The 144,179-nt window shown below is 43.2% G+C and overlaps 1 protein-coding gene across 13 annotated transcripts; it reads left to right on the top strand.

Annotated features, from left to right (window-relative positions):
- Nucleotides 1-69,576: 69,576 nt before the first annotated feature.
- Nucleotides 69,577-136,280, top strand: Pax8 (paired box 8). 13 transcript variants are annotated; one of them, XM_045148198.1, is made up of 13 exons: nucleotides 69,577-69,703; nucleotides 70,029-70,148; nucleotides 99,095-99,127; nucleotides 107,419-107,584; nucleotides 109,350-109,547; nucleotides 110,692-110,780; nucleotides 111,133-111,258; nucleotides 111,497-111,672; nucleotides 115,976-116,096; nucleotides 116,550-116,756; nucleotides 124,975-125,076; nucleotides 133,633-133,719; nucleotides 135,130-136,280. In XM_045148198.1, the coding sequence occupies exons 1-13, from the start codon at nucleotides 69,610-69,612 to the stop codon at nucleotides 135,204-135,206; spliced, it is 1,596 nt and encodes a 531-aa protein (XP_045004133.1). In that variant the 5' UTR covers nucleotides 69,577-69,609; the 3' UTR covers nucleotides 135,207-136,280. The 13 variants fall into 13 exon arrangements, with proteins under 13 accessions (XP_045004133.1, XP_045004132.1, XP_045004131.1 ...); XM_045148197.1 differs by having other exon boundaries at nucleotides 116,547-116,756; XM_045148196.1 differs by having other exon boundaries at nucleotides 109,347-109,547.
- Nucleotides 136,281-144,179: the final 7,899 nt, after the last annotated feature.

The following is a 144,179-nucleotide window of genomic DNA, read 5'->3' as shown; positions in this document are numbered from 1 at the left end:
CTGCGGGGCGCTTGGAGCGCGCCTGCCACGTGTGGGTAGGGAGCGTTGAGCGTGCGGGGGGGGGGGGGGGGGCCGCAGGGGGGAGGCGGGGGCGGGGCGCGCGGGGGGGGGGTCTCGAGACGCGTGGGCGTGGGGCGCTGGGGTCTCGGGCGCCCGGGATGTGGAGCGCTTGGGGTGCGCCTGCTGTGTGTGGATAGGGAGTGTGGGGCGCGTGGGGGATGGGGCGCACGGGGGGGGGGGTGTGCGGGGCTGCCGGGGTGCGTGGGGTTTGGTGCGCATGGGGCGCCGGGCAGCTGGGGCGCCCAGCCGCTCCTGATGCGGCGATTCGCGGCGGGCGGGGTGGTGGGGCGTGGGTCGCGGAGGTGTGTGCTTCCCTCTTTTACCCCAATCTGTGCCCTCCCTCTTCAAAAAGTTCCTAACTTCCCTTAAATACTTGCCCTTTTTTCCCCTTGTTGTTTGTAGTGCAGCTAGGCGGCCGCCATCTTGACCGGAAGTCCCCCCTAGAGTGCTTTCTTAACATGAAGGAGGACCTGGGTTTTAGTTCAGGCATTGCAAAAGTGGGATACCAGCACCTTGGAAGTGGAGGCAGGAAGAGCAAAAGGAAGTCCTTGGCTACATAGCAGTTTGAGGCCAGGTTGGGCTAGAACTCAGCAGGCTTAGCATTATTATCCTTACCTTATAAAAACAAGACCTCACATTAAGACAGAAATGGTGTCTTGACTCAATTAAAACCCTATTAATGTGTGGCAGAGCCCAAGTCTGACCTTGTTCTGCTAGTCTGCAAGCCATGTTCCCTCCTTTGGAACAGAGACATCTTTTGCATTAGGTGGGATCCAGGGTTAGACTGGAAGGTGCAGGAAGTCTCTCTTATCTCAAAAAGCAATAAGCATGATTCTTAACCTAAATGTAAACCCTTCCTGCTGCAGCAGCAAATAGTTTTGAGAGGAGGTTGATGAGCAAGGATTTGAGGGTATTGAGGGTATATGGCTTCAAACAGAATATTCTAGAAGAATCAGGGAGCTGTCTGCCTGCCTAAGGATTGCAGGGGATGAGAAGTGGGAGATGAAAAGATAAGAGAGGTGAAGAGAGGGATGAGGATAGTGTGAAGAATTTAAGTAGCTCAGATCTGGGATAGAGAACTGAAGGAATGAAGCACTGGGAGGGGGAGAACTGCTGTGGAAGGGAAGATGGGTGGAAGGGGGAAGGAAAGTAACTTCCAGAAAAAAAGGAGTTCAATGAGAAAGCTGCTGTAACTGGTGGGGAGTAGCATGGGAAAAGAAGAGCAGGAGGTGAAAGGCAGAATGGAAGTTTCAAAAAGTAGATAGGGAGAGAGAGAGAAAGCAAGCAATCAGAAGAGAGAAAAAGAAAGACTGAGGAGAGTGAAATAAAAAAGGCAGAGATTAAAGACTAGCTTACTGTTTCTAATCAAAGCAAATCAAGCTAGTAAGTGAACTTACACCTGCTCAGCTGACACTGACCAGTAGTTCTCAAGATTTTGGTCTCAAGATCATTTTATGCTCAAAAAACTTATTTAGATGAACATTGTCCAAGAGTATTTGTTTATGTGCTTGGTAACTACTCACAGTTGTCATATTACATATAAAAATGGAGATTTTCAATAACAGTTATGAATCATTTAAAAATAATAATAAACCTATTCATGTTAACACAAGTAATATGTTTTCACAAAATAATTTTGTTTTCAAAAATTGTGAGCTTAGTGTCACTATTATCTGTATGCATATTCTGGTTTAGTAGAAGAAAGCTGGATTCTGGTATCTGCTTCTTCATTCAGTATTGTAACATGTTTTATTGGCTGAACTTTAGTGAAAGAAAGCTGTCCTCAAACATATGTAACTGGAAAGGGGAGTATATAAATCACTTTTCAGATAATTACAGACATTCTTAATTCAAGTGTGTGTATGTATGTGTGTGTATATATACACGTGTGTGTGTGTGTGTGTGTGTGTGTGTGTGTGTGTATCTTAATATATACATATGGAGCAGTCCTTAGATTGATCCCAGGGCTCTGAAAATGCTCTACCACTGAGCCATATCCCAGACAATTCTATTTCCTTAAAGGCTAGTAGTTATGTCAAATATGAAGCACCCACAATGAAGTGTGTGTGGTTTCTAAAAATGTATCAGTTCATTTTGCATCTTGAGAGGATGTTTCACTTGAATGTGATATATAGCATTATTCATCAATCACTTGGAAAATGCAAGCTCACTGAGTTAGGCCACCATTCCAAATTCACAGAAGGAAACCTCACTGCACTTCAGTGAATGAGAAAGCACAGGCAGATAACTTTTACCTCCCAGACCTTCTGAAAAGGTCTCAGGAAGTCTGAGGATCCTATACTACACATACATTGAGAACCACTGTTATGGTGCAATGAAAAGTATCCTGAGCTGGGACTCAGATGAACTAAGTACCAACTCTGACTTGACTTTACATTACCTTGGCCATAACCCTGAACTTCTCTGAGTCTCTTCAGCAAGCTAAATGACCTACTTAACAGTTCTTAGTGATTCTCCAAACTATACCTTTCTCTATTTTGTTTGAGGCAGACTATTCTTCACCCAGTTTTCTCCAGTTGCTACCTTATCATTTGTATCCTATCAATTGGACAGCCACCCACCTGCCAAACTTCTTCCATGGCATATTTCCTATTTTCCCTCATTCAAATGTATCTCTCTTTTCTAGGATTCCTGATACCTTTGTTTGGATTTATCTTAGGGATCTTATCTTACCTTGCCCTGAGTTAAAATAGGCACAGTACTTTCCAGGGTACCCAACATGTCCACCCCACTAGACCATAAGTCTCCAGAAAGCAAAGATCATCTATCCCATTCCTGTTTGTGTCTCTTTATGGCCATCTCAGAGAAGGAGCCCTGTGGAAGTAAAATTAATTGGTTAGTACATTTCAGGAAGATCTATTGGTAAGGCTGAATGGATATTTATGGGAGAGAAAGCTGGGCAGAGGTGACTGGGAGGTAAAGGGAAAGGAATGGTGGTGATGGAAATAATGAGAAGACTGATGGGAGGGGATGAGGGGAGAGGTCAGAGTGTGCACCTATGGGATACAGAGGGAGATAAAGAGATGGGGTGTGATGGAGCATGTTAAGATGATAAGAAGGGCATTTTAGGGTGGATTTAAAGGATGATGAGTAGCATTCCACTGGATTAAGAAGTTAACAGATAAGTGGAATGAAAATCCTGAGATGCTGGTGAGCTGAGAAACTAAGTCTCAGCAACACTGCTTGCATGAGTGAGGGTGATAAGCTGATCTCCTTGAGGTCCTGTCTCTGATTCTCTGTTCTCACCAGCCAAGGATGCTGTTGTCTCAACTGTGTGTGGCTTTCTAAAAATCCCCTTCCCTGGTACCCACAAAGTTTTGCCCACTTGCACATATCTATTGAAGAATGAGCTCACAGGAGGCTCAAGTGGCAAAGAGCAACACACTGAAAGCCTCTGCCTTTTTCTCTTCAAATATTTGCAGAGGGAGTGTGACACGAGCTCAGGGAATGTGGTGCTTATTGCTCACACTACATTAAAATTCAGATTGGCTGGTGCAATATCCCCGGCATAACCGCTCTGCACTGATATTTTTATAACTCTTAATATCAAACAAATTGCCTCTTCACTGAGACAGTTTAATGTGACAGGGCCATGCCTGCCAGCTTCTTCATGCCGGTCCCATAAAGATCACCGTTGTGTTACTGGGGACAGAGGAGCCATGAATTTCTTATGAAAAATATGATGAAATTATGCAAAGTAAATCTTGGACCATATTAAAAGGATCATAGTGTTTTAATTTCTTTCTCTCCCTCATGCCCCAAACCAAAACGAGGTGGGGGCCTCCAGCTGAATCAGCTATGAATCATCTATATTTGCTATTATGCCTCTCCTCCAGTCGTTAATAGATGTCTTTTGCCCTTGCCCATCCCAAATACACCCCACCTTTTCTTCTTCATCATCTGTATGGAGAAAAGCTTTGGGTGGGTGTTTCTAGAAATCCTCCCAATACTATTCATTTCAGGGTCAGAAGAATCCTCTCTTATCAGCCTCAAGGCAGCTGAACAGTCAAGATAATCACAGTTGAAAGCTATACTCTTCCTCTGAAGCTCATTCCATTAAAGATCTCATTGCGACCCAGTCACAAATTCCTCCATGATGAGAAAAAAAATAGACAAATCAAGCAAGTGATTCTTCCTTTCTTGTATGCAACAAGATCTAGAAAACATGTCAATCCACTTGAATAGTAAGAATGCCCAAACCAAAGTGGTATAGATCAGCCCACAGCAAAGGAACTTGAATTTACTAGCCTGAGACAGTTTATTGTTCGTAATCAGTCATTTCTAAATACTTCATGGGCTTCACCCAGCCCTCCCTCTCATTCCATAATCCTCGCCCCCACCATTGCTGTCTCAGAGCTACTCAGACACCTAGTACATTGAAGTTTAAGATAACTGATGTATTCTCAAAGATGCCAAGATATTGGTTGAAAGGATCATGCCAGTAGGAAACAGTACAATGCTTACACACTTCATTTTGCTTATAGTAAAAGTGCTGATGTAAGCACACAAATAATACATGGCCAAATTGTTTTGCATTATCTTCCAAAATCCCTTAGACCCACGTATTCTAAAAAGACAGACAGATAGACAAACTGAAAATGTACACTAATCACACCTCCTTGCTTTCCCAGAGAGGGAAGTGACCTACATGTCAGAGTACCTGTGAGGTCACACAATTGTTTTATGAATGTGTGCATGTATGTGTGTGTGTGCGCAGGTGCAGGTACACACATAAATGCTTACATGTGGTGACAAGAGGACAATCTTGAGTGCCATTCTCAGGAACACTGTGCACCTTGTTTGTGATGTAGTCTTTCATTGGTTTGGATTTCACCAATTAGGCTAGACTGATTAGTCAGTGAACCCAAGAAATCCTGTCTCTACTGCCCCAATACTGAGATGATAGGTACATACCACCATGCCTGGCATTTCCACGTGAGAACTAGGGATCAAACTCAGATCTTCATGCTTATGAGGCAAGCTCTTTTTTCCATTGAGCTAAATCTCCAGCCTAGATGTTACACAATTTTCATGTTTTCCCCTCTAATATTTTTGTACCACAAATTTTTGCTCTCCATTACATATTTCTAGACATTTTTCATGTTATACTCTTGCAATGAGCTCACCATTTCAACTTTCACATTTGAATACACTTTGAAATTAGTATCAGCATGTCATGGACACTAATCAGGGATAATTCCAGTGTTAGTCTAATTTGGGTAACGTTTATTTGTAAATGTATTCAAGCTCACTTCCAGAACATTTTCAGATTGCCTTACAGTACAGATCTGGGAAGTCTTTGAAAGCCTACAAAATTCTAGAAGGGCTAGTCCCAGCTTAAAACTTCAGTCAGGCCTAGTAGGTTGTGACGTACTGTATAAACATGTTACATCTTGGGCTGGAGAGATGGCTTAGCAGTTAAGGCACTTGCCTGCAAAGCCAGAGGACCTTAGTTCAATACTCCAGGACTCACGTAAGCCAGATGCACAAGGGGGCACATGCATCTGGAGTTTGTAGTGGCTAGAGGCCCTGGTGTACCCGTTTTCTCTCCCCCACTCTCCCTCTCCAGTAAATAAATAAATAAAAATATTTTTCAAAAAATGTTACATCTTATCCTTATGAAAGCAGGGGAAAGCACAAATTACTGTTTTTATCACTGACTACAATAAGAATGGGGTAATGCCAAATGCTGAAGTTAATGAATCATTACAACGGCAAAAACTTAGAATTGATTGAAATGAACAAAATATATACCTCATTAAAAATAATCATAATTGGGCTAGAGAGTTGGCCTAGCAATTAAGGCACTTGCCTGCGAAGCCTAAGGACCTAGGTTTGATTCCCCAGTACCCACATAAGCCAGATAGGCAAAGTAGCACATGTGTATGGAGTTCGTTTGCAGCAACTGGAGGTGCTGGTGTGCCTGTTCTCTCTCTCTCGATCTGCCTCTTTCACTCTCTCTCAAATAAATAAACAAAATATAATAACTAAAAATAAACATACATAGAGCATACAAACATAGAGTGAAACACCATACTCACTTAAAATTATGTTTTAGGAGGAATATGTAATATGATAAAAGTATTCACAACCTAATGCCAAATAGGTAAAAGCAGGTCAAAATGTTTATAATATGATTTTGGGGTTTTTTTTGATAGATATTTTAAAATTTAGAAAAATCTCAAACTCCCAATAGTAGAAATAAGTTGCTGTTTTGGTGATGGTAGTGATGTCTGTGTGTGTATGTGTGTGTGTGTGTGTGTGTGTGTGTGTGTGTGTACATGCACACTGGCACTGAGGACTGAACCTATCACTATTCTCATATTGACTTTGTATTCTACTACTGAGCTACATCTTTACCCCCTTTATTTTCCTCTGTATGTTTATCCCTGTTGTCTTAATGTTTGTCAGGAAAAATGTATATTGTTTTTCAGATAAGAGAAAAAAGCATTTTTGAAAAGCTGGTTCCGTTCCACATCCCACTGGAGCTGAAAATAGAACCTTGAGCTTCCCAGACTCACTCTACAAATAATACTTAAGATCTATGGTGAGCCAGCCCTTAGGCACTGTTGTAAATCCAACAGGCCCCTCACCTGCCCTGGATGAAATGAATTCTGGCACCCAGATAAGTAGCGACTCAAGTCTTTGAGGTGAGCCCCAGGGCTTGCTGCACACAAGTAGCTGCCCAACAGCTCCATGGGCTGAGACAGTAGTTGGCACAGTCTCCTGTCCCCTGGGTGGTATCTGACATTCATCAGGACATGAACCCTGCCACAGTCCCATGGGATTGGGTGTGGCTGAAGTTCCCTGTACTTTAGTGGCATTGGGGCTGTCCCCACATCCACTCCACCCATTTTCCCTCCCTGCCCCATTGCCATTCCATACCCAAGCTCCCGTTTTCTTCCAGGCCACCTCCAGAAGTGCTGCCCCCACCCTGGCCCCAATCTGTTGCTTGCGCCTAACCAGAGGATGGGGCCCTTGTCAGCGCTGGGTCCTAGGACTGAGAACCGCACCCTGGGGTTTAGAAGTTCTCCTGTGGGATGGAGATCCCGGGTGCCAGCAGCAGATGGAGACCACCCGGTGGGGCGCACATGCGTGTGTTTCCGCGAGGAAAGCGTGCACCATCCGTGCGCTCGCTGCCAGCCAGTGTTTTCTTCCCCCAGTGAGTCTCTTAATTTTGCTCATTTATCTTAAACAGCTCCGTAAGCGCCGTGGGCTCCGGCGGGGGCGCCGCACTGGGGCTCCGACACCCGACCCCCACGCCTGCCTCCCAGAGGAGCCATCCAACGCCGACCAAATCTCATTTTCCTACAAATAGTTTGTCAGAAGCAGCAGGGCAAGCAATAAATCACTGAGAGCGAGAACCAAGCGGGGAGGGCGGGGCGGGGCCGGGGAGGGCTGCGGGCAGGCGCAGCTGCGGCGGCGAGCTGCGGGCGCCAGGAGGCCGAGATGCGAGGCGCGCGGGCGCAAAGAGCAGGGACAGACAAAGGGAAGAGATGAAGGAGGAGAAAGAAGGAACCGGAACCGGGCAGTTCGCGGCAGGGAGGCGGGAAATGGAGACTACGCTGGGTGAACACAGAAGGGACAACATTGGAAGGAATAAAAAGGAGTGAATCTGGGAGCGGGGAGGGGGGAGGAAATGGACAAAAAGAAGGAAAAATAAAGAACCCCAAGGAGATGGTGAAAGGAACGGGGAAAGTCATCTGGTAGAGAAGTGGAGTCTGGAAGGGATAGTGGGCTTTATTTCATCCCTGCTCCTAGGCCCTGGTCTATTGGGGAGCCAGTTGTCTCACTTTTTGGCCCCCTGCTCCCCGCTAGGCCCCTGCCTGCCTGCTCTCTCTACTGGTGAGTGATGTGGGAGTACAGTGAGGTTGGGGTGCTGGAGTAGAGACCCTAGAAGGGGAAGATGGGGGAACCTGTACCCCAGCTATTGTGGTGAGGCAAGCCGAGTCACTCCTCCAAGCCCTGGTTTCCTGATCTCATAAAGGGGAGCTACAGTCCCTGTGTCAACATTTTGTAGGATTAGTTCACATGGCTAAGCAACTCCATCGCGGAGCAGGCTGGTGTAGTCCATGTCTATGAACTTGGCCTCTTGGCTCTGGGCAGGGGTGCTGTGCCCTGCCCCTCCATTCCTGAAGCCCGTGATCAGATTCAAACAGCTGTCAACACCAGCACACTCCAGTGCTTTCTGCTCTGCCTTTGGCCTCCCCCAGGAACTTGGGCACTAGTGGGATCATCACTGTCAGTCTTTCAGGGCTTCTGGTGCAAGAACAGCTCAATAAGGAAGGTGACTAGGTGCCAGGCCTCCACTTCACCCTCTAGGCTGTTCCACTTCCGTCTTGCTCAAGGACTGTGGCTCAGAACAAGGCTTGATGTTTTTTATTCTCTTGGAACTCGTTCAGGCCCTCGGCTTCTGATAGCAAACTGGGTTCCCATCTGGGATTGGGGGTGTAGGTACCTTCACAGGTGGGAGAGGGGCAGTACTGGGGGAGGGGAAATGTGTTGGAAACACTAAACTTCACAAGGGCAGAGAACTGTGAAGCTCACAACAACACTATCCCCAGCTGTTTGCTCATGGTAAAGTGGTGGGCTCATGAAATGAATGAATTAGTTTAATGTTGTGAATAGTAATTGACTCATTCATACCTTATGACTGTAAACAAGTCATTTTAGTCCACTTTATGGGAAAGGAAACAAAATTACCAACTCAAGAAGTGCAAGACCAAGAGGGAGGCTTGAATCCAGAGCAGACTGTGTCAATGCATGTGTACCCTCCCCTCACCACCCAGGGTTCATCTGCATGGCTAATTGAACAGCCTCTGTTGGCTTTAAGGTCCCCATATGTCTGAGGCACTGGGAAGATGAAGGGATCCAAACCTGTAATTCCTGCTGCTCTCCCCCCCCTCCAGATTCTAGGGAGGGTACTATATTCCAGGGGATTCATTCATTTTGTGGCTCGATGCTGTTGGAATTATTTACTAGCTCTGGATATCAGGGTATGCTACTCTCAGTCCTCAGCCCACAGCCTGCCACCCTGTTTGGGCCTTTGAAGATACAGTCACATTTGTCATAACCTCTCACCTTAGCTCTCAGGAACCCAGCCATGCCTACTCTGCCCCCCTTCTCTCTGGATTCCTGTCCAATCCCAGCTAGGAACAGAGCCTGAGGGGGAAGAACTAGGTTTGGTTTTCCTGACAGTAACAGCTAGATGACCCTAGGCAATTCTGTTCACCTCTCCAAGCCTCAGGTTCCTCAACTGCAAAATGGGGATTTGAAAAAAAAAATCTATACCAAGGTTATCATGAGAATCAATTAAGGCAAAAGCTGTGAAAGCACTTCAAAATGAGCAGGCCTCTAATTCCTCACCTCCTTCAGATGGCAGGTACTCAACTCACCTTGCTGAGGTCCCTGTTCTCCCACACCACATGCACACCATCATTAATTCCAGCCTAAAGCTCAAGAACTGCAGGCACCTCCTGATTTTCCTTACCAAGAGTCACAGCACCATTTACAACACAAGGCAAACCTCGTGAGTGAACCAACTTAGGGAAAGCAGTACAAAGCAATAGCTAAGAGCACTGCAGGAGTGAAAAGTCAAGTTCCCAAATGCCATCTCTACTGCTGCTAACATAACAGTGTTGATTTTGAACATTCATTTTGCCTTGCTTCCTCAGCTTCCCTATCCATAAAATGAATCAATAATAATACCCATCTTCTGAAGCAGGTATTATTTATATAAAGCACTAAGTAATTACATATTAAGCATTTAATAAATAGCTATTTACCCTTGTTTCTGTCTTGACTCTTGGAGACATAACTTTGTAGTTTTTCTCCTAATTGTCCAACAGGGCCATAGATCAGTTTATCTCTTTGTCCCCTCCCTTTCATACTCACACCAATGGCTTCTCCTCACTACCTCCAAATCCCCAGTCCATACTGTATCGTTCCTGTGGCCACCTTACCTTGTATACCCAGCATGGCAAACCTTGCTAGGCAGAAGCATAGGCAAGGTGAGGGAACCTGCTCAAAGTCCCAGGCAGGACATATCTAGGCCCCTATAATTCTTCCTTTGGCAATGCTGGGTAGGAATCCAGAGTTTCATGCATGCTAGGAAGGCACCCTCCTCCAACAACAATATCCTACCAGCATTCCATCCTTTGAATTATACCCCTATGGGGCTTTGATTTCCCCACATCCTGGGACCTGCTGCCCATCATGCAGCACCCACTCCTGAAGGATGCTGGCCAGGATCCCAGGATAGAGAGGGACAGAGATCCAGCCTCTCTTAACCTCTGCTCAATCTCAGCACATTTTTACAATCCCTTGTCCAGTGTTCCCACACGCAGCTTCCTTTCCATCTTTCTGTGCTTGCGTGTTCACCCACGTCATTTGTTCACAGATCATTCCTGCACATGGCAGACTTAGAATGTTCCCAGTAACCACCCCACTCCATGCTAAACATCCAGCCACCATCTCCTGTCAGTCTCTGAAGGCCACCTTCCTCCATGAAGCTATCTTGGGCTGGCTGATTGACAGAAGGCTGCTTCACAAATTCTCCCAAAGGGCACTATTCCTCTTTGGAAACCATATGCATGAGGTATTTTTATCTCCTTTTTAAAAACTGTGCTTCTCTCTGTGTTGATATAATATATATGGCTGTCATTTTAAAGTCCATTTTCAACATACATAGTCTTATCTGTGAAACTTGAGTATAAAAGTCCCCACCATTGTCTGTGTTGTATTTTAAACCCCTAGAGGCAGGGACATTGGTGCAGGAGGAGAGGGAAAGCACCCACAGAGTAGTCTCCAGAGTCATGCAAATGCTACCAGGGTGAAGAGATGGTGTGCTATGGGTAAGGGGGAAAGTACCATTTCTGTACTTGGAGAATCCTTTCAAGATCTGCTCAAATGCCATGCCTGGCAGGAAAGCTTCTCTGATCATCAACCACATTTGAACTCTTTCTAATGAAACCCCCACTTTGTATGGACCTGCCTTGGGACACATAATAGATTCTCAGAGGGAGTTTCTGACCATTACATTCATATACAACTTTGCTTTATGTCTTCACAGCTTGATTAGGCAGATTCTGCTTAAAAGGCCATTCTCTATCAACTTTTGTTTCCCCTCTTTCTACAATGGCCCTGCTATTTAATGCCTATGTTTAGTAGATGTTCAATAATAGCTGAAGGAGGAAATGAAGAAGGTCAAGATAGAAAGGAAGAAAGGATAGAGGATGAAGATAGGAAGACCAGACAGAAAGGAATAAGAAAGGGAGGAAATCAGAAAGATGAGGGAAACACTTTTATTTAGAAGGAACAGTCTAAACAATGCATGGAGGCTTTTCTTTATGACTTGCCAGGATGTGTTGTCTCTCCCTGTCAGTACCAATAAGAGGGCATGGGGAGCAGATTAATTTCTTACTGTTGCCCTGGGGATAGAACTGCTGTCTCCTGAGCACCCTGTGTGGAAACTAACACTTTATGGATAACACTGGGTCTGTGGTTTCTGGTGAGAAGTAACAGTTGCAAACTCATTTGGATGATTAAGATGGCTCTCATCATCAAACCTGAGTGGGATCCAGTAAAGGATAAGAAATCCATCAATACTGCTGCTCCCCTCAGAACAGGTGGCTGCTGAGCAGACAGTGTCCTCTGGGCCACATGCAACTGGCACTTCTTTTTTTTTTTTAATATTTTTTGTTCATTTTTTATTTATTTATTTGAGAGTGACAGACAGAGAGAAAGACAAATAGAGGGAGAGAGAGAGAATGGGCAAGCCAGGGCTTCCAGCCACTGCAAACGAACTCCAGACGAGTGCGCCCCCTTGTGCATCTGGCTAACGTGGGACCTGGGGAACCAAGCCTCGAACCGGGGTCCTTAGGCTTCACAGGCAAGCGCTTAACAGCTAAGCCATCTCTCCAGCCCGCAACTGGCACTTCTAAGTGAGACCCTGACAACAGATGGCAGCCATATAGCAGTGACTGGAAGGGCTGGGGGCTTACAACCTCACTTAGGGGCTAGTCAAATGTAATACACTGAAGTATGAACCCAGTGGAAATGTATTCTCACGTATTGTTTTATTTTTCTAAAAAAAAAAAAAAAGTGAACACCTCTGATTCCCCTGTCAATTTCTCTGTGGCAAGATTTGCCACATAATGGAAAGGTGAGCCAGGTGCAAGAAAGGCAGCAAGCTGGGGCAAAAACTAAGATTCTAGTGCCAAAAGCTGCATCATGGTGGCCTTGATCTATTTGTTTATTTGACCTTGTTCTCAAGGTTAGCCCATCTCTCAGGTTGTCTTTATCAACTTTCTCTATGTGTGTGCTGGCTAAGTTTCATTGTCAACTTTACTGGGTTTATACTCACCTATGAGACATAGCACTAGGTATACCTATGAGGGTTTTATCAGTTTTTTTTTTAAACCAGGTTTTACCATTGCTTTGATTATGAGGAGTCCTAGTGACATACTTCTATTGCCATGAACTCAACTATGCCTTCCCAGCCCCACAGTTCTTAAACTATGAGCCAGAATGAATCCTCCTCCCCTTGAGTTTTCAGTCAATTGTTCAGAGAAAGGAGAAAAGTAACCAATATACTGATCTAAAATGCTTAAGTGACATTTGGAAAGATTATTTTTTCCCAGATAAACATTAGGCTTCAGCTTTCATTATTTCAGTATAAAACATCATGTATTTCATACACTTTAATGCTATAGAATGCTAAAGTTAATAAATGCCTAGAGGTCATCTGTCCTTCAAAGCATCCAGCTCTTAATATCAAATATCATCATGGCTGCATCTTTGTACCTAGTATTGGGAAGACCTAAGTTTCATGGTTATGAACCAAAAGCCAAAGCTTCCTTACTAAAGAATGTAAAAGATAACAGTGAATATCAAGTATCTAGTCAGATACAAAAAAAGTGCATAAAATCATGACAAGAACCTACTCCTTTTTCAGAAGCAGGAAGGCTCAAGCGGCAGGCACTGGCAGTGGACTTGGGCTCCCTTTAAGGAAAAAGCTTCCCTATTTAGTTATTTGGAAGAAATACCTTCCCTCTATGTACTTCTATGTAGCTATCCTACTGGCCATTTTCATCTGAGATTAACCTCTCCAGACTTCAGTTTCTCCTCTGTTAATGGAGAAGGTTGAACTATGTGGCTTTTGAGACCCTTTCAGCTCTAACATTTTATGATCTATGATTAAGATTGCAAATGACATTGCTCAGCCTGCTATCCAAAGAGTGACCTGCCAACTTTCATAAAAACAATCATCATTAACCTATGCTAATTGGTCAATAAAACCATCACGATTTTATATCATGAAACTTGAGACCTACTGAAATGAACCTATTGATGAGCCAAGCATAAGTTCAGTCTTACAGATAATGATGGCTGACTGGTACCTCCAGTGCCATCATTCAAAGTGAAATCAACTTAAATTTACTTTGGTTGAAATAACAAGTACTGATGGAGAAACTGACCAACATATAAAAGCAAAATTGTCTCATGGTTGGAAGAACATAGGTCAATTGGATTGGGTGGTAGGGAGTGGGGATGGTACAATAAGAATAAGGAAGGCTTTCTTAATCACAGAACCATGCTTTCTGTCCCATGAAAAGTCCATACCAGCCTGTGGTCAGTGAAACAAAGCTGGAGCCTCAATTTTAGTCAGCTCATCATCTACTCCAATTTTAAATTTAGAGATCGTCTTTACTATCTTCCTGTCCCTCCACCTTCCCCTTGAACTTGATGGGATTCTGCTGATAGTTAGGCTCAAGATTTTATGCCACTCTATTCATACTACAATGAAAGTTATAAAATCTCATCATCTACTTCATGTCAGGTGATTTATCTCACTAAATCCTTTTAAGGGGTTTGGTGAAATTGGAACTTGATTCACTATTTCACTTACTCACTATTTCAGTCTCTCAGTGTAGGAAACTGAGGCTTATAGCCTATAAATAACTTTCCATGGTCATAACTGGCAATTGGAGGAGTCAGGAATCAAAGCCAGCTCTTCATGCTTCTAAAGCTCCTAATGGAACATCTAGACCTCTACCTATTCCTCACCTGAGCCACATGTGGCCTGAGGCCCCTCAAGAAAGAATGAGAAGGGCTGTAGAGATGTCATAGTGATTAAAGCATTTAACTCTGAAGCTTAAGGACCCAGGTTCGATTTCCTAGTACCCATGTAAGCCAGATATACAAGGTGGCACTTGCATCTGGAGTTTGTTTGCAGTGGCTGGGGGCCCTAGCATGTCCACTCTCTCTCTCTCTTTATTTTTCTTTCTCTCATTCTCTCTTTCTCTCTCTCTTTCTGTTGAATAAACACATAATTTTTAAAGTCTAAAAATAAATAATAAACTAAAGAAAAGAAATAATGAGAAAATGACTCAGGAAATTATCAGTAACACGAGACAAAATATCATCAAAGAAAAGTGGAGATTGAAAATTGAAAGATGCACCTGAGTAACAAGCAAAGGGACCAAATAAAACTAACTATGATGGCTTTGGTGGTTATTTCTGTTTTATTGTTGAATAGGTTTTGTTTTATGAACTGTGGTGCCCCTGTGTTTGGTGCATAAAGATTTATGATTGTGATATCCTCTTGATGGATTGTTACCTTGGTAAGTAGGAAGTGGCCTTCCTTGTCTTTATTCATTATTTTTGGTTTGAAGTCTATTTTATCTAGTATTAGTATAGCTATGCCTGCTTGTTTCTTATTCCCATTTGCTTGGAATATTGTTTTCCACCGTTTCTCCCTGAGGAGGTGTCTATCTTTAGTGGTGAGGTAGGTATCTTGAAGACAACAGATTGAGGGGTCTAATTTTCGGATCTGCTTATGTCTCCTGAAATTCCTGAAATTCTCTCTGTAGGTTTAGTTTTGTGGTCATATAATTGTAAAGCTGAGTTTTGTCATGGAAAGTTTTTCTTCCATCTGTTATGAGGGATACTTTTGCTGGGTAAAGTAGTTTGGGTTCAAAGCCATAGGTTCTTAGACTTTGCAATGTTTCATTGCAGGCCTTTCTGGCTTTCAGGATTTCTACTGAGAAGTCTGAAGTAATTCTGGGGTTACCTTTAAAGGTGATATGCTATTTTTCCCTAGCTGCTTTTAGGATTTTCTCTTTGGTGTCAATGTTTAGAGTCTTAATGACAATATGTCTTGGAGAGTTTCTTCTTTGGTCCAATCTGTCTGGAGTTCTGTTAGCTTCTTGTACCTTGATGGCCTTTCTTTTGAGAGAGTGGGAAAGTTTTCTTCAATTATTTTGCTAAATAAGTTCTCCATGATTTTGGTCTGAATTTCTTCCCCTTCTGGTATTCCCATGATCTGGATGTTAAGATGTTTAAGCGTATTCCACAATTCCTTCATGTTCTGTTCAAAGAAATTTTTGAATTTATTGAAACTTTTGAACGCTCAAACTGTTTTTTCTGTCTTATCTTTCAGATTGCTGTTTCTATCCTCCACATGGCTGACTCTATTCTTGAGAGCTTTTAAAGAGTTTTGGGCTTGTTCAATTAGGTTTGCATTTTCTACTACTGTTCTATGTACAGTTTCCATTCCTCTGTCTAGTTTCCTTTTCACATCATTTTCTGATTTTCTTGATACTTCTTGAAATTCATCTTTGCGTTTCTTTATGTCTTCATTTAACATTGCCAGCTGATTTTTGAGGTCCTCTTTTTTTTCACTTTCCTTCATGTCTCTTAACTGTCTTTGACCTCCTTCCATTTTCTTATGTACTAGGTCTAGTCTAGTGATGGCAGCATTCACATGATTATCGGTCCTTTGTTGCTTTTCTGCAAGTTCTACCAGAAGCTTGGTTAGGGTTGCATTGCTCATAGCTTCATTTTGGTGTTCTGATCCTAATGTCTCTTCTATGTTTTGATTAGAGACATCCATTGTAGGACTGGGTGATCTTACTGGATTTCCTTGCATTTGAATTTTCATGTTATTTCTTTTGTGCTGTGGTCTGCCCATCACAGTTTATGGGCAGGGAGAGTAGGACTGTGGTCTCGATGGGTGGGGGAAGTGGTGCCTCTTGGAGGAGCTGGCCTGAGCTCGGACATGGGCAAGTGGATGGGCAGAGCAGTCCTGAGTGCATGTGTGGGTGGGTGGGCAAGCAGTCCTGAGCTCACACGTGGATGAGTGGAGATCAGCCTGAGCTTGTGCATGGTGGGCAGATGGTGGGGGGTAATTGGGCCTGAGCTCACAGGGCATGGGTGGACGGGCAGAGTAGGCCTGAGCTCACACGTGGGCAGGTAGAATGGGCCTGAGCTTGCTCATGGGTGGGCGGCCAGAGCCGCCTGAGCTCACAGTGGTGGGCACAGAGGTGTTTGGCCTGAGCTTGCATGGGCAGACAGGCAGAGCAGGCCTGAGCTTGCACATGGGCAGGTGGAATGGGCCTGAGTTCATGCATGGACAAGCAGTTGGAGCAGCAAGTGGGCAGATAGGTAGAGCAGGCAGGGTGCACAAGAGCAGATGGGCAGTATGGGTCTAAGCTCATGTGTATGCAGCAGGCAGATGGACAGTTCGGGCCTGAGCTTGCATGGGCTGGCAGGCAGAGCCAGTCCAAGGTCAGGTGTGGGCAAGGGTAGCCGGGCAATCAACCCTGCACTGTGAAGCAAGTGGAACTATGCTGGCCTGGGTCCCCTTTCCTGCAGTAAGTGTGGGAGTACCCTGAGTCTGAGACTATGGCTAGGGTGGATGCTTGGTGGGATTGGGGGACTGGTGGGCTACCTGAGAGGGAGGGAGTCAGCCGATTCCCTTTTCTTCCCCTCCGCACCCTCCCACTGGTGATTTATTAGAGATTGCTGTCCCCTAAAAGATCCAGTGAACCCTTAATGCCTTGCCTTTCCTTCCCGGGGAGGTACTATGTGGTTAGGCAGATGCCATCTTGACCAGAAGTCCCCTATCCCTCACATCTGGATGTACAGTATGACCTAGGAATTTCAAATTTCTTTATCATTCCCATTCTCCCTTTTGAGAAGTTGGAACCAACCTGGTAATCATAGAAAAGGGCTTACTAGAGGGAGTATCACCTGTATTTATGAGTGTTACTAATGGCCTGGACCTGCCAGGCCTTCAGGTGTAGGAGCTATACAGAGATCCCTGATGTTTGACCTAAAAGGCACTGAAATCCTGGGATCATTGATCAGTGAAGTTCCTGTAAAGTCTGTAGCAGCAGTCCCACAGTCACAGTAATACCTGTCAGAATTCCATCTCCACCACTGTGAGACTATTTGCTGTGCCTGAATTCTCTAATAGGGATGCACTCTCCCTTTCTAGACATATTTTATCATCATCCAATTCTCAAGGGAGCCTGCAGTCATAGAATAACAATGATTACAACAGCAACATTCCTTTTTCTTTGAGCATCTCCAGACCATGTGCCATACACTTTGTGAGATGGCAATACCACACAACTCATGTGGTGGTTTGAATTAAGTGTCCTCTATAAATTCATGTGGTTTGAATTTTTAGTTCCCAGCTGGTGGCAATTTGGGAGGTGGAGACTTTTTGGAGGAGGTGTGTTGCTGGGGATGAATCTTGAGGTTTATTACCCCCTATCTTGGTAGTGTTAGTTTGGTTCACTCTCCTGCTGCTCTTTGCCACCTGCTGGGGCAGAGTGGATGTCCATCCTCTGCTCCAGGCATGCTTTCCCCTGCCATCATGGAGCAATTCTTCCAGCCTATAAACCAAAATAAGTATTTTCTTCTCATCAGCAATTTTTCATCAGTTACTTTGTCCCAGAAGCAAAAAGGTAACTGCAACCACTTACAAACAAGAAAGACCATTTCCACTCACAGATAAGTAGACTCAAGTAAATGACAGAGATTGGGTCAGGTTGCTGAGGTCATGTCTTGGAATCTCACATATTTGCATATGGAAAGGGGCGCTGTATGCAGAATTTAGAGTAGATGAGAACCAAATGGCAAGTGAAGATGCACACAACAGAAGGGAAGCCAAAATGATCTTGAATGAAAAACAATCAAGGTTCAGAAGGAATAGTAAGAAGAAAGGGGGCAGAGCTATGGCCTGGAGGTACAAAGTCAGGAATAGATACACAGCAAAGAGCAGCCATCTCCAGATGAAAAAATCAGAACCAGGATGGGGAGACTGAAATGGTTGGCACTCCACCCTGTATACCTCCTCAATATTACAGATTTCAGGGCATAGGAGGACATCTAAGGAGATGTACCTCCCAGGTCCTTCCAGGAAAGAAACACAACTTCATATCAGCCTTCAGTCAGATACAACTTCTTTCAGCAGGTGGGCTGCTGAGATGTTATGTAAATGAACCAAGACCAATTTTAAATACTCTAATACACCTGGGAGATTTGCTTCTTAAAAGGTTCCTGAGCAGAATTCAAGATGACTAGATAACTAACCACCCCCAGCTGTCCTGTCTGAAAGCTTGTTCTCAAAAAGCAGGTCTTCAAGAAGTGGAATGACTCAGCTGACTCTGGCCCATATGTTCTCAGCTCACCCTGGTTTCTGATGAGCAGCGAACCACTGATTATTGCCACCGATGGCTGCTGTGTCCTATTTGTAGTCTCCTGGGAAAAGAGAGCCACAATCTTCCTCACAAACTCATTTCAATTCCTAAACTTCTTCCAGTCTGAAACTTTTCCTGTTCCCATCCTATCCCTGTCTCTCTTAAGATGAACAGAAGGGTTACCACCCCCACTGTCCCTATGTTGACTAACAACCAACTTCATAACTCTACTTTTTTTCTTCCCCCAAATGCCCCCAGGTCACCCATTTTTTACCCTGAAAAAGAGAAAACTTTAGGCCAGAGAGCAAAGAACTTGTGCTTAGTAATAACCTGAGTCAACTCCTGGGTAGGTCTATTAGTCAGGGTTGTCTAGAGGAACAGAACTGCTAGAATGAATTATTTTAAAAAGGGAATTTATTGGATTAGCTTAAGGTAGTACAATAGCAATTGCAGGCCCTAGAATCAAGGAACCTGGTAGTTCTAGCTCAGTCCACGTTTCCAGATGCCTCACAAGTCCCGATCAGGCACTGCAGATATACCAGAAGGCCTGGAGGCTCCCTGAGGAGCTGCTGGGTTTTGATCCACATGGGTCTTCAGTCCTGGCTGGTCTTCAATCCACGCTGGAAGGCAGAAAGCAGCTCCAGCAGCCAAGTGGAAGGAAAGAAGGAGCTCTTTTCACCCAGAGCTTCCTTATATGAAGACCCCTATGAGCAGGGCCGGTCAATCTGGGGGAAGGGCTTACTCTGGGGGAAGGACTTCCTCCTTCAGTTAATCCTTCCTGGAAGCAACCTCAAGGATCCACCCAAAAGGAATTTCTGTGGATTACTAAACAGATCAAGTTGACAACACTTTATCACAGTAGGGTTCTAATTCTGCCACTTATCAGAGTCCATTTGGTCGTGTGGCCTGACTCCCTTTATATCTGTATAAAATTCCTTGACTGTATAAGGCAGACAGGAACAGTAGCTACCATAGAGGTTCTCAAGATTAAAGAAAATTATTTGGGGGCTGGAGAGATGGCTTAGTGGTTAAGGCACTTTCCTAAAAAGCCAAAGGACCCAGTTTCAATTCCTCGGGACCCATGTAAGCCAGATGAACAAGGTGGTACGTGCATCTGAAGTTCATTTGCAGTGGCTGAAAGCCCTGACATGCCCATTTTCTCAATTTCCTTCTCTCTCTGCCTCTTTCTGTTTCTCAAGTAAATAACTAAAAATAAAATATTTTTTAAAACAGAAAATTGTTATCTCTGAAATGCTGGGAGCAGAATTATTTAAATTGTTCGATTTTGTTGTGATTTGGAATATTGACATAAACTTAATGAGATATCTTTGGGATGGGAAGAAAATATTTTAAAAAGTTCATTTACTCTTGTTTATAATCTTATAGACATAGCCTGGCAGTGATCTTATATTATAGTTTTGTAGTTTTGTGCATGTAATAAAGTTCTACCTGTGGTATCATGTCAGCACAAAGAAGGTTTTGAGTTTGAAAATATTTGAACTTTGGATTCTCTAGTTATGTATGCTCAGCCTTTATATGGAACTTGGCACAAGGTCATTGTGACTATATCAACTTTAGTCTAACACATGATACAGTAATCTTGTCCATGTGACTTGGTTCAGATCCTGTTAACAAACATCCATTGTGACCTACAATACTAAGTAAAAATATTATTTGGGAAATGGGAAGGAAATATTATACAAGGTTTCTGCCCGGAAAAGCTGGTAGACACCCTGCCTACACATATCCTTCCATGTCCCTGCATCAGGGTTATTGAAAGGAAAGAAGCAGATCTCTGATAAAGGCCCTTCCCTCTCTGGGCCTCTGAGCTCTCTGTAAGGTCTGTAGATGCTTCCCCCAGGGCATTTACCTGGAAGGCTCTCAGAGATTCCTTGCAGAAGAACAAGATATAGGGTGAGGCAGGAAAGGAGAAAGGGCTAAATATCACCTGGGCATGTTCTTTCCTGGTCTCTTGTCTGCCCGTGCATTCTAACCACTTAACTAGATTCTAAGGCAACCCTTACAGTGCTACACTTGGACACTTTCCTGAGTCAGCCCAGTGTCCTTTCAAGAAGGAAGAATTCATTTTCCACCTGTAAAGATCTCTCTGGAACCAACTGTGCTTGGACAAAGAAGGCTGATTCACCCAAGGTCTAGCCCCACTTTCATAGGGGTTTTAGTGCCTTGGCTCCCCTTGCGCCATGTCAATACAACTCTGCAGAGCCATGTAGGACCAGAATTTTGTACACCTTTCCTTGCTATTCATCTTCTCCCTCTGCTTTTAAAGTAGGCTCAAATCCAAGTTGGTATGATGACAGAACCATTATTTGAGTGCTAAGATAAACTCCTCCATCACCTTAGGAAATCAATATGTGCTTTGAACTCTGAAACTTTCCAAAAAGAATAGGATATATGCCTCAGGGCAGAAAAATCCTGTATGAGATCAAGTATTATAGTTAAGCAGATGCTTGATTCCTCCACAGCTAAGCACAGTGACCTCTACAGGCTTACTTATGTAACTGGCAAGTGCAGGAGGGTCCAGCTGGGTGGAGTGCCACAAAAGGCCAAGGCCTATAGCACTGTTGCCCACTTTACCACTCACTATACCTATGACTTTGAATATCCCATTTTTAAAATGAAAGTGAGGGTTCTAATTCAAAATTTTTTAGATAAAATGGCATGGTAAATATTTTAGAGACTATTCTGTAATACAGAAAATGGTCCAAAACCTAGCAGCCTGAAAAGGTGGAGATAAAATACAGTTTTCCTAGAAGCCTAAGGACAGTCCCACTAGTTCCTCAGCTTGCCTGCTCTGCCTTAAGACTCCAGGACTTTATGACTATGGGCAGGTGCTCTCAAGGGAACCTTGACTTACATTCCCGGTCTGCCCTAGAACAGTATGGGACACTCGCATTGTGTATCAGGAACCTAGGTTAGAGACCTAGATTTCCCAAAAATGAGCTCTGACTTCATGAGCTCCCTTTCCTTTCTAAGTCCTTTTCATTGTTCTTCCATCTCTGCATGTAGAATTCTGTGGCACCTGGTGTCTTCTAGAGATGATTTTCCTCTTCCAGCTCACTGGCACTTATCAACCTGTAACCTCCACTCTCAGAGCTTGGAGAATGATGTCATTGTAGCCCAGATGGAAGGGTAAAGATAGCAGGAAAAGGAAAGGATAGCTAGAAAACATCATGTCATTAGAGTCCTTGGTATCCTTGGGCAACAACAAACCAATGCAAGTGGCTTTTGGCAATGTGGGTGCTGCTCACCTGAATGTCCCAGGAAGGTTTGATCTATAACAAGGCAAATGGCTCCCATATGCCAATTGATCACACATTTCTATCACAGTTCACCATATACTCAATTGTTATCACAAGAACATCTTTGGGAATAGTATACTGATCTTACAGTAAGTCAAACAAACATAATTTGGAAGAAAAATATTCTGAATAATAGCTGAATGAAGACCCATTAAAGCTAAGAAGAGTACAGTTATATGTCAGTTTATAAATGTAAAGACCAAGCTGGGGATATAGCTCTGTGTAGAGCACTTACTTAACAGGTTCAAGGCCCTAGGTTCCATCTTTAGCATTGCCAACTCAAAATGACCAATATATTCTTTACAAGCCAAGTCCTGCTGCCTCATAGCCATGTCTTTTGACAAAGGAACAGAAGACCCTGTGATAGTCACCCTGGAGGATGTTCAGTGAACCCTTATTACAAAAGACAGATGGGCTTCCCAGAGAAAGAGACATAGATTGCAAGCTTAGAGACTGTTTCCACAGGCAAATCTCATTGCCAGCATATGGCAGTTTGTAGTTTCACTGGTTTTCACTTGAAAAGGGTGCTTAATGTGATGAGCAGGTTTCAGGAAGAAATGCAGAACCATGGTAAATATTGGGGCAACTAGAAGAGTATTACATTCATTTATCCTTCATTTATTCATTGAAAAGTATTTGATAAGTACATGCTATGTGCCATTTGCTTGAAAGTTGACCAAAATGTGTAAATCCCCATGTGGTTTTGAACGGTTCCTTTAGGAAATTAAGTAGAAAAAGGCAAAGTTAGGTATAATAAGTCAGCTGCAGAAAGACAAATATGTTTCTCTCATATACAGAATATAGATTTAAAAACAATAATATGAAAGTATAGTGGTTATTACTTGAGAAAAGGAAGTGTATCCATGACATGATGAGGGAGGCCAGAGAGAGTAATGGGAGTGAATAGTATGAAACTACATTATATGTGTATATATGAAAATTTCCTAATGAAGCCTATTATTTTATATAATTAATGTATTCTAAACCAAGCCATATCTTGTATAAATCCACTCTTTAAGGTAAAAAGAAGCAGAAAATTGATGAGTAATTTATTTATTTAGAGAGAGAAAGAGAGAATGGGTGTTCCAGGACCTCTAACCATTGCAAACAAACTCCACACACATGTACTCCCTTGTGCATCTGGCTTATGTGTGTACTGGGGAATTGAACCTGGGTCCTTGGCTTCACAGGCAAATGCCTTAACTGCTAATCCCTCTCTCCAGTCTCAGTGAGTAACTTTTTTCATCAATATCCACAGCACAGGACTACCAGACATTTGGTATCATCCACACTACTCCGGCTTGCTAAGCAGAGGGGATAATCAAAAATGACCCTATGCAGGGACTACAGGAAATCGGTCAGATACACACACCCAAAGTAATTGTTGGTATTGGGCTTAGTTTTCAAACCCAGGAATGTAAAGACTCATCTCATGTGCCAATGTCAATAGTTGGATGCTGTGTTAATGTTTGGAGGTCCATCTGGATCCATGGAAAAGACTGTCTTGGGATCCAGGGGTGGAAGGCAGTGTTTACCTTCCTGGATTCTTCCTATGGAAAGCTATACCTCAGTGTTCTTCAGTCCTACAGAAAGGCTCCTAGGAATGTGGACTGTCTTTTTCTGGAGGTGGCCAGACCAAGGGCCCAGGCACTGAGGCACAGACCACCTGCCACTTCCTTCTCTTGTCAGCAGAGCCAGCCAAGGGAGCAAACTCTTCTCTCACAGAAGAAAGCAAGTGTCACTTGTGGAGTAGGAAAGACAGAGCAATTCTGGGAGAGAGAAGGTCTGATGAAACCAAATTTGGAGTGGACCAGTCTCATGGACTCCTTCCCTTGATACTAAAGATCCTACCCCCACACTGAGCTGGAGTTGCCCGAGGAAGCTGCAGCTCCCTGTGAGCTAGCTCCAGGGGCAGCCACAGTCCTTGCCTTCTGTCTATGTAATTAACCAGAAGTTGTTCCTGTTTTGTGGAACATGGACCTGGCAGCCCTATAAAGTCCTGTGGGGACATTCTCAGTCTGATTGGCAGACAATTGGCAAGCAAGCACAGCTTCTGCAATACTTGACTGAGAAGACTGAGAACAAGCCAATCTTTTGATCTCTACCTGAAATTGGGCTTATGGTTCACTTTTGCACCTCTCCCTTGGGGCTCTTCCAATGTAATCATAGCCATTCCTGCTGTACAGTGACTGCATTGTTCCCCTGAGATAGCCCAGCTTAGCAGATGTCCAATGCTATATGGGAATTTGATTTGAATTGATTCCAAAACCTTACAATTTGAATCCTACTGTGTCTAACTGGAAGAAACTTTAGATCTACTGAGGACAATCTCACCATTATGCAAGAGGATGCTTTGAATATACTCAATAACAAAAAGCTGACCAGGGCAGGACTATGGCTCTCTCCCAGCACTGGTTCTGACCAAAACTTACTTGCATATGATCCTTCTCAAAACCCTATAAGACAACCCATCCATAACAATCTGTATCCACATGACCTTTCTTGATAAGTCTTTCTTCATCATCTAAATCCCCATTTCTATTCAAAGCTCTGTTTAGGTACAACATGAAAGATCTGTTTATTCCACTTTTCTAGCCCAAGTATCTCTAGGTTCCAGTGCTCAGGGTTCTCAACCCCAGACACACACCCTACTTATGCCCCCACAGGTCAAACTCCATGTTCCATGCTCAGAGAGGCCCTGGATAGAGGAGAACTGAGCTCAACACCTCTGAGTTTCATACAGTAAACTCTGTCTAGTAACTTGAGGACAGGTCACCATTCTGGGCAGTCATGTTCCAAGGACTTGTTCCCAGCACTCCAAGAATATGGGGCCCAGTTTCCATCATCAGGTTCTCCTTCTTGTCTCAGCTAGTGGAATGCCTATCTCCTGTTTCTCAAATCCTTCATCTTCCATTAAGCTTTCTATTTCCTCTGCTGAGATTAGAAGTGGATCTCTTCTCCAAAATGTTACCTAGAAAACAAGTAAATTGAGCTGGGTAATCATATACCTATTATTTTATTGCCTTCTCTGTCAACTCTTGGTTCTCTTTCCCTTCCAGTGCATGATCAGGCCTGGCCTGGCACTATTGCCTAACATTAAAGCCTGTTCCTGACCTGAATGGAGGGATACTTAGGAGTGGGATGGACCAGAGGAAGTCACTGTTAATAGAGAATAAGAAACAGGCAGAGAAAGATACCCCTCCCCAGAAGAGTGACTTGGATCAGGGCAAGGCAAAAGGGAGTAGCTGGAAGCAACAGACAACACTGAGAAAGGAAAGTGCTGCCAGGCACTACTGCAGTTGTGCCCTTTGTTTGGAATTCGGCCTTAGGATAGAAATAAAAAAGGAAAAAGATTGAAGGGCAAAATGTTTGTAACTGTCTTCAGGTAGGGACATTCAAAACCAGGGCTTGCAAGTTATGTGTATCAATACTTCAAACCTCAACAAAGAGGGGAGCCTCAAGGTATAGTCAGTGTTTGTTAGGAATGCAAAGTCCTAGACTGTACCAAGGTCCTCAGGTGATGTTGTGCATGCATGTGTGTGGGAAGCTATGTTCTGGACAATCTCACTGTGTTCCCAAAGCAGATGGGATTATCAATATGGGGGCTCAGAGCCTTCTTTCAGTTACTAGGAAAGGCTTTAAAACCCCAAACCCTATAGGGAACTTTCTGAGGATGCAGATGTTCAATTTCTTCCTTGCAGTTGAATCACAGGCATATGTGATTGTCAGAATCATGAAATGAGACCTTCCAATGTGTTCCTTATAATATATGTAAACCCACCCTCAGTAAAACTGAATTAAACTATGCCTAAACATAAACTATTAACTTAGAGTAAATCTATAATAAAGGATACTATAGTCATGAATATGAAGGCTGCCTTCTAATGCAGTCCATTACTCTCCTGGACAAAGGCCATACTCAATCAAAAATGTGAGTCAGCATACTTCCTAAAGATATAAATCAGTGTTTCTTTACCTGCATGTTAAAATATCATCACTTGTCTCACAGAGTCACATGATCCCAAAACCATATTCCATAATAAATAGGTCAAAATTCTGAGTATTTTATAAACCGACATATCCAGGGAAGCCTAGTGGGCAACATAGCTGAAAATGGCTTAAGACCCTCCTACAGGCATCAGCAATCTGTTCGATGGTTTTGTTGTGTCCCTTTGAATGCCCAGAACTATGCAAAGGACAAAATGCAATACTCTATGTTCCTCTGTAATGTATAGACTTGTTTGATACACAAGCTACTGACCTGCATGTGTTATAACCACAGTTAATGCCCAAGTCACTGACAGGAAAATAAGGGTCGGGAAGTCACAATCACTGCTGAGGGATTTTTTGAGAGATCTCCTACTCCCAACTCTTTTGCTTTGGAGAATGAGTAAGTGAAGTCTCAGAGAGATCAAATGGCTTCCCTAAGATGACACAGCTAGGATGTTAGAAGAGAGGCCAGTGTCCTGCTGCATGTAGAGTAGGAGCTCTTTCCACATGTCCCACGTATCCCATCAGGCAATAAGCAGAAGTCTCTCCTTCTATATCCATGTGCCAGAGCCAATCAATTGCTCTATTATGTGGCACTCAACCCTACTTGCCACACTTGCCAGAACCAAGGAGTAAGGGTAGGAAAGAAGGGTGTGTGTGTTGGGGATGAGATGGTTTTCTGGGTAACATCCACCCATCATGTAATTACAGGGACAGGCAACTGATTGGAGGGCACAGGTGGCTGGTGCCTTCTCAGAAAAAGGAGCCACTATGTTTGCAGGGAATAATTCAACTCCAGGAGGCAAGGGCATGGCAAGCTACACTGGCCCTCCTCCTTTGCCAGGGCAACCCAGGATGTCAGACAACACTGTGGCCGCCTCATTATTGGGCTGCTCTGCCATTGTCCCTGGGACAATGGTTTCCGGTCCTGGCTTTGTGTGGGGCTGCCAGCCGAAGTTATTAACCATAGTAGCTGCCTTTGAGGGACATCCAAGGGAGGGGTGAAAGGTCAGCAGGAACAGCTAGGGGAGCGGAAGTGGGAGGGAGAAGGAACACAAAAGAAAGGGATGAGTCCCTCTTCCCTTTCCCTCCCCCCCCAAGAACCCCAAACAGAGTTGGTCTCAGAGGGAGGCTTGAGTGGAGTGGGGTGTGAGAAGAAGTTCCTGTGGCTGCTACTGTGAAACAGAAGGGAGGCTGGCATAAGGACCATTCAGACAGCTGGTACAGGTGTGAGCAGTGCTGCAGGAAGAGAGGCCACAGGTGGACAGAAGTGAAGTTAGGGAAGAAATGACACAGGCTAGGCTTGGGGATTTTCAATTCACTCCTAAAGCAGTTGTCTGTTACCCTAGCCCTCCAATGTCCATGCAACATCCCTAAATTCTGCCCTCCAGGAGGCCGAACTAGGTGTCCACAACTAGGTGTCCACAACTAGGTGTCCACAACTAGGTGTCCTAGATTAGCCATTCCTTCAGCCACCATACAAAGACAGATGTGAGGTGGAAGGCACCAGTTAAATTATAAGATAATAAAAGTATCTATAGTTTATTGTCTGTAATTTCAATAAGTAAAGGTTGGCTCCTATCTACCCAACCCCAGAAGCCCAGCCCCGACAATCCCAGATCTTCTGGTCATCGCCCCTCTGGCTCAAAGCATTTCCAGATGCCCTCCAATCTTGGCTGGTCTCTTTATTACTGTTCTTGCCCCTGATGTTGGGACTCCTCCTTTCTTGTGAATCCCAGGCTTTGTGTGGCCAATACAGCTGGCTGTTGGGGATAAACAGCTGGAGGAAAGGAGCTTCATTTTAACAAATTCATACTGGTAAAATTTCTCTTTCATATGTATATACACACACACCCCTACACCACAATCGTAGAAATCGTCTATATTAATCCAGCTGTGAACATTCCTCCTTGTCTGTCCAAAGCAGAGGACTACATCACCCTACTACCTAAATGTCCTACCTAAAACCTCCAGTAACCTCAACCCTGGACCAAAGCATACAGTTGCCTGGACAGCACCAGCAGACACAAAAGACTTTGGTTTTATTTTCACATGTTCCATCCTTTAGGCATTCCAACTCCATAGGCACTTATGTTTCATGGGATGAACTGTACCTAGGAGCAGGACTCAGCTTTGGGACTTTGGACCAACAACACTCTGGGTGTACTTTGACCATATCCTCACTAACACTCAAAAAGCCCAAACTTGTAATAATTTGAAAACACATTAAAATCCAGACCAACAACAGTAGAGGGGGGAGGAGGGAGTGGAAAGCAAATGAAATGTTAAAAAAATTAAGCAATATGTATTTGCTTTCTCATTAGTGGGAACATGTGAGATGAAGCACATTGTGTTATTAGGCATTATCTCGATTCAGCAAACACAAGCTGAATAAATTTATAAATATCAGCATTAAGTGAGATTTAACGGGGGTCTGTTTATCTTCTGCCTGTCAGGCAGGAGGCAACGTTCTCCATGTATTACTCACTATCCATGCAGTTTGCACCTGCCTGCCCAGGTAAGCTGGGCTAGAGCCTGCTGCCTAAGGGTCTGGAGGCTGGAGCTGCATTTTGGAGCAGTTTAGCCCACCTCAGCTCAAGATAAGCCCTGTGCTCAGGAGCTGGTACTCTGCCCCTGTATCCCAGTCCCTCCAGCCACAGCAAGCATCTGGATGACTTTGAGGATGCTCTTTAACCTCACTAAGCCAATGTACCTTGATATGGCTTGTATATCCTCAGCAAAACACAAGCTGAAATTTGATACTCATTGTAATTAAGTGGTAGGACCTAGAAGGACCCTTAAGAAGTGAATAAATTATGAGGGCTTGTGAATAACTTAAACCATTCAAGGATTAGTGGATTATTGGGTTATCACCAGAGTAATCTTTTCTGTCTCTTGTAGGTGTCTCTCATCACAGGATATCCTGTGCTACCTCAGGATTGAACATAGGGTCCTATCAGCTAGAAGGTTGGAACTCCTAGATTCTAGAACTTTTTAGAAAATATTTTTATTTATTTACTTGCAAGCGAAGAGAGAGAGAGAGAGAGAGAGAGAGAGAGGGGAAACAGAATGAGAGAGGAAATGGGGCACCAGGGCCTTTTGTCACTACAAATGAACAAATGATGCATGAGCCAATTTGTACACATGACCTTACTTGAATAATGGAATCAAACCCAGGCAGTCAGGATTTACAAGTAAGGGCTTTAACCACTGAGCCAATTCTCCAGCCCTAGAACTTTTATTCTTCGTAAATTGGAGTATTCAGTTATAGTCATAGAAGACTAAAATGCCCCACCCGAAGCATTATGAAATCAGTGCCTACCAGAGTGGTAAATGATATTGTTTAACAAAAGACAGGCACACAGTGGGTCCACAGGTAGATTGTTTCATTGCTTACTTCATTTCTAGCACACAGCTCAGGCACATAGACAAGACCATGTGGTTACTGGAATCTACTGCCTAGATGTAACAATACTGAATCAGGTGAAAGGGAGATCAAAGAAACCACAGGGAGAACATAAACTCCAAGAGCCTGGCTGCATGCCCTGGCTTTTTTAGGACCATGTATGAGACTTTTCATGGATGGCACCAGCTAAGCCTCAATCTCCTCGTATTACATATTCCTCCTTAAAAAGAACATCTCTAAAAACCAAGAATTATGACAATTGCTAAGAGTCTACATGTGGTAAGTATCAAGTGTGGGAGAAGGACTATACCTATGATTAGCAGATAACTTCCCTGATGTTGAGTACAAGAGTTCCTGGTCCCTCTGTAGTTCCTATAGCCTGTCTCTCTCTTGCCTGGGCCCCACCTGGGCTCAGTGAACCATCAGCCTAGGTTCCAAAGGTCATCTCAGAGGTGTCCTAATGCTGTCAGTGCCTATGCCTCTCCTGAACCTCAAGCCCTGTCTATCTGGCACTCTCTCTACCATATACACCACACACACACACACACACACACACACACACACACACACACACACAACTAGAATAAAATGTACACTTTTGGTCTGGCTTGCTGGATGTACACTGCTACATCCTGGCTAGACACAGCAACAGATTCCCAAATAAGGTCCAAGCAGAATCCATGAGAACAGAGCACATACTTGAGTTCCATATGAATCAAGCAATATCCACAAGCTCTTTCCCAATGCAAGGATACCTTCTGCACACTGTTTCTGACAGGATTGTTAAGACACTAGATCCCAAGGATCCACCCAGGAAAACTTCCCCATAGATGTTCTGCAATACTCTGTTGTCAGGATGGATTTCCATGGGGCTATGAGTGCATCAGAGGACCAACATTTATAATAGAACTATACCTCTCCACCATCACATTGCATGTAAATGGTTTATAGCACCCTTTTGCCCATTCCAAGAATCACCAACTGAGCTTGATATTACCCTTTCTAATAAGACTGAAAATAAAACCAAATATTATAATGTTAGACCTATGGGGGATGGTAGGGTTGACCCCAGTGTCTTAGCTACAGTTTGCTCCAGGCCAGAATCCTAGGAACACCATTGTTATTATTTTTGGCAGTATCAGGTATGAAAATTCTGAGAGCCAATCTGAATCTGCAGAGAAGTAGCAATAGCAATAGGTCCTTCAGTGATGTGTGTTGCGTTACATGACTGAGATAAGCACTCAAGCAAATTCCATTATTCAGCTACATTTATAGGAAGCCATCTATCTATTGGACTATCAAAGACTTTGAATTGAATGTGAAATAGTGTGAAATTCATGAATTCCAAAAAACCATATGTGAAAGCTTATCACATCCAAGGCTGTCCAAGAACATAATTTGAACTGAGATAGCTTATTGTCTATGTCTATCATGGTCTGGATGACTTAAACAGTAAACATTTTATTTGCACATACTTTTTATGGGTAGAAACTGAAGATCAAGGTACCAGCATAGCTGGTACTTGGAGAGGATCCCTTTCTGGCTTACAAATGACCATCATCTGACTATGTCATCACATGCTGAGAAAATGAGGCAGGTGGGGAGGGAGGAGAATGAGAGAAGGTAAAATTCTCTAATATCTCTTCTTATAAAGTCTTAGTTCCATCATGTAAGTTTTACTATCATACCTAATTAACTCCCAAACACCATTCCAAGAATGTGGTCAAAACTTTAATGTATGAACATATGAATTGGGAGGGAGTGAGGGGACATAAACATGTATTCCATACCACTAGTACCTTGTGTCTGCCATTAAGGCATGTGATAAAAATGTCAGCCAGTGGAATCAGGTGTAGACCACACACCTCAAGACCTCAGTATGCTGATTCTAAATGTGGGAGTCACAGTAATGGCAATAAGTCACATATTTTGGTTCTATTTTTTTTTTTGCTTTCATATATATATATGTATGTATATTTACATAGGTTATAGTCTTCTATTCTTTCACCCCTGGTCTCAATTTTCTGAAAGTCCTTCTCAGTAGGGTCTAGTTAGGGCCTCTGTTAGCTTCTGGGGGCAGGGCTGTACCTCAGAATATTTCTACATACCCCGTGGCTCTTACAACCTTCCTTCCCTTTTTTCCACAGCAATCGCTGAGCCTTGGGGATGTTACCAGTTTGTTTTTGATGTCGAGTTCTCTGTAGCCTCTGTATTTCTGTTTTGATGTATTTCAGTTCACCTCTGTGTTTGTTGCCATTTCCCTGGAGGCGATTGTCAGGCTAGCATTGGGAGCAGTGCTTGTGTTGCTGCTTCCTCTGAGGTTTCTCCTAGAGACCAGTGAATTTGGTAGAGGTGGCACTTCTATTGTTGACTAATCAACTATCTTTTCTTTTCTCTTTTTTAAAATAAATTTTTATTTTTTATTGACAACTTCTATACTTACAGACATTGAACCATGATATTTCTCTCCCCTCCCCCATTTTCCCCTTCACAATTCTGTTCTCCATCATATCCCCTCCCCCTCTATTAGTGTCTCTTTTATTTTGATGTCACAATCCTTTTCTCCTATTATTAGGGTCTTGTATAGGTATTTCTAGGCACTGCAAGGCCATGGAAATTTAGACCAACTTCTGCCTGGACAGTTGCATTATACTTCCTTTGGCTCTTACATATTTCTGCCACCTCTTCTGCAATAGACCTTGAGCCTTGGAGGGTGTAAGATTTTTCAGTGCTGGACACTCCCCTGTCCCTTCTTCTCAGCACTATGTTGCCTTTTGGGTCATCCTAGTGGTCATCACCATCTGAAAAGGGAAGCTTCTCTAACAAAAAGTGAAAGTAGCATTGATATATAAATATGAACATTAAGCATAGTGCTTTCAGGGCAATTTGGTGAGAATAATATATACATTTATCCAGAAAAGAGCAGGCTTTATACCCCTAAGGCTCATGACCTCCCCTGCCATAGGCTTTTGATTAGGTTTTCAGTACCAGGCATGTATTCCCTCCAATAGAGCAGGCCTTCAGTCCAATTAGAGAGTAATTGGTTTCCCCAGAGAAGACATGCCACTATTGTACTCATTCAGTCATTTGCCTGTCTGGCCAAACTTGAGGCTTCCACCATTCACTGTTTTCACTGCTGATGACTTCTGTCTCCCTTAGGGCTGCATATGGTGCAGCTTTTTCCAGCTTTCAATTGGCTGGTCTAAGGAGAGAAGGTTTTCTTGTCAGCTTCATTTCTCAGTGACTGTGCAGCTCAGGCTTGTGAAGTCTTTAACAATAGGGTCTTACCATCTATTTCTCAAGGAAAACCAAGGGCTTTGGCAATAACCTGTAACGTTTTGGAGGCAACAAGGACCTCCCTGGCCAACAACTCACTGGAAGGTATCCGATCCCTGGCACTGAAAATTTTCTAGTAATGATCTATGGCTTCTGGATGTGTCATTATCAAAAAAAGTAGGTTTTCCTATGTCTTATTCAGAATATCTTGAATCTTAATTTACCCCCCTTTCTGCATTTCTTTTGCACAGTCTGTTCCCTTGGCCTCACTTAGGCCTTTCCCCTCCCTGTAATCTGTTCTTCTACTTATATATATACAATACCATCCCCTTAAGTCCTTCTCTTTCCACCCTCCCTTATAGACTTTTTCTAGCTTTTGGGCCTCTGTTACAGATTTTTGGTTCTAGCTCACACACAAGTCTATACATTTGTAGCTAGTATCCACATATTAAAGAGAACATACGACATTTTGCTTTCTGGGCCTGGGTTACCTCACTTAGTATAATCCTTTCCAGATTCATCCAATTCCCTGAAAATTTAATAATTTCTTTTCTCTTTACTGCTGAATAGAACTCCATTGTTAAATGTACCACATTTTATTATCCATTCATCTGTGGAGGGACATCTAGGCTGATTCCATTTCCTAGCTATTGTGAATAAAGCAGCAATAAACATGGTAGTACAAGCATCTCTAAGGTAGTGTGAAGTCACTAGGATACATGCCTAGGAGGGCTATAGCTGGATCATATGGTAAATCTATTTTAGGTGTCTCAAGAACCTTATACTGATTTCCACAATGGCTGTACCAGATTACATTCCCACCAACAGTGTAGAAATGTTCCCCTTTTTCTGCATCCTCACCAACATTTATTGTCATTTGTTTTCTTGATGGTAGCCATTCTGACAGGAGTAAGATGTAATCTCAAAGCAGTTTTTATTTGCATTCTCCTGATGGTTCAGGATGTAGGACACTTTTTAGATGTTTAGATACTATCTGCATTTCTTCTGATGGGAACTCTCTATTTACTCCCATAGCCCATTTTTTAATTGGGTTGTTTGATTTCTTACTGTGGTTTTTGAGTTCTTCATATATATATATATTGGGTATTAATCCTCTGCCAGATATGTAGCTGGCAAAGATTTTCCCCCATTCTGTAGGTTGTATCTTTGCTGCATTCACAGTGTCCTTTGCTGTACAAAAGCTTTGTAATTTCTTGAGATCCCAGTGATTGATTAGTGGTTTTATTTCCTGAGCAATTGGGGTTATATGCAGAATGTCATTGCCTATGCCAATACGTTGAAGGGTTTCCCTTACCTTTTCCTCTAGCAATTTCAGAGTATCAGATCTGATATTAAGGTCCCTGGTCCACTTGGACATAATACTTTTGCATGGAGAAACACAAGGATCGATTTTCATCCTTCTACATATAGATATTCATTTTTCCTAGCACCACTTGTTGAAGAGGCTATATCTTTTTACCAATGAATATTTTTGTCAAAAATCAGATGGCTGTAGCTGTCTAGATTAATACCTAGATCCTCTGTTCTGTTCTGCTGATATACATGTCTGTCTTTGTGGCAACACCATGCTGTTTTTGTTAGTATGGCTTTCTAATATAGCTTAAAATCAGGTATGGTGATACCACCAGCCTTATTTTTGTTGCTCAAAATCATTTAACATGGGATGTAGTTCCATATCCTTATGTCTTCTGCAATTTCTTTATTGAGTGTTTTAAAGTTCTCATTGTAGAGATCCTTTACTTCGTTGGTTGAGTTTATTCCAAGGTACTTTATTCTTTTTGAGGCAGTTGTGAATGGGAGAGATTCCCTTATTTCATGCTCTCCATGTTTGTTGTTAGTATATAAAAAAGCTACTGATTTCTGTGTGTTTATTTTGTATTCTGCTACATTGCTGAAAGTGTTTATCAACTCAAACACATTGCTGATATTCTTTAGGGTTCTTTATGTATAGAATCATATAATCTGCAGATAATGATAATTTGATCTCTTACTTTCCATTTTTCCCCTTTTATGAGTGTCTTTTGCCTTATGGCTATAGCTAAGACTTCCAGTACTATATTCAATAAAAGTAGGGACAGTGGACACCCTTGTTTTGTTCCTAAATTTAGTGGAAAAGCTTCAAGTTCTTCTCAATTAAGCATTCTGTTGGCTATAGGTTTGTCATAAATAGCTTTGATTATGTTGAGATATGTTCCTTCTATTCACAGTTTCTGTAATACTTTTCCATGAAGGGATGTTGGATTTTGTTGAATGCCTTTTCTGCATCTATTGAGATGATCATGTGAGTTTTGTCCTTCAGACCATTTATATGATGTATTACATTTGTCAATTTGCACATGTTGAACCTTCCCTGCATCCCTGGGATAAAGCCAACTTTGTTGAGGTGAATAATCTTTCTGATGTATTCTTGTATTCTGCTTGCCAATATTTTGTTCATAATTTTTGCATCTATGTTCATGAAGGAGATTGGTCTGTAATGTTCCATTTCTTTGTTCTGTATTTGTCTGGTTTTGGCATGAGGGTGATGCTGGCTTCATAGAAGGAATTTGGTAGAATTCCTTCCTTTTCTATTTTATGGAAAAGCTTGAGAAGCAGTAGTGTTAGTTCTTCCATGAAGGTCTGGTAAAGTTTATGTGTGAATCCATTTGAGCCTGGACATTTTTTAGATGGAAGACTGTTTTAATGCTTGGATCTGTATACTTGTTATAGGTCTACTTAAGTGGTTTATCTCATCTTGATTTAATTTTGGTAGGTCATATGAATCAAGAGAGTCATCCATTTCTTTCAGACATTCAAACTTAATGTCACATATATTCTTAAAGTATGTCCTTAAAATTTTCTGAATTTCTTTGTTATCTGTCATAATGGTGACTTTTTCATCTCTAATTTTATTAATTTTTGTCTCTTCTCTCTTTCTTCTGGTCAGATTTGCTTAGGGTTTATCAATCTTGTTTATCCTTTCAATGAGCCGACTCTTTGTTTCATTGATTCTTTGGATTTTTTTTTTTTTTGGCATGTATTCCATTCATTTCTGCCCTAATCTTTATTATTTCTTCCCATCTACTGAGTTTTGGTTTCCCTTGTTCTTCTTTTTCCATGGCCTTAAGGTGAAGCATTAAATTGCTTATTTGTGAACGCTCTAATTTCTTAATATGGGCACTTAGAGCTATAAATTTCCCTCTTAGGACTGCCTTCATTGTGTTCCAAAGATTTTATATGTTGTACTCTCATCATCATTTGATTCTATGAATTTATTGATTTCCTTTTTTATTTCTTTGATGACTCATTCATCATTCAATAGTGTATTGTTTAGTCTCCATGAATTTCTGTATGCTCTGTAATTTTTTGTTGCTGATTTTCAGTTTAATCCCATTGTGGTCAGATAGAGTACAAGGGATTATTTCAAGTTTCCTTTTTGTTGAGATTTGCTTTGTGTCCTAATAGATGGACTATTTTAGAGAATGTTCCACATGCTGCTGAGAAAAATGCATGGCCATTGATGTTAAGAGTTGTTATTGAAAGGTATGTATTCATTCCCTCCATCCTTCATATTTTATACTGCTTCCTGTTTTCCCTTTACTCACTTGTTTTAACTATTATTAGAGTATGGTTAATTTTTTACTATTTCCTCCTATGTGTGTTTTGCTTTCTCGTCAGCATTAAGAATTCCTTCAAGGGCTGGAGAGATGGCTTAGCGATTAAATACTTGCCTGTGAAGCCTAAGGATCCTGGTTCAAGGCTGGATTCCCCAGGACCCACGTTAGCCAGATGCGCAAGGGGGCACATGCAGTTGGAGTTCTTTTGCAGTGGCTAGAAGCCCTGGTGTGCCATTCTCTCTCTCTCTCTTTCTCTCCCTCCCTCTCTCTCTCTCTCTGTTGCTCTCAAATAAATAAATAAAAATAAACAAAAAATTTTTAAAAAGGAATTCTTTCAAGTATTTTCTGTAGAGCTGGTTAAGTTGTCAAAAATTCCTTTAGCCTGTTTTTGTTGTGAAATGTCATCATTTCTCCATCAATTTGGATAGATAGATTTGCAAGATACTCTTGGTTGACAGTTACTATCTTTCAGAACTTGGAATATATCATTCTGGCTTTTTAAAAATATTTTTAATTTATTTTTATTTATTTATTTCATAGTGATAGACAGAGAGAAAAGAGGAAGATAGATAGATAGAGAGAGAGAGAGAGAGAATGGGCTCCAGGGCCACCAGCCACTATAAACTAACTCCAGATGCGTGTGCCCCCTTGTGCATCTGGCTAACATGGGTCTTGGAGAATCGAGCCTTGAACCAGGGTTCTTAGGCTCACAGGCAAGCGCTGAACTGCTAAGCCATCTCTCTAGCCCCATTCTGGCTTTTAAAGTTTGTGTTGAGTAATATGCTGTTATTCTCATGGACTTGCCTTTGTAGGTGACTTGTTTTCAAAAAAACTCATAGAAAAAAAATATCCCCATATTGGGAAGGAAATGCTAATGCAGGTACAAGAAGCTTCTAGAACACCAAACAGATAAAATATGGAAAGAACCTCTCCTTGCAATGCTATAATTAAACTTCTATACACATCAATCAAAGAAAATATATTGAAACATTGAGAGACCAAAAAGGGAGATTTTCCAACCTCATCAGCCTCCTTGCAAAGTCAAGAAACCTGAAAGAAAGACAGCAGAGATCAAGTAAGGAGCTACTTAAAGGGACACAGGAGGGACTGCATGAGCAACTGCAGGCTTTGTGTACTCTCTCATCCCCCAACAATCAGAACCACAAACCTCGGGCATTCAGCCGCTGGTGGCAGAGTATCCAGCACAGCTGATTAGAACACTAGCTCCACAGTACAACATGGAGAGATCAAGGTGGGCACTCAGCACTGGGGAGGTTGAAAGCCACCCCAAAAGGTAACAAGGCTGACTGAACCATAAATAAATAAATAAATAAATAAATAAATAAATAAATAAATAAATAAAAACAGGTACATAGGCCTGCATTGGAAGAGCTAATCTCTCATTCTATGTCAGGGCAGGTTATGGGTTACATATTGTTGGTTGGCTTTACCATTTTACAATAAGCTGTATTTGGGGTTTGAATATTGTTGCCATTGGTGCTTTCAGATTTATAGGGCCTTTGTCTTTTGCTTCTGTCATTAATGGGGGCAGGGTCTGATTCAGATCCAGGCTGACCTGGAACCCAATTCAGAAAAGAAATCTCTACTTCCCAACTGACAAGGTTAAGGGTGTAGAGCAACACACACCCTTAGGGATTTTGGCATTATAAGATTATCTGTTTGTATTGATCCCCACAGTTGTGCTGTTTTTATTTAATGTGCATATTGCTCCATTGAAGTTTAGAATTTGCCAGTAAATTGTTCCACCTAGTCCACTAGAATACTTGCTTAGCAAGCAAACTCAACAACAAGGATTACTTCTGTGCTGGATCAGGGTACAAGAGCTACACCTGGCACCTTAAACTCATATCCTGAAAGTATATAAAGGTGGATCACAACATCTAAGAACACTGCAGATAAGTAGAAAACCCAAGCATCAAATCAATTCACGATGCAAAAGTTGCTACATTATAGTACAAGAAACACAAAGAATTAAGACAATACAATCCCACCAAAAATTATAAATCCATCAGAAATGATCACCAATGACACTGTTTTAGATGAAATGCCTGACAAAGATTTCAAAAAAAAAAAATTGTATCTATAGTCCAACAAATCAAGGAAGAAATGAAAGGAATCAAAGAAGAAAACAAAGGAATTAAAGAAGAAAACAAACTTCTGAAAGACAACACAGGAAGCCATCTTAATGAAATAAGAGGTCACTATAAGGCATGAGTAAGGAAGTAGAAATACTGAAGAAAAACCAGGCTTAAATCCTAGCTCTGAAGAAAACAGTCAGTCAAATAAAAAACTAGAAAATCTCACCAGTAGAATGGATGAAGGAGAGAACAGAATATCTAAACTAGAAGACCAGGTGGCAAACCTAACACAGTCCAACAAAGAGAAAGACAAGCTAATAGAAAGGTATGAATGGGAATTTCAAGATACATGGGACACTATGAAAAAAATCAAACATAAGAATTCAGAGTATAACAGAAGGAGAATTCCAATCCACAGGCTTAGTAATTGTTTTCAGAAAAACACATAGAAAAAAAAATCCCCATATTGGGAACAAGAAGCTTCCAGAACACCAAACAGATAAAATATGGAAAGAACCTCTCCTTGCAATGCTATAATTAAACTACTATACACACCAATCAAAGAAAATATATTGAAACATTGAGAGAAAAAATTACTAGGATTAGGCATTTTAGTGTAGATTCTATAGACAATGTAATCTGAGGCAAGGAATGAAGTATTAGCACTCTGTGAGGATGAAGAGGATGAGAAAATAACGGATGCAGAGCAAGGAAAAATGTAAAGCCTTGTGACTAAGTACATTTAGTGGCAACTTCACAACAAGCTGTGAAGATGTTGTATAAGAGCTCTATGGAGGAACAATATTTAGTTGTGGATATAAACATGTGGATATGGGTCTCTCACTATATTGAAAATAAATGATGAAAAACTTAGATAGATAGCTAGAAGACAGATAGGCAGACTGAGAAAATCACCAAAAGGAATTTGTTCATGCAAATTTAGATGCTAAAATATATCACATTCTGACATTTGTAAGATGGACTATCAGGAAAGTCAGTGGTGTAGATATTGTCCAAGTTAGGATTGCAATTTCCACATTACAAGGGAGGGCACTGTCCCCTCTTTGGCCTACTTATTCAAATATAAATTTAATCCTGAAACTGTCCCATACAAATGACCAGAAACAAGGTCTATCCAGATAGATGGACACCCTACAGTCTAATCAAGTTTACACATAAAATTAGCATGACAGACACAGAGGATATTGTGTGTGAAACCTAACTTCTTGTAGTGCTGGGCTGCTTTGTGATATTTCCAAGGTGAAAACATACCCTGAAGTGTCTACCAGGAGGTGGGAAATTCAAACTGGAAATTCTTCCAGTTTCCCATTTCCTAGAAACCAGGAGTAACCACCAGTGCACAAAGGCTTCTGTAGCAGTGGTTTGTAACATTATGCCTTCAGTGTCATTGTGTGATGGAGTCTAGGGGTTGATGAAAGGCCAAGCACAGACAGCATCAGACCAGAGAAGGAAGAGCTGCAGTTGAAAGAGAGAAGAAAGCACACAAAGTTTCGGCTCAATACATCAAGAAAAAGAAAGAAAGAAAAATGGATGATGATGTAGAGAGAGGTTTAAAATAAAGAACATGAACTGAGGAGCAGTCAGTGTGTGGGTGGGTGTGGTGGTCTGGAGTGAATAGGCCAGACCCACTTCTGGTCCCCTCCTTCCTCCCACCTCCTCTTGGGTCTGAGTTTCTTGTGCAGTTAATGTGTGGGTGGGTGCAGCAGTCTTGAGTGAGTAAGTCAGACCCATTTCTGGTCCATTCCCACCACCCTGGTCTGAGTGCCTTGCATGTCAGTGTGTGTGGAATAGACCAGACCCTTGTATCTGGGATTCTCCCACCTCCCCAGTCTAGGTTGTCTTCACTGGTCTATGTCCTGGAGGGCTCAGCACAAAGTAGGCAAGATCCCTGTTCCCTCATTCCTCCTAGCCCCCTGGTCCTGGTAGGTCTCATTGTGCCTTGCTCAGGGAGGCCCGTTCCCTGTGTGAGCTGTGGAATCAGGCCTTTTGCTCAGGTATCTTGACTGGACACTAAGTACTGATATTCCTGTTCACCTGAGTCAGAGGATGAATGGGTCAAAGGACACAAACTTGCTTCCTCCTCAATAAAATAAAGAGTCTTCCTAAAATGGGTAGGCAATAATGCAAAAAGCCAATAAAAGTTAGAAAAGTGAGAGATCTCCACCAAGGATGCCTAGTCCTATTATGGAAGTCGCCAATGAAATCATAGAAAAATCAACAGCAATTTGTTCCCAAAATGAAAACACAACAACCAATGAGACCCTGATAAAAACAACTGGCTGAACTTGAAGCAAACTACCAAAGAACCAACAATGATATAAAATAACACAACAGAAAAACCTCTCTCGACCCACTCACCAACAGAGTTACTCACATGGAAGACAGAACCTCTGACCTGGAAGATAAGACAAAAGAAATTGATTGTAAGGCCAAAAACTTTGCTGAGTTCAAAAATTCAAGTGAACAGAATACAAGGGAACTGTGGGACACCCTAGAATGACCAAACATCCAGATTACAAGAAGAGGAAATCCAGATCAGAGGCATAGAAAACATACTCAACAAAATTATTGAAGAAAAATCTCTGAATCTTGCAAAAGAGAGTCCCATACAGATAAAAGAAGCCCATAGAACACAAAACAGGTAGGACCAAAGGAGAAACTCTGAGACACATCATAGTTAAACAAAACAAAGAGAGAGAGAGAGAGAGAGAGAGAGAGAGAGCAAGAGAGAAGCAATTCAGAACATACAAAGGCAATCCCATTAGAATAATATTAAATTTCTCAATGGAAACCCTGAAAGCCAGAAGGTCCTGGAATGGAACACTTCAAAGTCTGAAAAACTATGGCTTCCAACCCAAGCAACATTACCCAGCAAAAGAATCCCTCATAATAGATGATTAAAAAAACTTTCCATGAAAAATGTCAAGTCTATAATTATATGAACACAAAGTCAAACCTACAGAGAATACTTAAGGGAATACTCCACACAGAACAGTAAACCAACCAGTCTCGGGAGCCAACAAGAAGAACACAATAACCAAAATAAACCAGGCTCAAAAAAGTACATAACACAATAAGCACCCAATCCCACAAAACACTTTGTCATGGCAGGGATTAATTCAGACCTCAGAGTAATAACCTTAAATATCAATGGTCTTAACTCACCTATCAAAAGACACAGGCTATCAGGATGGATCACAAAACTGGGCCCTTTTATCTGCTATCTTCAAGAAATCCACCTCACCACTAAAGATACTCCTTAGAGCCGGGCGTGGTGGTGCACGCCTTTAATCCCAGCACTCGGGAGGCAGAGGTAGGAGGATCGCTGTGAGTTCAAGCCACCCTGAGACTACAGAGTTAATTCCAGGTCAGCCTGGACCAGAGTGAGACCCTACCTCGAAAAACCAAAAAAAAAAAACAAAAAAAAAAAAAAACAAAAACCATACTCCTAAGGGTGAAAGGCTGGAAAATTATATTCCAAGCAAATGGAAATAAAAACCAAGTGGGCATTGCTATATTAATATCTGATAAAATAGACTTCAAACCAAAAGTAATGTAAAAGACAAAGAAGGCTATTTCTTACTCATCAGGAAATGGTCCAACATGACCACATCAAAATCATAAGTATATACGCCCCAAACACAGGTGTACCACAGTTTACAAAACAAAATCTGCTCAACAATAAAAAATAAATAAACACTAATACCATCATAGTTGGAGACTTCAGTACTCCACCATGATCAATAGACAGATCATCCAAGCAGAAAATCAACAGGGAAATAATAGACGTCAACAACATCATAGATCAACTAGACCTAACAGATACCTACAGAACTTTCCACCCCAACTGTTGCAGTCAGGTTCACAGTGCTGGAAGAAATCACCCAACCAAGAGCAGCTTGTAGGAAAAAAAAAAGGTTTATTTTGGTTTATAGGTTCAAGGGGAAGCTCTACAATGGCAAGAGAAAACAATGGCATAATAAAAGAGTGGACATCATCCCCTGGCCAACATTAGGTAAATAATCACAATAGGAGAGTGTGCCAAACACTGGCATGGGGAAGCTGGCTATAACACCCATAAGCCTATCCCCAACAATACACTCCCTTCAGGAGATGTTAATTTCCAAATTTTCATCTGCTGGGAACCTAGCATTTAGAACACCTAAGTTTATGGGGGACACCTGAATCAAACCACCACATTCCACCCCTGGCCCCCATAAAGTGGTATCCATACATGATACGAAATACAATGCATTCAGTCCAACTTTAAAAGTCCCCATAGTTTTTATCAATTCGAATGATGTTCATACATTCCATAGTCCAAGGTCTTTCAACTGAGCCATAATACCAAAAAAAAAAAAAAGAAAAAGAAAAAAAAACCCATAATGGCAAAATTAGAGCAGAAATTAATGAACTGGAAGCTAGGAAAATAATTTAAAAAATCACTGTGAGCCAGGCATGGTGGCACATGCCTTTAATCCCAGTACTTGGGAGGCAGAAGTAGGAGGATTGCTGTGAGTTCAAGGCCACCTTGAGACTACATAGTGAATTCCAGGTCAGCATGGGCTAGAGTGAGACCCTACCTTGAAAAACTTAAAAAAAAAAAAAATCAGTGAAACAAAGAGCTGGTTCTTTGAAAAAAATAAACAAGATTGACAAATCCCTGGCCAAAGTTATCAAGCAAAATAAAAGAGAAGTCTCAAATTAACAAAATCAGAAAGGAAAAAGGAGAGATCACTACAGACATCAAAGAAACTTGAAGAATCATCAGGGCATACTTCTAAAACCTCTACTCCACATAATTAAATAATCTGGAAGAAATGGATCAATTCCTACACACATACCACCTACCAAAACTAAACTCAGAGCAGATTAATCTCATAAACAAACCTATCACATCCATGGAGATTGAAAAGTTAATCAAAAACCTCCCCAAAAAGAAAAGTCCAGGACCAAATGGCTTCTCAGCTGAATTTTATCAAACCTTTATGAAGAACTGCAAACAATTTTTCTCAAACTATTTTGCATAACTGGAGACCAGGGAATCCTCCTCACATCCTTTTTGGAAGCTAGCATCATCCTAATACCAAAACCAAACAAAGGTGCAACAAGAAAAGAAAATTATAGGCCTATATCCCTAATGAACATAGATGCAAAGATCCTGAACAAAATCTTTGCAAACAGAATTCAAGAATACATCAAAAACATTATCCACCTTGATCAAGTAGGTTTCATCCCAGGGATGGACATTTGGAAATTGGTCAGTGTAATACATCACATAAATAAACTGAACCATAATAACCATTTCATGATCTTAATTGATGCAGAGAAGGCCTTTGACAAAATACAACACCACTTCATGATCAAAACATTGGAAAGAATAGGCATGGAGGGTTTATATCTAAACACAATAAAGGCTTTATATAAAGATCCTAAAGCCGAAATAATTCTCAATGAGGAAAAATTCAAGGAGTTCCCACTGAGATTGGGAACAAAACAGGGGTACCCACTCTCACCATTGCTCTTCAACATAGTACTAGAAGTACTAGCCCCAGCAATAAGATGGGAGAAAGAAATAAAAGGGATTCAAATTGGAAAGGAAGAAGTCAAGTTAGCTCTATTTGAAGATGACATGATCCTGTATATAAGTAACCCAAAAGTCTCCATCCCAAAACTTCTAAAGGTGATAAATTCATTCAGCAAAATGGTAGGACACAAAATCAATGCACAAAAATCAGTAGCTTTCCTGTATTCATAGGACAGAAAAAGAAATCAGTGAGACTGTCCCATTTTCAGTAGTGACAAAATAAATACCTTGGAACAACACTAACAAAGGATGTGAAGAAACTATATAATGAAAACATAAAAACAGAATAGAAGATCCAGACTTTAGAGAAAGCCAACTACAACTGCTTGATCTTTGACAAAGGTGCCATAATGTAAACTGGAGAAAAGACAGAATCTTCAACAAATGGTGTTGGACCAATTGGATGATCATATGTAAAAAAAAAATAAAATTACACCCACTCATTTTTCCACACACAAAAATCCAGTCCAAATGGATTAAAGACCTCAATATAAGACCTGAAACTCTTCAACTGCTGGAAGAAAAAGTAGGAAGCGTTCTCTATAATATAGGACTGGGAAAAGACTTCCTGAACAAAATTAAATTAAACAAAATTAAACAAGCACTCAACCAATGGACTCTCATGAAGCTAAAAAGTTTTATCACCAACAAACAGCAGAGCTGATAGATTACCCACTGAATGGGAGAAAATCTTTGCCAGCTGTGCCATTGACAGAAGCCTAATATCTAGAATCATAGGAACTCAAAAAACTAAACAATAAAAGAAATTAAACAACCCACTTCAAAAGTAGGGCAGAAAACTAAATAGGGAGTTCTCAGAGGACAAATCACAAATGGCTAATACACACTTAAGAAAATGTTCAACATCCCTAACCATTAAGGAAATGCAAAGTAAAACAACTATGATATTCCACCTTACCCCAGTAAGGATAGCAAACATTAAAAAATCAAATGAAAACAGATGTTGGTGAGGTTGTGGGCAATAGGAACACTCACTGTTGGTGAGAATGTAAGGTGGTACAACAACTGTGGGAATCAATTTGGAGACACCTGCAAAGGATGAATTACCAGCAGACCCTGTTATTCCCTTACTGGGCATTTACCCTAAAAGCTCCACATCTCAGTTCATAAATATTTGATCAACCAAGCTTATAGCTGCTCAATCCACAATAGCTAAAACCTGGTATCAACCCATGTGCCCATCTTGGATAACCAAGATATGGTGTATCTACACGATGGACTTCTACTCAGCAGTAAGATAAATGACACATTGAAATTTGTAGAAAAATAGTCAAGCTTGGAATGGATCATTCTAAATGAACTCACACAATCACAGAACGACAACCATCACATGATCTCACTTATCTTCAGTGTTAACCTGGATCAACCCAAGTTGCTGACATAACTGAATAGCATCTTGAGGCTTGGACAATAGGAAGAGTGGGGCTTGGGGGAAGGAGGAGGATGAGGAGGAGGGGACACAAAATTTGAACCCAAATTGAACTAGTACCATAGAATCCTATATCCTGGAAATCCGACTAAAAGGTGGAACCCTCAAACAGATCTTAGAGGGAGCACCTGAATCGAAGGGTCCTGGAGAGAGTGAGATGAAACCTAATCTCAAATTTCTCCTGTTTCTCTTTCTTCTCTGTTTTTTTTTTCTTTTTCCTTGGTGCTGGCCTGTAATTAATTCCCTGTACAAAGATGTGGTTTCCATACACAATGAACTGTTGATCAGAGAGACTTCCTAGATCTCCCACAAGAAACAAGACTGGCTTCTGTCAAAGTACTTGATTACCCACAGAGGTTAATAGTACAACCCTACTGCTGAAAATACTAAATGCTATTGTCATGGACCATGGAGAGAACTGGTTGGAAACTGGAGGAGAGCCAGAAATCAGATAATTAGCCCATTTATTAGTAGAAGATGCTACATGAGCTACCAGGGGAAAATGGCCAACATCTGTTCAAGCTACTCAAAGTCTAAGTGACTCAAAAGCAAATAACCTGATATGATGCTCACACAGTGCAATAGTGGTACACAGCCATGGTGAGTAACCAACTGCTGTTGGGTTGGCTAACAGATCCACTCATTGGAAAGGAAACCATTTCTGGAACTGGGAAACAAGTCAGAATTACATCCAGTTAATGATTCTGCCTTCCATTGTCAAGCTCCCACTAACCTTAGACTATAAAAGTGTCTAAACCCTTTTAACTCTCTCTAAATTAACTGTCTAAATTAATCTAACTGACCCTGACTTCCCTCTCCATTGGAGAGTATGCTTCTCTTTTTCATATGGGAACTGGACTTGAGGAGATAAACGACCCAGCACACTCCACCCTGGCCCCAGCTGAAACCACAGAAGAATTGGGGAAATGAGAAAGAACGCTATTCTCTTAGGTAAGCTGATATCAGCACAAGGATGATGGAGAAAGATACTGAGGACATTCAACACCTACCAAACCAGACATCTAGATGCTACTAAGTGGCCATCACCTAAGTAGACTTAAAATGCTCCCAGCATGGCTCAGGAATTTTGCAGAAGAGGGGGTGGAAAGATTGTTAGAGCCACAAGTAGGGACACTTTTCACAGACATTGCCTTTCCCCTGCAACTGACTTCTGCCCTCATAATGTATGACCCATAAACCCCATGGGGTTGACCTGCATCCCCAATGAGGCCTCTTCAGAAAAGGGGCAGAGAGGAGGAAAAGGATGGGATGAACATGTGATGTTTACATACAAAATATATCCAATGTAATAATAAAATTAAATTAAAAGAATTAAAAAATATGAAGTGAGAAGATTAACTTTCAATGGTTATTGATGTCAAAGAAGAAAGAGCTCAAGTAAACTGTGGTTGAGGAAATGTGGTAAGTCCAAAGCCTTATGAGATACAATAAATCAAAAATGAATAAAATAGGTCCATGATAAATGCCATATTATGGAATCATAGAAATTCAGAGCCAGACATTAGAAATCACTTCCCTCAATAGTTTCACTTTAAAGATAAGGCAAATCCTAGAAAAGGTTAGTAATGTCAGTCATAAATTTACAGAACTTGTTAGTGGACAAGTACTTCCTCAATCTTTCCCTCCCTCTCTTTCTCCCTCCCTCTGTGTGTGTGTGTGTGTGTGTGTGTGTGTGTGTGTGTGTGTGTGTGTTAAGAAGTGTTTTTAAGGCATGATGATTAGCCTTCTTGTCAGTTACCCACATTTATGGAGACTTATAGATAATCACCCAATTTTGGAATCTGGATACTCCTCCATCTGGTGGCATCTGTCTGAATTACAGGATCATCATCATCATCATCATCATCATCATCATCATCATCATCATCTTGGCTTGAGAGATGGCTTAGCACTTAAGGCGCTTGCCTGTGAAGCTTAAGAACTCATGTTCTAATCTCCAGTCCTTAGTAAGCCAGAAGCAGTGACACAAGTGCGCAATGTCGTACACGCACACAAGGGGGCGCATGTCTCTGGAGTTCATTCACAGCTGTTGAAAGCCCTGGCGTGCCCATTCTTTATTTCTCTCTCCCTCTCTCTCCCTCCCTTTCCCTCTCTCTCAAAACGAAAGAAATAATAATCTGAGACAACGTCTTAGAATCCCAGAAAGAAATATAGAGACCTCCACAGGCCCAGACTAGCTCTTCATGGGCTTGTCTCAGTGTTCATGACTTCAGTGTGACTGTTGCCCCTTACTCTCCACTCTTCTCTCTCTGAAGTTCCTATTTCTGTAAAAGGAGATAGGAGCTAAAAGGAAACTAACAACAAGCAAACCATGTGAAGTTTGGCCACTGCCAGTATTGTCTCAAAATTTATAAAGAAAGCCAAGTTGGCACATGGAAAGAACATTCACACACTCACATTCTATATGAACTGGCTTTCCCTCACTGGAACTACCCCTCAATAGCCTTCTCTCTCTTTTCCTTTTATTCAGAAAGGTGTGTACCACCACCTTCACTACCTCTTCAATTTCCATTTCTTCATTTGTCTCTCAGAAAATCCATGTGACTTCCCCTCCTGACTGATCCTTGTCTCAGCTAGAATTCCAGCCAGAGCAGGAGAAAGCATCTATCTATTGGAGCCCAAGGAGGGCCACTGCTGTCTCTCCACTGGCTTCTGTGAGGATTCCCTATAGTAATTTGATTCAAGTCTTGATAGGACTTCAATATCAGTGCAAAGCTCATAATCAGTTTTTTTTTTAAAGGGCCAGGAAAGACCAAGAGAAAATTACATTTTCTTCACTAGCATAGGCATGTGTTCTGAGTAGTCCACTTACATAATATACCTATTGCAAAGAACAGAATTTTTCAGAGGTAGGAAAATAAGTCTGTATTAGCTCTCTGTTGCTGTGTAACAAACCATGCAAGTTACAAATTAAAACAACACTTGTTCACTCAAATATTTATTTCTGAGTGTCAAAAATCCAGGATCTGCACAGCTGGGTGAATCTACCCCAGGGTTTGTCATGAGGTTGTGGTCATGCTTTCAACCAGGCCTGCAGTCACAAGAAAGTTAGATTTGAGCTTGGGGTGCATAGCCAAGATGTGTCATTTACAGTTACTGACCAGGGGCCATGATTTCCTGATGGCCATATGCAGGTGGATTCAATTTCTCCTGAAAGAATATGGGCTCTATAGAGATAGTAGCTGGATTCTCCCAGGACATATGATTGAGGACTGAAGTTTTATCATCATATATCCCAAAAAGTAATAGGCCATCACCTGGACCATGTTTTGGCCATCATATACACTGACCTTGATACAATTTGAGAAAGAATTAAAGAAGGGGATGCAAGGAGCCTTTGCATTTGGTTCTTTTGGGTACCATATATGAGTCTGGCTAGGACATATCAGATGGTAATGAAACTTGTTACTCCAGTGTAAAGTAAACCAAAAGTAGTTAAACTAAACATTAGCTTCATGATATATTGAAGATTGGTGGTTTTCAGATTAAACAGGCATTGGAATCACAGCTTTAATCACAGATTGCTTAAACATACCTTTGAAGTTTGCAACTCAGCAAGCTTTGGGTGGGCCTAAGCATTTGCATTTCATAAAAGCTTTCAGGTAATGGTGATAGTGATATTCTTGGAACCGTGCTTGAAATAGATAAATTCTTGAATTTTTACACTTTGAAGGGTTTGGGGTCTCACTATGTTGTGTAGGCTAGTTTTGAACTCCAAGGCTCAAGCCATTTTTCTTTGTCAGCCTCTTAAGAAATTGGAACTGTAGGTATATGCCACTGTACCCAGTTTGAAGGTCTCAAAGTTTTTCTGATCCCCAAATTGTAACTGCTTGTCAGAAACATGAAGGGAACCATAGAAACTAGATCTCTTTCTCTCCTTGCAAGATTCTTCTTTCGGAGATTTAAGTGAAGTCTATAATGCTTTTACAACTCCTCCATGTGATCACATGATTAATCAGGTTTGGGTACCTCCTAATCCCGAAAGTCTTCTGTCCCAGCATCCAGCCTTCTCTTAGCTGTAGGCCATTAACTTCCTCCCAAGGTAATGCCACCCATTCCAGTTCCAGGCTGACTAATGACCTCAAACACAAAAGGAGTAGAGGAAAACCACTAGTTTAACCTTGAATGTACTATCACTAGCCCCAGTATACTGCACAGGTGAATTAAGACAACTAGGTATCTAAGAAAGTCCCAAGTCTTCTGAAGACTTGAGTGATCTAAGCTTAAGCAGCCCAAAAGATTCTTACCTTCCTTTTTCTGAGAACTGAAAACTCCATTCAGAAAGATCAACCCCACTTAGCCTGTATGAGAGCAGACTGGCTCAGATGTCAACCAGTTTCCTGTAATAAAGAGTGGTATTTCTCATTATAAGGCTCTGATGGGAAATCTCAGGCCTTTAGGTGACTGTATCCATACCTAGGTATGCTAGGTAGCCCATCAGAGCCTTACTTTGTCCACCTGTTAAACACTGCTGTCCTCATCAATTGTTCAGTAGCTTATAAGGAAAATATAAGAGCATGCTATTTGAAAGTATTTTGGGGAACTTAGTTGCTACCATTTTTACACACACACACACAATAGAAATGAGAGATTTATAGAAAAGGATAATCTGAGCTAGTTCATGAGAGTCAAGAGGGTACGTCTGCTGACCTAATCTGAAGTAAAGGGATCAGCACTTAACAGAGAAAGAAACCTTTTAGCACCTCCCTTTCTTTTCTTAGTGATAAGAATCATGTCTTCTACCTGCTCTTGTCTTCCTGAGACAGGGAAGGGAATGAGGAAGATTAGAGTGAGTGGGAATCAGGCATGAAGATGGCTACCCAGAAATCCTCAGAACTACAAGGTGATTTGATTGAGAATGTAATACCTTGTCTTCTGGATATCACAGTAGGAACACCGAAGACAACAGAGTCCCATCTGTTCATGTCATTCTTTCTCTTCTCTCCAATGGTAAAAGGTTGGCCTCAGACTCACAATCCTCCTGCCTCAGCCTCCCAAGTATCTCTAGTGCTTGGATCACAGATGTATTTTACCAACCCCATGCCCCCAAGCCTTAATTTAAGTGGGAAAAAGAAGATCTTGGATTGTAACCCAATCATAGAGACCTTGTCTAGCATGTCAAGGCACTGGGTTTACTCCCCATCACTAAAAGAAGGAAAAAAGAAAAAAGAAAAAGAAGGATCTCAGTCCAGCCCTAAGGTCATAGCATGTTTTCCTCTGTACTCCAGTTCTCATTGGAGTGAAATCTAAATGCAGCTTTGAACCACCATTCTACATCAGAGTTCTTTGTGCCATCTCCAATATATATTTCTCCTGAGTAATTTCTATTTCCTTCAGGTCAGGTGTTATGATTTGTCCTCCCATGAAATACAAAAACTCAATACAGTGTCTGGCACATGTAGATGATCAGAATATCCCTGCCTACTTTATGCATTCAGACACATATGGAGGACCAGCTCTGCCTGCAAGGACTCACATGGTCTGTAGGCATCTGTTGCAGTGGGAGGTCAAGCCCTCTTTGCTTATGGCAGAACCCAGACTGGACCACAAAGGTGCTGGAAACTTCTGGTGCTGGTTAGCAGTGATAGATATGGTGTGCAGAGTCTAAGGAATGGCTCAGAGTACCTGGGTGTGCTTGCTCAGTTCGATGGCTCTGGTTGTGATACTGTGTTCTGCTAACCTCATGGATCATTCCAATACTGAGGCTGCATAAAGATAAGCTATAGCAGACAGCTTTAGGTTCACTGAGATGAACTTCCAGACCAGGCACAGTTATGGAGGGAGGGATTTATTGAAGCTTACAGATCCAGGGGAAGTTCCATAATGGCAGAAGAAGCTGGCCTGCCTTCACAGAAAGAGAAGCACAAGTCTAAAAGCCAAAAGCCACACAGCATAGCACACTTCAGAAATTCCACCTAGGCACACTTTGCATATCTTTAGATTGAAATCTCAAACCCACCACCACACTTAAGATCTACCTAGTGACACCACCTCTAGCCAGGTGGCTGCAGGTGCAAACTACAAACTAATAAAACACTGAATACATTGGGGAGCCATCTATTCAAACTACCACATTCTGCCCCTGGCCCCAACAGATTCATAACCATCACATGTTGTAAACTGTACTCAGTTCAATTTTAAAGGTTCCCATGGTCTTGACCAATTTAAGATAGTGAGTTCTGTAAAGTCAAACAAGTTAAATACTTCCAACATGTAAAGACACACAATACAGAATAAACATTTTCAACTGGTATAATGCATAGCAAGGAGAGACTAAAACAATGCAAACTCAACTATCATCAAACAAACATCAAACTTCTGCAGTTCAAGTTTAATATAACTGGAGACTGACAGTCTCCAAATTTTCCAATTCTTCCCCTCCAGCTGGGCAGAGTAGCCAGGGAATATTTTCATTCTAGGTCAACAGTGTGATCTAGGGTAGCCCTAACATATTCCCAGTATATCCAGAACACCTTTAGGACTTTATGTAAACTATGGTTTATCTTCCAAAGACTCTTCCAGCCTATCAGGGCATCATACCCTGCCTCATGGTGCATCTTAGCAGCAGCTCCTGAAACCATGTGTAATTCATTTCTCCCATTTTTCATCCTTTTGAAACAAATATCAGGTGTGCAGGACACAGTAATATTCTTAATTCAAGGATGAAATAATTCATAACCTTGAAAAGCAGGTTCCTTCTCCAGTCAACTCTTTCCAAAGAGTTTGTGTTTCTAAGATAGTCTTTCTTCAGGCATCCTTTTCATTGCTTTAATGTAAACCAGTTGGACCATCTTCCTTAAGATTGTTAATGTGTTTGACAGTAGTAGGTTTAGTAACCAATCTTTCAGTCCAATTATCTTTAGCCAAGCACATCAGTCCATTAAAATTTTAACCTTGATCAAACTCTCTAGGCCTGGGCAGCAGAATGCAGCCAGCTCTTATGTCAGTAGTCCAGTTCCAACAAAGTCCTCTGTAATCTCTCCTTCCCCTTAGAAAGCTCATAAGCCAAGCCTTGAAGTAAAATACTGTTTGCACTTAGCATTCCAAAACTTTCATCAGAATAGTCCATAAAACTTGGATTACCACTCCAGAAGGCATATTAAGTTGCAAGCACCAAGTCCATGCCCATTCTTCCAAAGCAAAAGTTCCAAAAGATCAACATCCACATGGTCAGGCTCATCTCACCCCACTCCTGGTACCAACTTCTCTAGCAGACAGCTTCAGGTTCACTGAATTGAACTTCCAAACCAGACACAGTTATGGAGGAAGGGATTTATTGAAATTTACAGATCCAGGGGAAGTTCCATAATGGCAGAAGAAGCTGAAGCTGGCCTGCCTTCACAGGACCAAACACACAGAGAGAAGCACAAGCCTAAAAGCCAAAAGCCACACAGCTCAGCACACTTCAGGAACTCCAGCTACCACACTTTGCATATCTTTAGATTGAAATCTTTAACCCACCACCACACTTTAAGATCTGCCCAGTGACACTGCCTCCAGCCAGGTGACTGCAGATGCAAACTACAAACTAATAAAACACTGAATATATTGGGGGCCATCTATTCAAATTACCACAAGAAGCTTACCATGCAAATAAAGGCCAGTTTCACAGAATGCTAAATACTTTTAATTAAGAGAATCCACCTGAAAACCTAGCAATGGGAGGACAAAATTGAAGCAAGTTATCTGTAGAGGCTTTTGGGCAAGGCAAAGGCCATGGCCCTCCCCAGCTACCCTCTTCTCCCAAGGCCCCCTTTTCCTTATTCCTCTCAACTTTAGCAGGTAACGAGGAATGAAAGGACACTTGACCCTTAGGCATTAGGGAATAGACTTGTGCTCTTAGAGCTTAGGGGCCTTTTTGTTTTCTGTCATAGGACAGAAAGGAGTTAGTGATTGGCCACAGTCAACCAGGCAAATGAAAAATACAGTCAGCTCTCCCAGGGCTGCCAGTGTCCAAGCCTTTCTGCTGCCAGGATGGAAGTTCTAGGCATAGAAGCTAAGAATGGAGTAAAGTGGCTTCAAAGTTCTAGCAGTAGTAGCAGCAGCATAATCATCCCTAAAATTTTCAGAGGTCTGTGTCATGAACTTCATTTCATTTATCCTAACAACACAAGACACATAGATGTCCTAAATTATCCCCATGATACTTGGCCTCCAATAGGGCCTTAAGCTACCAGTGAATTTCAATTAACTCTACAGTAAATGGCATAGAGGATGAGACTATCTGAAGCTCAAAGTCTCAGGACCCTTTTCCTTAAGGATAGAAACACCAAAAATGGTTTAAAAAATGGAGGTCCCACAGCATCTTGGACAGCACCTAACACATAGTACTAAAAAGTAGATGTCAAATCACTATAACATCCTAATCTCCTTTCATATGTCAGTACATATGTGTTCCCTTAGAAGATGACTCTGTAAAGACAAAATATGGGACATTAAAATCATCGGCTGGGCCCCAATTACCAGGATCATGAGCAAAGGCAGCTCAGACACCTAGGTATTGTACTCTAGACCATTGTCTTTCAACCAGGTCATTCCATTACTGTCCTTTCCTTTCTGAGATAAAGCAGAACTGAGATCTCGGAAACCATGACAAATATATAAGACAAAAAGTGTTCTTCAGTTGGTCTGAAACTCTTCAATTCAGATATATCCCTTTTAGCAATCACTACATGCCAGGAACTTAAGAATTCTGTGATGCACCAAGCAAGAGAATATTAATTATTCACCTTCTTTGTAGAATTAAAGCTGTTGTGGGGGGCTGGACAGATGGCTTAGAGGTTAAGGCATTTGCCTGCAAAGCCAAAGGATCCCGGTTCCACTCTCCAGGACCCACGTAAGCCAGATGCTCAAGGGGGCTCATGCATCTAGAAGTTTTCTTTTTTCTTTTTCTTTTTTTTTTTTTTTTTTTGTTGCAGTGGCTGGAGGCCCTGACATGTCCATTCTCTCTCTCTGCCTCTTTCTCTCAAATAAATAAATAAAACATATTTTTAAAAATTATAAAGCTGTTGTGGCCAAGCTGAATGCTACTTTACCATGCTATCTCCCTGAGGGCCACCCACATTGTAAGCAATAACCTAAGCAAAGTGGGACTTTCTTTTTATGAATTTTGTACTGACAACTTCTATAATTATAAACAATAAACCATAATGATTCCCTCCTGTCCCCCACTTTCCCCTTCACAAATCCATTATCCATTATATCCCATCCCCTCTCAATTAGTCTCTCTTTTATTTTGACGTCATCATCTTTTCCTCCTATTATGATGGTCTTGTGTAGGTAGCACCAGGTACTGTGAGGTCATGGATATCCAGGCCATCTTGTGTGTGGAGGATTGCATTGTAATCAGTCCTACCCTCCCTTTTGCTCTTATGTACATTTCACCACATCTTTTGCAATGGACTCTGAGCCTTGGAAGATGCAATAGAGATGTCTCAGTGTTGAACACTCCTCTGTCACTTCTTCTCAGCACTCTGGTGTCTTTTGAGTCACCCTAGTGGTCACTTCCATCTGAAAAGAAAAGCTTCTCTAACAAAAAACGAGAGTAGCATTAATATATGGTATGAACATTAACAAAAGTGCTTACAGGGATGTTTGGTGAGCATAATAAACACATTAAATCAAACAACAGTAGGGCATCCTAGGGCTCATGACCTCCCCTGCCATAGGCTTTTGACTGGTATTCAGTACCAGGCATGTATTCCCTCCCATAGAGCTGGCCTGCAGTCCAATTAGAGAACTGGTTGGTTTCCCTCAAAATAGACATGCCACTATTGCAGAGTGAGACATTCTTACAGTTACTAAATGGCACTATAGAGAAGAACTTATCAGTGAATGCTAATAGGATCCCAAGCTGTACAGGACTCTTCAAGCCCAAGATCCCAAAATCCAGTGTTCTTTTGTTTGTTATGAAATCCAATATTTTATACACCTCACTCCACTTAAGATCATCCATGCCAACATTTCCATTTGACATGTGAAGAAACTAAGGCTTGAAGAACATAGGTGACTTGCTTGATACCACTTTTCTTTCAAGTGGACAAGTGGAATGGGCTCTCTTCTGGCTCAGTCTGCAGTTTATAGAAGCCCTCCGTGCTCTTTCCAAGTCCAGACAAAGTCACTCAGAGTTTAGTAGCTTTAGATCCTTTCCTAGGGGTCTGTGAAGGACAAGTGTTGTGAAGGAAGTTTACTCTCCCATAATGGACAGTGAAATGTTGAGTTATGGACCTAGTAACACATAAGGAAACCCTTTGGACTTTTGATACTCAGCAAACTTTGTCATCCAAAGAAAATGTTGGAGGACAATGGTCAATGCCAAAGTGCCTCAAATGGTCCTGTCAGTGTCTTGTCACATCCCATTGAGGCTGAGCTGAGTAAAGATGGACTTCTCTCTTCCTTCTCCTGTTTACTTCTTTGTCCAGGCCAGAGCAAGTGAGTGTCTCAGAAGAGAACTCTTCCTCTCCAGGTTCATTTGAACAACATACTCCTCCCTGTTTGGAAGCCCAGATGACCTGGCAGTACTGGAATGGGGCTTGGCATAGGGACCTGTGTGTTTAGCACAATGACCTGATTGTGCAGGTTGTTCCAACCCAGCAGAGTTCCAGTAGTCACATGTACCTTGGGCAGCAGGTGTTATAACCTTTGCCCAGAGGTATGGAGCCATCAGTGGTAGGACTGAGTGCCGAAGAAGAGAGTGATTTGGCTATCTTACTATTGCCCCTGGCATCTAAGGAAGGCCACTTTCTGACCTTGCTTATGCCCTGTATCCAGTACCCCCACATTCTATTCAGGGGATCCTGAATCCATAGAGAAAAACTTAAGAAAAATAGAGGCAGCATCAACAGGTAAAAAGTTACAGAGTACTTAATGTCTCAATTCCAGCCTTATGTTTATCTTGTTAACTGCTGTGTACCCAGTGCCTAACATCACAACATCACAATGAGGTCAGTTGTTACCCTGGTAACTCACACTCATACTAAGAAACACTCATGGAAGCACATGTTTATTGAGCATGCCTGTGTGCCAGACACTGTTCCAGGCACTGAGGATTCAGAAATAAATAAAACTGATAAGAAACCCCTGCCCTCATGAAACACACCTGCTGGGGAGGCGAAGACAGAGATAAAAAATTAATATGTGTCCAAGGTAAACTTAACATATACATGAAACACATCATACAGAATTCAAAACAGATGTGGCTGTTTCACTCCTTATCATTGTTCCTTAATAAGTCTTGAAAAGTCTGAATTTTGGAACAACTTAAGAACTCCATATTCACCCTGATCCTTCATACTTATGCAATGGTATTTCATGTGATAGAATCTAATCTGTCTCACACAGCATCTACAGCTACAAGAAAACTTCCTTATGATGTGTTTTCAAGATATAATACGGATATGCTCTTTCTCTTCACATCACAATTCCAAAATACATAAGATAATATATTTCACTTTCTTTGGAGCAGATTTGGGGAGCACAAAAACTGCCACATGGAATCCTGGCTACTCGGAGTAAGGGTCTCCAGGCACTGACCAGAAAAATTAACTAAGAAAGAAAAAGACAGGTAGTGTAGAGACTGAGTGTTCTGGTGTAGGGCAAAAAAACATCTTGTGGACATTAAGAGATTCAGAAGGAGCTGAGCACAATTTAACACCAGAAATGGTGCCATCATAGGGTGTACATGTAGTGAGTGTGGTGCAGGATGGATGGCATAGTACATGTAGTAAATAGAGGAACATTTGGTATAGAGTGTGGGTTGGTAGTGCATGGTGTATAAAGAAATGGTGCCATCATAGGATGTACATGTAGTGAGTGTGGTGTTGTATGGTTGGCATAGTACATATATTAAATGGAGGAACATTTGGTATAGAGTGTGTTGGTAGTGTATGTTATATAAAGAAATGGTGCCATCATAGGGTGCACATGTAGTGAGTGTGCTGTAGAATGGGTGGTATAGTACATATAGTAAATGGAGGAACATTTGGTATAGAGTGTGGTGGTAGTGTATGGTATGTAAAGAAATGGTGCCATCAGAGGGTGTACATGTAATGAGTATGTTGCAGTATGGGTGGCATAGTACATATAGAAAATGGAGGAACAGGGCTGGAGAGATGGCTTAGCGGTTAAGCGCTTGCCTGTGAAGCCTAAGGACCCCGGTTCAAGGCTCGGTTCCCCAGGTCCCACATTAGCCAGATGCACAAGGGGGCGCACGCGTCTGGAGTTCGTTTGCAGAGGCTGGAAGCCCTGGCACGCCCATTGTCTCTCTCTCCCTCTATCTGTCTTTCTCTCTGTGTCTGTCGCTCTCAAATAAATAAATTAAAAAAAAATTAAAAAAAGATAAAAGAAAATGGAGGAACATTTGCTATAGAGTGTGGTGGTAGTGTATGGTATGTAAAGAAATGGTGCCATCAGAGAACACTTCTGAAGAGCGTGGCCACCATTGCCGGGTGAGTGCTGTCCATGTGCATCAGCGGTGGCTTTGCTGGGACTTTGGAGGAGGAAGGTGCCTGCGCTCTGCTCCCTGTGCTTAGACTGAGGAGGCAAATGGAAGCACTACATCTTCCTGCCAGAGGGTAGGGAAGGTGAAAAGGCTGGTTTGCTCTTTAGTAGAATGCTGTTTTTTCTGTGGAAGAAGCAGTTTGCTTAACTGTGGAGAGAAGTTCGTTGTTTTAACTTGGGATGTCAAGCTGGCAGTAAGCCGAGTTTCAGTCTCCTTTTCCCTTTGAGTTGGATAAACTCAATACATAATTCTTTTTGAGTATCAAATTCATAATTTACACTCTAGTTCAAAGCCTAATTCACACAATTCACAGTGGTGCTGATTGTAATAACCACTATTGGGGAAGAATCCCATATACCTACCTGTTGCCATGCCAATGGGATATCTGATCTGGTGACATCTGAGCATGCTCTGTGGCTGTAGAACACCACTGTTGTGCAGACACTTTGTATATCAGGGGTGAGGGAGGGTTTTCTAGATTATGGGGGGGAGGGTAAATTGGGATTTTTTTTTTTTTGGCTCCTTTTTTGGTGGGGTGTGGAGGTATAGTAATCAGCTTATGCCCTAAAATACAATAATATGTACAAAGACCCCTGAAGTGTTGTGTGGGTATGGGTGTGTGCGAGTGTGTGTTTGTATATGTCTGGCAATTAAACTTTGTCTTCTGGAAATTAGTGAATTTTTTTTTTCTCTCCAGAAGTATTTGTTTCAAGATTTGTAAATAAGAGCTCTACTTAGTCTGTTTACCTTGAACGTGTTGCGGCAAACCTTACACTTAATTCCCACAAGACTTAAGACTCGCCAGGTTAGGCAGCAGCCAAGTTCTCAATCCTTCGCCTTGACTCACCTGTTACACTTCCTTTGTCAGCTCAACACTCCCCGTCTTCCTTGATTTCAGTCCATGCTCTCTGATGTTCCGAGCAGGAAGGGTAAAGGAAGAGCCTGCTTCACTATTTTAGTCTACCGGATGGGACATCCCTGTCTCCAAGCTGCAGAAATCAGACACCACAGAGGGTTGGGCGTTCTTGCAATACCTTAACAGTGCTGAAGTCTGCAGCGTGCTAAGGAAGTTAAGTTTGAATGTAACCATTTTATTTAAAAAGGTTTTCTTTTTCTTTAACTTAAATGATATGGGGATGAAGTGAACATGATTTTGTCAACCATGTTCGTAAATTACAGATGCAATATGCATTGGTAGAATCGTGATGGTCTTTTGACACTTAATTTTTACATATCCCAGTCAGTCTCTTGTGTGTCTCATAGGAAAAACAAAAACAAAACCTCCTGCTTTGCTTCTATTGAAGGACTTCCAGGACTGTGTATCTGCCCCTGAGCTTGGTTTTAAGTATATGTACCCTTTGCTTGTATTTTGTATTAAAGAATAAGGAAAAGAAACCCTTATTGTTGAGCATGTTGGCATTGTCCCCTTTATTTTTTTCTCTTTAGGGGACATAAGAAGCAAGTTATTCTTTTTCTGTATCTTTTTTCCTTTTGTAAACTTTTTGTTTTGTTTAAAAATGGCTTTATAAAAGGGCTTTTATAACCCCCCCCCAAAAAAAAAGAAATGGTGCCATCATAGGGCGTATATGTAGTGAGTGTGGTGTAGTGTGGGTGGTATAGAACATATTGTAAATGGAGGAACATTTGCTATAGAGTGTGGTGGTAGTGTATGATGTATAAAGAAATGGTGCCATCATAGGGTCTACATATAGTGAGTGTGGTTCAGTATGGGTGCCATAGTACATATAGTAAATAGAGGAACATTTGGCATAGAGTTTGGTAGTAGTGTATGGTGTATAAGAAATGGTGCCATCATAGGGTGTACATGTAGTGAGTGTGGCGTATTATGGGTGGCATAGTACGTATAGTAAATGGAGGAACATTTGGTATAGAGTTGGTGGTAGTGTATGGTATGTAAAGAAATGGTTCCATCATAGGGTGTACATGCAGTGAGTGTGGTGTAGTATGTGTGGCATAGTACATATAGTAAATGGAGGATCATTTGGCATAGAGTTTGGTGGTAGTGTATGGTATGTAAAGTCTCAGGATGGTTCTTATAAAGTGTACAGGATTAGTTCATAAGAGTTAGTGTACTGTGTCTGTGTTGTGATATGTATGGTGTGTGTGAGATGGAGCATATGAGTAAGGGTAGTATGTATGTTTTGTGTGTAGTGTTGTATGGTATGTGTGGTGGCTCATATGTGGTAGAGTAAATGTTTAGGTATGTATTCTTGGGCGTGTGTGATATTTGTGTGGGATGTGTGGTGAGATGTATAAAATAGGAGTTGTGTCTAGTATGAGTCTGATGTTAATGATGGTGGTGTATGTGTGCGTGTGTGTGTGTGTGCGTGAAGGAATAAGTGGCGGGGTGTATATTCATGGTGGTGTATGTTGTGTAGGTAGCATGTATGAAATATGTGGTGTGTGGTACTGTTGTGAGGTGCTTTGAATCCATAAGCCAAGACCATACATTAAACTCAGTCACCCAGTCTGACCTGTGAGGTTGGCCTGGGAATCTCAGGGGGTTGAAAGGTTCCCTCTCTTCTTTGGCCACGATTAATAAGCACTTATGATACTCTCAGAATCACTATCTTTCTGAGGCAGGACACTTTCTTGAGCCACACTGCCTCTCAGGTGATCCCCCCACCCTTATTCTGTCCAACCTGCATGTCTCCAACCTATAAAGGGATACCCAAGAGAAAAATCCATCAGGATTGTGGGAAGACCATCCCAAAGATGCCCTGCTAACACCACAATTCCATTTCTTTTTTCCTATTTTTCCAATAAAATATGTATTCACTGGTTTCACTTCCCAAAAGAAACCCAGTAAGTCTTACAGATTGGGCATGAGTGCACACCTATAATCCCAATACTCAGGAAGCTGATGCAGGAGGACTATGTGTGAGAGTCCAGCCTGGGATATATAGGGAGTTTCAGGCCAGTCTGGGCTATATAATATGACCTTTTCAAAAGAGAGAGAGAAGAAAGAAGAGGAGGAGAGGAGGAGGTTGAGGTGGAAGAGGAGGAGAGAAAGGAAGAAAGAAAGAAAGAAAGGAAGGGAGGAAGGAAGGAAGGAAGGAAGGAAGGAAGGAAAGAAAAAAGGAAGCAAAGGAAGGGAAGAAAAGGAAGGAAGAAAAGAAAAAGACTTAAAGATAGTATGCAACTATCTATTCTAAAAACACCCCTAAACAAATAATTTTCAATAGTAACTAATTTATGTTTATAAACAGATGTCATGGGTGTGCATGAGTGTGCATGCCCCCGCTCCCCCGCTGCACCCATTCTGGATGTCTGAGCCTGTACTCAGGGATCAGGCCACTATACTCCAAACCCCACACCTATTTCAATGGATAGAACCTGTTCCATGGTCTCACCTGCCAGATTATGCCTCAAGTGGAACTAAATAAAGAGCAGACCTCTCCCAGAGACCTTGCTTCTAGAGGTACAAAACTCTGGAGAGTGGGGTTCCCCGAATCAGATACCATCACTGTGTGAAAAGAGACTCTCTCAGCTCAACTTTGAATGGTACAGTCTCTGACCCAGCTAAATTTATTGAGGTTTTCTGAGAAGCCAGAGTCTTCTGTTATTTATTTATTTTGAGATAAGGTCTAATTATGTAGTCCAGGCTAGCCAGATTCTCTTGCTCCGTAAGTGCTGGAATTATCAGATGTGAGCCATCACATCTAGTCTTCCATTTTATTTTAAGTTAACATATACATAAAATGCATCATAAATAGAAAAAATATACAGGTGGGATGGAGAGATGGTACAGTGGTACACACTTGTTATGCAAGTGTGACAACATAAGTTTGAATCTCTAGATTCCAGTTAAAACTGAATGCCATAGCAAAAGTCTATAATACAAACCATACAGTGGCCCAAGGCAAGACAGGAAGCAGAGACAGGAGCATCCTGGAAGCTCATGGTCCAGAAATCCTGGCATATCGAATGTTGAGGAACAAGACTTTGCCTCAAACTAGATGGAAGGCTAGAACTGACATTTGGGTTGTCCTCTGACCTCCTCATACAGGCAGTGGCATGTATGGTCCCACATTCACATGCAAAAACACATACACACATCACACATACACACACAAACATGCACATGTAGGTGGCTTCTCTCAAACAAGTATTGTTTGTTTTGGTGCCTGTGCTTTGCAAATGTTGCAGGAGTTCGGGTGGTAGTGTGTGGGGAGATACAGTGCATAGCATTATTTGATTGTCTTTTTGATTCTTTCACTTACTAGTCTCTCTGAGAGCCAACTGTTGTAGTTAATTTCTTAATGCTGGTGCAAAACACTTTACCAAAAGCAGTTAAAGGGAGGCTTACAGTCTCAAGGAGAAGTTTCATCATGGCAGGGAAAGGATGAAAAAACACAGGCTGGATGTCACATTTTGCCACAGTAGGTAGCAGAAAGCAGTTAAGAGTGAGCAGAGCTCTGACGGGAGAAACTGGACTATAATACCCTAATACTTGTCGCTAGCAACACACTTCCTCCAGAAAGGCTCCAACTCCCAAATTGCCATCTGCTGGGAACCTAGCATTGAAAGCATATAAGTTTTGGGGGAACACCTGATTCAACCACCACATCAACGAAGCATAATTATCACTACAGCCCAAGCTTCCTCCCAGTTCTCCAGGATCTCTGACACTGAAAGGAACTCTGCTTTATTTTCTAGCTTACTCCAGTAGCTTTCTTGGTTTTATTATGGCTGTCCATGCCCTGATATACTTCATGAGGGGAGGGGACAGTGCCCAACCAGGCATGGCTGGGTGAGAGATCAGATCCAGATTCTACCATTCAACAAATGCATGACCCAGAATAAGCTACAGAGACCCCAGGCACTTCCACAGCCTGGCCTCACTGGGTACTGTGAAAAATAAATGGGACTACCCACCAGGTACTTAGTCTTACTGGCATTTAGTAATGCTTAGGAAATAATGCAAATAACAGTAATGAGAGCTGTTATTAGAACTAAATGCCTTGCATGGTACTTCTTAAGCTGATGGTATATTCACTTTGGTATGGGGGCCATAATTAGCAAGGAAGATCATCAGAACAGAAAGATAAAAATGGAGTCCAAGACCTCACTCAAAATTGCTCCTCCTAACAAGGCATGTTACTATTTCTTCTAAAACACCCCTAAACAAATAATATTCAATAGTAACAGATTTATGTTTATAAACAGATATCATAGGTGTGCATGAGCTACATGCTGTTCAGTCTGTAGCCCTCTATCAGATGTGCCTGACATCTAACAGAGGAATGGACAAAGCAATTTAGATTACTCCAATCAGAATGTGCCAGAAGTCTTCCAGGGGGCAAGCAGAGAATGTTGGTAACAAAGGGAAGGTAAGAGCTCCTAAATCTCCTCTATCTCTCAACTTTATCCCCACCCCCTTTGCCCAAGCCCCAACTACTAGGGTCTCTGGTCCTTTTATCAGGTCTCTGGGCACTGCAAGGGGCTGGGTAAAAGGGCAATACTCTGTAGTTCATGCCAATATCAGGAACCTCAGACATTATAGGCCCACAGAGAGCAGAGCTAGCCCTGGGTCTGGGATTTTTCCTTGGCATTTCCCCAAGAGCAGCTGTCAGGCTGCCCACTTAGTGCCCTGGCATGGCTGGAAGGATTCCTGCGTCCTGACTCCTGCTGCTCTGTGCTGGACCACAAGGAACTGGCTAGGGGAGGGAACTCCTGCCTGGTGAGCTGCTTCACCAGCTCCTGTGGCAGGGATATTTTCCCACCTTGGGGGTCTAACCTCACTATCACTGCTCCTTGGGTTCCAGAACCTTCCTTCCTGAAGCAGGATAGGGTGAGAAGAATGGAGGGCCAAGGCCTGGGTCACTAGGAATTATTTAGCCCTGTCAGCAGATTGCCCCTGGTCGTGTTAGCTTGTGTAGATCCAATTTACTCACTTGCAAAGCAGATTATTTGTAATTTTATTATCACTAGAGAAAAAAAAAAAGGATATCCCCTGTATTCCTTGCTCCAGTCCTTTAATCACTTTCCTTGCTGCTTCCACAGTGAGGATTTTTCCTACTCAGCCTGGAAACACCAGGCTTCCCTCCAGCAGCCCAGGTGTATGCTGCCAAGGGGCTACAGAAGGGGCAAAAAGCCCGAGGGACACATGCCAGGTCACATCTCCAAACCTACCCAACTGGACAAATGCCATGGGTGGCTTTTTCCAAATTGCCCCTCTCCTTTCACCTGCCAGTACCTCTATTTCTATTTCTGTTTTGAAAGTTGGTGGGGGAGGGGGACAGAGTAATTAATGATTGATTCTGAAGTAAAGCCACCAGGAGGCCCTAGGGCAGGCTGCCAGACATTTCCTGAATTGTGAGGATGAAGTCAGGGTAGAAACCCAGGGTGGCCATGACAGGACTGGGCTTGTCCCTGAGGGAAGAGAGTGATGTGAAAGCTTTAGGTGCCCTGAGAGCCTCTGCTCTCTGCAAAGCAAACTCAGGAAATCTTCAGGCTGGCAGAAGCCTCAGTGCTGACTGGCCCTCCAGAGGGGCTGACCTTCTCCTTCAGCCATGGTCTCTGCTTACCTCCTTTTAGGTGAAAGGGTATTCACTGCTCCTCTCCAGCCACACTCACCTCTCTGCAGCCTGTACCTACCACTGCATTCACCAGCTTGTGCTCCCTGACCTTTTTATCTCCAAAGCGCGTGCTCTCAATCTCTCCCTCCCTTCGTCCCTCCCTCCCTCCCTCCCTCCCTCCCTCCCTCCCTCCCTCCCTCCCTCCCTCCCTCCCTCCCTCTCTCTCTCTCTCTCTCTCTCTCTCTCTCTCTCTCTCTCTCTCTCTCTCTGTAGCACAGGCTGCATTGGAAAAACTCAGTATGCTTTGGAGAAGGATTAAAGGAACCGACTTTTGCAAAATGCTTAGAGGAGTTTTAAGTCTGCCCTTCTTAGGCATATTGCCCCTGCCTTTGTTGTCTAATAATAATTAACTTTTGTACCTAGCTAGTTTTCAAAGGGCTTTCACATTCATAATTCTATTCATCATCACAACAAAGCTGCAAGGTAGGCCCTACCCTTTCCACCCCCCACCAGCACCCACATTTTGCAGAAGAGCAAACTGAGGCTCAGAGCAAATAGTCCTATTTTGCATAGTCAGGGAAGAAACAACTTCTGACTTGAAGTACAGAGCTGTGGGTTTTTTTCCTCTAAAGAACACACTGTGCTCTCTCATTGAGTTGGAGACCTGCTTCATGGGAGCCTGGTACTGAAAACCTAGTTAAAAGCCTATAGCTGGGGAGGTCACAAGCCCTAGAGAAGTAATGACTGCTGTTGTCTGGCTAAATGGATATATTATCCCCACCAAACTGCCCTCTGAACACTTATGCTTATGCCCATATATTAATGCTATTCTCACTTTTGGCTAGAGAAGCTTCTTTTTTCAGATGGTGGTGACCACTGGGGTGACTCAAAACTCACCTTAGTGCTGAGAAGAAGTAGCACTGGAGTGTTCAGCATGAAGTAAGACATCTCTATCACACCCTCCAAGGCTCAGGGTTCATTGTAAAAGAGGTGGCAGAAAGAATATAAAATCCAAAGAAAAGGTAGGACTGCTTACAATGCTGTCTTCAACAGAAAATGACGTTGATTTTCATGACCTCACAGTGGCTGATGCTACCTACACAAGACCTGCATAATAGGAGGAATAAATAATGACATCATCAATTGAAGAGAGACTAATTGGAAAGAAGGGATTCAATGTAGGATGGATTTGGGAGTGGGAAGAAGGGATGGTGGGAGGGAATTATCATGGTATTCTCTATACTTATGGAAGTTGTCAATAAAGTTTAAAATTTTTTTTTTTATTAATTTGACAGACAGAGCGAAAAAAGCAGTAGAGAGAGAGTGGGTGATCCAGGGTCTCAAGCCACTGCAAACAAACTCCAGATGCATGAGCCACCTCTGGCTTTACATGGGTACTTGGGAATTGAACATGGGTCCTTAGTCTTCACAGGCAAGTGCCTTAACTATTAAGCCGTCTAATACAGCCCCAAAAAAAACTTTTTTAAAGAAAAAGAATGGCCAGGTGTGGTGGCACATGCCTTTAATCCCAGCACTTGGGAAGCAGAGGTAGGAGCCACCCTGAGACTACATAGTGAATTCCAGGTCAGCCTGAGCTAGAGTGAGACCCTACCTCAAAACAAACCAAAGAAGGAAAAAAAAAAAAGAAAGAAAAAGAATGCAGTGTGGTCCCTGAGAGTGGCTCATCATATAGGGGATAGGCAAGGACTGTTGGATCAGGGGTCTTGTGCCATGGTGGGCCTCCAGGAAGTCTACCTTTGTATCAAAGGGGAGGATTTGTGATATAGGAAGAACAATAGAGCATACTGGAGTACAAGGGTTGAATCACCTGAGCTAGTAGGTGGTAGGGTTCCACCTATACAATCGAACGCTCACCCAATAGTCAGTAGAAACTCTGGGCAATCAAAAGACCCCAAACTATACCCTTCTAATCAGCTACTATGACTGACAGCCTGGTTTTCCAGGATAGCCCTAATTTTAGCCCTGAAAAAAAAATCTCAGAACTGGTTTCTTCTGAGGCAAACCAGAAAGTTCATCCCACTACTACCAGCACTGTGGATTCCAGTGGAAACCTGAAAAAAAATGCCTATCTTTTGAAAGTTCATCAGATCGACATAGCATTAAAGTCATGGAATATGCCAGGCATGGTGGCGCATGCCTTCAATTCCAACACTCGGGAGGCAGAGGTAGGAGGATCGCCATGAGTTTGGGGCCACCCTGAGACCCCATAGTGAATTCCAGGTCAGCCTGGGCTAGAGTGAGACCCTACCTCGAAAAACCAAAAAAAAAAAAAAAAAAAAAAAGTCATGGAATATAGTGCAAACTCAAAAACTTATCTCAGATTGTTGCCTAAGATGGTTGCATTTACCTGAGATAGTTGGAAGTCTAAACATAAAAAAATATTTATTTTAACAAAGAAACACTCAAATCCATAACCAGATATCTCCCTTTTTAAAAGGCAAGTCAGCATTATTATTATTATTATTATTATTATTCTATACTTTAGCATTTTAATATTGGCAACATATTAAGTTTTCTTGAAAATTAGTAAGTGTAAAAATTGTAACTTATATCTGAAAAATATTGAATAATCTGAATAATAATAATAATACCAATAGGTTGTAGTGGATGATGAAGGAGAGCATGAACAAATTTGCACCAATATAGAAGAGGTAGTAGTAAAAACATCAGGATTCAGTAGAATGGGGTAAGGGAAGGTGGATAAGGGAGGGTAATAGGAGAGGACTATGTAAATTTTTAATGAAGTTTTTAATTTCATTTTATTTTATAAGACAAGAAAGAAGAGAAATTAAGAGATAAAAACAAGACAAATTGTAACTGAACTTTAACTACAGGTTCTTATTGATAATCTTGTCAGAAACTTTTTGGACCGTGCATCTAAGAAGTAGAGGAGGAAGTGTTGGTCTGGGAAAAAGAGCTGTCAGTTTCTTACTGAACTAAGAGTTAAAATGCAAATGTGTTTTCAAATCTAAAATAAACAAAGGGACCATTGAGAGTTTAAAACCTTGAAGCAAAATTTGGGGTAAAAATATCTGCCTTTCAAACTCATTAGTTTTCAAAGGAAGAGACCAGCCCCAGAGAAACAGATTTGGGGTACTGTTTAGTAACATTTCCCTGGCCAGTGACTCAGGAGGTGCCAAGGAATCCAGGCCTGATTTCAGTTGTATTCAGAAAACAGGGCCAGTTTTGTTCATCTCTCCTTTCTTTTTTTCTTTTTTTCTTTTCTTTTTTTTTTTTTTTTGTTCTTGCTGCTTGTTGGTTCCACAAGATCCACCCTTATAAGAGTCTTCCTGGCTACTTTCTCTGTCAGCTGCAGCCTACAGAAGGTGCTTTTGAGGTCAATCAATGTTTTTTTTCCTCCATAGGTAGCTGTACACAGGAATATATTACACTTTCATCTTTAAAAAAATCAGAATGCTTTAATCATTTGTTGTTTTGACCAAAAAGTGAAAAGAAAGAGGAAGACTTTTGTCACTTGGTAAAATGAACATTGGCCAGAATACATGCATGGGTTTTGATAAATATTGGACCCTTGGCTTCCATAGACTCTCTGAAGTTTTGAGAACTGTGTGGGTAAAGCTTGTCAGGGAGCCTGGAATGCTGCCTCCCGGCCAGAGGCAGCAGAATGTCTGCTATAGCTTCCCCATCCTAGTTTCCCCTACCATGTCGGTGCAGAAGCTAGGTTTGCATAATGGCCCATGGAGTCCTTGGCTCCTATGTCCAGGTCCGCTTCATCCATCTTGACACCTTTCTATCTTCTTTTGCCAAGCAGATCTGACCCCATAAGCTGGGTATCTGGACCATCCAAAACACAAAGCACTTTTAAATAACAACTTTAGAAAAACATTTAAAACAATGAAGCTGTTTGTAAACTGGGTGTGGTTGCTCATGCCTTTAATCCCAGCACTCTGGAGGCTGAGGATGAGGAAGGAGAATCATGGTGAATATGAGACCAGCTTGTAGAGAACTCTGTGAAGTGAATTCCAGGTCAGCTTGGGCTAGAGTGAGACCCTACCTCAAAATAAATAAATAAATAAACAAACAATTTTTAAAGCTATGAGTTTTCACACATAGATGCATACACACATCCGATTGAACATACAGTGTCCTCTGTTTCCTCTCAGTCTTGTACATTAGCCTGCAGATTCCCAGAGCAGCCCCTGTAGGCAGCAGTCCCTCCAGGCCTTCAGGGCTGTGTTCTGGAGTGCAGAGATCTGACTTGAGATTAAGAAGTGGCTCACTGGCCTGTAAGTGCTCCAGAACATCTGTTGCCACATGTTCAGTGTCCTCCTGCACACTGATGCCCCGACAGAGAATGTCTCTGAAGAAGTAGGTGGCCGTGCATGGCAACGTCACTGAAGACCTCTCCTCCCTATACAAAGAATTTTCTTACCCACACTCACACCTCACACTGGTTGCAGAGCTGATCCCCACAATTTGGCCATAGGTAAGCCCAGGCCTGTCCCTTTCTAAGACTCAGGATGAGTAGAAACTACGCCCTCACTACACTTCCTTCAAACTCTTCAGAATTCATAAGGAGCAAGAAAAAACAGATAGCTATATGCCTGTCTGGGAAGAGAGAAGTAGGCATGGGTAGTGGTAATTTTCCTCAAAATAATAATAGATGAAGAGGCATTCTGCTGGTGTGGCACCAAGGAAGTGGCTGCGGACTTGTTGGGGATGGGTGTTCCTCGGGAAGAAGCCCATACCAGTGATGAGAAAGCTGGACCATCCTACCTGTAGCCATGTGAGCAAGCTTCTACTCAAAGAACCATGCCCCAAACAAGTCCCCTGCTAGAAAGGACAGGGCTGCTTCTCCATAGCAAAGGGTGAGGAGGGTTGCCTAGCAGCGCAAAAGGACCTTGAGCTCACTCTGGTGGTCAGCAACCCCAAGAGGCCCCAGACGATCTAGTTTAGAGGTCCTAAGGCTCCCATCTCCCACTTCTCCAGTATTCCAGGCCTGCTGAGTTAGGGCTCAGCTGCCTCTCTTTCTTCCCTTCGCTGGTAACAGAAGCTCCAGCAAATGTTTCTAACTCCTGAGTCCACTCAGCCATGTCCCCCTTGCAAAATCCTCCCCTTCCCGCACCCCCCTGCACCCAGCCAGCCAGCCAATCCGAGGCCTGCTAGCCTCGCCAGACCCAACTCCCGGGGCTTCGGTGGGATAAAACTGGTAGGCGATGCCCGGTAGATGGGAGCAAACTTCAGAAGACTGAAGAGACACCGGGCCCAGGGCACCCTTACTGGCAGATCCAGGCAGGGAGGGTCTGTGGCCAGCCAGCCAGGTATGTTGCCCAGGGTTAGCAAGGAACTGGCAAGGAGTGGACATGAGAGAAAAGACACAGGGTCCCAGGAAACTGGCAGCGGGTTCCCTCTCAAGTTAAATGGGATGAGGCTCTGGTTAGTAAAGGTACAAGGGACTTAAAGTGGTGTTTGGGGCTTCCTCAGAGCACCCCAAAACGCGGATCATGTAGCAGCAATATTAGCCAGGCCAGGCCTCGCTTTGCCTAAAAAAATCTCCTACAATTAGGACGCAGTGAAAATCTAAGGGAAGGGACCTGGGGAGACGCTGTAACACTGGGACTTCAAATCTCATGCCCCTTCCTGTAGGTCTGTGCTGGGTAGCTGCGTGGTGCCTGGCGGCTGCCCGGACCTATGTAAGGAAGCTACAGGAGTGCTCTACAGGCTGTGAAAGATTCCCGGAGATGCCTCACAACTCCATCAGATCCGGTAAGGACGCGGTGGGGCCAGGACCCCTGAGCCCCCGCGCCACCTGCATTGTGCGTGAGCTCAGATCGGTCGCTGTGGCTAGACAGCTGACGCTGGGGGCCAGCGGGACCCACCTGCATAGGGACGCAGCGAGGGCCTGGCACGCAGCTGGGGACGTCCTTCTTCTCTTCCTGGGTGCCCTCTGGCCTGGCTGAGTTGCTCTCCCAGGCCTCAGTTTATCAGCGGACCACATTGAGCGGTGAGGGGTTCCCTGTGGGGTCACAAGGGTTGTTTTTTTGAGCCACACAACCATCCTGCAGGGTCCATTAGGATGGACATTCTACAAGCTCTCAGGGCCTGGGCCGCGCGGGGATTGTACTTGCAGCTCCTTGGCCCCCACCTCTACTCCCTGGTCTCCAGGTGCGCGCAGTTTTTCCCGGTGACTCCTAAACCGGACAGCGTCCCTCATTCTATCTACTCAGTTCGCCCCTGCTTGTCTCAAATCCATGGGAAAGGAGTCGGTGGTCCCTAGTCTGGGAACCGGTGCTGCACTCTGATGCCCTCTGATGACTGCTTGCCGGCATGGGGCAGACGGGGACTCGCGATCTGGGTACCCGCTGCTGGGGATTAAAGTGCCAAGGTATCCCCATCCGCCTCCACACCTGCGTCCAGGCCCAGGGCCTTCAAAAGCTGTGGAACTCCCTCCCAGCAGGTATGCCTGTTCTCCCCTCTCATATCCCCAGGCCGGAGGGGTCTGCCCGGAATAAAAGAGCCCTTGTGTAGAGGCTGGTGGACGCGGTGGGCGCCGCTACCCAGACGCGTAGCCAGTGCGGAAAGCGGGTGGAGGCGCGGCTCGACCCGCGGTGATGAATGAAGCCCCGCCGGGCGCGAGGAAGGCGATTTATGGGGCCAGGGCGCATTGCTATCGATTTGGGCGGACAAAGTGAGAGGAAATCAATATTTCAGATGAATTCTCGGCGAATATGTACTTCCGCGCAGCAAACGGGACATTTGTTATAATAAGGAGGGTCGAATCCCGCACGGCGCAAGACTGAGATCTCTATTTAGCCAAGACAGCACCACGGGTATCGGGATAATCCTCAGTTGTAGGGTCGTGGCCACACTAGGCAGGGCATCGGCAATCTCCTGGGGCGCTGAAAGGTTTTCCCCATCCGGTTCGCTTTAGGTCCGCCAGGGAGTTAGCAGGATGCTCCCTCCGGGGCCCTGCTCCCCTCCGAAAATGAAGCCAGAACTGTCCTAACCTCTAGCTGGCTGGGCGTGGGTCATCGGAAAGGGCTGCCACTTGAAGACCTCACCACACGCCCGTCCATACGTCCGTACAGCGGGCTTGCCAGGCCCCGGATCTGGTGAAACTTGCACCCCTTATCCGGCTGCTCCCACAGGCCAGGCGCGCTCCTATGCTACTTTTAAGACCAGGGCACAATTTTAGCACCTCAGACTTGAGTCAAACTGCAGTGAATTGCAGGGAGTCGCCCCAGCCTGGGGAGCAGGACAAGGTACTAGGCCTAGCGCAAGGTACCCTGAGCTGGATCCCAGGTTTGTCTGCGCCTGACCTCTTCTGCTAGGCTCCTGGGGCTGCGTGCTTACACCCCCAGACTTTCTCCGGACCTTTCTGGCAATAGCAGGGGTGTCTTGGGACCTCAAATTTACTGGGTTACATAGAACCCTTCTCTGGGACACTGCCAGAGAAATAAGGATGTCATGGTTCCTCTGGTTGGCTTATTTTCATTCTAGAAGCACAACTTAGAATGGAAAAAAAGGAAAGACAGACAAATGGCACGATTTACTTTTACATTATTCTCAATTCGCAACTGAGCCAGTTGATAAGAAAACTTTCCCATTAGATTAGATGCAAATGGACTTTGAGTTCGAGACAGACCCCTCTGCCCCTGGCCCTGCTAGGTATCTCTGTTTGGCGAAGCCAGGGAGGACTCCCTAAAATAAATGAAGATATAAAACCGCCAGGGAGGGAAAAGGGCTCTTTCTCCATCCATTTAATTTAGTGCTTAAAAGAAGAAAATTGCGTAGGTCCCCCCAAATTCTGGCCACAATTAGCACAACTGAGCAGGGGAGCTGATCAGTTTACTTGATACGGTGACCCACATTAAAGATGAATTTATCAGCTGACCCTGTTGTTTTTATAAGTCCATTCTTTAGATTTTAGCGACTGGTTGCACATGTCTTGGACACCTTGATTTCTGAGTTTGCTGTACGTGGAGTCCACAGGTGTAAGTTTCATCTGGAGCGGACTCCACCACACTTTTCGTCAGAGCGAGGCTGTGCTCCACACTTGCAAAACCATCACAGCTCCCCTGGAAAACTTCCCTCCACTCTCCCGCCCAGGCTGTGGCAGGTTGCTCTCAGTTTATCCTCAGCTAATCTAAATTTACAGAAAAGGCTTAACATCACAGCTTTATTCTGAAGGAATGGTGCGCTGCGATACAAGCCAATTATTTTAATGAACGTAAATCAGCGATGGGCTAAACGTTCTGTAATATCCGCAGGACCTTTTGTTGCATCAGGGGGAAAAAATCCTCTGCAATAGAGACATTTTAGAGAAAAAAGAAAGCACTGAAAGATACACGAAAATTGATCAATGTCACATAAATATTAAAATGCAAATAATACTGCTTTTCAATGAAGCGTTTAGTGAAAGCAAGGAAATCGCTATTAAAGGTTATATAAGATAACTTGTCTTAAACCTCTCCACCTCGTCCTGAAAATAGGTGATGAAAACTGTAAAATGGGAAGCACGAATTAAGATCAAGAAGAAGGGAACATATGTAAGTTCCCAGTCGGAGATATAAAGTCCTTCTGGCTTGGACTTGGAATAAAGACTTATAACTCCATTTGGATCTATTTTCTTTTCAGCTTTCTTGTTTGACTTGAAGGGGATTTTCTTGGGAGGAGAAATGGCATTGAGGAACATAAAGAGGTATTGGGGTTCCTCAATTCATCTTTGTTGATTCATCTTTGAGATGGTCCATACTCCTGCCCTCCTCAACGCAAGTTAATTAGGAGATAATTTGGCTACCTTGTGAATTAGTTTTAAGATAAGTATCTTTTCAAGCTTTGTCATTTTAATTGCCCCACTGATTGATGAGAAGTAATTATTTCTAATTGACACTTTTTTGATGTCTATTGGAAGCATTTATTTGGGACCTTCTTGAGGTAAAAGGAAAGTTAATTAATTTTATCAATCTGCAAACCAAAGAACTTTGCTTAATTTTCTCTGAAGAGGACAAAGAAAGTGAAGGAAACAAAACAAAAGTTAGTCTTGTGGAATTTTAATTATGAAGAAATATTTTGGTTCAAAGGAAATCATCTATTAATATGATAAACCAAAATTTTATAGAATGCCTCATACCTCTAATTTTTATCAAGTGCAACTTTTAAGGTCATACATTTTTCCATGACCATAGTCACTAGCCCTTTATGCGCTGACTTCATTTTGGAGCACGTCCTTCTGCTTGCTAATTTTGGGCAAAGAGTAAGATCTATGAAACTTAATATACTTAGAATAAATGAATCAGTTTTTAGAAAAACTTACAAATCTTCTGTAATTATTGATGGAGTTGGGGATAAAGGTGAAGCTCTGCTTACGATGACGTGCCGTCTCACGCCTTCTCATACCTCAACCTTGCAGTAAACAGTTTAATCATTGACATCCTCCAAAATGTTTTACTATGAGAGAGAAAGACAGAACAGAATAAAGAGGAAAAGACGGTATAAAAGAGGCTATGGGGGAGGAGGAAAGAGGGAGGGAGGGATGTGGCTGGGGAGAATAAAGAGAAAACACTTATTTCAGAAGTGAAGGTAGTCAGGTGCATGGGACCTTTGCTCTGTGACGTAAGAAAATTGAAATCTTAATTTCAGAAAACATATTTTTGAAATCTATATGCAACCTCTATGTAAGCCAATCCCCAGAACCATCCCAAGCTACCAGTTTTCTGTTCTTAAAATGAGGCAGATTTTTTGGAAGCCAAGTTGTTGGGATTTGAGACATGTGACCATTGAAGTTTTAATTTGGGGATCCATGAAAAGAATGCACATTGGGCTGTGAGGACTTACAAGATTTGAGTGTTATATTTATCTTATTCTGAAAGCTCCCATGGTCTTTGTCCCATGACTTATTGACATAAGAAAATATTTTTGAATCAACCCCAAATACCCTCTTCTGCCTTCTCCCCCCACCCCACACATATATTCATGTGTCCCTGGAATAAGAGGAACATAATAACATAGATGTTCCTGTCATGTTAATTTTAGTTAGTGTCCCTTTCAATCATTTATGTATAAAATCTTGTCTGCTTTTAATGTTTCTCCCAGATTACGTGGAGCTTCAAGAATGAGGAAATGTTTCAAATGAAAAAGAAATTTAAGATGTACAAATAGTAGATAATATCACATACCAGCCTCACTATTAGTGAAACTGGAAAAATATATAAATAATGCAAAAAAAAATCACCAAGGGAGAGTTTAGTAATGGAAAATTCCCCTGCAATTAAATGAAACAGTAATTTAGTGGAGATATGCCTGAATGAATTAGCATTTATTAATTGGTTCTCTTAAAAACAATTTGTGTGTGTGTGTGTGAGCGCATATTGTGTTGGGGAGGCTAATGTAGAAATTACATATTTTCTTTAGGAGAAGTTCCTCAAACCTTCATTTCAAATTATAACCTCATCACAATCTTTCTCTCTCTCTCTTTTTGTGAAAACGTCCCTTTCTTACACAGGCAAATTTCACCTGCACACAGAAACCTTACTCGAGGCAAAGAGAAGAGCCCTCTCTAAAGCAGAAAAAAGAATGAAGCTGATCTCTCTCCCCACCACCATACACACATGCACCACCACACTGACTCCTCTTGATATATTTCTAAACATGAAACCACTGGGGAGCACACTGTTGCAATCTGCACTGCTTTGCTGAGGAACATTTAAACCTGGTCCAAAGAGACTCCCAGATTACCTACCTTCTCTAGTGCACAACTAACTGGGGCAGGGGAGGCTGCTTTGCGGTTGTGGTCTTTGACCAGCCCGCTGGAGCATCCTCCTTGGTTCAGGCAGGAACTACAGTTTGTAATTTCAAAGAGGAGCTTGCTAGGGTTGACTGGTGCATAGATGTGTTTACTTTCTCTCACCACAGTTGGTCTGTCTTCAGCTCTGAGCATTTTAAAGCTGCTCTATTTATCAATCCAAGAGCTGCTAGAGATCTCAGCTAAGCTGAGAAGCATTGAGCTCTGTGATTCTGAGCACAGAGAAGCCAAAAGATTAAATAAACAATTTTTTTTTTTGGTGGAGAGAGAGAGAGAAAGAGAGAGAGAGAGAGAGAGAGAGATAGAGAGAGATAGATAGATATTGGGAGAGAGAGGGAATTTTTAAAGAGAGGGGAGGCATGGAATGAGTGTCCTTTCAAGATTTAGATTATTTCTGCTTTTTAGTTAAGACTTGGATATAGACTAAGGCAGTAGCCTCCACTTTATTCCATAAAGCTCTCACTTTATTCAGGGGCAGGTCTTGAGGGTGCAAAACACTCTAAAAGAGAAGAGTGAACCCCACACTCACTATAAGGGTAATCCTTTCTAGGTTCAGATTGAAAGATCTTAGCCCAGGTTCTTTCAGAGAGGGAGCCAAAAGACACACTGCTTGTGAAATGTGTGCAATGACTATTTCTAATTTGCATGCTAGATGGGTCTCATCCATAGAAGAAGTACAGAAAACAACCACCCAGGGGCATCCAGGTTCCTAAAAGTTGACTCCCCCAGGCTAATGCCAGCTCCTCCAGCCTACAGTGAATACACTGAAATGCAGTAACTGAAGTGGGCAGGTGAGCAGAAGCTCCTGCCCTTCTTTGTTTATTTGTAGTAAAGACACATTTAAGTACATCTTTGAAGGGTGATGATTAGTTCTACATATTCAGAGTTGGTTGATAGACCTAGCCACATGAGAACCTGATGAGCAAATAAATGTTTCTTATACAAGCCACTGGATAGAAAGTTTTTCACTGGAATGTTTCAGTTCAAGCCTATAATTCTTATTACAGAGTGTGTGGAGTGTGGGCTTTGCCCCAGGAATAGATTTGGATAGAAACCAGTATCTTTTTACTAAGACATGTCCAAGATCAAGAGTTCAGCAGTCCCTCATGAATATTTGTTTCTTTTTGGGCTAATTTCTGATCCCATTTCATAGTTCCAAATATCATATAAGATGCCAAATATTTTTAGACACCCCAGATTCAGCTATGCAGCACCTCCTGCCTTGACAGTGTTACTTTTATAGCAAAAGTCTATCCTGCCACTTAGTGCCAGGCAACTGAGATTGTCATTTGAGGACCATTACAGGTGTGTCATTGTACTGAGAACATGGACATCCACCATCTCATTTAATTCTCACAACACTGCCTGCAAGTATTACATTCACATTTCTATAAAAGAGAAGGGAACTGATGGCAGAGAGAGGCAGATCTGACTCCCATTAACTTTCTACTGGTCCCCACCTACTCAAAGTCCTCATTACTCAGAACTCCCTGCAGCAATAGATGGATCACTTATACTTGCAAACTTGGTGGAAACTCAGCAAGAACTGTGGGTAAGAAGGCTTTAGTGCCTGTAGTACAATGACTCTCAGGGCCTTCAAAGGCATCAGCTTACTTTTCCCATCTATAACCCCACATCTAGTAATATGTCAATTTTCAGTATGTTTTTTAGTCTCCCTAACTGCAAAAGGAGGAAAATGTTCACTTCTCCTTACTCCTCTTGGAAATTGCTGTGGCGAGAAGATGGTCAACCATTATCCAAGACAGAGGAAAGAGCTTCCTTTGAACACAATGCCCCAAAGCTATGACATCCCCATTTGCACCAGAATAAGCAGTCTAACTTGAGTACCTCAGCAAGTTCAAAGTCCAAAAGGAACTAAGGTCCCTTCCCTGACATCTCAGAACCATACTTAGCTTGTGAGCTGGAGTCCATTTCTGGAACCAGTGAGTAAGTTGCCATGATAGACATATCTTTGGAGTGTCCAGGAAGATTTTCCTACTGTGCAGGGTGCCACATCCCTAGGCCACACAGCCAGGAGTGGTGGAGGCACTTGGGCACTGGGCTGGGATAGCTTTTCACCAAATTAATATTTGTTCCCTCTGCAACTTTCTTGAGATTTCTCTCAATTGGGGGATCAAAACTGAGGTCTGTGCTCCTTTGGAGCCTTTGCAGAGATTTGGTTTGTAACATCAGCTTGAAAGAAAGGTTCATTTTAATGTCTTCACTTAGCTTCTTGGCTGATTGCATTTCTGCAATGAAAATCTGTTTTTGGTTTAAGCCGAAAGACTGAGAAAGAAAAGGCATTTCTTCCCTCCTTTCTTTTAGCTCTTTTCTTTTTCATTGATCTTTGGTTTTGTCTTTTCCACTTGTTTTCCTAAGTGGCCTTGTGGTGACCTGAGCAGTTAGTGCTAATTAGGCTGCTGGGACATATTGTCACTGTCAGGCCAGCACAGTAGAATGGTCCAAGAGTTTGCTGAAAGATGCATCTAAGAGGAAAATGACTTAATCTACTGTCATCCTGTAAACTGTGTTTGCACACACCTGACCTGACCTTCTTTGTGTGTTGTTTTTAGTTGTTGTATCTCTTAGAGGACAGCAGAACTATTATCCCTGGGATAAGTTCTGGGGTTGTGAGGTGTCAAGAGGGTGAGAGACTTCTGAAATAACTGTGACACCAGATCATGTCCCAGCCTCCCAAAGCCTCTGCTTCCAGCAAAAAAAAAAAAAAAAAAAAAAAAAAAAAAAAAAAAAAAAAGGTGTCATGCTCCGAGGCTTTGGTCTTGATCCAAACTTAGCTGTTTCTACCTTAGGCAAGTCTGTTGTCTCTCTGGGCCTCATTACTTTATCTACATAAAATTTGGGGATACTGCATGGCTTCTAGAAAGCTAAGTCAGTAAAACTAGTGTTTTCTCCTGGTATGTAGTACCTAGTCAAGAATTATTTCCTGGGCTGGAGAGATGGCTTAGGTGCATGCCTGTGAAGCCTAAGGATGCAGGTTCGATTCTCCAGGTCCCATGTGAGCCAGATACACATGGTGGTGCATGAGTCTGGAGTTCATTTGCAATGGCTAGAGGCCCTGCCATACCTGCTCTCTCTCTATCTCTCTCTCCCTCCCCCGCTCTCTGTGCCTAATAAATAAAATAAATAAAAATAAATCTTTAAAAAAAGGAATTATTTCCTGCTCCATATCATGGTCACCTGGGAGGACAGTGTCCAGGACAATTTCCAAATGTTTGAGTGTTTTAGCCTGTCCCATGAAACTTCAAATGGGTGACTTGAAACCTACAGCTGAAATATTGTTCCTTTTTAAAATTTATTTTTATTACATATGGACATACTTAGTATGTAAACAACATATGTTGGTACCATACTTTTTCACATTCCTGCCCCTTTTCAGAAGAGGCTCTCAGCATTGGAGATGAAGGTCAACTCCATGAAGTCATGCATTGTGGGGGTACCAGTCAGTTATTGGTGAGAGTTAATGTCTCTGTGCATAATGTCCCGACCTGTGGCTCTAACAATATTTCCACCCCGTCTTCTGCAAATTTCCCTGAGCCATGTTGGGTGCATTTTACGTCTGCTTCAGTGATGGGCTCTTAGGAGCCTCTGAATCTCTGGTGTAGTAGGAATTGAGTATCCTCAGTGTCTATCTCTTTCACCCTTGTGCTGATATCAGCTTCACCAAGAAAGCAACACCCTTGCTCATTTCCCCAGTTCCTCTGTGGTTTCAGCTGGGCCAGGGTGGAGTGTGCTGGGTCGTTTATCCTCTCAGGTCCAGCTCCTGTCTGAATAAGAGAAACAGATTCTCCAATGGAGAATGAAGTCAGAACTGGATAAATGGGATAACCATTATTAATTTATGGAGAATGCAAAAGGTGTAGATCCTCTTATATCCCAAAAATAGTGGGAGCTTGACATTGGAAAGCAAAGTTGTTATCTGGGTATGATTCTGACTTGTTTCTCAGTTCCAGATGTGGTTTCCTCTCCATTGAGCAGATCTGTTAGCCAAGCCAAGAACAGCTGGTTACCCACCATGGCTGTGTGCCACTATTGCATTTGTGAGAGCATCATGTCAGGTTGTTTGCTTCTGAGTAGCTTAGACTTTGGGTTGCTCAGACAGATTTTGGTCACTTTTCCCTGTTTCTCATGTAGCACCTTCCAGTACTAGATGGGCTAACTGTCTAGGGACTGACTCTCTTCTGGATCCTAACCAGGTCTCTCCATGGTTTGTGCTAACAGCTGATGGTGTCTTCAGCAGTCTCTGGTGGGTAATCAAGTGCTCTGACAGAAGTCTGTCTTGTTTGTTTTGAGAGAATTTGTGGGTCTCTCCAATCAACAGCTTGTTGTGGATGTTAACCACATCTTGTTACAGGGAATTATAGGCCAGCACCAAGGGAAAAAAAATAAAAAGACATAAAAGAAAGTGAAACAGAGAAATGTAAGGTTAGGCTTCATTTCACCCTCTCCAGGGCCCTTCACTTCAGGTGCTGCTCCTAAGGTCCTGTTATCAGTTCAACCTTTTAGTCTGACTTCCAGGATATAGGTTTCTGTGGTACCAGTTCAACTGGGTTCAATCTTGTGTCCTCCCCCTCCCATATTTCCCCTTCCCCCAAACCCTACACTCCCTATTGTCCAAGCCTCAAGATGCCATTCAGGTATATCAGCAACTCTGGCTGACCCAGGTTAGGAACCGCAGATGAGTGAGACCATGCTACAATTGTCTCTCTGTGATTGTGTGAGTTTGTTTAGTATAATCTGTTCCAAGTTTGATCATTTTCCTACAAATTTGGGTGTGTCATTTTTTTCTTACTGCTGAGTAGAATTCCATTGTGTAGATATACCACATCTTGGTTATTCATTCGTCCAGTGATGGGCATCTGGGTTAATTCCAGTTCTTAGCTATTATGAATTAAGCAGCTATAAACATTATTGAGCAAATATCTCTGAACTGAGGAATGGAGCTTTTAAGATAAATGACCAGTAAGGGAATAACAGGATGTGTTGGTAACTCTATGTTCATCCTTTTAAGGAGTCTCCATATTGATTTCCATAGTGAGTGTACCAGCTTATCTTCCCACCAAAAATGAATGAGTGTTCCTATTTCTCCACAGCCTTGCCAATATTGGTTTTCATTTGATTTTTTAATGTTTGCTATCTGTACTGGGGTAAGGTGGAATCTCAGTTGTTTTCCATTTGAAAGTAAGGAGATAGCTTTTACTATTTTACAAAATAGTAGGCTCATCACACAGGAGTACTGAGATCAAATGAAGGGACACATGGGAAGGGCTGACCTAGACCCACTCAGCTGTCATCAGCCATTAGGTAGACCTATCTAGAAATGGGCTTCTGGCTTCATTTTATCAGAAAATTCAGTTTCAGGGGAATGGATTGTCTGTGGACTTTATGTAGTGATCCAGAATATTGTTGGGGTTTGGTAGAATCAAGCAGAGAGCACATATGAGCTCCTGTGTGTTTGAAATTGTGCTGGGTATGCAACTAAGACAGAACACTGGCACACTTGTCTGGGAAATTTGTTTTTAATGGATAGAGAGCCATGCATTTGAGTTAAAAAATTAAATCTCCCAATTTTCTGGTTTCTTCTCTTTTCTCTCTGTCTTCTTCTCCACCTACCTCATGTCTTATGTCTTCCTGGTTTGTGTAATAGTAATAATCCACCTTTGGCCTGGTGGCCAACTCTGGTGGACATTTGAGTCTGTGACCTCTGACTTCAGCAATACTTTTCTCTTTTATTCTTACACTGAGTTTGCTCTTGAGCAGCTCCAAAATAGAAGTGGCGACAGCAAGGTAATCTCTCCACACATACAGAGACCTAACCTGCAATGAGCATCTGGTTGTGACTCTGTGGTAGGAACAAGAAGGAGGGAACTTCAGGCAGGAAATATACAGGAATCAAGGTAGGCAGCAGATGGAATCTGAGGGTCAGAAGTTTAATTCAACTTAACAAGCCCACGTGGAGTGCCACTTGCTATGTGTAGGGCACCATGCCAACAATGGTAGCATTTGTAGCCAGGGCTGAGGAGGCAAATGATTGGGCTTTTATCTTGAAGGGTGGGGAGCTAGAGTCTTGTGATTCCCTTTAAAGAGGATAGACAAACTGGGAGGAGGAATAAGCAGACAAAACAGTTCAAGGGCAGGAAAAGGATGAACAATGATAATCTAGTATGTGGGAGTGCCAGGGAGCCAGAGGTCATTTATCTTGAACAGCCACCAGAGAACAACCTAATCATCAGGGCTGACAGATATACCTACTCTGACCTTCTGGAGAGGCAGTTTGTGAACTTGGGTAGATCAGCTGGCTGCAGGACAGGGTATATTGTCTCAGTGTGGCTAACCAGCTGAAGACAGAAGGTGATAAAACTATAAGTATTAGTGCTGTGGATATCCACTTCCTCAAAGTCAAAATGCTTTTGGGACACTTAAAATGCTGAATCCCTTCACAATGTTTTCATAGGTTGCAAACTTTGTGGGATTTTCCCCCTGGGGACTTCCCTTCTCCAGCTGTTATTCTGAGACTCTGCCTTCCTCAGGGCCAGGCCAAGCCCAATTACCTGGCAAATGTCTCTCAGCCTGGGATACCTGAGGCCCAGGAGTGCATCATGTTACAGTCAGATTGCTCTTCATCTCCACTCCCTTAGAAGCCTGCCTGTATCTTGCAGTATAGACACAGTTACACACAGCTGATGACTGTACATTATTTTTTATGTATTCATCCATCTTCTGTACATAAATGGCATCTACCTTGAGCCCAGGGAATAGACTTTTTCCCCTATAGTGGAGGATAACAGAGGCCATACCTCTGGGGTCATACCTGCCTGGCTTCAAATTCCTGTGCAAAGGCTCACCTGTTTGACCACAGGTGCTCTTGGTCAATTGGGTGGGATTCATCAGTTCTGCCTCAAAAGTCTGATGTCATAGTGAAGTACTTGCTCCCCATATGCTTGTTGCCCTCAGCCAACCCAGCTCCCATGCCACTTCCTGTAAAGCCTTCTAGGACTCATTTTCTTTTGCAGTTCCTCAAGACCTCCCGAGTGCTGCACTTGCATGGCTATTTTGCAGTCCGCTTTGCACCGAGCATTTACCTTACCGGCTTGAGCTGCTTGAATATATGGTGGGATATGTGCCACACACATCCCAAGAGCTTCAAAGGTGTTATTTTATTTTGTTTTGCATGTGAGTGTGTAGTATGTGTACTGTGATGTGTGTGTGTGGTGTATGCATGTGTGTGTATGCAATTGAGTGTGCCCTTGAGCACATACATAGAGGCCAAAGGAAAATGTCAGATATTCTCCTCTATCACTCATTTGAGTATTTCCTTAAGATGGAGTCTCTCCATGAATCTAGAGCTGTCATTTTGGTTTTGTTTTTCCCTGAGCCCTGGTCTTCAGTCTTTGCTCCCCAAGAACTGGTGTTACAGGCATAAGTGTTCACAACCAGCTGTTTATGTATGTGAGTTATTGGGAATTGAACATGGAAAATCAGGCCCTCTCAGGCCTTCAGGCAAGTGCTGTTCTTTGCTGAGCCATCTCCTTAGCCTTTGTTTTGTTTTTGAGAAAGAAAAGGTCTCATGTAGCCCAGGCTGACCTCAAATTCACTATGTATCCAAGAGTGAATTGGATTTCTGATCTTTTTTCCTCCATCTCCCAAGTACTGGGATTAAAGAATGTACCACTACATCATACTTAGGGGCTAATGATCAAATCCCAGGCTTCAAGCATGCTAGGCAAACACTCTACCAACTGATTTACATATCCAGCCCATTCATAGGTTTTTGTTTCACTAAGTAACCCAACTAGACCCCAGGTCTTCAGGTCAAAGGTATTCAGAAGTGAGGTGCTGTTAGAACATTATACTGATAAGAAACTGAAGACACAAGAAGCATATCTACATTCAGGTCCCATAGGCCTTGTGGCAAACAAGGTTCTCTTCTCAAAAATAGGGTTTTCTCTGTGACCTTGTGGTATGCCTCAGAGTGTGATGAGGATATAGTTAAGTTCTCTAAGCTGAGGCAATGAGTTTTGAATGACTCCTGTTCTCAGTGATTGGGACTTGGGGGAATTTGACAGATCTTCCCTTACAGAATGACAGAGTGGGAAGCCCAGCAAGAGCAGCTGAGACACAAAGACATACAGATGCATGTGTGTGAATGTACACACACACACACACACACACACACACACACACAATACTCACCCAAATACACAGAGAAATTTACATGCAACCAGGCTGGGAACTAGGGGGAGGTGCAAAGGTACTACAAAATGCAAAATTTAAGGAGCCTATCCTTTTGGACTCATGCAAGGACAGGATAAGCCCTAAGTGTGGTCCTTCCTTTAATTTTGTAATCTAGACACCTGTATATTTTCAGTCTAGTCTCTCATCTATGATACATACACACACTCATATACACACCACCTATTCTCACAGACAGAAGTGTACACACACACACACACACACACACACACACACACACACACACGGAATAAACCTTTACAACGTGCATGTTAATCATGGTCCTAGGTCTATGGATAACATAAAGACATCAGAAGACCTATTGTTTTCAGAGACCCTGAGTGCCTTAGCTATGAAATTGTAGGTGTTGAATCCATGGTTGCTGGAAAAGAAGTGATGATGGATTTGGTGGGGAAAGTGGAGTCTGAGTTACCCAGGGAATCTTCTCTGTGTTGTGGGTCCATTTAGGCAGAGAGTCACTGGACTGTGACATCCTCATCCCTATTCCTGCAGCTTATGGTTTGACTTCTGAGCAGAGGAACCAATGCCTACCCAGTTCTTCTCTCCCTGCCCCCAGCCTTTCACTGAAGGGATGGGACATGGATAATCATGGAGATTCCCTAGAGACTTTCCAGTTCAGCATTCCACTTGTCAGATGAGACCCAGAGAAAGCTAGTCATTTACCAATAGTACCTTCTAGCATCATTGAGTCTCTGGGGTTCATCATGGCTCCCCCTAGGTCAGGAAAATCTAACAAGTGGGCAGTAACAATATCAGAAGGATACTTCCTTTCCAGAATCCTCTTGGTCTTCCAAGGATAAAGAATTGAGAGCTACTGAGGTGGGATCCTATGCTCCGATGAGAATAACATTGCAAACATTCTTCCTTGGCTCAGAATTCCTGAGCAACTTTGCCTTGTGGGTCCCTCAGCTTTTGCCCCACAGCCTAATGCATGGGCCCATCTCAGTTTATACCTGCTTCTGGTCACTAAAACCTAAGGGGAAGTGGGACAGTAAACAAGTCTCATGAGCATAGGGCACTGTAGCAGACAGCTTCAGGTTCACTGAGATGAACTTCCAGACCAGGCACAGTTATGGAGGAAGGGATATTTATTGATGCTTACAGATGCAGGGGAAGTTTCATAATGGCAAAAGAAGCTGGCCTACTTTCATGGGTCCAAGCAGAGAGAGAAAAGCTACAAGCTCAAAAGCCAAAAACCACACAGCACACTTCAGGAACTCCAGGCAGAACTCAGGCACTTTGCATATCTTTAGATTGGAATCTCAAACCCACCACCTCACCTTAGGGCTGGACCCTAAGATCCACTAAGGCTCTAGCCAGGTGGCTGCAGATGCAAACTACAAACTAATAATACACTGAATATATTGGTGGCCATCTATTCAAACTACCACAGACATTGAGCTTGTCATAGTGCTCACAGTGCTGCATTTATGATTATTGCAAACACTATGATGTTACTCAAATAATATTTATAAGTTTCATAAATTTGTGATTCTCAAACATTTTCTTGGAGGTGAGCACACAAGATTATTGTTAAAATAAACCTAAAATACTAGCATAAAACAGTACATTTGTGGATTAAATGCCTTCATGTTTAAGATGTATGTTTTCCTTTATAGAACCACTAATTTATCTTTTCCTTGGGAACTAGATCTAGGGGCTAGCATTCAGTTTGGTAGCAGAGTGTCTTGTTCACTGTTTTGTGATGTTCATTGAAGAACAATATGACATTCTGGTCCTAACAAGCATTAGGATAGATAGTACTAGTGTGAGGGTGGACTTGTGTGATGTCCATGTACTGGCTATGCCTCTCAATTATGTGAAATGATGAGAACAGCATGGCCCTGTCCATCAGAAGGTTATCTCTGGAACTCCTTCACTCATCTTTACATTTCTTAGCAACTCCTCTTCTTTCCAGACACAGGGTATAACTCGTGTGTGTTGGTCACTGAAGAAACCCAGGTGCTTGGGGGCAGAGTAAAATACTAAAGCAGAGCCTCTCTGTTTTGCATGTGTTCACTCATCCATCACCCAGGTGAGCTGATGCTCTTTTTCATTCTCAGCTTCCCTGTGCACCCCTGGGGCCATGAACAGAAGGTCATTAAGATTCATTCCAAAGGTCTTAGTACCCCTTAAGCATCTCTGCCAGTCACCCATAGAAATCCTGATTTCTTATTCTTTTTATTTCTTTTTCATATTTTTTGTACATGTATGCATTGGGATGTTCATGCATATATGTATGCATGTTTGTGTGAGGACATGTTTATATTTGTGGGTATGGAGGCCAGAGGTCTATACTGGATATATTGCTCAGTCTATATTGTGTGTCTGAAAAGCCTCAGGTTTTGTTCCAACTCCTGCAAAAGCATTTCTATGGCCCTTTCTTCTCTGACCCTGACTCCCCAGGCCTCCTGCCTTGCTCTCTTTGCTGCACAGGATTACAATCTGCAAAACCATTTCCATGATCCCCTGAAACTTACTTCAACTACCTCACATTTTACGATGTGCCCTTACCCAATCATGCACCCTCTGACCATGCAAGTTTTAAGCTTTATTTTCAAATTATTTTAAATAAGATTATTATTTGACTATTATGTTCAATAACTACGTGTTTACTAAGCTCTTAAATGTGGTGAGCATGGAGTTAGGCTTGGTGGCTCTTGCTATGTCAGGACAGAGCTACAAGGTGGGCAGCAGCGATTGCAGAGAACTCATTCTTTCTAGGAGGCAGTCTCTTTGTCCCTGAGGATCAAGCATTGAGGGCAGATAGCTGAGGGCATTCATAGGCAGTATTGTCAGGATTTGATGCCTCGGCCTTTATGCTGACCTTCCTGACACAGAAAGGCAAACTGGACTTTCATCCACAACCAAAGAGAGAAAGGAACAACTTCTGTCCAGACAGACACAAAATGCTGAGCTAGTGGAAGAAGGAGACAGGCTGCATTGTGACCCTGTGGGGCTAGCTGAGGCAAGAGCAGGGTGAGGTCTCACAAGGTGACTCAGGATGGCCCAGCCCTTTGTGGAAATGACAAGTCCTAAGAGTGTGTGTTTCTGTAAAGGAAACAGCACTGGTAAGATGTGTGGGGTCTAGAGCAGTAATGGAACGCTTGACAAGGGAAGCCAGGCTGGGATGTTCATTCTAATCTGGTATTGGACTGACTTGTGTGTGAAACTTCCATCCTTTCCTGGCTTGACTTTTTTCTCTTGCTGGAGCCACTTACGTCCTGATTCTTCCCCTGTTGAGCTTTGTGATTTTTTTTAAAAAAATTTTTTATTAATTCATTTGAGAGTGACAGACACAGAGAGAAAGACAGATAGAGGGAGAGAGAGAGAATGGGCGCGCCAGGGCTTCCAGCCTCAGCAAACGAACTCCAGACGCTGCGTCCCCTTGTGCATCTGGATAACGTGGGACCTGGGGAACCGAGCCTCAAACTGGGGTCCTTAGGCTTCACAGGCAAGCGCTTAACTGCTAGGCCATCTCTCCAGCCCTGTGATTTTTTTTTTTTATTAAGCGGAACAACTGTGACACAATAATCTTTGAATGCAAGATTATCCACATTATAAAAATGTTTTTATTTCTCTTCTTTCCTGGCTCTATTAACCTGGTGATTTTCCAAAATCATCTTAGATCCCTGTTTGTACTTCCTTTTAATCCAATCATTAACAAGCCTTTTGAGGCCAACTGTTGGTGTATAATCTGAAAAGGTTCTATCCCACCTTCCTCACTCTACTTGCCACTATTTTTATATGCAAATCTATGTTCCAGCCAACTAATCATTGTTTCCAAAACACATTCCCACCTCTGAGCCTTTGCCCATTCAATTCTGGATGCCTGGAATACTGTCCCTACTCCCACCCCTTTGACAAAACTTTACTGAAGTCCTATATCTTTCAACAAGACCCTCACAGGTATCCTCAAACTTTAGTGACTATCCTCTCCCATTTCCCACTTAATTTACAATGTTCCTTTCCTGTGACACTTGTCCTATTACTAACATAAGCTTATTATATTGATACTCTGCCTCTGAGGTAGACAAAAGTAAGAACTCTTTCAGGCCTTTCTATATCCCCAGCACCTTACACAAAATTCTTTTTTTTTTTTTTTTAAATGTATTCACTTTTTTTAAAAATTTTTTTGTTCATTTATTTATTTATTTATTTGAGAGCGACAGACATAGAGAGAAAGACAGATAGAGGGAGAGAGAGAGAATGGGCGCGCCAGGGCTTCCAGCCTCTGCAAATGAACTCCAGACGCGTGCGCCCCCTTGTGCATCTGGCTAACGTGGGACCTGGGGAACCGAGCCTCGAACCGGGGTCCTTAGGCTTCACAGGCAAGCGCTTAACCGCTAAGCCATCTCTCCAGCCCCACAAAATTCTTTATGGTAAGAGCATTCCACAAATGACTGTATTGGTAATTTCCGGAAACAAGTTTATTATTTTACTAGATAACTTAATTTACACATTTGAATTCTGTACAGGAAGTTTTCCCTAGGTAAAGCAACCTGATTCTCATAATATACTATAATTACTTTCATATTTTCATTATAATAAGTGGTAACTAGAGTGCTGAGGAAACAAGAAATGCAGCCTTTTAAAGAACCTGATACAGCCACCAAGAACCATCCTCTCCACTGAGACACCCAGGCCCTGGAGAGGTCAGATGCAGGGTAACAGGTTGGACTACAGAGGCTGCTGAAGGTTGCAAATACAGAAGGACATGGGAAGGTCTGATCCAACAGGGAGCCTTCTTGACAGGAAGTTATTTAGATTTAAAATAAAACCTTCTGGGAAGACCAGGGCTGCTAGAATCTCATAGGCTGGGACCAAAACTTCAATCAATATCTAGCACATAGATGTCTACCAGGTTCTTAACAGTAAATGAAAGGTTTTTCTCCACTTTCTCTCTTCCTTCTCTACTTTGCTGTTTTTCCTCCTCTTTCTCTCTCAACATAGAAGCTATATCCTTTACAAGCTCACAGGAATTCAATTTAGGATCACCATTAAAAATGGTGCTCCTATGAGGATGTTTCCAGAAAGATTTAACTGAGGCAGGATGACTCACCCTGAATGTGGACAGCCACATTCTATAGAAACTAGTACAAAGGTGAAAGCCAGCTGCCTACTAACATACATCTTTATGCTTTCTGACTGGGCACAATGTGATGAGCTGACTCACACTTCTGCCACTATGGCTTCCTCTTCATGATAGACTATACCCTTAACCATGAGCCAAAATAAACCTTTCCTTCCATAAGTTACTTTTGCCAAAATTTTATTGAACCAATAAGAAAAGTAACTAACACAGTTCCCAATGCTATGGCATTGAGAGGTGATAGGACCTTGGGAGTAGTGGGAGATAGTTAATTATAGGGAGCATCGCCATGCCTTTCTCATGGGAGTTAGTGTCTCAGGACTGGATCAGTTATCACAGGAGAAGGCCATTATAAACTGAGGACCCTACAGGCTCTTGGCATCTTCTGTACGTACCCCTAGCCAAGTGATGCCATGCTATGATTCAGTGTGAAGTCCTCCATGGACATAGTACATCTGAGTTTTGACTTTAAGCCTCCAAAACCATAAGAAAAATAAAGCTTTTTTCCTGGTAAAGTACCTAATTTCAGGTATTTTGTCATAGCAACATCAAATAAAATAAGACATTTGGTATTTGAGAAACACCTATCTGGACTTAACCCACTGGTGGCCCAACCAGAGGCCTAAGACATGTGAATCTCTCATGCCAGCCTCTGTGGATGCCCTTCCGCTCAGAGCTCAGAGATTGTCCATCTTACCACAAGCAGGAGCAGATCACATCTGGATGCTATCTCAGGTCTACTCCTAAGTATCTGTGTAGAATCCACTTAACACTCTGAGGTGGAGTCTTTATCTATAAGGTGAGACTCCAAGTGTCAACCACACCTCCCTTGTAAGGTGGTTATAAAAACACAATGGCCATTTGTGGAATTGAATTAACTTTATAAATCAGGTGACAGTGCTTTGAGAAGGCTTTATGGCCATTAGGTGAATGCATAGCCAGCCTGTATACTTATTCTTGCAAGAAGCAGAAACCTGGGTATCCTGGTAGACTTCAGGAACCCAGCCCAGCAAGTCAAGAGAAGTGGGCATCTGCAGGAGGCTTTGGTGGGCTGATCCACTGATATTCTTCCATGAAAGAGAAAGCTGCTATGATGGAAGGATCAAGAATGGAGATCAGAAGGGTAGCTTTGCAGAGTGCATAGTGGTGTCAAGAGAAATAGGTGTGATGTAAGAAAGGGTTTTCCCCCAGCTGCCTGCCTGAATCTGTCCTATGACTGGATTACCATTTGGAAAGATGCTGAATGGACAGAAAAATATCCCAGCAGAGTCATCCACAGGGGTTTCCCCTCATATTTTGTCCACCTAAAAGTTAAAAGCCTGTTGAGAGCATGATGGCTTACACCTACCCAGCCTGGGCCATATAACAAGACTGTTTCAAAAAGGAAAATGACCAAAAAATTCTTTATTGATCTATGTATTGCTTTGCTAGGGATGCTCTAATAAAATTCCACAAAGCCCTAGGAGTTTCTTGTCTCAAAGTTCTTCAAGCTAAGATACCACCTGAGTTGGTTCCTGGGGCAGGATCTGCCTCATGCCTCTCCCCTGGTTCCAATAGTGTGCTGGTGGCCAGTGGGTCCCTTGTCTTATTGCATCATAGTATTCTCCCTGTTTGATCATATTTATGTCCAATTTTTCCCTGCTTTCAAGGAATGGTCAAAGGGCAAATATACTAATGACCTCCTCTTAGTTTCAACATCTACAAAGATACTATTTCCAAAAGAAGTACTAGGGATGAGCACTTTGGCATATGAATTTGGAGGGAGCACATTTCAGCTCTGTAACAGTTATCTTCTCATTACTGAGACAAAACACCCAACCACAATCAGTTTATTGGAAGAAAATATTTATTTATTTTAAAGGGAAGTATCACCATGGCAGGGAAAGCATGTCACACCTGAGCAGAAAGTACAGGTCATATGTCCACATCATCAGGAAGGAAGTATCTGAGGAAGCTAGCTAGTGAACACCCAGTAGGTCTATTGTTAGTAGGACTAACAAACCATGTCTTCCAGAGACATGGCCTCTAGCAGGGCTCTATTTCCCAAAGGCTCCACCAGTTGGGGACTGAGTACAAGGTTTAATCACAAACACATGAGGCTGTGGAGAGAACATTTCACATTCAAACCACCACAAGTTCACAGCAACCTGAGGTGCATAGTACAATGTTTCTATCCCTAACTGATCCTCAACTAGTTTGAGTCCTTGTGACAGTGAACATAAATCCATGTTTGGCACTGACAGAGAAAAAGAAGCCAACACTTGTCCTCTAGTACCTTTCTTGCTGCTCTGCAGGGAAGGGGCTTCTGTCCCTCAAGCTCAGAACTTCCTTCTGAGTCTCAAATCTGGAGTTGATATAGTAAAGTGGCAAGCAAACGAGCTGATAAGAAAGAGAACCTACAATCTGTCAGAGTGCTCCTTGGTTCAGAACACATCCCACCCTACCCACATCCACTTTCCTTTCACACTGCCAAGATGACGGCAAGATCCCAAAGTGTATCCTGGGATTGGAAATGAATAGGAAAGTTCTGTCAGAAAACATGAATTCTGTCCTGGCTCTACAAGGAAGCAAGTCTAAATATTATCAGGCCACCTTCCTTTTGCTACTAGGTATACTCTCAAAAGTATACTGAATATGGGCTGGAGTTAAGCAGTTAAGCGCTTGCCTGTAAAGCCTAAGGACCCTGGCTCAAGGCTCCACTCCCCAGGACCCACATTAGCCAGATGCACAAGGGGGCACATGCATCTGGAGTTTGTTTGCAGTGGCTGGAGGCCCTGGCATGCCCATTCTCTCTCTCTCTCTGTCACTCTCAAATAAATCAATAAAAATAAAAACAAAAAATATTTTTTAAAAAAGGATACTGAATAGACACCACACATGTATTTCTCAATGGTCTCTTGGTAACAGCTGTCCATTCCAACATCATGCAGTCCACAAAGGAGCCCAGGGAACTGAACATGTGTCACCTCTCTCATTTTTTTAAAATTTGTTATTTATTTATTTATTTATTTATTTATTTATTTGCGAGCGACAGACACAGAGAGAAAGACAGATAGAGGGAGAGAGAGAGAATGGGCGCGCCAGGGCTTCCAGCCTCTGCAAATGAACTCCAGACGCGTGCGCCCCCTTGTGCATCTGGCTAACGTGGGACCTGGGGAACCGAGCCTCGAACCAGGGTCCTTAGGCTTCACAGGCAAGCGCTAAGCCATCTCTCCAGCCCCACCTCTCTCATCTTTTGAAAACTTCAGGACCACCCTACTTGTATGCTGTGTGGAGGTTGGCTCAATATGTCCCACGGAGCTCTCTCTAGCCTCTTCAGGACTTTCTGGCCATGGTTCCATAGCCTGATGTCATCCTAGAGTGTTAGGATTGCTCAAATCATCACTCTTCAGAAATAGAGGTGTGGAATCCTGGGGTTATAGGTCACAGAGAAGGTGGACCTCGGGCTTTCTATATCTCAGCAAGCTGAGTTTCTTCCTCTGAAATCACACACCCTGCAGGCTTTATCTGTTCCTGTCTGTTCCTTCCTACCTTCTCCCTTCTGCAGAGTTGAGTTTGGTTTCATAGCAGATAATCCCTTTCACCATGGTGTCACATTCAGGGGAAGCTGCTGTCATAGGTGTGGAAACTACAGATGTAAAGTTTGGTCAAAGATTTTGCTTGGTTGTCAAAATATCAGTTCTTTATTCCTTCCTACCTGCTCTGCAACTCAAACTACCCAAGCTGCCCTTTGTCCCTCCTTGAAGGATCCCCCCACCTCTCTTTCATATACAAACAATGCGCACACCCAATCTTTGTATCTCTTAATTTTATTCAAAGCCCACACTTCCCTTCTCTCTAAGTTTGTCAATCACATCTACCTTAGTTAATATCTCTGAAGAAAAGAATCCCAAAGCTAGAAAAAACCTAAGAGATGGTTTAGTTCCACCCTCTTGGTGAGGGAAAATTCTCCTTTCTCTACTTTGTGACTATATTCATGTTATGACTTCTCACTCATTGAGCCTCTCAGTCACTGTTATTACCCCAACTATATTTTCATTTCCTTCCTGATCTCCCTTGCTCTTACCCTCTCTACTCTCATGTTTTCATGTTCCCAATAGGGGGTCTTCTAACAACCCTTCTATTTCCCTCCTTACCCATCCCTGGGTGATATTTAAATGAGTGCCCAAAAGTCTCACATTGTAACTGAGCCACAGAACCTAGTAGTATATGACAACATATGTTATCCAGACTCAGATTACTAGGTACCTACATAATACATACATTCCCTACACATAAATACACACACTCACCAAACTAATGGTCATACAGACTGCCACCACCCATGGGTATTTGGCAGCAGTGCTTGAAAGAAAGAAGATGGTGCATGTGAATGAATCAAAAAACTTTAGGGTTCTATAGAATACCAAAGGTTATTAAAGTATATGTTTCCCAAGGGTAAGGGGTGATATTTATTTGAAAGAGACAGACAGACAAAGAGAGAAAGAGGCAGAGAGAGAGAAAGAGAGAGAGAGAGAGAGAGGGGAGGGAGGGAGAGAATGGACATTCCAGGGCCTCCAGCCACTGCAAACGAATTCCAGATGCATACACCACCTTGTGCATCTGGCTAATGTGGGTCCTGGGGATTTGAGCCTCCAACTGGGGTCCTTAGGCTTCATAGGCAAGTGCTTAACTGCTAAGCCATCTCTCCAGCCCTGAACACATTTTTTTTCCTCCAAGGTAGGGCCTCACTCTAGCTCAGGCTGACCTGGAATTCACTATGTAGTCTCAGAATGGCCTTGGACTCACAGAGATCCTCCTAGCTCTAGTCCCCCTACCTCCTAATACCTGGGTGCGGGGATTAAAGGCATGTGCCACCATGCCCAGCCACATTTTTTAAAAAAGATCAGGATTAATAGTCACTGGGCTCTGATCCCAGGAAGTGGGGGTTGAGGGTGACTTGGGCAAATGTTGAGTATCAAATCACATGTCAAAAATGCAGGTTGCATTTACTGCCCAGGCATTGTGAGCCAGGAACCTTCAGGCTCTCAAGGTTCAGGGGGAAAAGTCAGAAGGAAGACCTTTAGCACATTCAGGAACTTAAGAAGCTTCATGTGCAGCCCCTGACTAGAAGTTCACATTTAATAAACTAATTAATGCTTCCTGTGCAGTTATTGACATCTGAGTACATATAAATTTTGAGTGATCACCAAAAAATCTTTTTAAAACTCAAGCATTAAGGACACTATTCCAAAAGCTTCTGGTTGAACTGTACAAGGTGGAAACTTCCTGATCTCTCCAGGTAATTTTAGTGAGCAGTGTGGTTGTGATGGATATCTACACAGAGGAGGCTGCAGCTGCCCTCAATGGTCTTGGCATCCTGGGGGAGGCCTGAATGAATGGACTCAGATAGAGGGTTCTGGATGGTATATTGGCAAGAAGAGAAAGTTCCTGAACCTTGCTGTTAGACTTCCCTCTGGGTGCATGAAGGCCAGAGGGTGTGTATTAGTCACACCTAGAACCATCATCCACAGAATGGGTTTAACCTCTTCTAATTAATGTGTAGGGTCTAATAAAGTGGGAAGGGTCTTCAGAAATCCTTGAGAGATACTCAAAGGATACCTTACCCAGGAAACCCTTGGGCTTAGCAACCTTCAGATTTAGAGTAGCCAGTATGTCCCAAGTGCCTCCAATTCTCAGGACCCTGTGTGTTGCAGGCTTACCAGCTGGCTTCAAGAAAATGCAGGGCTTCAGGAATAACAGTACTTCCTAGAGAGTTTAGAGGCTTATTGGCATTTGCAGCTGCTCCATCCGCATAGTGGGGCCTTCCTTGGGAGGGAGGTGACAGGGTTAATCCAAGGGCTGGGGGTGGGGGAGGCTGAGAGAAAGGCCTTGAAGCCACACAGTGAAGCCAACCAGATTAATAGAGAAAAAGGCGGGGGTGGGGGGGCGGGGGGGGGGAGGAGCCATTAGGAAGACAAAGAGAAAATCATGCTGGAGCAATAGAAAGGGAAATCTAATATCAACTAGGGAAAAATAAATGGAGATTAGGGCAAACAAATTAGCTTTAATGGGTTTAATGCTAATACAAGAATAACAGCAGAGCCTTTGAGGGGAAGATGGGATAAAGAACCTGAGCAGTCATGCAGGCAACGAAGATTATGCAGTGAAGGGGGATGGCCGAAGGAGCCAGGGGAGGGAGAGACAGCGGAGACTGGAATGAAGGGACCAGGGAGAGGAGGCACGGGAGGGGCCTGCCCTCTTTGACAGGGAGGGGCTGAGATCTGCTGACAATGGAAGAGAGGACAGTCATCAAGCGGGGGGAAATAAAGAAAACAAAGTAACTAGAAGAGACTGAGGACAGGGGAAGAAAACCTCAGAGCAGAAAAGACATAAGAAAGGAGATATAAACTAAAAGAGCAGAGGAGAAAAAACCAATAATAAAGAGGGAAAAACAGAAAGGGACTGGGCTTGCTCTCTGGAAAAACATCAAACAGGAAAACATACACACTAACAAAAGAAAACTGGAGAGACTTTTAAAGTTAGATTTAGAAATCATTCACTGTTGGTAGGTGGTGTTGCTGCTCTTATGGAGGGTTTGACTGTACCTGGAAGACCACCCTACTGCCAGGGGTAGTGCAGAAGGAGGCTTCAGTTTGAGGCTTAGTTATGACCTTATAAAAATGGCATACCATCTCTGCTCCTTGTCTTTTCATCTATAACATGTGGGTGATGTACTTTCTATATCAAAGAGTTATGAGAATCAAATGGAATGAAGCAATTGTAATGTTCAGGTTGGCTCCAGCTTAAACAAATCCCTCAATGCTGCCCACAATCATTATTCTTAAACATTGACTAACCAGGAACAGGGGCTGAATACTAAGTAGAGAACTCTTCCCTTCCCCTCCTTCCTCTTCTTTTAGGTCCAACATTGCTGAAATACCAGCCAAGTTTAGCTCTTCTCCAGCTATAGTCTAATCTAAAGGCTACTTCTTTATCTACCTATTTTCTCCCTCCCTCTGTCCCTACTCAACCCTCTCTTCCCACTGATGATGAAATAGTGATACTAAGCTTTTCCATTTCAGCCACTCTTTGGGCTGCTCTAAAGCAAAAGCATCCCAGGAGAACAAACTTCTTATCCTATTGGAAGATGATCCTATTTACCTGAGATGCAGACTATAGGAGACTAGGTACCAAATGCTATCTTAAAAAATATGGAGGTTGGCTTAGTGGTTAAGCACTTGCTTGTGAAGCCTGAGGACCCTGGTTTGAGGTTTGATTCTCTAAAACCTACGTAAGCCAGATGCACAAGGGGGCGCACACATCTGGAGTTCATTTGCAGTGGCTGGAAGCCCTGGCATGCCCATTCTCTCTCTCTCTCTATTTGCCTCTTTCTCTCTCTGTCTGTTGCTCACAAATAAATAAATAAATAAAAATATATGGAGGTCCTGCAGAAGGGACAGAGCCCAGCAGACCAGAGGAAGGAATCCACAAGAATTCCAGGAGTCAATGAATAACCATCTAGTCATCCATCCCAGGAGCAGAAAAGGAGGAACTGGCATTATTTCCTGCCCATCAAGGCATCCAGACCAAACCTTTCTCATTGCTAAGGATTTTTGAAAGAGTGAGAACAAAACATAATCCAGGCAAGAGGGCAGATGAGATAGGGGAGTTTGCCATTTGCTAAGAAGTGAAAAGTTAAGTTGAAGCAGTACAGAAAGAATCTTCCATGAAAACATAACCTCCAAGAGATCAAGGTAGATTGGATGAATGGCAAACATTTGTGGAGGGCCTACTGAGGCCCAGGCCCCATGCCAAAGTATATGCATCATGCTCATATAATATATCTAGGAGGAGAGGTAGAGATAAAGCACAAGTTTCCTGATCACTATCCTCTACAGACTAAAAGAAAGAACATATATGTGTGTGTGTGTGTATATATATATATATATATATATATATATATATATATATATATATATATATATATATATATACCTTATCTAGGCATCAGTACCAGAAGACAGATTGGAAAGCTACATATCAATAAGAGCTTCTTGGAGAGTCTACTAAATGGACCAACTGGCAGGTAGTATAAGACTGGAGGATTTCCTTCTTATTCCATGTGGTTCCTGGCAGCCTTGCATCAGCAGAAGTTAACATAGAATACAGTTCTCCCAAGCCAATCTAACATGTCTCCCCACATCAGCTGGAGGAAACCATCACCCTGCAGGTCCAAGCCCCAGCACTATGGCTTTTCCTCCAAGGTCTTTATTACAGCCTAGGCTATAACTTAAGATGGTTGGGACCAGAACAATTTCAAATTTCAGACCTATTTTGTATTTAAGAATATATATAATGAGATGCATTAGGAATAGGATCCAAATGTAAGCATAACAGAAATTTATGTTTTATATGTACCTTATTATATAACCTGAAGTTTTTATACTATATATATATATATGCACTTGTGTTTCAACTGCTCCCCATTAGAGAAGTCAGGTCTGGCAAATTTCACTTGGTGGTGGTCAAATTTTTCTGATTTTGAAACATTTTTTATTTTGGATTAGTCACTTCTGTTCTCCTTTTGTGCCCTTATTTTCTTCATCACCCAGAAAAGCAATTCTTTGTGTTTAAGTCCTATCTCTGAAATACATGGGAATAGATTTCTACCTTCTGACTATGTACTGCCTGATGCATGCTTGATGTCAAAAGGAATTCAAGGAAACAGTATTATAGAAATGGACTGATCCTGTCCTTAGCCTTGAAGATAGTACTGATCTCACTGACAATGAGAACACAAAATCCCACTTTCCTTATTTTATTATTTCATATTTTGTCTTTATTTTTTACTGATTGGACCAGGACAGACATAGAGGGGTAGCACAGCCCACCCACTCCTGAGTCAGAAAGATCTTCTCAAGTAGTTGTCTGCGTTCTCAGGAAAGGTAGTTTTTGCTACTAGTGTATCCTCCCTCGCTTGAGCTATCTCTCATGCTTCTTTCCTTGCAAGCATGTTGAAATAGAGCTGTAAACTCTTTGAGGGCGGAATCTGTGTAGTCACTCCCAGCATTCTTCATGGAGCCTTTACAGACAATGTTAGATGAAAAAAAGACTTAGTTCAGAATTTGAAGACCCACATTAGTGAGTCCTCTCATTGGTGCAAAATTGTGAGTATAGTTTCTCATAGCACCCTTGCAGAACATACTTGAAGGACCATGGAGCCACATTCAGCCATAAAGCCAACTCATCATGAAATTGTGATCCTCACAAGTGCCCAAACATTTAATGCTGACATCAGTGGCTTGATATAAAAGCCAAAAGGAAGGCCTCTTCATTCATTGTTTAGCTCCTCTAAGCAGAGAAAACCTCACTTTTTCTGAGCTATGATATGCAAATCTCCTCCTTTTTTAAACCTTACATCTAAGAGTCTGTGTAAACAGAATTCTGTTATAGGCAATGAATATATGGATTTCTCCAAACTTCTTCCCTCCCTTCCTATTTTTTTTTCCTTCTTACCTATCATCTTCCCTTCACCTTCCTTCTTTCTTCCCTACCAACAATGAACTGAATAAACATAGCTGTATATTTACTGTGGGCCAAGCATTGCAGTAGATGCTGGGATTTCTGAGATAAAGAGACCATATCATCCCTCAGGAGACCATTTATGTAGCAAAGCATAGCCACTAGATAGGGGTAAACATTCTTTACGTTCTTTTTTTTTTTTTTTTTTTTTTTTTGGTTTTTCGAGGAAGGGTCTCACTCTGGTCCAGGCTGACCTGGAATTAACTCTGTCATCTCAGGGTGGCCTTGAACTCATGGCAATCCTCCTACCTCTGCCTCCCGAGTGCTGGGATTAAAGGCGTGTGCCACCATGCCCGGCTAGGGGTAAACATTCTTATAAATGTAGTGGTAGAGCTTAGGATCTGGCTCATTTAAGAAAGAAAGAACCAGAAGGATCAGACAGGAAATGTCAGAGAATACTTCCTGTATGAAACGGCTTCCTAAACTGACTCTTAAGATGTGTCTGAAATTAATCAGGAGAAGGTGAGGAGGTGACACTGTAGGCATGGGGTGAGCATAAACAAAGACCCTGTGCAGGACTCCACTGTGGGGGAAAAATGCAAGTAATTCCATGTTCTATCAGACTTAAGGCTCAAGTGAGGTAAGAAAAGCTAGGGTCATTGTGAGTCAAATTTAGACACTTGGGCCTGACCATAAAGAAAAGGGTGCCATGCCCTTATCCTTAAGGATCCTTAAGCATGAGCATGACAGAGCCAGCCATAGGTTTGGAGGTGCTGATTCCCAACTGTACAGTAAAGAGTCACACAGAGGAGGTCGGGGGGAGATCAATGAGTGACTAGCTAACTCTTACTCACCCACCTTCCACTTATGGTACATGTCACCTAAAAGGGATTTTCTCCCTCACTCACCTTGAATGGATTCTATCTCTTGCTCCCATCTATTATTTGTTAATTCAACATCCATTGTGTCCTTAGCATTTATCTCAATTAGTAATTAAACATTTATCTCTGTGTTACTAATCAAATGTATACCTATCCCTAGGCTCTCCATCACTACACTGGAAGCTTCATGAAGGTAGGGATCAATTCTATGTCATCAGTTCTTCTAAAATGTTTGGTATATCATAGGTACTTAAAATATGTATTAGATGGATACATGAACACATGGATGCTTGAATGCTAGGAGCAGCTAGGAAAGCACTAGCATAAATCTCTACAGGTAGAAATGATATGGTCTACTGAGTAGCCTGTACAAAGAGAATCGAAGGTGCTAAAACTTTTAATTATGTGACATAAATTTATTGAACTTCTTATATAAGCTAATCATGGGCAAAATAGGAGAAGTCTTGACCTCATAGAGATTTCAATGGTGAGAGACAACAGTCATTCTTCATAGATATATTTAATTCAAAGAAACTACCTACAAATGTAATTAAACTCATTTATGGTGTGTCCTAGACATCCTTCTCTCCACGCCAAATCCCCCTAAACTATGAAATTCTTTCATTAACTTTCAACAAAATTTCTCAAAAAACCAGTCATACTGAATTCTGCATTTTGATGAATGCCATCTAAGAAAGAAAAAGGATGTTACAGGGATATCTAAACAAAGTCTCAACCTACTTTTTAAACTAAAGCAAAGCCTCCTGAGGCAGTGACTTAGTGCCTGACAACATCGGGTCAATAGTAGTTAATTCGATGCAAGGGGAAGACAAAAGTTCAAGATGGAGGAAACAGCATGTGCAAAAGTCCCAAATCAGGGAACTCACTGATAGTTCCAGAAGGCCAGTGATGGAGAATGATATAAGATGATAGGAGATAAAGATGAAGGGGCAGTCTCTCTGTATCAATGTGCAAGGCTTCTGTACCATCATCCAGAATAACACTGGAAGGGGGATCTCTTTATCACTTAAAAGAAGACTTCCAAAAGCCGGGCGTGGTGGTGCATGCCTTTAATCCCAGCACTTGGGAGGCAGAGGTAGGAGGATCGCCATGAGTTCAAGGCCACCCTGAGACTACAGAGTTAATTCCAGGTCAGCCTGGACCAGAGTGAGACCCTACCTCGAAAAACCAAAAAAAAAAAAAAAAAAAAAAAAAGAAGAAGAAGACTTCCTATAGGAAGATGAATATAATTGAGAAGCAAAGACAATGTTAGAGATCCCTGGGTGCCCACAATTCTATGAGAAGATTAGTAGTAGCTAAAGTACTATGAATGGAGTCACCAATGATGTTGCATTGGGTGAGAACAGCACTGGGATTAGAGTGAAATGTAGAGAAAAGACATCTGTCTTTAGACATTTGTCAGTGGAGCAGTAGATGGAGAAAAATCACACTAATGAGAAAAAAGAAACCTGGACTGATCATACAGGGAACCAGGAGGTGGCTTCATCATGGGATCCTCTATACAAGGGAGAATAGGGCACTCTCCACTCACTCAGACACATCCATTACTACCCCTCACCAACTGTCCAAGCCCATATCAAGCCTGAGGCCCAAGAAGGAGTTGACCTCTACATGGCAAGGGAGGAAACAGAAGAAATAGGAACTACAAGTAGGACTGCTTCTTAAGGCATTGGGATTATAGCAAGACAAAAGTTTCCGGGTCAAAGAATTTTCATTTCAGGCAAGGACTAGTGAGAGAGCATCAACTGATTTCATTGCATTTGTAAATCCAGAGTAAAGGCCTAGGAGAAAGGTAAACAATATAAAAGAAATGAGAGAATAAATTATGGAGTCAACTTCAAGATCATTTGAATAAGAAAGATGTAAGCAGCCTTGCTTATCCACTGTCTCTCTTCCCTGGCTTCCCTTAGGGGGCAAGTGGCAGGCACAGAGACCCCCAAAGTTCATGCAGCAAGGTGGGGGGAGGGCACACCAGTCCATTTTGTCCTAGTCCAAGAATCTGATATGTCCATGTCATTCATAACCTCATAGATGGTGTATTAATCTGTGTTACAACCTGGGACACCGGGATCCCATGGAACTAGAACACTTTCTTCAGGAGCAATTTGAGACAAAGTCCCTGGACTTTATTCCATAAAGGCACTAAGCCAAGGGGGAGTAGCTGGGAGATTGCAGACATTGCAGACCTGCATGCCAGCATCCTGAAGAACAGAAATGCCAGGCACAGAACATCAGAAACCAATTATCATTGGTACAGCTTTTCTTTCATGGAAGGGGAGTAGACATAGTATCATTTGAAGGGTATCTGAAAGCAGCCACTGCACCCCTACCTTGACTCTCTTTGGAACTAAAGTAAAACTCCCCAGGCTGTTAAGTAGAAATCATCTTAGAACAGCACATTGAACTATGACACTTTAGGACTAGACAGAGCTGCAAGGGATGAAGCAGATGGAACAAGGAAAGGATTGGGGAATGGGACTTGAAGGTTCCACAGTGGTAAATCTGTGTCTAGTGATATGACTAAGACTGGTGCAAAAAATGGTGGAAAGAGGAAAAGTATGCTCATATCTTGAAGGTTTGGTATCAGTTCACATAGTTAGGGTTTTAGGTGATGGGCTTCTTTTCCTTTCTATCACCCCTATTTCTCAGATCCTTCTAAGAGGTGAAGAAATTGCTAAAGGAGGTTCTTAGACCTCCCCAAATGGTCACTTTTGCAAAGGATATTTCTGTACAGCAAGCCTCACCCAAAACTTTGCAGAGTTCCAAATCCATGTATTGCAAGCTAAGTGTTCTCTGACCCAGAAAAGCTTGCATTTCTCCATCTGTGGAACTTCACACTCAAGAACCTGCCTGCATCTGTCCAGGCACACCTTATTTTCTTCCTCCTACACATCTATCTCTCCCCACTCACTAGACTCAACATAGAAAGGGCCCTTGCTGATGAAGCTTCAAACCTCTTCCTGGTGTACACCTTCCTTAAACCCACTTCCAGACCAATCAGCAGCTCCTACTCATTGCTGGCATCTGACCTTAATGCCCACATGCCCACAAAGAAGCATGGAATGAGGGTTGGTACCATGGGCACCAGCCTCCACCCCAGAGCAGGCATTTGATGGTAACTTACCAAGAGAAGTCTACTCCCCCACACTGGATACAGGAAAGACAAAAGTCCTTCATTGAGGACTTGGTAAAACCTCAGCCCATAGCTTCCATCTTCCTACAAGGCCAACTGATCATTTCTAAACTTTCCTTCATGTAGAACCTGTAGCCACAGCAAAAATCTAACAAGACCTTCTACAAGGATTTTTTTTTTTTTTTTTTTTTTTTTTTTTTTTTTTTTTTGCTTCCTCTGGAAACTTCTTTGCTCAGTTTCCTACTACTCACTCCTTTGCTGGACTTCCCTCTGACCACTGGTGGGCTTCTCCAAGCACCTGGACTCATCTCTTTCAAAGGACTTTTCCTTTAGCATGGTAATTTCCAACTAATTTGAATGTAACCCCCAAGGGATTTAAGCATTCCAGGGCTTTAGACCTAAGTCATTGTTGGCACTTGGTTAATATTTTTCAGTTGAAAAGAAGTGGAAACCATATGATACAAACAATAATTGCAATTATTAGAAGAACTGAGGAGGTGAGAATATGAGGAGTATGAGGCTTTCTGAAGTTTCCTTGGCCAGGCATTGCGTTATTACCCAGCCTAGACCAGTGGTTCTCAATACGTGCTCCCAGAGTAGCATCATTCACATAATCTAGAATCTTCTTAGAAACATAAATTCTTGGTTCCACCTCAGACATACTCATTCAAAAAGTTAGGGTTCAACAGATTTAATTTTAATAAACTCTGAATGTGACTCTTAAACATGCTCAAGTTTGAGAACTACTCAAGTCCTAGGGTCATAACTCTCAAACTTATGACTAATAAAAATATACAACTTTATATTTATACCAAGATTTTCAAATACGTCTCTATCCTTATTCTCTGTCTTCTAGTAGTAAGGGTTATAGTCAGGAAGGTATAACAAGAAGTGCTGTTAAGCTGCATTTGATACTGCAGCTGAAAAATGCATACAAGCAAGTGGTCTCAAATTATATGATTAAATCAGGTAGACTCAAAGTTGAAATCTATCCCAAGACTTTTTCCACAAAAATATCAAATCATTCAGAAGGCAGGAAAAAAAGCCACCAAGAATCCACAGGGGCCAGAGATTTGATAGCATTTTCTCTGCACAACAGTACTGGCTGATAGGCTGGCTGTAACCTTCAGTAGGTAGAGTTCCTGAAGGCTTGTGTTTTATGGATTCTGGGTCAGCCCTTTAAGATAATTTAGGACTATAACTTGCAGAGCTTATATTGGAGAATTGTATTAGTAGAGTTTAAGATAAAATGTTCAACTTGTACTATTACAAAATGTTATTAAAAAAAAACATTAAAAAAAACAAAAAACAAAAAAAACATTATTTGCTAAGGGCAAAAAACTCCCACCTGTAAGAAATGTGACTTTCAGAGAGGCAGATTCTAGCACAAACACCTATACATCCATGGGTAGACAGGGAAAATTCCAGAAAATGAGGACAAAGAAGGCTTGCCAAAGGTCTGGCCTGTTTGGATGGCTGTCTGGCGCCCCCTTGTGTTCAGTATCTGGACCTCAACGAGTCAAAAGATTGAGTGATGTCTGTTTCTTAATGATGGCAGTGTGGACCATAAGGGTCTGGCAGAATGAGCTTGGGTAAGGGTCGCTTCACCCATCATTAGGGCTGTGCTATAGAAGTTCCTGGGGCATCATCCCCGCTCTGGTGCAAAAGCGTTCACTGGCCCAAATGTCCTGGAACATGGCCATTTACTAGCTGGCATTTCTTCCTGACTTACTGCCCAGGGCAGAGGTTTACAGCCTGTTTGTTTGTTGTTTGTTTGAAGGAAAGTTAGTGTTATACTGAACACAGTCTGGGCCCCTGAGGAGACATCAGGAGGAAGTTGTTGATGTGCTAAGTCAGTGGGAGATAATGGGCACTGTGTGCCCAGCAAAGGCACTTCCCACCCTCAGCCATAAATACTCTTAACTGGCTCACAGAGAAGCCAGGTATGGACTTTCCCCTCTTGCCAGCTGGTTCCTGTGATTCCCACCCCCTTGGTTCTTTTACCCTCTCACACCAGTCCACATCACCCAATCTCGGGTATGAAAAGATGTTGATCATGCACAGGCAATGGCACTGCCCACACAAGACTTTAGGGGTCAGTCCCCAAACACTGCCCATGGAACAAGGGCAGAGGCACTACCCTGAGCCCTAAGCTTTGGTGGGATCCTGGGTCTTCTTCACATAAGTTATATAAATCAAGTCACTGAAACTCTCCCCAGTATCCTTGTTGGAAAAATGAACATCTTGGCCCTGGAATTCATCCAACATGGATCTCATGATTTTGTAGAATTGACTAGCTTGGTAAATTTAATAGCTGCCTTATTAACCTCAAAACCCTTGCACATTCTGTGTAGTTCACTCATTCTCTCCTACACTTGGCTAGCATTTTTTTTTTTTTTTTTTTTTGCCTGCAGAATTAACTTAGACTTTTCTAAGACTTCTTCTATGTTTCCATAGGGCCAGGTCTTCTCCACTGGTTCCCATAACCCTCTCCAAGTTCCCAGTTCCTGATAGTTATGAGGGTTGTTGCAGTCTGGGTCGCATTGGTGTTAGAAATCACCCAACCAAGAGCAGCTTCTGGGAAAAAGAGATTTATTTTGGCTTACAGGCTCGAGGGGAAGCTCCACGATGGTAGGGGAAAACGATGGCATGAGCAGAGGGTGGACATCACCCCCTGGCCAATATAAGGTGAACTACAGCAACAGGAGGGTTGCTGGCATGGGGAAACTGGCTATAATGCCCATAAGCCCGCCCCCAACAATACACTCCCTTCAGGAGGCATTAATTCCCAAATATCCATCAGCTGGGAACCTAGCATTCAGAACACCTAAGTTTATGGGGGACACCTGAATCAAACCACCACATTCTGCCCCTGGCCCCCATAAACCGATATCCATACACGATGTAAAATACAATGCATTCAGTTTGACTTTAAAAGTCCCCATAGTTTTTATCAATTCCAATGATGTTCATACATCCCCATAGTTCAAGATCTTTTAACTGAGCCATAATACCAAAATATAACCTCAAAAAACCCAGAATGGCACAGAATAAATATTCACACTGCAAAAGATGGCATTGGGCATAACAAAGAAACATTCAACCAATACAAGATTTAAAACAACCAGGGCAAACATCAAACTCTGTAGCTTCAAGTCCAGCAACTCTAGCCAGTGACAAATCTTCAAGTCCAATAATTCTAACGAGGAACAAGTCTCTGGCATTCCAATTCCGCCCCTCCAGCCAGGCTGCTCACAGTCCTGGGAAACTTCATCGGGGCCGGCAGCTCCTTGGCAGCCATCTCATGGTCCCGGCATCTTCACTGGGTCTCCACTGCAAGCCACGGTTCATCCTCATGGCCCCATGGGGTCTCTATGCAGGCAACCAGCAAACCCACTTCACACTGCCCATGGCCATTTCCAAAACACAAGGCCGTGTTGCAAACTCAATGACCCTCTTTCCAGCATTTCTTATACTCCATGATACTAGGTAGGGTGCCAATTTGTTAATCCAGGGGTGAGTAAAGCAGACTTTGAAGAACAGGACACTCCTTGAGCACTCAGGCCCCTTCTAAAGAGTCTACATTCTTCTTGTTGCCCCAGTGCAGGTCAGCTACCCCAGTCTCAAAGGTTGTAATCTCTTAGTTGCAGCTGAATGGGCAGCAGTTCACCCAAAGATTTTTCTTTCTGTGCCATATCCCTCTGCACACACCAGTTCATTTATACGCAAAGCAACCCTGCACAACTTCTCAGGACATGGGCATAAGAGCAAGCTTCTCACACAAACTGCTAGCCCAGTCCAAGCAAAGCTCTTTCTCCCCCTCATAAGCCAAACCTCACAGTCCTTCAGGTCTTTCAGCTCTGACCAGGATAGACCATCAAGCTGTACTTACAGCACTGCAAAGCATCTCTTAGGCCAAGGTTTCAACTCTTTCCACATTCCTCTTGAAAACCAGCTCCAAAAGGCCAAAGCCACAGTCAGGTGTCTAGCAGCAACCCCACTCCTTGGTACCACTTTACTGTTGCAGTCTGGGTCGCATTGCTGTTAGAAATCACCCAACCAAGAGCAGCTTCTGGGATAAAGAGATTTATTTTGGCTTATAGGCTCGAGGGGAAGCTCCACGATGGCAGGGAAAAACGATGGCATGAGCAGAGGGTGGACATCACCCCCTGGCCAACATAAGGTGGACTACAGCAACAGGAGGGTGTGCCAAACACTGGCACAGGGAAACTGGCTATAAAGCCCATAAGCCCGCCCCCAACAATACACTCCCTCCAGGAGGCATTAATTCCCAAATATCTATCAGCTGGGAACCTAGCATTCAGAACACCTAAGTTTATGGGGGACACCTGAATCAAACCACCATCGATGTTAATTAGCTGTTTGCTGTTCTGGGTCCCTACTGTAATAAGCCCTGTGATGTAGGAGTGGTCATGGAGACTGCTTTTATCATCTTGGGTCTGCAGACCTTGGTGCGGTGCCTGGCACATAGTGGGCACTCAGTAAGTATGGGTTTGACTAGATGATGAAGGTTGGAATAGTATTAGAGAAGTGTGCAGAGGTTGGGTCAGGGAAGCAGCTTAGGCTTGGAGTAAGCTGCAGTCTGTCAGGATAGTCCTGGAACCCATAGGAGTGTGCTAGGGATGTGGATGTCCTGCAGCACAAGGGGGCAATCCTAGAACCCATGGGAGACTCCCAGGGATGTCCTAAAGCCTGACAGGACAGTCCTGGAGACCATGAATTGTGTCCTAGAGATGTCATGCCTGTCATTTTAAGTGTTCTGATGTTAAGAGAGAAAGGAAATTTTGGTGGTCACCCAGGTGGGGCACCTTCAGACAGAGCTCAATTCATTCTTGTTTCCTTTGTGTTTAAAAATGAGGTTTATGGTTTAAGAGAAGAAAGGAAAATAGGAACACTACTGATTTCATCCTGTGTATTCATTTTATAGAAAAAAAGGGAATCTAGGCAAGAAAGAGGATTTTTCCCCAGTGTCACCCAGCTCAGGGTCAGCATAAGAATCCTCCACTGCTTATGTGGTTTCACATAAAAGGAAACCTTGGGGTGGAGGGTCCTTGATGATACTTGAGTGAAGGATCGAGAGTCTGCAAATCCAAAGGCCCCAGATTGTGATGTGCTCCTCACATGAGGAGTAAGTTATTTAGCAGCATATATCACTCCTCCTTAGGGGTATAGGTAAAGGAGCGCTGGAGAACTCAAGTATGGCATTCACAGTCACCATCACACATAGCACTCATACTCAGGGTTCATTCTCACCCAACCACAGTCAGATCTTGACAACTACTCCTCTCCTGGGAATATTGTCTTTATAGGCCATGGAGGGCTGAACCAGCTTGGAGGGGCCTTTGTGAATGGCAGACCACTGCCAGAAGTGGTCCGCCAACGCATCGTGGACTTGGCCCACCAGGGTGTTAGGCCCTGTGACATCTCTCGCCAGCTCCGTGTCAGCCATGGTTGTGTCAGCAAGATCCTTGGCAGGTAAGCACAAAATTCTCCACACTCTCCCTTCCTGTAGGGTTTGCCTTTTGAGGCCAATCTCATGGTTGCAAGCCCACCTACCCTCTCCCATGTTTGCTCTCTTGTCTAGTTATGCTCCTAGGATCTGAACAGGGTTCAGTATCCTTGAGTCTCTTATAGCAAAGATTTTGCTTCTGTTGGTTTTCTACCCTTCCTCCTTGGTCCATTTCTCTTTGATGTTTTAGTTCTTCCTTCCAGCTTATTCTCCTTCACCCACAGTCTCATTTTCTATTGCTGTTTGCGTTTCTGAGGCAAGAATTAGCCCAAAAGATCTTTTTTTCTGTGGAGACCTAGAGAAATGGAGCCACTAGGGAGGGGACACATGATCAGAGTTATCTCCTAAGGTCTACCCACTGCAAGAGGGACATTTTAGTTTGCTCATTAAGCTGAAATGTTCAGAGAACATGTAACATAAGCAATGAGAGTGACTGATGAAATTCAAATTTTTAGGTCTCAGTCCAGCCTTACTGAGTCAGCCTCTCTGTGATTCATGCGAACTGACCAAGGCAGCATGACATTTTGGAGTGTGAAGGATTGAAAACGGCCACTCTACAAGATCCACTGTGGTGGTTCTCAACCCTGGAGGCACACCAAAACCTTAATTTAAATACCAGTACTAGAAAAGGCAGGATCTAGGCTCCAGGACCCTGCCTCAAAATAAGTTAAATATAGTGTTAGGACCCCACCTTACCCAAATGATTCTAATTCTCTCACTTATGGTTGAGAACCACTGAGCCATAGGTTCAGAGGGCTACAAGCACTAAAGCCTTTGACATATTCTAGTCCAGAAACCTACTTCCACAAGAAATGTCTCTACACTAGAGGACTTTGGAATTTCAGAGTTCTGTGTCCATAATTCCCCAACCCATATGTATATTCAAGGGAAGCACTGGTTTGGGGAAGCAAAGGGGCCAGGCTGTAATAAACCAGAAGAAGCCCTGACTCCCAGCCTCAAGTTGTTAGACAAAAGGTAGCCTTTTTTCAGGGTTAAGGAGAGGGGATTCCCAAGATCCCAAGATGGCTATGGAGTACCAGAGAAGAGACAAGCCCTGCACAAGCCCTGCCAGAGCAACCAGCTAGGATATGGGAAGTGAGGGGTGAAGAGGGTCTAGACACTTGGCCAGGGATTCAAATGAGGTTGGACTCAGGACCAAAAGAAGATAATCTAACATGAATCATGGAACCTAGTAGAAAACCAGCTAGCAAGGGAGGAGGAAGAAGGCTTAGATTTGGACAAGGTAGAGAGCAAAAAGTATCCTAATAATATAGCAGAGGGCCCGATGACCCACGATAACTATAGCTGGCTTCCCTGGTGAGGCCAAGAAAGCAAAGGAACACAGGCATGGCAGCATGCCAAGAGAAGCTGGATGGAGGAAACTGCCACTGTGGACCTGTGACTCCCACAGTACTACCAATACCAAGGGAGAGCTTTGTGTGCAATTACATGCTGATGTGGGAATGTAGCCAGAGAGAAGAAATAGAAAGAAGCTAAGGTGAGGGCTTTTACAGAAGGGTTTGGTTTGGCAGTATCATAAGCCTACTCAAGCAAGAGAAGTAGATGGATTAGGAAACATTCTGTGTCCAAGGCCAGGCAAGGTGGGGGAGCATGGCTTACTGCCATACCCCTCCCTTGGAGCCTCAGAGGTGAGAGAGGCTCCTGCCAGGTCCTTGCCTCAAGACCCCACCTGCTTATTGGGTAATTCTTCGGGGTTTTCTATTGGAGTAGGTACTACGAGACTGGCAGCATCCGGCCTGGAGTGATAGGAGGCTCCAAGCCCAAGGTGGCCACCCCCAAGGTGGTAGAGAAGATTGGGGACTACAAGCGGCAGAACCCCACCATGTTTGCCTGGGAAATTCGAGATCGGCTCCTGGCAGAGGGTGTCTGTGACAATGATACTGTGCCCAGTGTCAGCTCCATCAACAGGTGAGAGACAGCAGCCTAACATTGGGCTTGACCTAGGCTCTGGAGGAATCATAGAACAGACTTGAAGTGCCTGGCTTGTGTGGAGCTCAAAAGAGGCTCCTTTTGAAGCATCAAACAGGAGCCCTGGGCCTGGTATGTGTTACCTCTCCCAGTTCTCACATTTGCCCATGAAGTGGAGCCTCCCACACACATGGTATATTATCTACTGTTTCCTTCTTCAAACACCTTCTCCTCTTTCATTCCATGTAAGAAAGTTTTTGAATTGATCCTTTCCTTACCCTCACCTCACACTCATAAAAGCACTCAATCATTGGTTTAGTCTTTGAATTATCCACTCACCAGCTATTTACTCACTCACTCATACACAGTTCATTCATCTGTTACAAGCTAGGCCCAGGGAACACACAATCCATACCTTTGTGCAGTTTACAGTCTAAGAAGAACACAGATACAAAACAAGTATACACACAGCCATTGCAAAAATATATAGAAACTTGAGGGCATGTGGACTACCCCAGTGACTTGGTTCAGGAGGTTATAAAGGCCTTCCCCTAAGGAAGGAACAATGAGTAAGAGTTACCTAGGTGAAAAGGAGTGCATGCAAAGGACCTGCAGCTAATTAAAACTTACAGAAGATAAATGAAAGTCACTAAAGAGAGAAAAAGGGAGCATGAAATTCAGTAGGTATGAGATGTCAGTCCCCAAAGGCTTAGTGGCACCATGAAATATTCCTGCTTTTTATCTATAAGTAATGGGCAGAGGATGACCCACATTTTAAAAAGTTCATTCAGGCTGCCATAGGAAGGCTCAACTGGAAAAAGTGGAGGGGGTGGGCCTCTGAGTGACCCTGGAGGGGGACAGAGTTGGTGGTAGTATACACTAAGATTTTGGCAATGAAATACTAAACCCGCAGGTCCTTGTTCATCATATTTCTGCCTTGAGTGACCCATGCTTCAAATATTGATGTCAGGACACAGGAGAGAACCAAATGTGAGGTGTGAGACTATAGGTTTAACTGTGGACTTAATGAGTTGGGGACTCCTGTGAGATATTCAAGCGGGATGCCTTAAAGGTGACTGGATCTAGGACAGCCATGGCTCCCATTTCGTCTGTACTCTAATGACCTTTTGGCTCCTCCTCACAGAATCATCCGGACAAAAGTGCAACAACCATTCAATCTTCCCATGGACAACTGTGTGGCAAGCAAGTCCTTGAGCCCAGGACACACACTGAGTGAGTGTGGAGAGATATAACTGTTCTTGCACCCTTGCAAATAGACCGGGTCCACCTACCCACATAAACATAGATGTACACAGAGCCACATGAGAGCATATACATATTCATAACCATGTGTGTGGACTGAGTTGTACCCTGAGATAAAGCCTAACCTAATTCTGGTGGGAGACTCATAGGAGGGAACATGGACATACTTCAGGCAATGGCCACCCTAGGAACCCCTCCCACCAGCAGGCCCCTGGGGGAGAAGGCTCCAGTTTTCCAGAGCTTATCATGTGAAAGCATCAGTGGCTGTAAGGGATTTCATCTTCTCCCACATCCCCATCCTCTCCCCACTCCTCTTCTGCAGTCCCCAGCTCAGCGGTAACGCCTCCAGAGTCACCTCAGTCGGATTCTCTGGGCTCCACCTACTCCATCAATGGGCTTCTGGGAATTGCTCAGCCTGGAAGTGACAGCAAGAGGAAGATGGATGACAGTGAGTGTTAGAGGGGACAGGAGTACAAAGTGGGGTCCTAGAGGGCAGTTTTCTCAAGCTCTGGTGGGGACAGATCCCTTTCCCTTCACAGCCCAACACTTAGTAGGGCTCTGCAACTACCTACCCACCGCTTAGCTGGCCCCTTCCCTCCCTCTTCAGTCCACCTCCTCCTCCACCCTGGACTGGGGGAAGGGTAGAGAAGGTCTCCTGAAAGCTTTCTTCCTGCTTGTGGGACCAGGTGACCAGGAAAGCTGCAGACTGAGCATTGATTCTCAGAGCAGCAGCAGCGCACCCCGAAAACATCTTCGCACGGATGCCTTCAGCCAGCATCACCTGGAGGCAATTGAGTGCCCTTTTGAGCGGCAGCACTACCCAGAGGCTTATGCCTCCCCCAGCCACACCAAAGGTGAACAGGTGAGAAGCCATGGTGGAGAGTGGGGTGAGCAGGATGGGCAAAGATCTATGTGCCAACTCTCCTACCATCAAAGCAACCCCAAGTTATTTCAATGGGCTCAGGGCACAGGCTTCATATAGCATCCAGCCAACCTCCCATTTCTCCCAGTCTTCACCAGAATTTTGAAGCTAGTTCTTTGCTATAAGTAGCTTTTTTAACAATAGAGACAGACCCTATGAATGTAAAGTCTCAGCCCCAAACCTTCCCTTGGTGACTTCAATACCACTCCCAGCCCATCTCTAACTCCTCCTCTCACACACCCTAGGATCCTGTATGACTCAGGCCTCCAAGCACATGAACCAGCCAACCTTGTTCACACCTCTCTGCCCTTGTACACTGTGTACCCTCCTCATAGAATGTCTTTCTTCCTACTCCTTTGCCTGGAAAAATACCAATTCTCTATAATAACTCAGCTTAATCACTCTCTCTGTGAATTTATCCCTGCCTCTGAACTGTGATTCATCCCTTCCACCTCTGTCATGCTGTGTGTTCCACACATGGCTCCTGCTGACTTTTCACATGACATCATAATAATCTAGTGGACAGCGGATTCTTAATGACAAGGCAGTCCCTTCAGACATTGTTTTTACCTCCAGCAGCTAACATCGTCATTACTATTACTTCATTTGTGGTGTTGGAGATCAAACTCAGGGTCTCACACACTCTAGACCATCTCTCTACTGCTGAGCTACATTTTCAAACCAGTCTTTTTTTTTTTAATTTTTTTTTGTTGTTTATTTATTTGAGAGCAACAGAGAGAGAAAGAGAGAGAGAGAGAGAGAGGGGGGGGGTGGGAGAGAACGGGAACGCCAGGGCTTCCAGCCACTGCAAACGAACTCCAGACGTGTGCACCCCCTTGTGCATCTGGCTAACATGGGTCCTGGGGAATTGAGCCTTGAACTGGGGTCCTTAGGCTTCACAGGCAAGCGCTTAACCACTAAGCCATCTCTCCAGCCCACCAACTCAGTCTTTTAATGGTTACTCAACAAAGGTATACCAAATGAATGAGTGGAGAAATCCAGAACAATAAACCCCAAGTGACAGGGAGTTTTTATTTCCAGGTTTTAGAACAGGCAAAACGGATTATAATGGGTTAACTTCTGTGAAAAGTTGACATAAATGTGAGAGGTTCCCCTCCATGAGACCAACTAACACCCTGTAATGCTGACAACCACAGAGCTCCCTGAAATATTATCTGTCAACTGTTCCAGTGTCTGTCTATCTTCACCTCACCCAGTCTCAGTCAGCTGAGAACTTTTCAGGGTGTGGTGTGGCCCCCTCTTTGCTCATATTGTCATTTGATTCAGAAGTGAGGCTTTAAGATATGAGGGCAACAATGGCTGTGATGCCAATAATTGCCTGAATCATCACCAATCACAGACTGGGCTGCTGGCCTTGTGCCAGCCCCCCACAGCTGGCACTCTACATCAGTGATTTTATCGGCCTTAGCTTTGACAGCTACCTAAGAAGGGTAGAGAGAAAGCTGGCTATAAGCAAACTGAGGAAGAAGGCTTAAGTTTTCACCAGATAATTGCACACAGCTGCAGGAGGTAAGTGAGGCCTCACTGTTACGTCTGTAGCAAGTTTCATTATATGAGCAAAAACACAGTGGTGCACACACTATCCACCCTGGGAGAATAAAGAGGCCCTACTGAGGAGAAAGCTAGGCACCTGCACTAGGCAACTGCTAGCTCCCAGAGCCATTTCCTGGCTCCATCCATAAGTTCCTCTTGGTTAGAGAGAGCCTTTGTACCATGCTGGTGGGCATATATGGAGAATCTTGGGATAAGAGACTCAGAGCTAGAGGAGAGCTTTTCCAACTTTTCCATTTGTGTGATGATAACCCAGACCCTGGAGGATGGAAAGACTTGAGGAAGCAGATGGCTACACAGTGCAGGCCTGCCAGCCCTAGTTTCATTCAAATGGTCCTCTGTTCACTATTTTTTACATGGTACCTCCATGTAACCTTTTATTTGAAAACTGTAGGAAACAAAAACATCTGAAAATCAATGGGGGTACTCCAACTCCTTAGCCTATAGTGCAGCAAATCGAGGCCCAGTAAAGTGTTCATCCTGCCCTCACTCATTCTGTCAGCAGGCTGGGTTGTGGGAGTTAGAAAGTACTCCGTCTGAGCCCTTATTCAGTTGCTTTTAGTGACTGACTGTGTTGCCAAAGGAATGTTGTCTCACCCAGGGGCAGAAGGCCCTATAGCATGGAGGTGTCACAAGAGGCACATAACATGGGGTCAAGACATAGGATTCTTGTCTGGAAAACCAAAAAGGGGAAATGTGTTCAACAGATATGTCATGTACCTTCTTGGTTACAATGTCACCCCCAGGTATTGCTAGGGATTCATGTAACCTTTCCCCTATCTTATAAGCCCACCAAGATGTGGATCAGCAGAATATGAGGACAGTGACCAAAAACATGGCTGTTCCTGATGCTTTCCATAATCCTAACATAACACCTACCATTACTAGCTGCTGAAAATCTACTTTAACTGTGCAGTTTTCACCAAACATAAGTGCTAGATATAAAATCACACTTAGTCTGCACAGCAGTCTAGTATAGTAGACAATGATCCCTGTTAGAACTAATGAGAAAAATCAAGGAACCAGGAGTTAAATAGACTATAGCTACCAAAATGATCGTGCAGAACCAAAACGCTAAGTCACTGAAGTTTTAAAGCCTTGGGCTGCTGTGCCCCCAATTCAAGGTCAAACCTTAAGAAAAATATACAGTCATCACTGGAATGTTTAATAAGTTGAATTCAGCACCAATATCATTGACCATATAGCTTTCTTTTTCTCTCTCTTTTGCCTGGATTGAAAACAGAATTTGGATTGTGAATAAATATTTTGATATCAAATCAGCACATTAATAAGGCATTTCAAATTTTTCTTACACTCTCTAGAAATTAGGTATTTTGTTCAATTTCATTAAAGACTGGCTATCAGCAGCCCCATCCTGTCTCTAAGTGGGCCCTTGACAGAATGGAACCACAGCACCATTTAGTCAGTAATTGCTGCTATGTGCTGATGATAGTGCCCTGGTGGCCTCCAGAACTGACTGCAGCTTCCAAAAGTGCCCAGCGTGCACCCAGAAAGTGTTGTGACTCCTTAGAAAGCCAAACTCAATGGAAATTGTTTAAAGAGTTTGCCTTTAGTAAAGCTGTTACATAACTATGGAGCAGCCCTTGATTTCAACTTTATAAAATGTTTCACAGACTGCATTTGTGATGTGTGTGATCTGTATGTAGGAAGCAATGTGGAAAGGGAATCTATGTTCTCCATGACTCCTGGAAAGGGAGTCATGGGGAACATAGATTTATACTCTTGCCTTTAGCTGAATGAGTTCTTTTCTGAAGGAGTGCCTTAGGCCATCTCAATGCTTATGCCAGAGTAAACCCACAAGAATCTAAAATGAACTCTCATTCAAGAAAATCCAGAGTACTTGACAGAACTTAAAAATAAAGAATACTAAGTATCTTTCAAGTTGAACCTGTATGATTCTACTTGCATAGAGATAATAGATAGATACCTAGATGGATGATTGATAAATAGGTCAATCCACCTATTTTGTGGACCAGCGCACTATAACATTTACCCATTGAAATCCACACTCTCCATGTACATAAATGAAATACTTTTGCTGGTCCATGCATGTCACAAAGCTGCTGGTGGGCCTCATAATGATAGAGGCAAATCCCAAATGCCAGCTCTTAGCAAGTGTAAAATGTGGTCACTGTCTTCATTTTATGGCAGCAGTTGACAGCAGGGTCACTAGAGCCTGAATCCTGGCTCTACATCACAAGGGAGGGGCTTCTTCACCTCTGCACCTGCATCTGGACAGGAATCAATTACTAGTGCATTGAAAAACTCTAAACAGGCTTGTGGGATGCCTGCCCTAGGGCTTGGTAGTGTCCTGTACTCTGGTCCCAAATCATACAAAGATTGGAAGGAGACCAGCTCCCAGCCAGGGTATGCACCTCAGAAAGCCACTCTCTGTTTCCAGGCATGGACTCCCATGCCACTAGTGGGCCTTGAATTCTGAGGCTTGGAAACGGACAGGCTCTGGGTGACCTTTAGGACTTTTGAGTCAGAGAATAGGACCCCATCAAGCATACCTGAAGCTGAGCTGAGAAAGAACCGGAAGAGGGAAATGGAAAGCAAAGGATCTTCCCTGAGGTGACTAGAGTCACATTTCAAAGACAGGACAGGAAGGCTGCCTTTTCAACTCCACTGACTTCTCTTTGTTCTCCAGGGGCTCTACCCACTGCCTTTGCTCAACAGTACCCTGGAGGATGGGAAGGCCACCCTGACACCTTCCAATACACCCCTGGGAAGAAACCTGTCAACTCACCAGACCTACCCTGTTGTGGCAGGTAGGCTACCCAGAGGCTGTTAAGCCATCTGGACCTGCCTTCAAGAGCAGGGTGGGCTAAGGGAAAGGGTAGGGGCAGAGGTGGTTGGCTGGCGGAGGAAGGTGTTTGGGGTCCTGGCCTGGAGAGGAGAGGTTGGCTGTGCTGTCTAGGCCTCAAGGTGGTGCCTTCAGAGGTTGGCACCAGTGGGTCTCCTCACTCCCTTCAACAAGGAGGCAGGCACACTTACTGCAGTCTCTCATCTACACTGGCAGAAGGCACAGCAGAGGGGCAGAGAGCTTCTGCTCACTACCTCATTCCCCCTGACAAACTCCATGTAGCTCCCCATCCTAGACTCCCTAGAGCAGCCAGGCCTGCCTGCCCCAGTCCCCTCCCACATCTCATGGCTTGGTTTGTGCATGTTCCCGCCCATCATCTCACATCCCTCTCTCCTTGTTGTCTCCCTCCCTCCAGCAGATCCTCATTCACCCTTCGCCATAAAGCAGGAAACCCCTGAGCTGTCCAGTTCTAGCTCCACCCCTTCCTCTTTATCTAGCTCCGCCTTTTTGGATCTGCAGCAAGTCGGCTCTGGGGGCCCAGCGGGTGCCTCGGTCCCAACCTTCAATGCCTTTCCCCATGCTGCCTCCGTGTATGGGCAGTTCACGGGCCAGGCCCTCCTTTCAGGTACGACAGGGAGGTCCCGGGACTTGCAGGTGTCAAGGGGGGGTGGGAGGGAGACCCTCAGAACCATTCCAAACTCCTCTAATGGGGTCCAGCCCAGTCTCTGACCCCAGTCTAGCCACCCTATTCTCTAATTTTCTAATGCCTCTGGCACCTCCAGTACCACAACACAAGTTTTCATGTAGGGAAAGCCAAGAACCTGAAGGAGCAGACACATTTGGGGATGCCATAAAATTGGGTTTAGCACTCCAAAACCCCATGGGAGAGCAAGTACCCTAAGACAAGGAGGAAGGTGCCGTAAAATGGGAATACCTGGTCTTGGTTTAGAAAGGAAAAAACAAAACAAAAAAAAAAAAAACATTTGAAAGGAAGAAGGCTTATCAATTTCCTAAAAGAATGTGTGGATGAATCTCAAGTGATTCTCCATCACTTGGCTTCAAACCCAGTTGAAATCCAGCACCAGTAAAGGACACTTGGGGTCTCTCAAGTGACTTTAACTGAGTGACTGAACAACTTTACAAAAGTGGGTGTAGGGGCTCCTGTCCAGAACCACATTTGCTCTGAACATTTAAAGCTAGAAGCATGGTAGGGAATCTTATCCTGAGAAGGAGGGCCTAGCAACAGACTTAGAGATGGAAGCAAGGTGAGGGCTAGTCCTGCATCCAGAGTGCAGATTTGTCTTGGGCACAGGTAGAGACCCTTGAAAGTCTTCAGCAATCAGAATTGAGGCTGTTTCAGATGTGAATCCAAGGGGGTCCCAGGACCAAAGAAGGAAGCCAGCTAGATAACAGTTCAACATCATAAGTCTTCATGAAAGAGCTGTCTCAAAGGAGTATATTGAATTACAGAAGTTGTACCTTACTGCCCTCTGATCCCTACCAACCCAGACTGTCTTGAGATCCTAAAGCAAAGGCAAGTGGGACAGGAAGACCTGATACAAAGACATCTGAGTCAGGCAGGCCAGGGACCCATGGTTTTCCAATGTGCTGGAACTTGCAAGGCCAGAGTAGTGACGAGCTGCTATATCTAAAATAAGTGTCCTGCTCCCAGATAGCCTTTGGATTTAAAAACCAGAATCAGAGGAGTTTGACCTTGACCCCCACAGTCTCAAAGGAATCACAGGTCCTCTGACTCAGTTTTTACAGCTGAATGGGTTTTCTGTCTGTGGGACACCTGGGATATTTTCCTTCTCTGTGTACCCCTGAATCTAATGTAGGAGGTTCTCATTTGAGATTGACAGTATGTGAGAAGAGAGGTGGTATTTAAGGATTTGAAGCAAAGGAAAAATTATTGACATGGCTGACTCAGAGATGGGTCATTTGTTTTTACCAAAGTGATGAAAGTGGACAAACTTGTAAGCCTAGTGAAATTATATCACTCAGAGAAAATGGAATGTGGAAGGGGGAGGAGAGAAAAAAAAGGCTCATGTCTGCTGTGGGGCATCAGACAGGATCACTTTTATGTCTCATGGGAATGAGAGGTCAGGGCTGAGGTGCTGGGAACTCAGGTAAAGGATGAGGTTATGAGTGGACGACAATGGGAGCAGTTCTTTAGAGGCTTGGCATGACCAACTGAGAACAAAGGATGGATAGTAGAAACAGGTAGATGTACCATCATAGAAAAGGGCTATGGTATGGCATATGGTTGGAATAGTCCAGAGCAAACTTCCTGACTCTGAAGCCTCACACTTGTCACCCTTTTAAGGCTTCAAGTGTCCCTGTCAACATGCAGTTAGTCAGGGGTTATGCTTCCAGTTTTTATGAGCTATTAATTTAGTGGAAAAGCCTACTCTCTAAGTGAGCTGTGGGCCTTGGAGGTCATCCAATACCTGGGACAAAGCAACTGGCAGCAGACATCAGGTGATCATGCAGGCAACAGACAACAAAATTATACAGGATCAAGGCCAAGTGACCCCCACAGACAAGCACTGGTTGCTGAAGTACAGATAGGAACAACTATGAAGACCAATGGCTGGGCCCCAATGTTAGAGATTCAGCACAAAGACAAGGGCCCTTAAAAAGAGCAATCTGGTCAGCTTGCAGGAACTGGGGCCCAGGCAGATAACCAAAATCAGGAAGAAAGTTGGGCTTATAGTTCAGAGAACTAAGTACAGTTGTGTGGCTTGGAGATATGGCATGACTGCTGGTGCCCATGCTGAGGTCAGGGTATTGGCCTGAACCCCCCTTTTAAATAGTCCACTGGAGGCCACTGGTCAAGATTGTACTGCAGAGACCTCATATACTGGAAGGATGTAGGAGGATAGAGAAAGGATATGAAGAGAACGAGTGCAAGAGTTTGGGAGCTGCAAACCTCTCCAAGAGAGGAAAGAGGTGAATTTGAAAGAAAGGGAAGGAAGAAGTGACCAAATTATTTCCAGGAGTTTGCAGTCCATAATTGGCTCAGCTCAAACCTGCAGAACCTTTCCAACTCCACTGTTCTGTGTGACCCCCTAAAATTCATTCTACCCCATGCAGAAACTCTTTACTTGCTTTATAGAATTTCTCCCTGAGTGACCCTCTTAGTCTGATGGTCCTGCAAGAGTGCCCTTCTGAACCTCAGCTTCTCTTGGGTCAGCAAGAGGAAGAGGAAGCATTAGGACTTGAGAAATATTGACATTCACCTACAATCCCTTTGGACCTTCCCCCCCCCCCCCCCCCGCCGCCCCCAGTAGATTCCAACACACTGGCCACATCAAGGCTATCTTGGCTCTTGCTATTCCAAGGCTGACTCCAACTCAGCTCATCAGAAAGCTTGGAGTTGGGTTTTATCATCAAAGAGGACAGTACCCTCCTCCATCCTTTTTATACAAATTATATTTAGCCCTGCCAAAGAGATTTCTAGGTTGTCATAAATTCTCCTTACTATCAGAGCAAGATAAGGAATTGAAAGGGGGTAATGTAGAGGACAGACATCAAAGGTGGCAAACAAAATGGTCTGAAATCACCTCTACCCTCTGCTGAATTCCTCAACATAATAGTTTTCTGCTTCTGCTCTCTGCCTCTATTTCGAATATTTACCAAGAGTTTTGGAGAACAAAAGTTTCCCTTAGAAAACTCATTTCTTAGCTAGTCAACATAGACTGGGATCCATATCAACTTTTCTTCTATTTGCTTACAAGGGATCTGGGGCACTGAACCTGAGTCCTTAGGCTTTGCAGACAAGGGTCTTCATCGCTATACCATCTCTTCAGCCCTACAATCACATTTTAATCAAATGCATCTTTTTCAACAACACTTTAATAAAATGTGTTCTATTATGCAACAGAGTTGAATCATCCACAGAAAAGCATATAAACTGATTTATTTTCTAAATTTCTTGCACAGTATATTACATTCATTGCAAAGCAAGGAATAATGCCTAAGTACATTTTCATCTACAGTGTTTGTCTACAATGCTGTTTTATTTTGCATCCTGTTCACACAACAGGGCACCTGGGAATAGTTAAGGTATATTTATTAAATCAAAGGGTTGCTGCCTAGATTTGTGTGTGGAGCCATGAAAACAGGGAACAGGACTTTGTAGAAAAGTAGAAAGGGGAGCTGGAGAGATTGCTTAGCAGTTAAGGTACTTGCCTGAAAAGTTAAAGGGCCCAGGTTCAATTCCCCAGGACCCATGTAAGCCAGATTCACAAGGTGGTACATTTGGAGTTTGCAGCAGCTGGAAGCCCTGGCATGCCCATCCTTTTTCTATATCTGCCTCTTTTTTTCTCTCTCCCTCCCTCCCTCCCTCCCTTCCTACCTCCCTTTCTTTCTATCAACTAAATAAAAATAAAATATAAGTTTCTAAGAAAAAAAGAAAAGTAGATAGGTACTGCAGAGAACAGTCACAGGAAAAGGCGAAAGCTGTGAATCTAGGAGAGGTGCACATGAGTCCCCCTGTGGGGATGTTGGGAGGGGGTTCTGGAAGAACTGCAGACTTTTAGTTTCAAGTGGAAACAAAGTGCTTGAGATTATTTTAGAACCTTATTCCTTAGAAGTCTGTCTGAGTCAGTGGACAAATTTTCAGTTGTGGGTCACATGTTGCTTGATTCCAAAGACATTCTTCTGCTGCAAGAATGAAAGTTACAACAGATGTCCAGAGCCACTCACCAGAGATTTCTGACATATATTACCTGTGAAGACACATCTGTTGTTGGGAAGAGAAAACAAAAACAAGCTTCCCTGACCATGATCTCTCCAGGTGACATGGACTCACTTCCTCTCAAATTCCAAGAATCCCCAGCCTTTGCTCCCAGGCAACAGAGCTGGGTACAAGAGCAACCTGTTTTTCAGACAACCGCCTCCATTTTTCCGACTTTCTTTGTACTGAAAATGATTCTGTGACTGTATTAATAGTTGGAATCAAGAAGACAGTTGAATTAACAGCATACTAGCCCCTGACTTCTTTAAAAAGGGGCCATATTGGAAATCTATTTGAGTACAGAGGAGATACATTTATGATGAAGGGCCTTAAAAATGGAGCTGATAAGAGGGCATTCTATACTATGATGGAGTATCTCCAAACTCATAGCTTTTATTTGGTTTTTAAGAAGGATACAATATTTTTGGCTTTTTGAGAGACTTTTTTTTCAGTGCTAGAGATCAAATCCAGGGCCTGTTTATGCTATACAAGTGCTCTACTGCTGTGCTATCTCCAATCATGAAATCTTCCTCTATAAGAAATTAAAGAGTAGGTCCAAGGTTTGAGAGTTCGAGACCACCCTGAGACTCCACAGTGAATTTCAGGTCAGCTTGGGCTAGAGTGAGAAACAAACAAACAAACAAAAAATAGGGCTGGGGAAATAAATGGCTTAGTAGATAAAGCACTGTAAGTGCAACTTTGAGTACCTGAGGTCAGATCCTCAGACCTCACATATGATCCTACTGCACTCTGATCACCTGCCTGCACACACAAGAAAGAAAGAAAAGGAAAGGAAAGAAAGAGAAGGAGGGAGGGAAAGAAGGAATAAATAAATTAAAGAATAGAGTTTCACAGGACTATTAAGAACAGTCTCTGGGATTACATTTTGTGTGGGGGCTCTTCTATCTTTCTAAGAGGGTCAGGTTTCATGATTCTTCATGGTTCTGCTTGGGCAATTGATTCAGAAATATACCATGCTGGGGGAATATTTAGTGAGTAAGGAGAGATGAAGGTTAAAAATCTCAGAATAGAGGACAACCCCCCCCCCCACAATGAATTCCTTTGTAAGAATGATATAGGGTCTAGCGCTCATGGAGTGGGGCCTCACTGGGACCAATGGGTTAAGCTATGGCCTAAAGAGAGTATAAGCCTGAGAATTCTCTATGCTATAAAGCCTGGAACTCTGTACACTACCCAAGTCTAGCTGAAGAAGTTTTGGAGCAAGGCAATGGAAAGTGACAGGACAAGGCCAGGAGGGCAGGGAGTACGTGACCACAGGCCATGAGGGCTCCAGGGAGCAGCAGAACATCACTAGCAAATAGGTGAACTGAGAGCTAAGACTCACCTCTGTTCATGGGAGATACAGACATAGGCCTCAGAGTCTTTATCAACACAGTATGCCAGGAAGTCCCTGCCAATCAGGAATAAGGTAAACCTAAGTTACAAGCTCTTCTGTGAATTAGCTTTGTGTGTGGCAGACAGGAAGATGGTGTTTTACAGAAATTAAGTCCATGATCTGGACTGGATCTAATGCTCATATTCATATTCATTTTCATTCTCTCTCCCTCTCTTCTCCCCTTATTTCCTCCTTCCCACCTCCCCTGCCCTCCTTTCTGTCTTATCAGTAAGGAGGGAAGAAGAAAGGCAAAGGTATCAAACTTGATTCAGCCACCCCTCCTCCCTGCCATGGTACCCATCCATTCCTCACCCTTGCACCCCTCCTTTTACAGTCTTCACACTCCTTACAGTGTTTCTGGCCCTTTAATTCTTTGATAACTCTATGTCAGATGAACAGAACCTACCAGTAGAATTCCAAAGGTTCCACTCAGTCAAAGCTGGGCCTTCAGAAGAGGCCACATAAATGAGAGGGTAGTATCCAGGAGTCACAAAACCTCCATATGATTTTAAATAACAAAACACTGTCAACTCATTTCCAAGAGGATATTTTTTCCTTTAAAAATTTCATTGATTTGTGACCATTTCCAGAACATGTCCATTGTACTAATCAATGTCCATCTGGAGCATGAAATTCTAGGATTGAATTACGCTGATAACTTTAAAGTAATAGGACTAGGATATGTAGGGCTGCTCTCATTTATTTTCCATTTTGTGTATAAAGAAACAGGCTTAGAGCATAGGCAAAGTTCGCCTTGAGATGAATACTCAAGGCCTTATCCCTCTACAGTAAGAGTATGCCACTTGTGTTCATTGGCTTCTTGAGATTGGCTCTAAATGCTGATCTCAGCCTGTGGTCCACCTTGACTTAATGTCTGGCCTAGCTATTTAGCACTTTTGCTCTACATAGACTTTATTCAATAAATATTTGTTGAATGAATCAGTCATCTATAGTGAGTCTCCAGAAAGAGAGTCAGGAAGAGGTAGGCACTATTGTGCTGTTAACTTACAGGATTTCATGGTATGTACCTTCCCACTCATCATTACGAGGTACTCTTCCAAGATCTGGATAACAAAGACCTAGGGCTACAGAAAGAAGCAGTAGTATAGAGGAGATATCCTTGGGAAGTTGGAGAATAGGAACTCTTAGACAGCTCTCAGGAAGGAGGCAGATGGCATTTGTGTCAAATGGTCATGATCTTTAACAGCAGTTTCAGTCAGGGATTAATATTAGCCTCCCCATGGCAAACATGCAGCAATGTGTGTAGACAGTTTGGGTTGCTAACCTGGGTAGAAACTTGCACTGGAATTTGAGGGTAAAGGCCACGGATGTCACTAAACATCCTGCAGTGCACAGAACACCAAAGGATTTACCAGCCAGCAATGCCAGTATTGCTGAAGTTGAGAAACTCAAAAAACATCACTAAGAACTGGTGTGATTAAATCATCACTCATATTGGAGCATTTTAAGGCTAAAATGCCAATGGCTAATAAATATGTTATCACAGTGGTCAACTTGTGGTCATGCATGCAAAAACAGTAATATCACCTTACCATGAACCATATGGATTATGGTCTATACCCACATAACAGAAGAGTGAGGGAAAAAGGGAAGAGGGGAAGGATCCTGGTTGTCAAGTGTGTGTGTGAGATGGTGGGGGGGGGGGGGGAGGCAGGGAGAAGGGTATGAGATCAGGTAAGGTCTGCCAAAAGGAAAGTCTTCACTTCCTGAAATGAAGGAGAGACAGCCAGGGAGAGGGGACTAACCAAGCCACCTTGGTATAACCAAGATGCAGAAATGACCCACAAATTATAGATAAGCTCAAAATGTTTTCTTCTCAGAAATACAATTGACAAACCTGCAGCTCATAGTCAGTATAAAAGCTAACTAGCTCTCATCATGTTCCCTTTTATGTCAGGAATAGCTCACAGGTGTCATGTCCCTCACAGGTTTGATTTTATATTCACTGGGAAGGCCAGGCCAAGGAGTAGGAACTCTTTCTGTCTCAGTGTGAAAATAGTGGTTTATTAGCAATATCTGCCACAGATCCAAAGGAAGGAGAGTGATGGGCCAGAGGACCACACATCTGCCATCCTTTCACATGGCCTTACTTTTCATTCTTCTCAGAGCTGGGATGGAAAGTGTTGGTCTGCATCAAGTGGCCTTTCATGTATTTATTTAGGCTGGCTGCCCCTACTGTGTATGAGGGTAATGAACAGTCAGAAGATATAACCCCTACTCTCCATTACAATGATGACTTTTGTTGTTGTTGTTGTTTTTCAGGGTAGGGTTTCACTCTAACTCAGGATGACCTTAAATTCAGTATGTATTCTCAGGCTGGCCTTGAGCTCATGGTGATCCTCCTCCCTCTGCCTCTTGAGTGCTGGGATTAAAGGCATGTGCCACCACTGCCCGGCTTACCATGACATTTTTATGGATGAAGAAACATAACATTTGTGGAAGTAAAGCCATGGGAGAACAGGGAACAAAGTGGAACTATAGTGACAGGAACTGTTTGCCTGGTGAAACTTTGCTTTTTAGAGGAGACAAGAATTTAAACTCAGAGGAAGAGGGTGAAAATGGGTTTGGAGACTGGCTGTGAAGCGAGTGGAAATGGCCAAGGGAAGACTTAATGATCCTCAGGAGGGTGAGACATGAGCATAGGGCCTTCCCGATACCAACTGATGACTACTGTGTTTTTTCCAGGGCGAGAGATGGTGGGGCCCACACTGCCAGGATACCCACCCCACATCCCTACCAGCGGACAGGGCAGCTATGCCTCTTCTGCCATCGCAGGCATGGTGGCAGGTAAGGGGAGGGGCTGGACAGGAATATTACAAAGAGGAAGTGTTGAATGAATGGTGACACAAGGCAACAAGAATTTAGTTGTGCTGGTATCCTGTTCATCAGGAAAACAGCACTCTTGCTTGTTTCGCCAATTTTTCTTAGTGTCAGCCGGGCCCCTTTTGAGGTATGATGGGGTGGCTCTCTCCTTAGGATCTATATCTATCTGAAACAGAGAAGCAGACTAAGTTAGCACCAGGACAAATGAGATAACACTTACTTTTTTTTTTTTTATAGAGAATTTAATAGGTGTAGGTCCTCTTGTAGCCCATGATTGATGGTAGCTTGATATTGGAAAGTAGGCTTATGTTTGGATATGGTTCTGACTTGTTTCCCAGCTCCAGCTATGGGTCCCGTACCACTGAGGGGATCAGTTAGCCAAATCAAGAGCAGTTGGTTCCCCACCATAGCTGTGTGCCACTATTGGACTGTGTGGGCATCACAACAGGTTATTTGCTGCTAATAAAAAAAAAAAAAGAATTTAGTTGTGTCTCATTCACAGCATTCCCAAAGGGCATAGGAGAGTGGACCATGGGATACCTTCTTGTAAACACCAAGAGAAAATTCTCTGCCATCCTGGCTCCTTCTCTCATTGCAGCTCATACTCCTCCTTCCCAGATATCTCACATAACCTACTATGATGAAAACAGAGGAGTTGAGACAGACCTGTGTTCAAGTCCAAGATCCTCCACTTTGCACATTCATTCTACTAATGGAGTATACTCTAGGGGCCCACCTGACACTGTAAGCCAGACATAAACCAAGTCCTCAAGACCAACAGTTTAAATCAAACTGGATATATCTCAGTTTGCCTTTCTGAATGTGAACAGTGATGATGATGATGATGTGATGACAATGAAGAGCAAAATAATAGTGATGACAAAAATCACTTGAAACACATCTTCCTTTGTATCCTATGCTCACTAAACCATGCATGAGTAGGGTCCAAGTTCTGTATACTCTGAGGATACCACAGAGTATAGGATGAGCTGGAAGTATTCGTCCATGCTCTTTTTAACTGTCCTAGAATCTTGCCTGCCAATGCATTTGGGCTTCTTTCTTTGCCAATCATCATCCCACTGGTGACCCAAGATGTCAATGCCCAGACAAATAAGTACAATGGCAGTTTCTTTAGGAAAGTCTCCATTCCTTTAGGAGTTATGTGGAAAAGTCCCTGGAATGTATGATACATAAACAAACCATTTCCATTGCCCAGAGGTCTAGGGTTCTGAAGCTTTGGGAAGGGTCTCTGAACTCAGGGCACATATGACCTCCATGCCAACCCTGGATCTGTCTCTCTAGCTCTTACCCCAGAGACTTGACCCATTCCACTAACCCTGCTTCTCCCTGCCAGAGGTTAATGTTTGCCAGCCACCCCCTCTAGGTACCTTATGCAGAGGCAGGTGGGCTGGGCTGTCCTGGGCAGAAGGAGGTAAGGGAGAAAGAAGGAGGCTCTGCTCCCTGGGAACCTGCTGAGTTGGCACTTGTTGCTGCCCGGTTACCGTGGCGATGTGCTTAATGCAGCGTTGAAAATACAGAATACTGACTCCTCTCTCCCTTCTGGCCCCAGACTCCCTCCCTCTCTCCCTTCCTCTTCTGGAGCGTGAAATGAGATTGGTCAAGATAAAAAAGGAAAAGATTCAGTTATTTTTTTAAGAGTGTGGATAATGGGGCCTCTCAATCAAAGTCCCAGGCTCCAGTCTGCTTCCCCACCTCCCTCCAAGCCCTCCACTTTCCCTGCTGCCTACTTAGAGGAGACAGAAGAAACATCAAGGAAGGTTTTTCTCTTAATTATGAATCATCCTGAGGGCAAGCCCAGGGCAAGGAGTTCCTGGGTCCAGATTCTGACCTGTGAGGTAGCTGGAGGGCATGGGGCCTCTCAACAAAGTTTACTTCCAAAAAACCCTTGTTCAGAGTGAGTGCTGTAAAGAAGCTTGGCCTTCAGGTGTGCGCATGCACACATACACACACACACACACACACACACACACACGCACACACGCACACCTCTACCACATGAAACACAAGTGAATTGCAAAAGTGAAGGCCTAACACAGTGGACTGGCTTCCAGTAAGTTGCATGCAAATTAATTTTCAGGAAAAACAATGTCCTTTCAATGAACCACCTGGTCCCTACAAATACTCTTGTGCAAAGGACTTCTTAAGAACATTTTTTTTTTTAGAAAAATAATGTGTCCATCACTGCCTATGATCTCCCAGTTGACTGTAAATTCTCTCAATAATAGTCAATAAACTCATTAAGCACCTACTGCATACTTGTAAGATACATCATAAATGCTTAGAGTCAGCCATGCTAACTAAATTCTTTAGTGGGTTTTGGAAAGGAAGATGTGAGAATTTATTATGACTTCATATATATGAATAACTTTGTTTCTCATTTAATCCTCATAATAAGACTAGAGGCTCACAGTTTTATAGATATAGAAACCGAGGCTTAGAAAAGGTTCAATATTAAGTGTCTGAGATGTACAAATACAGGCATTTTGATTTCAACTTTATGTCTTTTTTTTCAATATACTGCAACCCATCATAACATAAATAAAGACACAAGCTATGGCTGGGCCCCATTATCAGTTAATGGAATTCACATCAGTTATACAGCAGAACCAATAGCTCCAGATAGTTAGACACATCCAGCAACCTCTCCATGCATTTATCCACCCTTCCTTTTTCCACCTGTCTTTTTTTTTTTTTTTTTTTTTGAGGCAAGCCCAACAGACTAGCCTTTGTTTTTTTTTTTTTTATGTGAGAAATTGAGAGCAAGAGAGAGAATTGGCATGCCAGGGCCTTCAGCTGCTGCAATTAAACTCCAGACACAAGCACCCCCCTGTGCACATATGTGACCTTGTGTGTTTGCAGCACCTTGTGCATCTGACTTATGATATGGAGAATCAAACATGAGTCCTAAGGCTTCACACCAAGTGCCTTAACCTCTAATCCATTTCTCCAGCCCTACACTTATCTTTTTAATCCATAACATCCATTCATCCACCCAGTCTTAACCACCCATCTTTATACACACACACACACACACACACATATATATATATGAACATGTCATATGTATTTTTCCATCTGTTCACTTGTCCATCTATCCATCCAGCCATCTATTCATCATTCCATCTACTTATCTTGTCATCTATCCACCCAGCCATTCTATTCATCTATATTTCTATCCTTTTTTTCTATCCTTTTATCTATCCATATTTCATCCATTTTTCTTCATTTTTCCCCATGTATCCATCCTTTCACTTGTCCACCTTTCCATCCACCTTTCCAGCACCGACCCTCTGATTACAAATATTTCCATTATTCACATTCAATCCATATTTTCACCTTTTTAAAGATTTTATTTATTTATTACACAGAGAGAATGGGCATGGAAAGGCCTGTAGCCACTGCATACGAACTCCAGATTCCTTTGCCACCTTGTGCATATGGCTTACATAGGACCTGGAGAATCGAACCTGGGTCCTTAGGCTTTGCATGCATGTGTCTTTAAGTGCTAAGCCATCTCTCCAGCCCCATATTTTCACCCTTTAAAAATATTTTATTTTTATTTATTTATTTATTTATTCGAGAGAGAGGGTGAGGGAGAAAGAGACAGATAGAGAATGAGCATGTCAGGGCTTCTAGCCCCTGCAAACAAACTCCAGGCACATGAACCACCTTGTGCATCTGGCTTACATGGGTCCTGGGGAGTTGAACCTGGGCCCTTTGGCTTTGCCAGTAAGTGTCTTAACCACTAAGCCATCCCTACAGCCCTCACCTTTTTTAGGTAATCATTTTTGTTTAACAAATACTAGTGATCTGTTGTATGGGCTAGGGGCACAGAAATACACAAGACATGGCACTTAAAACCTGATGATGGAATAAATAGACAGTATAAAAGTCAGTGAGGGTTGGAGATATGGCATTTACCTGTGAAGCCTATGGACCTATGTTTGATTCCCCAGGACCCATGTAAACCATATACATAAGGTGGTGCATGTATCTAGCATTTGTTTTCAGTGACTAGAGGCCCTGGAATGCCCATTCTTTCTTTTGCTATATCTACTCAGCTCTATTTCTCTATCAAAATAAATAAATGAAATATTTAAAAGATAGTGAATGAATAAGCATAATATCAGATAGAGATATGTATTTGAATATAATAAAGATTTGATTTTGCAATAAGACCCACAAGGAAAAAAGAATAACTACTTTTGAATGGGTAAGCAGGGGAAGCCTTTCAGAGAAGATATTCAAAGTGGTTAGCCAAGTGATAAACTGTGGCTGGCCATCCCTGCCTCAAAAGAACAGCAAGTTCAAAGGCCCTAAGGCAGTAAGAAACTAATTTAGCACAATGGCACACAGAAAGAAGGCAAGATTATCATAGAACAGTGAGCAATTAAGAAAGCACTACAAAAACAGGAGCTTTTGGTAGCAAGCAAAATCATGTTTTAAAATACTGTTCAAACCCCTGGGAAAATAGACTGTAGGTGGTTGAGAGAGATAGCACATAGACCAGACTAGGGCCAGGGAGATAGCTGTAATGGAAAAAAGAGACATTGGAAATATGCTTTGGTGATAGTTCTAACAAAACCTAATGGCAAATTAACTACCAGGCTGAGAAATAGAGGCAACTAGAGGAAACTCCATGGGTAATGGTGGCAAGTGTATTCGTGGGAGACTAGAAGAGAAACTGGTGTATCAAGTGGCAGGTGGAAATCAAGAATGCAGAGGGCCATGATGGGATTGAGATGACTATTAAGTATTCAGCTGGAATGGCAACAGACCATGATCAACATCTGAAGTCAGAACAGAATCCTAAATAGAATATAAGCTTCAGCTGATGTACACAGTGGTTATTTAATGCTAAGGGGTTGAACAAGTTCACTTGAAAGAGAATATGGATGGAAATTTACAGAAGGCTTACGCACCAAAGCCGGGCTTCTTCCACATACGTTAAAGTAACAGAAGGAACCAGTAGAAAGTGAATAGAGAAGACAGGCAAGTTACAAAACATGCCAAGAAACTGGGCATCATGAATTCCAAAAGCAGAGGGAATGAGGGGCTAAGAGGCTGAGGGAGTTATGGTCATTGAAAGGGCTACTGAAATGACCAGGTTAGAATCTGTAGGCTTTGCTTGGGTAAACACTGGCTTGACTGGAAGAGAATGGGAGAGTGAAAGCAGAGACCTAGAGCAGAGAGCAGTATTATTAGCTAGAGAGGGATGTGAGAAGAGGATTAATAATAATAATAATAATAATAATAATAATAATAATAATAAAGATAGCACAGCATGTTTCTAGGCTGGAGGGAATAAAGAATCAAAAGGAGAGACCACTGAAGCAGGAAAGAGAATAATTGTAGGGGCTAAATGGAAAGATGAATGGGGTGACATGTAAAAACAAAGAGAACAGACTGGCCTTTCATATGCACAGGGACATTTCATCCTTTGTGGCTGAACACAGGTTGACAGATCTGTGTGATGATACCATACCCAAGGGTGTATTACCACCCCAGCTCAGCTCCTAACCCAGCTTCCCTGTGACTGAAGCAGAGAAGTACACAGCAGGTGTTAAATAAATAAGTGTAGTGTGAATGAATGCATGAATGAGTGACAAAATGGGAGGGCAAAGATCTCTCTTCCTTGTCCCTTAGCATTTGCATTGGCCAGCATTTAGATAAGGGCACAGGGTGGGGCACTGGTTATGTTGGCCTCCTCCAAGAGCATGTTGAAACCAGGGAGACAAAGTACACCAACAGTGAGCAGGGACAGTTTCCACTGTGGGCTACTAGAGCAAGTACCTGCTTCTAGCTCAGGCTCTCATTGAACATGTGGCTTTAGGCAAGGGTCTTTCACCCTCTCCATAGCAGTTCTTTCATATGTTAAGTGAATGGTTGAGTTATATAATATCCTTTTTCTGAGGCTAGCCCAATAGACTAGCCCTGTTTTAAAAAATGATTTTTTAAATTTATTTATTTATTTGAGGGGAGGTGGGCAGAGAGAGAGAGAAAAAGAGAGAATGGATATGCCAGAGCCTTCAGCCACTGCAAATGAACTCCAGACCTGTGTGCCCCCTTGTGAATCTGGTTTATGTGGGTCCTGGGGAATTGAACCTGGGTCCGTTGGCTTCACAGGCAAATTCCTTAGCCACCAAGCCATCTCTCCAGCCCTAGCGCCCCCCCCCCACCTTTTTAATGAGAGGGAGTGAGAAAGAGAGAGAGAGGGAGATAGAGAGAATTGGTGCTCCAGGACCTCCAGCCATTGCAATTGAACTCCAGTCGCATGCGCCATCTTGTACGCATGTGCAACCTTATGTGCTTGCATCACCTTGTGCATCTGGCTTATGTGGGAGCTGGAGAGTCAAACAAGGGTCCTCGGGCTTTGCAGGCAAGCACCTTAACCGCCTAAGCCATCTCTCCAGCCCAGAACATTTCTTTTTAAAAATTTTATTTATTTATTAGAGAGAGAGAGAGAATGAGAATGGGCATGCCAGGGCCTCTGGCCACTGCAAATGAACTTTAGATGCATGCACCTTGTGCATCTGGCTTACACGGGTCCTGGGGAATCAAATCTGGGTCCTTTGGCTTTGCAGGCAAGTGCCTTAACCTCTAAGCCGTCTTTCCAGCCTGAGTTAGATAATTTCTTTTTCTCGATTTTATCTTTTTCTCAATTTTTCCTTCTTCCCTCCCTTCCTTCTTGTACATATATTTTCTGACAAATCTGTATTTGGCTTAGTCCCTAACCTGAAGAGAATAGATCACTGGGTTCTTATTGTGAACTCATTCCTAGATGGACCCCCTAGAGACTGAGAGTAGCCTTCTTCTGTCACAAGCTCTCTTCTCTTTTCTATGCTTCCTGTGCAAATACCTACTTCTCAGCAAAGAAGCAGTCCCACTGGTCCCAGCCCAGGCTTTAAGACTTGTTTCATGACTGCTTTGAGTTTCCGGTGAACTTTATTTTAGCAGGTTTCATTAGAAAATAATGAAAGCCAACATTTATTGGATGTAATGTGTATTATCTCACTTACTCCTCAAAAAAACCCTATGAAACAGAGACAATAGTTTTCCCCATTTGACAGAAGAGGACCTCATCCAAGTTTCCACTGTCAGAAAGGAGGTGGAGATTTAACTTCAGCCATCTTCAGAGCTGAGGAGTTTTAAATCTTCCATCCCAAGAGTGCAGAAAAGACACAAGGAACCATAGAAGGCCCTTAGCTCATAGTTGCAGAGGAGTTTCTGAAAGGTGTTTTGTGAATATGCATTGGATCTCAATGTTGGCATGAACCTGACTTTGTAGTAAATGAAATCATAAGTACATAAAGGAATTATCTGTAATTTAGGGTCAGGAGTTCTAAGATCAAGTGATTTTGTTCCTCTCTCTCTGAGTGTGTGCGTGCATGTGTGTGTGCATGTGGGGGGGGGCAGAGAAGGGGGGGGGAGAAAGATTGCACATGCCATAGCACACATGTGTAGGTCAGAGGACAATTTTCAGGATCTCTCATTCACAGCTTCATTTACCAGGCTACAGCTTCTGGAGGTTTCTCCTATCTCTGTCTCCCTTCTCACTATAGCAACCATTAACTATAGTATCCAGTTTTTTACCTTGGTTTTGAACTCAAGCACTCACACTTGCACAGCAAGCACTTTATCCACTGAGCCAACTCCCAAGCCGTAAGGGTCATGTTCTACCCCACTATTTATCAACAGTGTAATTTGAGGCAAATTACTTAATCAGGCTGCACTCCAATTTCCTGTTCTACAAAGTAGCACTTTGTACGATGTTTTTGAGACAGAAAAGGCATAATGTGTAGGAGTCAATTGTGCAAGCTGTAAGTTCAATACCAAGCACCAATAATAGTTGTGACTTTACTCCTGTTGTATAAGGGAATTCTCAAGTAATTTAGTTGGTAAATAAGTTTTGTCAAAAGCCCAGGATCTACTCATAGAAGAAGGTAATTTGAGTAAGTTTGTGTGAATTGATGCACTAAGTTTGCTTAGAGACAATTTCCAGAGTAAGTCCTACTGCCGTCTTCCTAAGAGGTTGATGGTTTATACAGCCTCCCTTCTCTCCTTCCTTTAGACCTTTGCACCCATCTACCCACACATGCACATCCATTTACACATGCACATGCACACATACTCAACATATATCTAGGGAAGCTGAAAGGTTCTTATACATCAATTCCCTCTTTGACCACCTACCATGGAACCTTCTGTAAAGTACCTTCTGCAGCAAGTCCAGGCAGCAGGAAAAGAAGAGTTAGAATCTGGGTTCTAGAGTACCAGCACAGCTTCCACACTTCTCCAGGGCACTACCCAAGGTAATCCATACTGAGGGATAATGGAGGGGCCTTCTAAGTTTAACTGTTCCTGCCCCACTTTCACCTGACACTTCTCTGTGCTACTTCTTGGGCTCATCCCTGCCAGCTCTACAGATCCTTCTTTCCATCCCAGGTCCTATATTAGTGCCATAGCCTCATTGATCTCTCATTTATGTGCCTCCAACAGGAAGTGAATACTCTGGCAATGCCTACGGCCACACTCCCTATTCCTCCTACAATGAGGCCTGGCGATTCCCCAACTCCAGCCTGTTAAGTAAGTTTCTGGGGCTTTCCAGCCTCTCTTCTAGGTGGGATAGGGGAGAGGAGGGAAAACTCAAAACTTGTCTGACTTTAGATAGGTTGCAGGTGAGATGGAGGGCCTGGAAAGATGGGTATTGTTTGTAATACAAGAAAGTAGCAGAAGGGCAGAGTATCTACTGATTTTAGGGGAGAGAACAGAAGGCCAGACTGTATGCCTTCTATCTCTCTTCTGTTCTTCATGGCCATGTCTGTTACATTTTTGTTTTTCATAAGATTCAGGGATCAGACATTAAATGGCAAGGGTAAGAGGGAGGGCAAAGTTAGATTCAAGGAAAGCCAGAGATAGCCGTCTTGCCTGCAAGGGCTTACACTCCCATCAGGAGATACTGCTCAGGTGCTCCATGCAACTGTACATACTGCCTGCTGCTCTTCTTGGAAGAAGAAGCTAAGATGCCCTCTTTTTGCTGCCATTGACCATCTAAATGGGTCAAAAATTATTATGAGCCAATAGCAAAGCTTTATTCCACCAGGTTCCGCATATTTGTCTTGAGACATGAACAGTATTCAGAGCTGAGGTCCAGAAAGTGTACTGAGTTTTCAGTGAGCTGGGAGGCTGTCTTTGCCTCTATCTTGCTTTGGAGGATTGGACTGAATAGAGAAGAGTCTCAGGAAAGCAAGCCCATGCACAGGTACTTGAGGAAGCACTTTAGAACCTTTCCTGAGTGGTGGTCCTGGGGCTTTCAGAACAAACCTGAGCCAGAGAGAAGCAGTGGGTTCAAGGGTGGCCAACCTCACAGTCACCATGGCAGGCTGCTTTCTCTCCTATTGTCATGTCCCAGTGTGCCAGAAATGACCTGGACTATGTTGGCCAGATGTGTTCAACTCCAAACCACCTTTTTGTTCAGTTTAGTCAGAAAGATGAAGGCAATGAGGCACATAGGATTTCACGCACCTTCTTCCTGAGCCTTCCCACATTACCCACCCAATAGGTGTTCATAGTACCTCAAATCCAGACCACCTGTGACCAGTCTAATGCACCTAGGTATTCACAGGAAGGTTCCCTGGCCTATCACTGTTTGGGCAAGGCTGGCTGGAGAGGGTCCCAGTAGCCCCTCAGTGTGCTTGATTCTTGAGGTTCCATATGTAAGTATTCTTCACTGACCATTCCCTAGCAAGGGTGTTGAAGGTCAGAGCAATCATGGAAGCAAGGGGCAAGAAGTCATTATTTTTTCTTGCCAGAGACTCAAAGGTGAGGCCAGAGAAGGAGGAAACAGGACTGGAGAGGAGTTAATCTTTGATGATCAGATAGACCAGGGAATTAATGATTAACATGTGCTGTCTTAAAGGTCAGCAGATGCAGGGGAAAGCTGTGGTGCAACTTCTCCTCTGACCAGTGGTGTTGTTATTTTTTTAACCTGTCCAGGTTCCCCATATTATTATAGCTCCACATCAAGGCCAAGCGTACCACCCACCACTGCCACAGCCTTTGACCATCTGTAGTTGCCATGGGGACAGTAGGAGCAATCAGGCAACAGGAGGACTGGGCCTGGGACAGCCCCAGAGAATCATACAAAGGAATCTTTATTTATTACACAAAAAACAACCACAATTATAGCATTTCAGCTCACTTCCCTGTGTGGTTAATTTAATGAACCATGAAAGACAGGATGACCTTGGAGAAGGTCCTCCAAGACTCCTTTAATGAGGGCCAGGAGTTCTACGATATGAGAACCATCCTATTCCAAAAGAGACAGTTTTGGAGGAGAAATGTGTCCAGGCTGGTACCCACCAAAGGAAAGAAGAGGCAACACAAGGAACTTTGAAGGGGATACAGTAATACTGTCTGTGCCCAAAGGTGCACAAGGGCACCTGCATGATGCTGTCATCAACACAACTTCAGCAACTGTGGACTGTAAGCAAGTCCTTCTGGCCCGTAAATCAGCCTGGGGCCAAGTCTCTCCCCGTCATTCACCCTGCAAGTCACCTCCTTCAGTCTTCAGCTACCTGCTCAGCTTTCTGCTCAGCTTGCTTGACTCTTCCTACACCTCCTTCCCAATTGTGAGGAAGGGCTAGGTGAGTTAATCAGCAACTTCACCAGGATGTCAGCTGACCCACCCTCTGCCTGCTGCTGTGAGTTTACCAGCACCACCTTAGCCTCTCTTCCAGAGGCCTTTAGAGACCAGCCCAAAGCAGCTGGAGACACAAATTCCTGAGGGCCTTCACACCTGGGAAGCACAGTGAGGACAAAGAACATATAATGGCTGGGACCACTTCATCTTCCCAACAGCACCTGTCACATCAAGTGTATTCTCTGCAACTCTGGCCCACAAGCCATGCTGAAGCCACCCTCTGAAAGCAGCAACAGGTTTCCTCTCTGGCCCCCATACCACTTGACTGTAAATACTGTAAATGAATCTTTGATTGGGTCAAGCTCCCCTCTTTACACTCTGCAGACTTTGGCCTCTGAGTGAATTTTCTCCCTACCATGTTGGGCTTTTCTCCTTAATGTTTCCTTTTTTAAAGAAGACCCACCATTACCACACAACTCAATAAACCATTACTCTTGGTCTCAGGCTTTGGAGTTAGCTGGGAAAAGATGCACCTTGGAACTGGGCTTTTTCCCTAAGCTCAGAGCCAAGTGACTAACAAGCTGACTTTGGGACTATGGGTTGGAAGGGACCATCTAATGCCCCAGGTTTTGGCTTAGCATCCCCCCTCATGCCCTTAACAGTTGTCCAATGCTGTACTATACACCAGTTTTTCTAGCTTTGTGTTCATCCACTGAGTATATCCCAACATTAACCATGCATTTGGCATACTGTCATGCCAGTCATGTACTTCTTATATGCAGTAGATTTGGGTATTACAAGAAAGCCAGAGCATCAAGGATGAGTTGGGAAAAGTTCCAGGAAGTTATAGGCTAGAACCCACATAATCAGTTTTCAAAGACTTCTTGGTAAAACCAGGTTCTCCTTATGACAGGCACAGTGTGGAAGACATCATGTAAGTTAAGTTTCAATTACCCCAGGTTTGCAGAGAGGAAAATGAAGCTTAGAAAGAAAGGAGATGATGTGGTTAAGGTAGAAAGTCCTGAATTCAACCAAATTTTCTGACTGTAACTCCAGCAATTTCAGCCAGTATCACAGGGCCCTCTTCAGGCCTAACGGGACCCAAGGGACATTAGGGTTGGCACTAAAGGTCTATTTTCTTTTGTCCTTCACAGATGTTTGCCCCCTCCAGGGGTCGTGTAGTACCTATATGGACCCGTCTCTCCATGTAAGACCCAACTAGAATAAGGGGCAAGGCCCTGCAAGCAGGGTACCCAGGTTAAAGAAGATGTCTGGGCAGACAACTGGGGTTGAGCCAGATGGAAGGAAGGATTTCTCACCTCACATAGGAACTGCAAAGTAAGAAGAACAGAGGTTGAGAGAAAAGGCTGTTACCTCTTTAAGCCTTCTTTCAAAGAAAGCCCAGGGATGTCCATGGTGCCCAGGGTGGCATGAGTACAGTTTTAGCACAGGGGGAACCCTCCCATGAAGAAATCCTATCCTTATCTATTCAGGGTGACATGAAACTAGGCTTATTTTTAAATGACAGGGCTTCCCTCTGGCTGTGCGCTGTGAACTTTGCATCATGACTCTGAAGCCTATTACATCTGAGGCTTTTTATGATCATGGAGCTTCTGGGCTCATGAATGCCCTAAGACAACCCCAAAACCCATCCAAGAAGCACTTTGAGAAGCATGGTGTCCCCAGGAGCCTGCACAGTGATCTTTCACAGTCAAAATTCCAGGGACATTGTGTGCCCTTGGTACTTACTCTTCCCATCTCAAACGATAAAGGAACTTGGTCTGTACTTACTTTCTATAAGCTGAACTGGTCATCACAGGATACCCAGCTCAGAGTGAATGTTGGGTGACTGTGTGGTATGAACCAAGGAAGCAGAGCTTGGCCAGGACCTACCAAAATATTCCATTCAGGGTCAAACCAAGAGTTCCCTTTGATACTCAGAAAATATGCTCATGTTTTGGGTGAGAGAATTCAATGTTCTCAGCACTGGTGTGTTTGCAGAAGTCTAGTAGAATATGAGAGAAGAACACTAAAGATGTGAATACAAAGCTGGGAAGCACACATAGGAGTCTACTGGGGCTGAACTGGAAAGCCACATCAACCCTGGAGGAATGAGGGAGTATCTGAGGGTGGCTGCATGTAGAGAGAGCTAAGTCCAAGGACCCCAACTTCTGTGGGGTGCATGGAAATGGTGTATGTTGGCAGAGCTAGGGATGAAACATACCTGAGATATTCCCAAGACACTGAGAGCCTACCCTCACCCATCCCACACCTAGAAAAATCTCCAATCCAAGGCCCGACCATGCTTAGCTTCCTAGATCAGGGTGGTATGGCTATAGACTGAAAAAAATCTCTTTCATTGCCTTTATAAAGAGACCTCAGTTTTACAGGCAGTTCTTCCTGTTCATCACCCACTACCTACCCTGGCACCTTAATCCTCCCTGCTTCCTTGTATCAGCCAGCTAGTCAGGGATTCCTGGAAGACACAGAGTAGCTAGACTCCTGCAGGAACCCCAGTTGGGTAGAACAGGCCCATTCCCACCTCAAGCACCTGAAAGGGGAGTGGGCTGTAGAAGAAAGGAAGCTGAGATTTTCGCCTTCAAGGTCAGCCCCCAGGCTTTGTGTAACCTGTCTTTTCTCCACCTCCCCTCACTTCTCCAGAATGCTTCCCATGAATTGGCACTAAGAAATATATATTTTCTGCCCACCATGTGCCAGGCACATTTTCAACCCTAAGTCATGCAAGCTCAGGGAAGAATAATTTATGACCCTAATCCTAAAATAGAGGTCCACAGAGGATAAGGAACTTGCTAGGGTTTCTCATCTGTTTCCATCTTCTTCCTGCTTTATTCCCACCCCTACCCCCAATACATGTGCCTTTTCCCATGTACATCAACTTACATATTTTTGAGACAATTCCTTGGGATTGGGCACAGCAGGAAGGGGGACTAGAGATGTCTTGGTGACCACGAACAGTGTGTTTGTGTCTCACTATCAGCCCATCAGTCAAGGACTGTGACTATCATGTCCCTTCTTTTCCCCAGCCCTCTTTGAGCCTCAGAACTTAAATCAACCCTCCACATACTAATAGATTTTGTTTCATTCATTTTGTCTACAAAGCTCATTCATATCCACTTATGTCTCTGATTCTGAATACTGATCCCATTTTGTACTTGAGGAAACTGAAGGCAAGGGAAAACTGTAATCAGCTAGTCTACAGTCACTGAACCCCTGCGTAGAAGTCTGATTTAAGACCTCAGAAATCTGAACACGGCCATATTTTCTTAAAAAAAATTATTTGAGAGAGTTAAAGAGGAAAAGAAGGAGAGAGAGAGAGAAAGAGAGAGAGAGGGAGGGAGGGAGGGAGAGAGAGAGAGGGAGGGGGGAGAGGGAGAGAATGGGCACGTTAGAGTGTCCAGCCACTGCAAATGAACTCCACCTTGTGCACCTGGCTTATGTGGGTCCTGGGGAGTCGAACCAAGGTCCTTTGGCCTTGCTGGTAAATGCCTTAATCACTAAGCCATCTCTCCAGGCCCACAGACATTTTTGAGAGGCACCTTTCCCTTTACTTGATCAGTTAAGGTACTGCCACAACTTGGCAATAGCCCTATATAAAAGCACCAGGGGCTTTAGAAGGAACTCTGGGATAGAGGCAGACATGTGCCATGCTAGTCCTCAATTCTCCTTTGCCCTTGCTTGAAATCTCCCACAGTTACCCACTCACTGGCAGGAGCCGTCTAGTCTTTAGGATCAGAAAATGTTGTGTGTGGGAGCTGACATCAGAGCCCCAGCAGATCAGGGCTGACTGTGGTGAAAGGAGATGCCCTCCCAAAAAGGTCCTGCTTCCTCTTTCTCCTCTCTCTCTCTCTCTTTTTAAAGGTTTATTCTTAGCTTATAGATTTTGTAATATTTTTATTTATATTTATTTATTTGAGAGGGAGAGGGGGGATGGAGAGGAGAGAATGGGCACTCCAGGGCCTCTAGCCTCTGCAAACGAACTCCAGATGCACGCTCCAATTTGTGCATCTGGCTTATGTGGGTCCTGGGGAATTGAACCTGGGTCCTTTAGCTTTGCAGGCAAGCATCTTGACTGCTAAGCTATCTCTCCAGAGCCCACCCACTTTTCACTTTCTAGTTCCATTCTCTCCTCTGCTGAGTACTAAGCAGCGACTCCTTTCCCCATTGTGATAGACCTGTCATCTTCAGGGATGTGGATGCTTGATTGAGAAAGTGACTAAAACAGCTTGGAGGTCCTGTGTACCCTCAGGAAATGCCAGGAAGCCTTTCTCCACCTCTGTCTCTCTCTTTGCTCTTCTGGTTACTTTTTTCTCTTCCTCTGACTCTCTGGGGGTCTCTGCAACACAGACCCCAGGGCACAGACAGGCTCACACATGTGCAGGCTTACAACACCCATCAACCTTCTCTCCAAGGCCCCCCAGGGCCTTATCTTCATAAGACAGGCAGCACAGGTCTCTCCTCCCTCTGGGCAGCTTCCCTAAGACAACTCCCTTCTCTTACTCTGTAGACACATGGCCATGGACAGGCTGCCCAGGATTTGGGATGAGTGTCTCAGACCCCATGGGAAGTGGCCCAGTGGGGAAGGGATGGTGGCCTGGTTCCTCTGCATCTGTGCCCTGTGGCAAGGGACCAAGCTGAGGAATGAAGTGCTGCCTGTATTTCTCCCAGGGAAATGTGATTTCCCTTGAGTGAAGCAGACTGTGCAGTGTGGAAATTGGCTCTTTTCTGAGTGAGTGCTGGCTGTTGCTGTGAAGTCAAAGTGAGGGTGGGCTTGGGCCCTGCAGGAAGCCCTGCTGGCCGAGGAACAGCCATGTGCTGAGAACTCATTAGGGATAAATCAAACTAGTAACAGCATGAAGGCAACACCCACCCCATGAAGCCAATACCCAACCCCTCACCACGCCTCCCTTTCCACCTACTTTCCACCTCCCTCCTATTCCTTCATGGTGCTCTTCTCCCATCAGACACCCTCCTGTCTTTTATTCAGCCAGGGCACCCTCTCCTCAGATGGGACACATTTTCCCTAGCTAAAGCACCCACCATCAGCCATGGTATCTCCCAGGGTAACCTCTCTGCAACTAAAACACCTTATCTCCTCCTCCCCATTTCAGAAGCCCAGTCCCACACATCCAGATCCATTGGACATACAACACCACACCACACCTGCTGCCCAAACTCCAGAAGCAGTCATTAAACCAGAAGGAAGCATGCTTGTTTACCAATACAGCTTTTTTGTTTGCCTTACAAGTATATCCTTTCCCAGTGGAGGTAGACACATTGGTAGCAAGCTGAGCTGACAGCCTCAGACCTTGCTAGGAGCACAGAAAGGGAGTTCAGAGCAGACCACTTCATTTTTCTGCCACCCAGGTAACTTCTATCCCCACCTTTAAATCCCTTATTCAGTTTTCCTCAGAATGGGGGTAGGGTGAGTAGATGCTCTCAGCTGTGCACTACATCAGTTCCCACACACGTGTGCCCCTGGGGAGGTGAGAGCACCCAGAAGACTAGCTGCTGCAGGAAATAAATTGTCCATAAAGTGGATGAGCTTGATGAGAATGGAAACTCATTTCCCATCAAAGGAGTGAAAAAGAAAGAGGAAAAGCAGCAGAAGTATCCCTGCCCAACACCTTGGGGAGGGTGTGATGGCTAGAAATGTTTTGAGTAGAACAGTGAGGTCATTTTCCCCCAGAACCTCCTCTTTGCTGAAGAGGAGACAAGATCTGTTAGTCTAGGGGCTGCATGTGGGTGTCAGAGAACCTGTGGTTACTGTCACAGTGATAAAGTCCTTGCATCACCTGTGCCTCCAGCTGGGTGAAGGTGGCCAAGGGATGTTGCTAAATGAGACCAGGCATGGGATAGAGTTGGGACTGGCTTCTAAATCTTCTGGTAACTCCAGTAGGATCCTTCTCAGTTCCTCAACTGTGAATCTTGTGACTGCACCTATAATGATATTTTCCTCTGATCTTTGATGTGATTGTTATCACATTAGTGAAAACACTGTGGGCTTTCATCTGACCCTGCTGGATGTGAATTCTTCCTCCCAAATGCCTAGGTAATTTTTCACCAAGTAAACTGATTACCAGGTTTGGATTTGCTATTTTGAGATGGGATCTTCATATAGCCCCACTAGGCCTTTAACTTGCTATGTAACCAAGGCTAGCCTTGAACTTCTGATCCTCCAAGTGCTGGGATCATAGATACATGCCAAATTGACCAGATTTCCCTCTTCTGAATTTGGTTTTCTTTCAGGGTTTGGGTGGGGTAGTTCCTGGTGGTCCCCTGCCCTGATTTGGTTTTTGTTTCAAACATTAAATTTCTAAAGGATTCTGGGATGGAGCAAAAGCAGGAGGATGCTAGCTTAATAAAGTCAATACAAACAAGAACATACAGATTCTACTTTCTCTTCACATCAATTAGTCAATCCACTCATTCAGAAATCTTCAATGAACAATTGACTATGGGACAGATACTCTGGTAAGCACCTCTGGAAAAACAAGATGAACCCAATAAGAAATGCCTCCCCACAAAAAAGGAACAAAAATGTCAGAGCTTAGAAATGAAATTGTACAAACCATACATCAAGATGGAAGATCACAAGAGAGAAGCATATAAAATACTTCCCTATACCTATCTGCAAAATCCCCTGGGCCCCTCCCACTCTTCTTGGCCATGGCTCTTTTGCAGGTGGCTGCTAGGAATACCACCTGCAAACTCCAACTTAAAGGCCCTATAGCTTGATCTCTCTACCTAGAAAGGGACTGTTGTGGCCCTCCTGTGTTTATGTCCTAAGGAGCAATCAGACTTAAAAGGCTCAAATTGTCAGTGTTGGGCTGGGGTTGTATCTTAGTGGTAGAGCACTTGCCTAACATGCAGGAAGTTCTGGGTTCAATCACCAGTACTGTTTAAAAACAATGTCAGTTTTCTTTTCCCAAACACCCACGTGGCCATTCCAACCATCATCTCTGGCCTTGTCCAGACCCCAGCTCACTAGAAAGCTTTGGCACTTGAAGCCTATACCTCTCAGACCTGCTTCTTTATTCCTATACAAGGGTGGGAAATGAGAGGCAGATGATCACAGAATGAAAACAAACCATAGGCTTCCCTTCCCTGCATGTCGCCACCAGTCTACCTCTTTCTTACCTTGATTCCCACCTCACCCAGGGTGGGACCAGCCCAGTCTCTGACCACAAGTGCCTGGAACTGGGGGAAACACAAAAAGAGAGTGAGAAATGGCAAAGCCAGGAAAGATAGAAGGTGGGAGGGACCTGGAGCTAGGAACATCACTTGACTAGAAGTGTCAGTGATACTGGCCATGAGGACAGGCCACACTTCCATTCTTCCCTCTCCCTCTCCCTTGTGCATCTCCTCAGGACTCTACTTGGTGGATGGAGGGAGGTTATTTAGGGGTTGGAACACAAAGGTGGAGGGAGTTGCAGACCCCAGATGTCCCAAGGGAGGAAGAAAGAGTCAGAGGAGGGGGAGCAGGTGCCTTCTTAGGGAGGGTAAATATGAGGTGAGGGTGCCTAGACCCAGGCCAAGGCTCAGGACCCATCTGAGCATGTCCCCTGCTAAGGAGGAGTGGAGGTGGGGGAGGGGACGTGAATAAATAATGGGAAATAAAACTTCATGAAGCAGAAAATAAAAGGCAGATTATACAGATGTGGCAATTTGAAGGATCATTGCCTCTGTCCTCTTTTTAACTGCTGCATCTGGAGTTTTGAAGCAGATTATTCTCTCCCTGATTCGGCCAGGTCCCCGCCTGGCTGGAGGCCCCCATGGGGCCAAGCTATGCACGTGAGGACGGCACCTCAAATGCCTCTGCCAGTGGCATTTCCTAAAACCACGCATGGTTGACCAGCCTTGGGTGAGCTTTCAGGGTCAGGGCAGTGGGTGAGAGGCCAGATGGGTGTCTGGAGATGAAGCTCTGAGCCAGGTGTGGGTGTGGCTATGTCTGAGAAAGGAAGGCACATTTGGGAGTGAGTTCAGTGTACATGAGGACCAGGTGTGCTATGGCAAGTGTGTGAACAGGTAGGGACAACAAGCCAAGCCTGAATGTCCAGGAACAGGGTGAGGATTTGTGTCAGCATGAGGAAGCAGCCCCTGGCAAGAGGGGTTTTGGAGGAGAGTCTGTTCAGCTTCTTCCTTCTCTTCATCTAAATTCATTTGTTAAGCCTCAATTTGACACTGTGCCAGGTGCTATATAAACAGACATGGTCCTTGCCCTTAAGGAATTTGCAACCTAAAACACACACACAGTGACATTTTGTTTATTTTATTTTAAATATTAATGTATTCCTGAAATTGTTCCAGGGGGAGTTTGCAATAGCTCACAGGAAATGCATTCAATAAATTAGTAAGATATGAATTAAAGAGAAGGCATTAGAAC

Source organism: Jaculus jaculus, chromosome 4 (genome assembly GCF_020740685.1).
Source record: "Jaculus jaculus isolate mJacJac1 chromosome 4, mJacJac1.mat.Y.cur, whole genome shotgun sequence".
In the NCBI taxonomy this organism is placed as follows: domain Eukaryota; kingdom Metazoa; phylum Chordata; class Mammalia; order Rodentia; family Dipodidae; genus Jaculus; species Jaculus jaculus.
The sequence above is the reverse complement of the archived record's forward strand: the minus strand, read 5'-3'. Positions and strand labels throughout refer to the sequence as shown.

Excerpts from the sequence above, each read along its gene's own strand:
- Pax8 (XM_045148195.1), top strand. The coding sequence starts at position 69,610 with ATGGGAGCAAACTTCAGAAGACTGAAGAGACACCGGGCCCAGGGCACC. Across the intron at positions 70,149-99,094 it reads TCACAACTCCATCAGATCCG|GCTCTCCATCACTACACTGG; the intron begins GTAAGGACGCGG and ends ACCTATCCCTAG. Across the intron at positions 125,077-133,632 it reads CATCGCAGGCATGGTGGCAG|GAAGTGAATACTCTGGCAAT; the intron begins GTAAGGGGAGGG and ends TGCCTCCAACAG.